Raw genomic sequence first — 111,533 nt, forward strand, 5'->3', positions numbered from 1 at the left:
TTCGATATTTTTTATTTGTTCAAGCCACACCTACAAACTGCAGGAGTGGCAGAATTTTGGGCAAAAATGGCATTTTGTCGCAAGATGTAGCAGACTTTCGTTCAAAGCAGAATTTGGCGCAAATGGCGTGTTAATGTTTATACCCTATGGCTGAAGAGCTAGGGGCTAAGAGTATTTAATGGATAGGTAAGTGGTCCCAAGTATTAGTGGAGCCACCCCCTCCCAAGGAAATTTGTCATCTTCTGTCAGGGGTAAGGGGGTAGGGGGAAAATTAAAAACAAATGAGTCACCTTGTTTGCTGTAACTTTGAACCGAAGTCCAAAAGAAGAAAATATTACGTTCTCAAAATGTTTCTTCATGGATAACTAAATATAATAACCAGATTGTGACAAATAGGAGATTTCAAAGAAAAAGATGAAAACTTCTTGAGAAGCTTTATTCCCTGGACCTTAAATCATCCATATACTCCTAAACACAAATATCGCACTCCCTCTCTTTCATGAAAATGCAATAAGGCACAAAGTCACACTATTGGTGAATTTGAAGCTTCACTGGGATGCAACCCCAATAGAGGAAAACGTTAGTTCGTTGTACAATGAATTCAGATGCACACATTTGTCACAAACATAAATTGCAATAGATATCCCACACATTTTAAGTAACTGTGCTGTAAAAGTTCACAGACCCTGGGCATACTAGTAGTTACTTGTACAGGCTTACAAATTTTGCACACTTGTGACACAATAAACCTATTTCTCTTGAAGGGATACCTCCTATGAGAATAACAGTCATTAACAAAAGACATTCAGGCTCGAAGTATAACAGTAAAAAGATGTTTAAAGAAGAATGTGAGTTTTTTAAACAGTTATTTAGAAGATGTGCATTGATAAAGATCCCCTCTTGTTATCAAATTCCACCCTATTTTTAGAAGTATGTCAGCTATGTGAGATTCAACTATATCATGTTCAAGGGTGCTACAAAAATACTAGTAGGTACAAGTTTCACAGTAATAAAGACTTGTCACTCTTGTTTTACTCCATGACATGTGCATTCAAGTAGAAATTGTCAAAGATTGAAATCTGCTGAGAATTCTAACTTGTTCATTCTGCAGCATTCTCTTCTCCACCAAAACAAAAAAAAGGAAAGAAAAACAGAGTAGTGTTTAAGAGACCAAGAAAAGACAAACCACGAATGAGAAACCACATGAAGAGCCATATATGTTCAGTTAAGTATTTGTTGAGCATTAGAGGTATCAAACAAGAAAAAATAGGCCTCATATAAGATGTATAAACCTAGACCTCAAAAATATGATCATATGCTCATGAGAAGGGATCGTTCACTCATGCCCACATCAAAACAAACAAAAGATGGGGAAGACATCCTTTACACCAATGTTTACAAAGTGGCAAGTCACCCCTATTTCCAAACATAAAATATGTGAGGCCACAAAAAAGATGCCGCACACATATCTCTCATATTCTAAAATAACTGTTTCTCAGATCTCATAAAACATAGCAAACACTTTGGGGATAAAAAAGACCTCCAGGATTCTTTTCAATGTACATAGTAGACTATAAATTACATCCAGGATTAGTCTAGATCTAGTAACAAAAGCAGACCAAAATAGCCAGAAAGGTTTAAAATTGGCATACAGTGCAATTTGCTTATAGCAATAATAAAAAATCCCAAAAATTGAACCATTATAACCGATGATTGTTGTATCTGGACTAGAAACCGAGCGTTTCCAGTCTAGAAACTGAGCGTTTCTTGTCTAGAAACTTTAGAAACTGATCGTTATAAACAGTACATTGTTATATGTGGTATCGTTATAAGCGGATTGCACTGTACTAGTGTTCATAAAAACATTAGGTACCCTAACTCCCATGCGAATCAAGGCCATAAAAAGGTCATTACCAGGTGCAACATACACTGTAACATTTTCTGGTACATGAAATTGCACATTTCGTCTTGCAAAGAGAACATAATTGAAAGCAATTTATGTGAGCAAGAAAGATAACAAGGCACAGAAAAACTGCTACAATACTCTGAACATACAGTTAACTGTCCCTTTGCCATGGTAAAGCTCCATAATTACAGGAACACTTCCTTGTTATTCTTTACATTATCTTGTAAACACCCCCATAGCATTTACAGATAAAAGAAACAATGGCAGAGAAACTATTGTCCAAACAAAATGCAGGTTAACGGCAGATGAATTGTCCTTCAAAACAAAATGCAGCTGCAGTAGTTCATTTTTGCCTCATTCAATGAACCCCCTAAAACCTACCAACACCTAAATGTTTTTCCAAAGCACAGCTGGAAAAAGCTAATAAAATGCTATACAAAAATTTACCATTGTACCAGCCATTACTTTTTTTTTGCTCATTTGATTTGGCCTCCTTTCAATTCAAAAACACAATCCTCGGGCCAATGAGAGCTTGAAAGTAGAGGGTGCTAGTGCCATGTGTGACACAGTGCAATCTAGCAACTGCCAGTTCTTGCATTTTCCCTTAAACAGCTGGCTGGCAGTGATCCGGACTACTAGCGTAGTGGAATGTGCTTATGTGGAGCACCAATCCAGGTACTAATGTTCAGTGTTTCGACACTAACCTGTATGAGTAAAATGTGAAACAGCACAGATGTCATCTTCATGCTGTGTTGTGCAGCACACGTCAAACAATCACATTAAGATGGCACACATCAGGGACGGTGAATGATGAAGTTCCACGAGTCCTTCCACTTGAGGGCTTGAACCTCGTCGGCAGAGAGGGCAGTTGTTCCATAGCAGAAAGGGGAGAACTTCCAGAACACGTAGACCACACTCAGCATCCACAAACAGAGACCAGCGTAGTAGGCAAACTGAAGCCACTTCTTCCTGATAACAGAACTTCAGGGAACAAGAACAACAATGTGCTGTAGCTTTCACCCAACAACTTTAGCAGTATCAAGTAAAAGAATACAAGCACCTTTCAAGCATTGTTGTAACTACAAAACAATCTTTCTCTTCATTTGTATAGCTCAGAAGTAGCCAGAGGCCAAGCTGCGACTCGCGAGCCACATGCGGTTCTTCGCTCGTTAAAGTGCGGCTCGTGGATCCCCCCCCCCAACTCCCCCGCCTTCCTCTCAGTCACACGAGCACTTCCCCGAAAAAAGAAATAGAATTTGTTTCGCAATTTAAATTTGTTTTTGAAATTTGTTTTTGGAATTTGTTTCGCAATTTAAATCAAAAAGCAGGTTGCGGTTTAATAGTCTTGCGCTACTGCTACCTTACGTACAGTTGGACTGCTTTTGACTCGGATAGATTGAAAGTAGCTTGAGTTTCATTTATTGCTCTAAACAAAAGTCCCCCCCCCCCTCCCTCCCTCCCTCCCTCCTCCCCCCTCCCCCCTCCCTCCCTCCCTCCCTCCCTCCCTCCCTCCCTCCTTCCCTCCCTCCCTCCCTCCCTCCCTCCCTCCCTCCCTCCCCCTCCCTCCCTCCCCCCCCCCCCGCCCCCCCCGCGGCTCTTGGAAGTTTCGTGGTTCTGTTTGCAGCTCTCAGGTCGGGTCAGCCTGGCCACCCCTGGTATAGCTAGTTATTATTTTTAAAAAAGAAAACCCTTAGTGCTGTTTACCTCGGCACTGGTCATAAAGGTTCCAAACAGAAAGGAGAAAACAGCAGCTGAATTGTTCCCTCTCATTAAAGAAAGGAAGAAACTTCATGTCCTCTTTGAGGAGAGTAGCTCCCAGACCACCTTCTTTTGGGAGAGGGAGAGGGAAAAGTGTGAGAAGGAATAAAGAGGAGATTGGGGAAGAGCTTTCTGCCAGACAGAATGTACTGAATGCATGTCAACTTTAAGAGAGCCATGTTTAAACAGCTGACAAAAATACTGTATTTACACGAATGTAGGTCGACCCATTTTTCAATTTTTGAAAATCTCAAGTAGGGGGTTTGACTTATAATCGAACCAAAGTATTCCATCACCGACAAAAAAAGAAACAATTGCAATATCAAGAACAGCTCGGCTTGTTACGAGTTCAGCCGGCTGTGCCTTTAGCATTGCGCTATTCTGTGCGCTCATTTTACAAATACTTTTTTTTTTAATTTGCACGAACGAGTATTATTGATAGCGATTCGCAAATTAACCCGAATGTAAGGCGGTGAATAGCGCACGGCGCACCCGACATCCAGGGATGGCGGCACTTCTTGCAAGAGCCACTCCGGAGGTCGCTGGAACAGCCTCATGGCTCACTCCCCGCGGCTTCTTTTCGCAATTTTTCACATGAATCACGGTCGCTCATTGTTTGATTGAGTGTCAAGATCATGCTGAAGTGCTAACTATGTTTTTTTGTATTGACATCTGTGATCTGGGCAGTTTAGATTTTTGGTGCTTGTTTACGGCCATTCTTCACCCAGAAGCAGCCAACAACTGCGCTGTTGGACGCAAATTCGACCCATCAAAGTGGGTGATGCTCCATTGGAGTCTGCAATGGCGCGGGATCTTAAACTGTGACGGCAAATGAAGATTCTTCCGCGGGCCAGAGTCTGGATAGGTGGGGATGCCTTCCGAAGTTAAAGGTCAGGCTTGCAATGTACACCGCAAAAGTATGCCATCGGTCCCTACCCGTGACATGCAAAGCGATCGCCGAGAAGCGCGAAGGATGCGGTTGATGCTGTCATGTGCGAAGTGCGAGATTTTGTTAGACGACGCCAACGACGTGCTTGGAAAACGTAGCAGTGATGATGACGGGACTGACGTCACCTGTGCAGACGAGTCGTAGTCTAGTTGCGGACAGAGTGAGAACGACAGGGAGCAGCTCAGTTGTCCAGTCTCCAGCAGCCAAAGCACGCCAGAAGGCATCGGTCGCGTGTTAGCGGCTGGGCTTTCGAAATAGATACTTTGTCGTCCTATGTGTTCGCAATAAAATGCGCATCGAAAGTTGTTTTTTTTTTTTTTTTTTTTGCTGATGTGCAATATTGGGGGGTTGACTTACAATCGAGTCGACTTACAATCATGTAAATACAGTACTGAGCTGCCCTTAGGCACCCAGATACATAGCAGTCTTCCAAGTCAGATGAGTTCATAATTCGGACACCCCTGACCTGGGACAGTCCAAATGCACGTAATGAGTACCCAAGAGGGACTTTTTCACTATGTAAGCATCTCTTCTGTTTATAAACAAAACCCCGGGAAGTGAATACTATATTTACTCGCGTAATAAACGCACTTGCATAATAAACGCACCCCCCCAACAGGCATCAATATTTTGGCTATTTTTTTTTTTCCCTCCCGTAATCAATGCACCTCCAAATTTTGGATCCGCGAGTCTCGAATTGCGTTTAATTTAGCAAGCCACCAAGCCAGTTTTCCTTTGCCCCCAAGCGGTCAGGTTAAGTCAAGCCAAGTCAAGCCATGCCAGGCTGCTCTCGTAATGGCCACAAGTGCGTAGTTGCGGTAGTTACGGAAGTGATCAACCGTAAAACCGAGCGTCGCGCACACTGGATGAAGCTTGGGTCAAGGAATTGCCGAGCCCCGGACATTCTTCGCCTATCGGATGCATTGATGTCAACAAACAAGTTGTCGTCTGTGGTCTGCTTTCGGACAGCGAAATCGTGAAAGCGGTTAGGCCTAATTCCACATACTCGGGGTAAATGCGTTTATTTAATCCGCAACAGAACGACACAGCGAGGTGCACTGCACGCTGCACTGTAGGCTGAGAGTGTCTGGTAGCCTCTCCGTGAACGAAACTTGATACGTGTGAGCGGGCTTCGGGGGTCGGCGGTTAGACTTCCTACAAGGTCTTGTGTCCGTGAACGAAACTTGATCCATGCGAGTGGGCTTCGGAGGTCGGGGGTTGGATTTCCTACGAGTTCTTATATACGTAGTCGCGGATTATACCTGAACGTACCCGCCAGATACTAGCAATATGGATCGTCTAAGAACGGTCGAGTTGCTTTTCGTGCTGAGTGAGTTTCGTAGGGCGCTTTTCCTTCGGCAAAAGGCATTCCGAAAGCGCCCCAAAAAGGTTTGCTATTTATAAAGCATGGTTATTGTGGCGCACCCCCGACCAGCCGTGGGTGCGACTCTATCACTGGAGACGTGCCATAGTACCTTGCCGTGTCGTATTGGCACATAATATGATATTTGCACGAAGTGTGTAAATGCAAAAACTTTACCCTGTGTAATGAACGCCCCCCCCCCCCCCCAAATATATGTCAATACACTTCCCCCAAATACGCGCCAGTTTTTCAGAAAAAAAGTGTGTTCATTATGCGAGTAAATACGGTATGGAGCATGTGCCAGAATCAAAGAAAGAATAGAAACACTTCGGGACAAGGACAGACAGCACAGTTCTTTCAATTAGCAATAAAATTTTTTAAACTTTTACCCCCTGATGTCTCCTTCAATACGTACAATCTCCCTCCCAACTTTTTAAACTAAAGAAGAAGATACACGAAAAAATATATTTAAACCTAGCATAGCTTCCACTCCAGGGTGAGGAATGGAAGCTGTTTTTTTGTAGTAGGTGGGTTTACTCAGCTATGTACATAGAATGAGATGAAGTGATGCGTCTTGAGTCAGCCCGAAGTCCAGCACGAGATGTAGTTTCCACTCTCTATGCGCTTCGTTGTCTTCGAGCCCCGGCTATTCAACATCTCCCCTTTTCCTTATTGTCCAAAACGACTTGGTGGCTTGACCAATCTTCCCGCTCGTGTAGTGTACCCACTTTGTGGCTCTACGTGAACACTGAGCGGTTCATCATCAACACTGAGTGGTTCATCATTAACACTGAGTGGTTCATTATCAACACTCAGTGGTTTATCGTCCTGGTGGCCTTTGTATAAGCTTGTAACTGGCAAATCATTGTACGACATCTCATCGTCCTCCTTGTTTTCGCTTCGATCAATAACCAGAAACTTTGCGTTTCGCCGGACAGTGTCATCCTTTGTGGATACCTAATATGAGCGCGGCAAATCGGCTTTCTTGAGTACTCTCCCCCCCTTTATTTAGGTCCTTGATCCAGACTTTCTGTGATGATTGAAGCTCTGGCAGGTTCCTAACTGTTGAAGCCAGACGCTTGCTTGTTTTTTGCTTGGCTCTCGCTCTCTTTCAACAGGGAGAGGTCAGGTGCTTTTGGGTTGAGCAGATGTGGTAGGACCGGCACCTGGGTTTGAATCTTTCTGCTGAACAAGAGCTCTGCGGGACTGAATCCACAAGCTAATAGTGTAGCACAATATGCAAGAAACGCTCTATAAGGGTCAACTGACTTCTTAAACTTCATTTTTTCTATCATGACAGCCGCTTCTGCTGCACCGTTACTTTGAGAATACTTTGGGCTTGACGTGACGTGTCGAAAGCCCCATTCTTTGCTAAATGACACGAATGCCGATTGAAATTGGGGGCCATTGTGTGTAATGACCGTCTCAGGTATCCCGTTGCCTAGCGAAAATCGGCTTTGCTTTTAGAATGGTTGTTTCCGGTGATTGGTCTTCGAGGAGGGCTACTTCGAAATATCTAGAATAATAATCAGTGATAAGGAGATAGTTCTTGCCTTCCACGTAGAAGATGTCCATGGCCAGCTTTTGCCAAGGGCGTTCTGGGAGCGGAGCTGGGATCAGTGGTTGGCTTCTGTGCTGCCTCCGGTGCAGACAGCTGGCACACCTTTCAACCATTTCTGTAAAGTCTCTAGTGATGCCAGGCCACCAACACGACTCTTGGGCTCTTCTTGAGCACTTCACAACGCCCTCGTGTCCATCGTGTAGAAACTGCAGTACTGAAGGTCTCATTGAGAGGATGTACTAGGTATCGCGAGTTTCTCATTATAATGCCGTCATACAATGTAAGTTTGTCTTCGAACTGCCTGTATTGAAGGCAGTCCTGAGGTGTTCTTGATTTACTAGTGGGCCACCCTTCGGTTATGTACTTTTTCAAAATGTTCACGATCGGGTCATTGTCTTGAGCTGCCGACAGTTGTTCCCGACAGACATCTGAAGCCGGTATGTGATAAACGAGAGCATGCTCGAATTCTGTTATTTCTTCTGCTATGCACAGGCCGTCTTCATTCTTGAGAGGTTGTCTCAATAGGTTTTCTGCGACGAGGTCTTTTCCCGGAACATGTTCCATTGTGAAGTTGTACCTCATCATCCGGAGACGCATTCGCTGAAGTCTGGGTGTAAGATCGTCCACAGGCTTTCTGGTAAACAGTGGTACAGAGGCTTCTGATCAGTCTCAATGTGAAAGGTTAGTCCTACAAGATAGTCCTTCAGCTTTTCGCAGGCCCAGGTGATTGCAAACACTTCCTTTTCGATTTGAGAATACCCTCTTTCTGTTTCAGATGATGATTTTGAAATGTAGGCAACTGGTCGCAGAGTTTCATCTTCCTAATGCTGCATGAGCACTGCTCCTACACCGTAGCTGGAGACGTCTGCTGATAATATTGTCGCTTTTGTTGGAGAGTAGACTGCTAAGACTGGTTGAGATGTCAGGCTTGATTTTACCCTCTCGAACGCTTGCTGCTGAGGAGTCTCCCAGACAAATTCGACATCCTTGTGGAGCAGCTCTCGCAAGGGCTGAAGTACACCTGCTAGGTTTGGTATAAATCTTGCAATAAAGTTTACCATACCGAGGAACCTTTTTAGCTCTGTTGTATTCGTCGGAGGAGGCATGTTTAAGATACTTGATATTTTTTCATTATCTGGGCTTACACCCCTGTGATTAATGACGTGTCTAAGGAACTGAATTTGTTCCTGAGCAAACACTCATTTCTGTACGTTTAGGGTGATCCCATTTTCTTGCAATCTTGCGAGGACTCTTTGGAGACGAATGTTGTGTTCCCTACGTGTGTAGGCCCATATCAAAATATCATTGATAAGGCATGTGACTCCTTCCAATCCTTCAAGAATTTGGTGCATCATTCGCTGAAAGATCCCCGGCGTGCAGGAGATTCCAAATGGTCATCCATTAAATTTGTACCGGCCAAACGGTGTGATAAAAGTCGTAAGCTGCGTCGACTCTGGGTGCAACTTGACTCGGTAGAAGCCTGAATAGGCATTGAGATAAGAAAATATTCTCGCCTGCCCAAGAGTCGCTAAAAGAGGTTCCACACTCGGTATAGGGTGGTACTCGCTCAGAACACTTTTATTAAGTGATGTGTAATCAACGCAGATGCGAACATCACCATTCTTCTTTGGAACTACAACAGCCGGTTGAGCACCAGCTTGTTGGTTCCCGAACTCTGGAATTAACACCTTCGGTCTCCATCTTTCTGAGCTGTTGTTCAACTGCTTTCTGGAGGGGAACTGGTATGCGTCTCGGTGACGATAAGGCAACTAGATAAGCATCAGGTTTTAGCTAAGCATCAGGTTTTAGCTTTATTTCACACACGTATGCAGCTTCCCCTAGACCCTCAAAAAGCAAGGAGTACTCTTTGATTGAATCGAAAGCTTCTGAAGTCGACAGCTGATTTACTCGTTGGATGATGTTTAGGGCTTCTATGTGGTCCAAGCCGAGCAGTGGCTTGGACCTCATAGGCGAGAAGAACTGCTTACTCTAGTGTCAATTCACTCTCTAGTTGCAGCTTCATGGATAGTCGTTTATCGCGAACACCAACGAAAATACCATCGCGAATAAGCTCATCGTTGATTTGGCCGTACTCACACTTCTTGCTCAGTCTGTGCAGCGCCGTGATAAAGTCCGCGACTGGTTCACCATCTTTTTGGATACGAGAATTGAACATAGCTCGCTCGTAGACAAAGTTCTTTTTGACAATGAAATGTGTCTCGAAAGCTTGGATGACGGATAAGTAGTCCTCAGCTTCAGAGGTAGGAATGTTGAGCGTCGCATAAATTTCCTCCACTTTAGGTCCCATCAGGTAAATGAGAAAATTTATCTGGTCAGCCTCAGGCTTGACGTGCAATCCAGATGCCGAATGAAAATGCTCCCAGCGGCGCTTCCATGTCATTCATTGTTCCGGACGAAAATTGAAAGGTTCAGGAGCGCTGAGCTGATATGGCATCGAGGGGGTGACTTGCACCGAGGAGGTGGCTTGTCCAGATTGCGTCATGAGCAGGCCTGGTTCTGAACGATGTAGTCAGGAAGACCTGGTGGTTCTTCGAGAACTGGGCCGCTCAATTCTGGCGTCGAAGATAGCTGACGAGTCCCAAACTTCTGACACCATGTTTTGTAGTAGGTGGGTTTACTCAGCTATGTACATAGAATGAGATGAACTGATGAGTCTTGAGTCAGCCCGAAGTCCAGCACGAGATCCAGAGCTCCTGCTCTCTATGCGCTTCGTCGTCTTCAAACCTTGGCTATCCAACAGAAGCTATGCTTGGTTTATATATATTTTTTCTTATATCTTCCTTTTTAGTTTAAAAAGTTGGGAGGGTGATAGCAAGTGTTGAAGGAGACATCAGTAAATGTTGGTTGCTAGTTGAAAGAACTGTACTGTCTGTCCTTGTTCCTAAGTGTTTTTATTCTTTCTTTGATTCTTGTATTTTCACCAACCTGCTCTTTGTTCTTTGAGCATGTGCAACAGCTGCGTTCTTCCCAAAGTCAGCTTCTGCACCCCTCACATGACATTTGTTGTACATTTGTTGTACCTGTACATTTATACCGGTGAGACAAAGATTTGACAAGTTTTGGGTAAGAAAATGTCTAAAATTAACTTCAACTTTAAGGCTATACAACCAATCCCCAATCATTAATGAAAAATTACACGACATGCTTAGATCTAGAAAATTGACGGCTTGGCAAAGCTACGAAGCAATTTTAGGTAGTATTACCCTTTTCAGCTTTGTTAACACCCACATGGGTCTGCATCAATACATGGCTTGCACTGACGTCACATCGCATTCTTTTGATCACCATGAAAGAAAGAGAGGGAAGCTGCTTTTGTAGGAATTTTGAGTGATAGGTTAATGTTCTATAATCTTCTGGGGGGAGAATAGCGACGTCTGGGCAAATCTGAGAGACACAAAAGAGGGTCCTGGTAAGAGGCAAACTCCTTCACCTCCTCTCCGGTGGCCATTGGAGCACTATTTTAATGATATCATGTGCAAGCCATGTATAAAAGTTACCTGCCAACACTTGGCATCTCTAAGCACAGTTGAAAGAAGGTGCCAATCTTCAAAACAATAGTATATTTTGCAATGCTAAAAAAAAACAAGTAAAGCTTCCACAGCACTGCAACCAAGTGGTACTGCTGAAGAGAAGGGGAAACATGAATGAGGGGGCTCCACCTTCCCCTCTCTGCTTAAAGGAACACTGCAAATCACTCTATAACCGCATAGATATCACAGATATGTCAAGAAATGCACTTCCCCCTGCTTTGTGCTTCAGTCAGATGCACAGAGAAGTTTACATCTTCAAGAGAACCAATGCTGACGGTATGGTTCATCTAGTAACCTGAACTGTCCAACATATAAGCTACACAAACTTCACAACATGCTTCCTTTATTTTAAAAATTATTTCACCTCATCATTTAGTTAAAATCTGCTATATTCAAAGCATGTCTGGCGCAAAATGAAGCTTCTACATATTTTCCATCCTAAAGGTACTAAAATCAAGGAGCTCCATTTATTAGTGCATGCTAAGTTCAAGTCAGTTTCCAAAATACATATTGCTCAGATTTTATGAAAGGTTTGTTTTCATCACTTCAGAAAGTATCACAAATGAAGTGGATAAGTTGGGTTCTTTTCAGAATTTGCCGCAAGTTGCCAAGATCGGGCCTGAGATTCCATTACTCCCCTGTTTTTTTTAGAAAGCACATATGACTAGATCTCAATTACGTGAATATAAGTAGAAAACAGATTCCATCATTTTACTCCTCCTCAGGGATTAGAAACTAATCACTGATGTTTCAAGGAAGTTAAATGACTATAGGCACACACGCCATGAAGCCTGCAGCAACATGGACAATCCTGCTACTGAAACCTGCTACTGGACAGTCGTGACGCTCTAGGCAGTGGACAAGTTTCCAAACGCAGTGTTTGACTCACCAGAGGACGAAGTCAATGTGTTCCAACACCACCACCAGGACAAGAACCTTGTAGAGGAGGGCGGGCAGGTAATGATGAAGGAACAAAGTCCGGTCCGCAAAAAAGTAAGGCACCACGTGCATCGCATATCCCACGACGCACAGTTCTCCTCCAAACTTAAACTTCTCAAAGGCATCTGGAATGAGCAACGAAAGGTACAAGATATAACACACACATTGCTTGGCATCGCCACACAAAAAGAAATAAAAAAAATAGGCAGACACACTTAAGACTGCTTACGTGTAGGAATGTGAAAGCATTCCTACATGCAGCGCATTCCTACAAGAGGCGCACCACGTCCTCCCTTTGCACAAGGAGCTCCGGCAGTGACATCACGCTCCCCCACTGCACAGGCGCAGCGAACCTTGCCGGCTTCACGACGGCTTCCGTGACAAAGCATTGCATTGCTGTGCTTTTCTTTGTGTTTTATTGGGAATGGGAATTTAGGTGCCGTTTTGCTGTTACAGACGGTCACAGACATCGCCAGCTTTGCTCTATGGGACAGTTAATGTTTTCACATTACTGTCGAGACCGGTTATAACGAAGTCGGTTATAACGAAATAGCCGATATAGCGCAGTGTTTTCGGATTCCCATTGACTTCGTTATAACCGGTCTTGACGGTAATACAAAATCTCACACTGGGGGTGGAAGTTGTAGTACAGCAAACACCAACCATCCTCAATGTTCAATCTCCTTCTAAAAAGATTCCTATGGTGCTCTGTGATACCACGAGGGTCTCTATTTATCTTTCTTTGTGCCCACAGGATGGATTACTCACTTCTCCACTCCACGTGTGATCGGTCCAGAAAAGAACTTAGTAACCTCCGACCCCCACTTGCTCTCCTGGCCAGGCGGTGGTGCTGGTAATCGGTGATATAAAAGGTTTGACCAACTGGTACAAGCTGCTGCCCAATTAAAAGGACTCAGCCCCATTTCTTCATCCATCCATCCATCATCCTTCTATCCACAAAGCAACACGCAAAAATGCACAAGCCTCTCTAAATTCCGGTGGCATCCATAAAGTGAGAAGCAACCACAAAGAAGATTAGGTAGAATTTGTTTTCGTTATCTCTCCTTCTACCCCTATATTCCAAGTGGCCTAGTAATACTAAAAATATTTTTCAAATACTAATACCATAGTGCTCAGAATAATGCTGCTAGAAGCACAGTTAAATGTTGCAGTCAACAAATCTCCGCAAAAAAAAAAAAAAATAGAATGATGGAAGCTGCTAAGTGCTTCCCAATGCACTGCTAGCATTATGGCAGAGCACTGGGATGATAGTAGTCGGCTAGTATATACTAGACAACCCACTGATCTCTATGACAATTGCTGGATCGCGCTTCCCCGCTTGTTCGCTGCAGCGCAAGTGAAGCCACCGGGCTTCACTCGCTTGGGATACGATTTGCCGTTTTTGCTAGCCTTTGCTGCGGTTTTCCAGCGTGCTGACGACACGTTTTCTACTCGCTCGTCGTCATTCGCCGAGGAAGTTTTTTGAAGACTCTGTGTATTGTTGAGACTTGCCGTTGTGAACACGTGGAAAAGTTTACGAAAGTGCAGTGTCGCAGGAAAAAGGCACAACGCGTCGAAAGGAAGGGCTGGCGGCGTGTTCAAAGCATCCTTGGCACGCCGAAGTGCCGTGTCTCTGTGCCTTCGCGCGCTTGGATACCGACCAAGAACCGACGCCGTGTGTATGTGTTCAGCGAGTGCAATGTGCGTGAAGCTGTTCGTGCCTCAGGATCAGCGTCTTTTCCCCTCGCGGTTTAGGAACGAGCTTAATCCAGCGTCCACTAGCGACGGAAGATGGGGAGAAGGTACGTCTTTTTTTCGTCCTTAGACGATTTACACAATACCGTGCACAACAGCTCCTCATCACTGATCAGTGCTGGCTTATTATCAACCTACTTAATTGCACTTGACGTTTGAGCGCGGCTCGCCTAATTGTAATTGGTCAACAGATTGCACACGACCATATCGGCCGCGCTTCAAAGATTTTCATTCTCGCCGTCTTGTACTTTTGCTTTCGAAAACCCCCCTGGCTCCACAACGTTGCCCTATTCGTGCTCCCACGGAATCTATTAGAGTAGATTTGGGGCACAGCCATGGTTAATATAGTACATAAGAACACGTACAGATCTCCCCCTTTTATTGATAGCAACTCACCGGAACAGCTGGACGATCCAGAACTCCGTGGCCGATATATATAAATGATCTAAAGGCATCTACGCGCGACACACGTTCAGAACTTTGGCGCGGCGTCAATTCTTAACCGGTATCCAAGCGTGCGAAGGCGCAAAGATGCATCACTGGGCGTGCCAAGGAAGCTTTGATCACGCCGCGACCCCAGCGACACGTTTTCGACGAGTTGTACCTTTTGATACGGCTTCACGCACATTGCACTCGCTAAACACATTCACACGGCGTCGGTTCTTGGTCGGTATCCAAGCGCGCGAAGGCACAGAGACACGGCACTTCGGCGTGCCAAGGATGCTTTGAACACGCCGCCAGCCCTTCCTTTCGACGCGTTGTGCCTTTTTCCTGCGACACTGCACTTTCGTAAACTTTTCCACGTGTTCACAACGGCAAGTCTCAACAATACACAGAGTCTTCAAAAAACTTCTTCGGCGAATGACGACGAACGACTAGAAAACGTGTCGTCAGCACGCTGGAAAACCGCAGCAAAGGCTAGCAAAAACGGCAAATCGTATCCCAAGCGAGTGAGGCCCGGTGGCTTCACTTGCGGGAGCGGCAAGCGCGATCCAGCAATTGTCATTGAGATCAGTGAGACAACCCATCACGTTTAACCCCAGTACCGTATCTTCCGGGCTGCAGCATTGCAAAATATACTTTTATTGTTCTATGAATGGTCCTTTTCACGAAAAAGTTGGTATAGAAGTACCGTATAAACCGGAATACAGGTTGAATTTGTTTTTGAAAATAGACCTGAAAAAGTCGGCCCTCGTCTTATATAACGGTCATTAGCGGAAAAACAAAAATAATCTCGCAACAGTGGGTGGCTGAAGCCGCCATCTTGTTTTTTTTTTTTGTTTTTTTTTTTTTTGCAACCACCTAGCATTCTTTTACTTGTCACGACGGTAACAATTGACTTTCACTTGTGCTCCTTATTTTGTCACATCTACCGTTGCCGCTCCCGGAGTGATAATGAGCGGAAGTAGAAGACAGTTCACGGTAGCCTTCAAGAAGAAGGCAATCACCTATCCAGAGATCCACTGGAATCTTGCAGCACAACGAGGGCTCAATGTATCAAAGAAGAGCATACGCTACTGGCGAGGCCAGAGACAAAAACTGGCAGCATGCAGCAAGGAAAAGAAAACTTCATTTTGTGGAAAGACTGCAGTGTACCCCGAATTGGAAACAAAGGTAGCAAATTTCATTCGGAATCTGCACGCCACATTGCTACCTGTGACATTAGAGTGAATCCGTACGAAAGCTGTCGAGGTCGCTAATGCCTCCCGGCTCTCGAGGGCGCAATTCAAAGGGACATCATCATCCCTTTTAATTGGGTTAGTGAACTCGTCGCCGGACGAAGGTCCTGAAAATCTGAGTAGTAACGCTAGTGCATTTTCTGTTTTATTGCATGCGAAGCAATTAAATAAATATATCATGTTTTCTCGTCCTTCCTTGTACTTGGCCAAATTTGTTACCAAGGTAAGGTTGCATTTTCTTGCAAAAAAAAACCTTTTTCCACTTTTTGCAACTTGTAAATTAGGGGGCCGACCTATATTCCGGTTTATATAGAAGCACCTTTGCACAAATCTCACTTCTTTGTATGGTCGGAGCAGTGCTGCAGCCATGGATCAATGCTACCATTGACTATCTTCAAACCACCAAAAAGCGGGCCGTCGGCGGGTGCTCCGCCGTTCCTCCTTTGTTGTTAAAGGAGCTGTGCAACGATTTTAACGTTGAAAGAATTGGCATCTTCTACTTTTGACATTGTTCACCTTGTCACAAAGGACAGAAAACACACCTCCTCCTTTCAGAATGTTGCGATTCCACCGCATAATCGAGAGGCAAAAATTAAAATATTCCCCGACCTGCAGCCGCGAGCGGCGGCCATAAACAAACATGCGGCGTGACGTCAATGGGGGTCTTGTAGAAAGATAACAAGTTGTGCCAATACCTGCTCGATAAAAGGTAACTTCTCTATAAATCTTGTCGTTCCAACATAAATATAAATACGTCAAAAACCTGGTATCATTGACAAAACTTTTATTACACAGAGTTTTAGTGGTGCCATCTATCCTAGGTCTACAAAACCGTCATCTCTAACTGCTAATGCGAACAGCAGCCAGAAGCCGGAGGGGAAGGGGACAGAGCTGAACAGGTATGGCCGGACCCGGATGAGACTTTCCTCCTTTCACCATATTGTTCGCGCTGCGCCCGCCAGCATGTGGTGACGCGGTCGCGAGCGGATGAGTTCTTGCTGCTCATTGATGGCTCTAAAGAGAGAGTTTCACCGGAACCCCGCGCAAACGCCATTTACGGCACAGTGCATGTGACCCGGAAGATGGTAAAAGAGTTGAGAAGGGCCAAAAACCTCAATCTTTGTCCATTTTTAAAATAAAAACTAGGACATACAGGTAAAAGCGGTTTTTTGTTCCTTACTTCAAAAAGTTCGAGACACTAACTCCCAAATTATTAAAGCAAAGCACTCAAACTGTTGCACAGCTCCTTTAAAGGGATACCAAACCAAAATTTCGAGCTCACTAAACAAGGCCGGGCAGATAGGCGGGAAGCTGCAAAACCAAAAAAATATCACTCACACGGCGATATATCTAACGGATCGCCATATTTTTTGGAAAATAAGTGTGCGATTGAATTCGGCCGACGAGGCAGACAAGACAAGGTACGTCACGATTCCCATTCTCTTTCCTCCACGCTACGTCCCGTCAAGCTGGTGAACCGAAGCAAGCAGGAGAGAAGCGAGGCCGTTTCTCCTCATTCTCAAATTCTCCTAAAGGACAGTTACGTCACAGAACTCGCTTGATCACGCCCTTCTTTTCTAAAAGTATGACCATCCGTTTGAGATATCGATGTACGAGCGATGTTTTGGAATTTGTAGCGTCCCGTTCAACACTTCTGCGGCCTTACTTTGCGAAATCCAAATTTTGGTTCAGTATCCCTTTAATGTTGATATGGCTTGGCTCTTGCGCAGTTAAGGTCCATACCTATTTCTACAAATGCACACCAATTCGCAACACACTGACGGAAATTTGTAAAAAAAAAGCTGCAACTTATACCTTAACAAATCCAGTACACATCACATTCCCATCACCTCCCTCCCCTCAGTCCCTCCCTCCCTCCCTCCCTCCCTCCCTCCCTCCCTCCCTCCCTCCCTCCCTCCCTCCCTCCCTCCCCTCCTCTGCTCCCCCCACCCCCCCCCTCCCCCCACCCCCCCCCTCCCCCCCCTCCCCCCCGTTCTCCAATTCATCTGCTAGAAAGCGTCAGAATCGGTACCGTCGGGAATGTCGTAGACGAGCCTGTGACGTCTCAGCAAGTAGAAGCTGAAGATTGCCATATAGAGAAGCAGGCAGACTGTGCCCGTGTACCAGATGGCCAAGTTTCCAATCAGGTGAATCTGAGCCTGGCAGAAAAAAACAAACAAAGAGCACAAGTCACTTTTGCCTCACGGTTACTACACTTCGTTTCACCGCAACTTGGCAAAGAGTAAAAACAATATGAACCCTTGATCCGATAAGGCGCGACAAAGGCAAAGCGCGTGACAGCCCTTACCAAAGGTACAGGGGCAAGAGCGCAACCGAAGCAATCGGGGCAGAGGGGAAGGAGGAGCTCCCCTCTTATCCAGACCTTTTTAGAGCGCAGCTCTTAGGGGCCCGTTTCCAGCCTGAGCGGCGTCGCCGTTGGCGTCGGCGTCGCCGTCGGCGTCGGCGTCGGCGTAACCGCGCCCCTCCCTCTCCTCCTCCCTCCTTCTCCCCCTCCTCCTCCCCTCCTCCTCCTCCCCCTTCTCCTCCTCCCCTCCTCCTCCAGGAGGGGAGGAGGACTAGCAGGCATGATCACGAGGGAGGAGGAGGAATATACCCTCCACTCCTCCTCCTCAAGAGCTGCGCTCCAATTCGGCGTTACAGGAAGTTGTAAACGGCTTTCACTTTTTGTTGTTGTTTTACGTAAACGCGCGACGTTGGTGAGCCGATATTTTTGACAGAACTTTAAAACTTTGTCCATCTTTGTTGCCTCAATTTACTTATTCAGCTCGAATCTCTCTCGCAGAAGACGCGACCGCGTGAAAGAATGTACGTCTAGACTCCACTTCGCTTTAATTCAAGACGCAGCGAAGGTAGCATGCGTGCACGCGGCTGCAAGAACATCAAGCATTGCGAGAGCACGCCCGCCGTTGCAGCAGTCAAACTACGAGCTCGCGCTAAGTACTTTCTTCGCTCGGGCGCAAGTCGAGCTTCTGGCCGCCCCGCCGCCATTTCCAAGATTCGAGTGTGCTAAAATGCGCGCGCGCGTGCTTTTTTTTTGTGTATAACTAAGATGTTGCTTTTCTCCCCTAAATGATTAGCCTGTCACTCGACATTCGTACGAGAAAGGCTTCCTTCTTTCTCCCGCCTGTGGCTTTGTCGGTACTGTGCGCAACTCGTGAAATACAGCGTAGTCATATGTCTACCTCCCACACTCCGATTGGCTCACTGGGACCATAACCTTTGCCGTTTGCCAAGTTATGGTGAGATGGAGTATAGTTGTGCAGAAATCAAATGCTGCAATGTTAACCCACATTGGTAGTTGGGCTGACCCAGTATGCAATGCCTCGGGTCATCAGAGGCCACTCCATGGGGTCTGAGCTGTACACGTGATCTTGCACATTTTCCTGATTCACCAAGAGCATCTTGTACTGCAAAAGAAATCGGCCCTCTTTAATACTACTGCACTGCGCCAAAATGTAAACAACGGAAGGTCGTTTACAATGGAAAACGACACCTGACAAAAATGTCCATAAAACCAAAAAGTATTCTTTAGGACTGGTTCGCACATACAACACAGTGCCATCTAGTTGTAGAATCAATACTGTACACTGATTGAGCACTGTCCTAAACATGGCAGCATTGTCTTGAGCATAATAGACCTTATGCGAAATTGCTTTGTGGTCTGAAAACACTGAGAGTGTCGCCACTTTAATGTTGGCAAGCGTTGTTGGTACCGAAGCCCGGTGGAGGCATTGGAGACAGTCGTACGGGCAATGTGCGATGGCGCAGCAACTGTTTTCCGCCTTCTGACCGTGTTATGTGGACGAACAGTTTAAACAACCTACTTCAACTGCCTGACGGAACTCTCACAGGCCTGTGCACGCTGTCGACAACCTCGTCGAAGCAGCGGACCAAGTCTACGCCTTCGCTATGGAACCTTGTTGTCGCCAGCGTGTGCACAGGCCTCCGAAAGGAATAGGACGTCATGCGTTTCATCTTTGAGAACACGTTTAATTCTTTTTTCGGTGCGAGTACGCTTGAAGTTGTACTGTTTATCGGCATACTGCTCCACGCAAATACATAACTCAAAATGAGTTTTTTTTAGTTCTTCCTGGCAGAGGGTTTTTTGGTGGAACACTCTGTGTTCTTCTAGAAGAAACTGTGCCCAGCGCAATATTTTTTAAGCGCTGCAAAGAGCTAAAATTGGTTTCACATAGCATTGACCTAAAGCACAGTTGACGGATGTTGCACTATTAATGAAGATGTGTTCAATCCTGGCAAAATAACTGCAGTGACTTTCTGAAAACTACCCCCAAGCTTTTTTGCACAAAACAAAATTTCTACCACGGCTGCAAGAAAAAAAAAAAAAAAAAAGAAAAAGAAAAGGAGGTTATAAAATGGAGTTTGCACCTCGCGTGTTGCTTCATTCGACGTCCGCAACGTAAATCTTTGCCGCGGCCGACATCGAAGCTTCAGCCACTGCGATGAACCTAACCCACACCGTGACCTAACCATACCACTGTTAACCATACACATCTTCAATTATGGTTAGGGGTGTAGATTATAAAACTGCCATCTTTTTGCCTCGCTTAACATTCTTGGTCTTGTCCGCATGCACTGAGCTGCTTGCGCATCAAGAAAAAGGCCAGGCCGAAACTACAACGCACATAAAATTAAAAAAAGAAGGTAATAAACAAATTTGGTACAACTTCGTGAAAAGATTAGGGTCCAGTTCAATAGCTGTAAATGGCTCAACACCGCGCGATAACGTCCGCATGTTTCTTCGCGTTGTCACCGATTGTTTTTGTCAAAAGCTGCCTCTCAAGTGACAAATAAAAATGTGCAAAAAAGGTGAACCCTGTTCATGTTTGCGTTCACGTCATGCATGAATCGAAGGTTTATCACTGCATCCGCAGCAGAACGCAGCAATCATTGGCATCGCATCTCTCGCACGAAGCGCGGTCGCTTGTTTACATGGGGTCTTTGCCGGTCGGGTCTCTGGTTTCGTTTTCTCGCCACTAACAAGATGGCACTCTACATTTCGCATATGGCCTATTAGCACTGATGCGACGCTGTGCTGCTGTCAAACACTGATATAGCGCGAATTCAGGGCTGCATCAGTGCTAAGATCAGCTAATATTCTCAGCACCAACCTAGCACTGGGCTGCATATGCAAACAGAGCTTTACATCACACGCCCCCATTGTAAAAAAAGTGAACCGAATGACAAAACAACTTTTGATGTACAGTAGTCTCACAATAATTCAAACTCTCACATATCATACTACTGGTAAGTTAGTTAATTCAAACAAACTTGAAAATTTTTATTGTCCAGCCACATTTTAATGTATTTATGAATCCCTTTATACGAACAGCGTGTTCGCGTAGTTCGTACTTTTTGTTCCAGCGGCCTCGTTGAGCACACTTCTTTCCAAGCACCAATGCACTGCGAAGAGCAACACACGTGGAGCTCGCTTCCACGGGTGCTGCTTCTCTGTAGTGCACAGGTGCTCGATAAGAAGCGTGCTCAACGGGGCTAATAGTCCACAACAGGGATGGGCAAAATACATGCAAATATGTATCGAAATACAAATACAAAATACTTTGTCAAAAATGTATTTAATTACAAATCTAATTACATTTCCAAAAAAGCATTTAAGTACAAGATACAAATACAACCAAATGTATTTGGTATCCTCCAAATACTTTTCCAAATACATTCCTCAAAATTTGCGTCAGCGACTTCACGGTCTGCAACGGGTTTCTGGGTGTCTCATTTTAATTTTGCATCACACATTCGGGAGTTAGTTTGCGAGGCTCTAGTAATGTAATAGAAATATAATCACAAAAAAATGTAATCAGCTTGGACGTAATAGGTGAAAAAAGTACAGAGCTTCAAGCAGCTTTTTTTTTTTTCAATTACATTTTGGCATAGACCAACAAAGAACCGAGACTACCAAGACGCGCAGCACTAGAAAGAGCATTTTTTATTGTTGCAACTCGCACCAGCTACGAAAATCTGGACGACCTGCACATTTAGAATGTTCCAGGCAAAAATAGGGATGGAAATCAGGCTATAAAGCATCACAAGTTGTCACAGGCACTTATTTAGGCAGTCTGCCTGTGACCGTCGATTTTGTCACTATTCTTGCCCTGGACTAGCACCGTAATCACAAAGTCACTAAACGCTTGTGCTTGATTGAGACTGCATTCGGTGCAGAACGTAGTTTTCTTCCTGCTCTGGACTGTGACAATAAATTTGAGGGATGTATTTTCGCCCACAAAATTGTATTTAATTACAATTGTATTTGAAATACTCACGTTTTAGTATTTAAATACACACGTCAAATACATTACCCAATTTGTAATTAAATACAAATGCAAATTACACAAAGTATTTGAAATACATATTTCAAATACTGCCCATCCCTGGTCCACAACAGGCAACAATTTCGCTAGATGAACAAACTTAATTTTGTTTTGAGGTGTCATCTGTTGTCTAAACAGTCCACGATAAACAACATTTTTGAGAAATGGATAAACTTACGGTATCTCGTACATTTCACCAATGTTTCATCTTTGACATACCTGCTTTTAATTAGTAGGCTTGTGCAGAGAAAAACCTTAAATATCTGCTTTGTATCTCTAGCCATCAATTGAGCGACCCATAATTTTATCTTGCATCATAATTAGATGAATTTGTGATAATTCAAACAAAATCTGTGGCTTCCTGGAGTTTGAAATAATGAGTCTTCTGTAAGTGATAATTCGAAAACAGTAAGGCAGACTGTAATATTTGCACTTCAAAGCAGAGTATACCTACACAAATCTGTGGATATGTTTCGGAATGCATTAGCAGCTTTAAAATACAAAGATGCTCCTTGACAAACAAATCATGGCACTAAGCGTCTCTGCGGAGATTTTTTTTTTTTTTTTTTTTTGCTTAAAAAATTATTTAGCTGAGGGGTTAGTGCTGGGGCTGCATCTTTGTAAGCTTGCAGGGCTTTGCTGGTTTGCCTTCTGAACTAAGCAGAGTTGGCTGTCATAACCATTAGAAACATTCCCATCCAAAATATGGGTAGGATGGGAGGTATACAATATTAAAGAAAGGAATAATTCAAGAAAAAGAAGAAATATTGTTTTAATTAGGGTTCCGCGTTTTCGGTTTCTATTTTTTTCAAAATTCGGCGTACTTTTTTCGGTGTTTATTTTAAAAATGAATTTTCGGTTTTTTTCGGCGTGTATTTACGCCCACAAAAGTTTATCGGCTTTTTTCGGTGAATATAAAATAAACACCAACCGACACTGGATCAGATGATCCTTCTAGCTCTGATATTTCTGATCACTCTAAGAATAACGGCACCGATACACTGAAAAATAAATGGGCACTTTTTTTGGCAAATGTGTGCAACTGTAAAAGAAACAAGAAAAAAACAAAAAAAGACTTAGAAGTACAAACAAGTCAGATACAAAGCCCATGCCAAAAAAGAATGGAACTTCACCTTCTGTGCATCAAGATTATGTGATCTTATTATAGTGCACACACGTGTACTTTATTAGCTTTTCCAGGTTCTCCTCGTTGATCCGGACTCTTGTTTTCTGTTAATATGACCCTGAGCTTTGAGAATGCCCGCTCAACGCTAACACTGGACACTGGCAGGCTGATAGATGAAGCACTGGGTGAGCCATAATCGGCCAGTCAACCAATTGTGACCGCCAAAAGAGACACGCTGCGACGTTTTAAAGTGCAACACAATATGCAGAGCTTCCACGAAGCCAGTCTTCCTTACAACGAGTTCGAAAACACGCTCGTACATGGCGAAGTCATTACGCATTTCGGACTTCAGATTCCGATCGATGATGCGCTCATTAAACCAAAACGTTGTGATGGCATCCGTGTATCCCATACATTCGGACACGTTTCGATAGACACTGTCGGTCCACTTTTTTTGCCACGGCTCTGCGGTACGACTGGAAGGTCAAAGTGACCTTTTCCCGTTAAAACTGAATTTTAAAAAATGAATTCGACGTACTTTTATCGGTTTTCATCGGTTTAAACCGAAAATGCCGAACCTCAAAACTGACCTTTTTCGGTTAAAACCGAATTTTCTAAAATGGATTCGGCGTACTTTTAACGGTTTTTATCGGTTTAAACCGAAAACTCCGAACCCTAGTTATAATCAAGGGTTACAGTAATGGTAGCAAGGACTTTACCTGTAGTTCCCACATCTTTTGAAGAAATGAAAGGTGAGTTGGCTGGAGAGGGACAAATTCAGCAGACACCATATCCCGTTCACGCTCTTTTTCATCTGAATCTGTATGAAGATGATGGGTTGGTGACAATATATTCGCTTTGCACTTCCGGCTACCTAATTTGAAGGTATGGATGGTAGCTGTACCACTTTACATACTTAAAGGAACACCAAAACAAATTTTCAGTGTGCTTACTCAATCAAAGTGTACTAAGCACCATAGAAAAGACAAAACTGCAATTGTGTGGTCTTTTATTTTTCTATCAAAATGAAACCAAACATTCTGGCACTCCTCTCCTGGGGTACATTAGAAAAAGGGGCATGTCACTGTGTTTGAATGCATTCTAATATAAAAAAAAAAGTAATGCACGATTGTAATTTTGGATTGCTTAGCATGCTTCATAAGGAGCGAGTTTCCACCATAAAAAAACAAACTCAGAATCTACTTTATTGCCCCCTTATTCTACTTTATCAAATCACAAAGTAAAAAGTATAAGAATTATGCTGACTATCCTACAGATTAATCCACTAAAGGCTCTCTGGACCGTGCCATTTTACCTGACTGCGGCGCCATCTACATACGGGCATTTCAACAGAATTGTCAGAATGAAAGAGGGAAAGGGCAGGCACCCAATCCCGATAGCAGACAACCAACCAGCCATCCTCCTGGGGCATTTCAATTGATTCAAAGGAAGGGAAGAGAAAAAGTGCACATCATTCTTATCGTTTGTGCAGTTTCAGTAAGCTGTATCACAGGAACCACCCAAACATGGAGGTTCATTTCCCTCTCCCCTCTCACCCTACTAAATGGTGTATACTAGCAGCAAAAATTCAGTGACCCCCGATTCAAAAGATACATGTCATTTTGCAGATGAGATGTACACAAAGTCATACTACATTAACTCTACATTTTCAATGGTCAATGTTGAATGTATGATCGTTTATACAATAACATTGGCCGTCCCGAAATGGAAAATTGTGTCCCCGCACTAGAAGGGCTGTTCTGCCAGTGCAGCGTGGCTCCTAACCTGTGGTTCTCATTTTAAATCACACAGAAGCGATGACACATGTGATGTTGGTATGCAGAATCCGTGGTAATAGTAGCTAATAAAATAATAAACAAAATCATACTTTTTGTATACCGATGCTCCTCCACATTCCAGACTGTGTCGTCCTGAACCAGAAACCGATCGGTGACCACCTCGTGCTGGTGGAAACCCCAGTCAGGCAACTGTTTGCCGCTGAACTGTAAACAAAAAGGAATAAGCACTTCAAGAAGTTTGGAACTTCAGAATGCGGGAGCAAACAATAGGAATTGATTAAGCATGTGCGAATAGTGTATTCTGAGTTTGAAGCAAATTCAAATCGAATAGCGGTTGTGCCTGAATATTTTCTAATTGACAATAAAATAATTTCTACAAGCTTTTTACTACCGTACACAATGTTATAACGAAAATTCAGCTGAACTTGTGGAGATTGTTTCCAACCTTCCACTTCTCCACTTCTAAGCTCACTTAATTTTAATAGTATAAGTATATACAGTATAGACCACTTACAACGTAACCGCTTATAGTGCAGGACCGAGTATAACGCGGTTTTTTTAAACCACCGGTTCGCCTCCCATAGAACTCCATGTAATTACATACCGCTTAAAATGCAGGCGCGCGAAGGGAAATACCGGTTATTGTGCGGTTTCTGGAACAGTCCGCCGACCGCGCCGACGACCGGAGCAGCGAGCATGCTTCCCTGTGCGACACTAGATAACGGCGCTGACGGCACTAGCCGCAAGCGGCACTCGCGGGGCAAGGAGGTTGCTTGAAGAAGCGGTGAAAAGAGAAGAGAGAGCCTTCAGTTGCCATAGCGACGGAGGGACAAACGCACATGTCGTTCACATGCGTGCGTCCCTCCGCTGCGTTAGAAAACAACCGCAACGACACACCAATCGCAGGTCAAACCGAAGTGTCCGCGCGCGTCGCATACCGGTCGCGGGCCGGCTGCTTCTATCTGCAAACATGGCGTCGGTTGATCGTCGTCGTAGACGGCGTGGTGGAAGCTCCTCCTTCTGCGTAAAAGCGCTATCCTTGACTGTGAATTTTCGTTGTGTGTCGCTATGACAACCCAGCACATACTAGAAGGGAAGATCCACCTACTCGTGCGGCGATGTCATGGCGGGGCTCTCAAGACGGCAGAAACGCCCGTGTCGTCGTGCTTGTTTACTTCGACTACAGTGCTGCTTTCTAAGTATTTCTGTCCTCGAACATCGCCCGGATTTCTTATTTGGCGCATTTGATGCGTGTGCTCAAGTTGAAGGTATTACTGGCGCGTACCGTATGAAGGATGCGAATTTTCACGCGTTTTCATCACCGGAGAAAAGTGATTAGGGTTAGCAATCCTGAACTCTCGCAATGTACGTCCGCAACCCGCGACGCCGTTAAAAGGCCGCGCCAGGCAAAAGCCGCTCATTTCTTTCAAAATGTGTGACACACTTGAGAGAGAAGTGTACTAGTCTGGTGAAATAAAGACTTTCCTTTAAGCTTTATTTTTCATCTAACATAATATAAATTGTTTTACAAAGGTAAGTTTTCTCATGGCATGTATTTTGGCCTAAAAAATTGATGTTTTGGTTATAGCGCGGTACCGCTTATAGTGCGGATTTTCGCGACTCCCGCGACATACGTTATATGCGGTCTACACTGTATATGAACTGTGGCACGTAAATGACACATTTTTCGCAGCTACCCTAATGGAGGGGACTTATAAATCTCGTTGCCGTATGCAAATATTTTCTTTTATTTCAAATTTGACCAAAAATAAAGCATGAATTATGAACACGGCCTGTCAAGACGTTGCTGCCTAACATAACTACCGTAGCGTAACTGGTGCGGGTTAGCCCCGTTGAGTGCGCTTCTCACGGAGCAGCCGTGCACTGCGGGGAAGCAACACCCGTGGAGCCCGTGAGCTCCGCAGGTATTCGCAACTCCAGTGCGCCGCTCGCCCTCCAGCGGATGAACGGAGAACCAGAGGAGCGGGGACGGCAGCGGTGGCGGCGGCGTCGCGGAAACGATGGCAGGGACTGTCAGCCTTGATGCGTGGAGCCGTTTTAACGAAAAAAGTGAGCGCGTTAAAAAGGAATTCTTGTGCTCCGCTTTGCAACAGCCTTGCACGAGGATCGGGATGTCTAATTTCAGTAGGGACTTTTCGTGTATCGCATACGCTGCGGATTTCTGGTCTTGTGCATGACCGCCAGCTCAATCTGTGCTCAACGTGACAGCGGCAAAAGCTTCCGCTAATAATGTAGAGCTCTATTGTACGGTTTACGGAAAGTCTATTCTTTGCCATAAGTAGGAAAAAAAAAAAAAAACTCGTCGCACAACGGTATGTTGAGCAATACAAATCGGGTATGGGTTCGCGTTTTAAGGCCGTTACAAAGAACATGACCGTTTATTCCAAGAACTTTAAAAATACAGAATACCCGTATTTGCTTTCAGGTAATTACAAAGCAAATAAAGAAATGCTCGAAGCATTTTAAGCGCATCTGTGTTAGCCAGCCGTTCGTGACGAGAGCTTAGAACGCGAGTTTCGGTCAGAGGGACCGCAATGTTGCAAATAACACGGTACAAAAAATGTACGGTATATTAAAATATTTATTCATAATAGAGCAATAAATAAAACCCCTAAACACGCCAATTATGTTAATAGGCAGTTTTTGCATAGCGTACGACACCCCTAAACTTCAGTTGGACGTACAGCGCACTGATGTTCAACCGGCGCTACCGAATTTCACGAGCGGCTTGGTAGCCGAGTTGTACAACTTATTAAAATAGCTGAAGTAAGTGTAAATGGCTGTAAAAAAAAAGTAATCGGGGTTTTCTTGGCTTTACTGCAAAACCTCGATAGTTTTTTGTGTACATTTTGATGCGTACTTTAGCTGTTTAATATCTTATATGGCGCCGTCATCAAGCCTCTCGTAAAAATTGGGGCCGTCAGTTTGACGTCAGTGGACTGCACGGCGAACTGAAGTTTTGGAGTGTCGTATATGTGACAAGAAGTGTAAAAACTACAACTTTTTTTTCCCTTTTCTTTAGGGTGACGAGCACGGCAACGTTTCTGGTGCGCACTGAAAATTGTGCTTCAAAGGCGCGGCGCGAGCTTGCGGTTGTAATGCTATACCGCAGGGTAGCCTGTGATAAAAAACAAAAACAAAGAAACTTTCTATCAATAACCATACAGCAGTTTGATTACGTGTTGCAATACACTAAAACCGAGACGGTGAGCAGCGAGTTGTGAGGCTGTGACGGCGAAGACACCAATACTGTGAACGCTGCTCTTCCGAAGCTTGACGATCACTGTTCGCGGCTCTCTTTTTAGAGCTCTAATGGTCAGGCAAAGCGCAAACATATCATTACCCTCAAAAATATTCTGCCACAAACAGTAACATGGCCACTGCCTAAAACACGCTCGCCCACCACAAAGCTTCGCACTTTGAGGTTTCTGCAACTTTTAAATAACAGCATGCTCATTTTCCTAACGTGCATCAGCATTTCCGTCACCTTTCATATGATCCGTCCCTAACCGCTTCGCATTTGTAGACAAATGAATAATTTTTAGCGCGCTGAACATCGCCAGCGAGCAGGCGCACGGGATGTCCCGGAGAATCTATCCCCGTCTCTTCCGCCATCTTGGAACTACCGCCCCGCCACCTATACGGCGTTAGAGTTGCGAATTCCTTTCTTGCAGTGCATGGCTGCTCGGTGAGAAGCGCACTCAACGAGGCTAACCCGCTGCAATCAATGCTTCGAAAAGTATGAATATACTATACTCCATTTCACAATAACTTGGAGAATTGTGGAGGCTGCAGCCCCCACGACCCAATGAGGACGTCGGAGGAAGGCATGTAACAACACCCCAAGGTCGAGGATACGGAGGCCTCATTACCGCCACAGTAACAGCGCCGTTCACGACAAAAAGTAGTTCCAAGCTTCTTTTTCGGCAATTGAACTCGCACAATTGCATCTCTATCGACACTACGCTACACGCCACGAAAGAAAGACAAAGACATGATGCTTTTCAACTTTACTTAATTCAGATCAACCCTGTAACCGACTGCTTCCGCTCAAAACGTCGTCCTGGCATTAGCACCCACCACAGATTTGTGGGTAAATTAAGTGTATGGCTGTCTCAAACTTTTCCCCAAACTCTAGAGGAGTCTAGAGACTGCAATGTTGCGGTGGTGGACGTTCATCCGAAGTTGGCTGGTTTCGCAACAGACGACCACCAGTTCCTCCGGGCCTCGCATTTGGTGCAGAAACACAAACCCTCCTGTGACATGAAGTCACGTGCCTCGCTCCGATGCTCTTATTGGTCGTGGGGACCGTAGCCTCCACAGTTCGCCAAGTTATCGTGAAACAGGGTATATCGCAGTTCACCTCAAAGCAAATATTGAATATCCTTTTATTCAAAACTACTATTATAAAATTTGAATTGCAGAACACTAGAATTTAATTGAAACATTAAACACATAGTAAATATTATTTTAAAGTAAATTTTGAAGTAAATATCCTCACCTTCAGTGCTTGGCTTGTATTAACGTGAACAAGACGAACATGAGAGTGAATGGTGTGCCATGTGTCCCCTTCCGTGTCTTTATTGAGAATGTCCTGAAAAAAAAAATGGAATGGGAGACATGCTTATCAGCAGCTAATTCTAGCAAGGAAACCTTTCAGTGTCCAGATTACCGTGACAGAAGAGTCCAAAATAAAAAAATGCTCCTCACCACACGCCATAAATTCTGGGAAGGGTAGGATATGTTATAGTTGATGTAGCATGAGACTTCCTGATGCTGGGGTGACATTGGTGATGCAACGTCATGACTGCAAAAGGGTTAGCACAAAGTAGAAGCTCACTGGCCACTTTCGTCTGTGAAATTGCCGATATACTACCGCCACTTATCCTTGAGCCTCGCTCAAAAAATAGATTGAAACAGATAGCGAACAGAACCTTCGGAAAGTGCTCGTACCTGTTCAGCGCACGGCTTGTCATGCCGTGAATTAGTTGAACAATATCGCCGTGCTTGATTTGATCTGGTGGCTCAGAAACAACAATGTCCTTTCTGAAAGAACAAAATGGCAGTATAAAGTATTCAAAGAAAGGAAAAAGAGATGGCTAGTTAAAATTCTATTTATGGCCAAAGCCTGCTTAAACTATGCCGGACAGATGTCACTCACATGTCTGGGCGTTTAACAATCCACCAGTTATTCACATCTTTGAAGCTGTAGCAAGTCACCTAAGTAAAGGGAAAAATACAAATTTCTAGTACCACAAACATCAATATGCAAGTTGTAAACATGCCTTTGCCCACAAAACATATTTAGGAGGGCTCTTCATGCATCTGAATGGCTCTATGTTGGAGTAAAAGGTATTAATTTAATTCTGTTCGTCTCATATTAGGTTCTAAAAAAATTGCAAAAACTCAAAGTCAGTGCGGTCAGTTGCAGCTGAAAAAGAACCATCAATAGTGGCACATTATTTTCGGTGTTTACTCTGGAAACCACACAATCAGTGTCTCCAACTAAACCTCTGGATCAGGACAAATATAACTCCACCAAACTAGAAGGTTTGAATTTTGTAAACCCTTGCTATCCACTCAAATATGTCTGCATTTTATTTAAAATTTGAGCCAAATGGTTTTAGAAATATTTCTAAATTTTTTGCAGTTTGTTATCACGGGCCATTTCAGCTGCGTCGAACATGTTTCCCACACGACAAGATTGAGCTACTGCAAATAGGCACCTATGGCAGAGGAGCCATAGGCGCCACTTCCCTTTTACCTCCTCCTTTCTCCTCACCCATCTCGAGGCAGTGAGGTAACACCTCCAAGATAAAAAAAAACATAGTGCTGAATGATTGGCATTGCCTAAAAAAGGTCATTGCAGGGCAGCCTGAACATGACTGCTGCATCAGCAACAGGCGGGACTCGAGTTAGCACCAATGGACCCTTTGCAAAAATCCCAAAAGCCCGCGCGCACCACGCAACGAATTATGGGAGTCCTCGGTATGCTCCTCCCATCGTCTTTCCTCCCGCTACCCCGTGACATATGCGAGCAGACGCAGGTTACTAAGGCAACAACGCTCGAACAGCCGAGCCGGGCTTTGGCTGAACGCACGCACAGAAAATGGGGGAGAGGGCATCATGTTGGCTAGCTTGCGAGGCTGCCCCTTTCTCATCCCTCTTCTTTGTATCAGATCCGTCGTCTGCCACACCAAAGCTTTGTCGAGCCTACCGTCAAATACCGGGCAAGCACCCACTCAAAATTTAGGGATAATTCTGAAAAGGTGGGGGATGGGCACTTGTCCGGGCATCAATTTTACATACCAATGTACTGTGCACATTTTCTCAGATCTTACAAATTTAGGAATGGGCGCTTATTGTGGATGGGCAGATGCGCGGTATTCTCGGTAGTTGAACCCTGCCACAATTGCAGTGCAAAATAAGTGGATTCGGTGACACTGCAAGGCATGAAGGTAAGTTACGAAGCATTAGATATTCAATTAAGTGAATAGCTTCACCTGTCGTGATGCGTTTACGCTGCCACAGGTATCGTTTTGGTTAAGGTTCATAATGGATGCCCACAGAGTGCAATAATCACAACCACGGCCTGTTTCTACCCCTCTTACCACTTCTGTCAAGTTCTGCACAACGGTACAATGCAGACAACAGTCGACCGGGGTACCACAGGCACCACATGTATGGCACGCTGCCAACGACATAAGGACGCCCTGGCAATACGTACAGTGCCGTCATGGCACTGTACGTATTGCAACAGGTTTATTGAAAAAGAGTCTTCACCAAATGCCAACACAACACAGCACTCGCATCCGACATGTGCACTGTGCTGGCCTTCTTTAGGCTTTGCTATCTGGGAGGTTCTGTACCTGCTGCTGATGGGAACTGCCCCTTCCGTCGGGGTACTTGATGGGGTAGACGTGGGGATGAGAGTGGAGCCAGCAGGCCCGTCCGTGAGTGTGGCGTAGGGTCACCTGAGAACCGTGCACCACTGCTAGGGGTTGTCCCTTGGTGATGGAGGCCAGACCACCCTGGAAACGGTGGAATCGTATCGGTGAGGGACACTTCGAGAAATCTGAGCACGTTCATCTGTGCACCATGAAAAAAAAAAAAAGACTCTTTCCGATATTGTGAAACGATGCATAAATTATGCACAGCCGCCATTAGTTAGTCTCATCACTTCCAGCGTAAAAGCCCGTGATTCGCTCAGAGTTTAAGTGCCGATGCAGCAATCGTGTGGAATGCGTTTTGATTTGAGTACACTCCGATTGCTGGTGAAGTGCTCGTGTCCCCTGCGTGCTCACAGTGCGTGAACAACTAATGGCAACCGCACATAACGTATGCAACATTTTGAAAAGGGTCTATTGTGCACATTGAAGAGGAAGTGGCAGGATCTGCACATAGTATTACAAATCTTTTTCCACCAGTAGGCAGCTTGACTGTGTTAGCATTGGAAGTGTTGAATCCTTTAGAAAATCTTCAAAACCAGCTTTCCAATTAACTGTCTGGGCAAATTGGAGCTCCTTTTGCATCTGCACTTCACGAAGAGGAAACATGTGGTAGAAAAGTATAGTGCCAAGGGTGTGAGGAAGGTGTAGGGGAGCAAAGAAATCCCCGGGAATAAATCAGCAAGTGCGTGGTGCCGAGCAGAGTAGCGCGTACGAGAAAAAGAAGGAATAAGCAAAGGAGATAACAATGTGTGAGAATGAAGAGTCAAAATAGTAGTCAATGAAAAGAAAAAAAACAATCCACTACTTCACAGGAGTGAGAACAAGACTACATCAGCCCCACCTTCAAACGCGTTTGGATGAAACACACTGTCTATGGGTTTGATGAAAGGCAACAAGATAACTTTCGGGTTTTTGCAATATTTGTTTACCTCCTTACTGATGGTTCTGTCAAAGCCTTTATGGAACAGCTTGAACAGAAAGTGAAGGAGACAATTTGTGCACTGCAATATTTCCAGCATGTAACACTTACAATTTAGTACAAATCCAATCTGTTGTTCAAGATATTCATTAAAATATCTAGCATACAAAATGAGAAATCTATCAGGAATAACTTTGTCGACGAGTGCAGTCTACAGCAAAAGAATGATATTAGTATGACTTGTTGCAAAAACAAGATAGCTCACCATAAAATAATTTTTTTTTTTTACACATTGGTACGGTACAGAAAGGAAACAAATGTAGGCAAGCTGATGATTGACATCCATAGTAAACCCAAGACAGAAGAATAATTAAAAAAAAGGCCAGAACAATAAAGTTTATGGATGGAGACTATGGATGGAAGGGTGACTAGAAACTCCATTTGGGTTGGGACAGTACCATTTTAGGGGCTCACTTCTGTTGTAGTAACATCATTTTGTCTAATAAAGCCTCGCGTTCCATTGTTGTGTGAACGTGCATAGCTGCAAAATAAGTACTAAGTGAATGGAAAAAAACTGAAAAATGTTTACTTGTTAAAAGATACTACTTTCAGCAAAATTAACACGTTGAAAATGTTACCTTCCACAGAGTACAATTTTGAGCTCCCTCTGCAGACGCATCTGCCAATAAATTTTGTTGTCACGGATGTCTGTACAGGAGCTTCTTTTGTATATCACTGCACTGTTTGACTTGACTCAACAGGCAACATATGTCCCTCATTGTTTCAAAAAGGGGGCAAAAAGGCACTTGTGCTCTTAAAGAACTCTGCAAAATGTGAATTTTTGCCTCAAATTGAATCATAACAAAGTTTTTCTTTCTGCCCGTTTTCCATTAAGGATAATGGTCCCCCTACTTTTAGCAACTACCTATTCAACAGAACACCAGTGAACATATTTCAGTCTCGAGACTAAAGTCTCATTTTCAGTGATGCACATATTTTTGCAAATATGTAGTATTGAGAAGTATATTTTAGGTCAGAACAAACCTCCAGGCTGGCCTGAAAAGCACTGGTCATGATGTTGTCATGTGGGCCAGCCTTGGTGAGGGTGTTGAGGTGCACATAAAACACCCCCAGGTAGATGCACGTCGGCACAACCACTGTGACCGCAGATCGGCACATGAAGTGGAGCCAGAGCTTGGCCTGGAGCCAAAACAGGTCGTTGGGAAGCAGAAAACATCTCCAACGTAAAAAGAGACTGTGAACATACCCCACATTATAATAAGAAAGGGAGATAACAAAAAAAAAAGAAAATAAGTGGAGTTCTATTGCATGACTTATATTATTATTTTCAAGTAGAGTAGAACCTTGTTGGTAAGTTATTCAGGGGACCAGGGAAATAAAATGTATTATCTGGGAAAATGTAAGGAATAAGAACACCATTCACTAAAGATAACACAGATAGCAACTGTGACAAAATAATTTATTTTACGCTAACATTCGTAAGTGTAAAGAGAAACTGGCTCAGAAAAAGCTTATAAACATTTTTAGGTGTAGTAAACTGAAATAAACATACTGTAAAAGTTTGTAACATTTAGAAAAGGCTTATTGGTGTAAACTCGAATATGTTCAGAAAAAGCTAATTAATTTCCACCTGACGGTTTGGGCAACTGTAATGCGGGAGAGCGACACAGTCCTGGACTTGCTCAGAGGCATTTGCCAATGTCCTCGTCGGCTTGTCCCCATGCAATCGTGCGCAACACTTCAGTACATATACCAAAGTCGTAAAAAAGGTCTTGCTCGATGAAAGGCTGTAGTGGACTGGCAGGAAAGATTGCAATGTGCTAAACGAGTTTTGACAGAAGCTTCTTTACATAGACCCGGAGTACTGGAACCGGTAGCGCATCAACTGGGCAAAGTTCTGGCAGTGAACCAAGAACCACACGACAACACGGACCAGCAAACAAACAAAAATAGAGCAAAGCACAATCATGCACCATCTTTGTGTTGCTCAATAAAAAAAATAAAAGAATGTTTTCTTGCCAGACTAAACGTGTTTGAAGTAAAAAAATCTGCAAGTGAAAAGGCACTTATTTGGCTTTTTCGGTTAGAGCTTTTTGTTCGCAGATTTTTGGGTGGGTACTCTTGAAAAGCGTCTTGTCTGGCAACAACTTTCTTTTTTTGACGAGCAAAACAAAGATGACGCATTGTTTCTTTTTGTCCGTTCTATCTGATGACCAGTTCTTTTTGTCACGAGATTCTTGGTTCCAAGTCTGAAGCAAGCTGCAGGAACCGTTCTCAGCCAATGCACTGCTAGTTCCGGTACTCCTCCAGGTCAGTGTCGAGAAGCCTCTAGCAAAACTCGTTTACCAAGTTGCACTCTTTCCTGCACATCCACCCAGCCTCTCATTTGGCAAGACCAAGACCCAACAAGGTTAGGCTGGACTTTTTTGCCCCTGTGGTGTATCGAAGTGTCACGCGCGAGTGCACGGGGAAGAGGACATTGGCAAACACCCTTCACAGGCCCAGATCTCCGTCGCTTCTCCTCCAAGCCTCCTCGAGCAGGACCATACTTGCGTTATGCCCCAAGTCAGTAAAGGTAGTGGTGCTTCGTGCTAAGCCTCTTGCAGTGTTCTGTCTCGATCAGCACCTAACAGCAGCACGCCATAATTATTTTTCGTCTTAATGCGATAGCGCCATGACTGTGGCGACAAACGTCGCATTAGCACTTGGACGACAGTGCCACTGTACAGTTGCTAAGTGGTTTGGTCGATCCCCACTGACCCTCACTCCCAGTGTGATGCGCTTGAGAGGCGGACAATCGGCAGACTTATCGTCATGCTATTAATCCGTCTGCGATTCAGTTCGTCGTGTGAATGGGCTGGCGCCGTCGGTGCCACGTTTTCAGCTTTTTGGATGTAAAAACCGGGAAAGCAAATCTACTCAGCAGGAAACAAATATCTGTATTTCAGTGGGAGCTCGGCCGAACCGGGAACGTACCAATGAGGTTACACTGTATATCGGCGTTGCTGTAATTAAAATAGAGTGATGCCAGCTGATGTGACATTTTGCGTGTGCTAAACGAGTGAACACATAATCTATATAGTGTTGGCATTGATTTAGATGCTGAAATTAATTATTCATGATCATGGTCTAGGCTCACATAATGTTGCCTAACCTGATCTTTTCACCTAGCTTAGCTGTGAAGTTTTTGAAGTCAGTTCAAAGATATTCAAATTGCAGGAAATAGTCAATATATTGTCGCCTACCGATTTTTCGGAAGACGATAATTCAGACTTGTTAAATATTTTGGACCTAAAGGAGGAACGTTTCCTACCCGATAGATATAGTGTATATGCACTACCAATGTTTCGGACAGCATGAAGTCCGAAAGTTTGATTTTTCGGACAAGACTGCTGCGAGCGGTCAGTAGGAAACACCGCCAAGAGGCCACCATTTAGGCTCTATGTTGGCTACATGTGAATTGGCTTGGTTTGGCAGTGCTATGTGAGTCCTGCAAAGTCCTATCGCTAGGTGACACTATGCTATGGCTTTTTTTTTTTCTCTAGCTGTGCGTTGTTATCAACATCATTGTTACCTTTTTGCTTTGTTCATTCACCATTCTGCACTCATAGACTAGCGCCTCTTATCTCGTATCGGTGAATCATGTTTTCAAACTATGCTGGCTCGGATGTCATCTGTTCTTTCGCTGGTGTGAACTGTCACTAAGGAGTGCAGAAAGTACTCGACCATAGCGCTAGAAAAGAAGGCAGCGATTCTCAAGCAAATAGAAAGTGGCTGAACACGACCAGAGGCGTAACCTGAGGCAAGGCACTATTGACGGCTTTTTTAAGCTCATTTAGACGTAACAAAGACAAGTCTTCTAATCTGCTGATTTTTCGGACTGCTCTATTATTCGGATGTTTTTTCGGTGCCAGCGAAGTCCCAAAATTTGGTCGGCGACTGTAGAATGCTTATGTCACAACAACTGACAACCAGCAGTAAATGCTTAAAACAGCTCATAGAGAGAACCACATGACTTGTGAATTGCATGACACAGTAAGTGTGAATCTGCACTTCTTTACACTTATCTCGGACAGGAATTTTAAAATACAAAATTTCACTGCTTAGGTTGTTGCCCTAAGTAAGCATTGTCCACCATGCATGCAAATTAATTTCAATAACAGCCTTTAAATTTTTAGGAAAAAAACAGAAAAAACTGGTGATCACTTCATTGTACGTCATCTCTCTCTGCATATTCACAGCATGAAGAACTGACATGTTGTTTAGAAGGCTTTTCCAAATAAAATAGACACAAAATATATGCATTATAAATTTCAATGCTTTACCTTATATTGAGTGTTTACTTACATCAGAAATTGCACTGTTTCCAAGCATGTTCCAAAAGTCACGTGCCATAATGTAGACAGCCAACAGGATCGAAAACATGCCAATATATTTTACACTGAAAAAACAACAACAAAAGACTTAAGAATCTAGACAACTTGTGACAGTTATGAAATTACCACAATCTGAAACCCATGACATCAAAGCTTGACACATGTAATGAAATTTTCAAGTGTGTAATTTATATCTGCCATTAATAGGCCCAGTATAGGTTATGCTGCTAGTCACATCTGAACCCAGAATGGCTTAGTTGTGATGAAAGGGAAGACCACATTCAAGAAGTCCACTTCTTGAAAGTGGGCTACTTGTCATCTGAGTTCTGCATAAAAATAATTCAACCAAATAGATGTTAATAGATACCTTGCCCATTCCAGGGCAAATCCTGACAAAGTTTAACCAGAATAAAACTAATCTAATGTTCCATTTGGCAGTGAAGTTTGGCTTGTTGTGAGTAAGACCAGTGGCCGCTGTCAACATCGGTCTGCTCTACCAATCGCTAACACCTGGTTAGCATAGTTGGCAGAGTGCTCCCTTTGAGAGGTCCCGGGATCTAAGCTTGAGCCAGGTGAATTTTTGCAACAGCACATCAGCTGCCTCAAAAGCATGAGTTGCACTCCATTTCAGGAGTAAGTCTATTTATTATTTTGTAAATCTTCTCCACGTTGGGGACTTTGTCTTAATTATTAGCACCTAGATTGTTAGAAGGGATAAATATAGTGACCCATAGGAGTTTAATTGTACCTATACGCTATGCTGTAATAGGTGGCCTCCACTTTACATTAAAAAAAAACAGTAAATCAAAAAGTCAAACTTGCTGCTAAACCCAATTTCCCACCACTCAGAACCTGTGTAACGTGAAGGTTGACAATGAGGTCAAGGTCAACACCGGCTTGTAACACTATGCAACTGATAAGAGACATAGACTACGTACCAGAGAGCACAGGTGAGGAAGGCCACAGACAGGACCAGCCAGAACCACCAGCCAAAGGAAAAGGGCCTGCAGTGGAGAAAAGTACAAATCGGTAAAGCCGCTGAGAAGTCGGAGGTTGCAGGCAGTCTTGATTTTGTAAAAGAACAGGCTAGTCATTACAAATCAAACACTATTTATTTGTGAGCTCTGAATCAGTGACGGGCTTTATCATGAGTCATGCGCCTCTCTTCAAGATACGGCGACAGCAACTTCGCACTTTTGCAAAATTGCCTTCATGCGACACAATGCCTCTTGCTGCACATGCAAAAATGGGAGTAACCTGACATCTGCTAGAAGAGGTTATTTATACATGTTTACAGTCACAATGTTCCCTTCTCTCTGGAATTATATGTATCTGATAATTATTTTTTCTTGCCAAAGGTACTTGGATAATGAATGACACTGATTGAACACAACATGTGTTCAAAAAGTGCCAGTAAAGAAGTGTGGAAGTTTGCAGCATGTAATAAATACAGCTTTAAAATTAGGCAGCACCACATTATCTGTGTGGATAACCCTAATGTAAAAAGTTAAAAAGGTGTGCACTCACCGACGCTGGTCAGACTGTCTGAACTTGAGCAGGCAAAGCAGTCCCAGGGCGGCAAAGCATATGAGAATGCTCTCCATGAGTATGAACCGAGACTGTGTGAGTAGAGAGTTCTCGAGCAGCATGAGGATGGCTGCCAATGCCGCTGAGCTTCGAGCCAAGCCTAGAGACGTGGCCAGATGGTACGTCGTCGGAACCAAAAGCGAGCCAAAGAAGGCCGGCACAAACCGCAGAGCCCAGAGCGGAACCGACGCACTGTAACCTGGGTGTAGTTTGGAAGGAATGGTAAGGAAGGTTGCAACAGCCAACGAGTGCACTGAGGGATTGTCGATCTCATTGTCATTAGCTTAAACTATCAAAGGGAATTCCTGTAATGTAAAGAGAAAACGACAACCTCATTGGCTTGAGCTAATTCAGGGGAACCTCACTAGCCTAAAGAAAGTGTGGATGAACCTCCTGTTCTCTCATTGCCACGTATTTCCCAAGAGCATGGGTGGGCTTAGTCGTATGTTTGAGACAAAAAATATCAAGTTGAGCAGGAAAGTCTGGTCTCTTATGATGACAGGTCAATATTTTAAAACTTCTGAATAAGGCAAATTTCAATCTTTTTGTAATAAACAACCTTATTTTTCTGAAACCAAAAATATACTCCCAGTTTAAAATGGTAATTGGCCTATACTCAAACAAATATAGCATTCTTAAATTGTAGAAAAAGGCTATCTTATGCTAAGAGAAGAATGGCAGGGCATTGCTTACTTCCACCAATTCTGTCAAATTGGGCATTGCCATCAAATCCAGCAAGATATCCTGGAAAGAAAGTGAGCATTCTGAAGACAGTACAACAGGTATAGCAACAAATTATAAGTTGAATTACGTGCTCAAAAAAAAAAAAGAAGTAAGATTCAAAGACAATACACAGCATGTGAGTGTGTAGAACATATTCCAAAGCTATTCCAAGGAATAGGTATGGAATTAGGGATGCCGCAAACTTTTTTCGAATCGAAGTTTCGATGATCGCATCAAGCGGTTCGAAAGGTTCGAAAGATTTCGATTTTTCGAATTGTCTATATCGTAAAATTCGACGGAGGTCGAATTTCCGAACTTGTTAAGCTAAGAAGTTCGACGCTTTTCGAACCGTCGAACTTATTACGCTAAAAAATTCGATCTTTTTCGAACTTTCGAAATTATTGCGGTGCAAGGTTCGATGCTTGTCGAACTTTCGAACTTGACTGACCAAAAAATTCGATGAATTTCGAACTTTCGAACTTATTTATGAAGAGAATTCGAAAAGTTTCGAAATTTCGAATTCTGAAAAGTCAGAAGTTCGACGAACTTCAAACTTTTAGAGTAAAAGTTCGACGTTCGTCGAACTTCGAAAGACCGGCGGACGGTTTCATTTGATTTCAAGTAGTGGGGTACATTCGTAATTTTTTTTTCTAGAACTTTTACACGCGGTGCTGCGTTCCTTATGAAAGACAATGTCGTTTATTTCAACGTTCTGGCATGCTTAGGTTTAAAGAAATAAATCCCCGAAGGGGCGAGGAAGGACGACGGGTTTTTGACGATTATCGTTTCTGCCAGATTTGAAGCACGCTGCAGCCGGAGCTATTTATGGTAGATATGTTATAATTTTTTTAAGAATGATCTATGAATAGCCTAGGTAAGTGCCGCCTTAAGATGTGATTATTGTTATTCAACGTGAGTTTCGAAGAAATGTCCAAACATGTATCTGCATGCAATTTTGACCTAAACTTGATATTTATTTTCGTCTAAGTTGTTTGAGGTATCGCATTTAAATTAACACCACACACAGTACATATCATTGCCATCTGCAGAATACAAAATAATATATTTATTGTTTTTTCACGTTAAGGAATAAATTAACTCATGGGAGAAGATTTCTAGTAGTGTTCAAGTTCAGCACGTCATTAAAAGAAAACTTTTTTTTTTCGCTTCACGTTCTTGGGACGTGTTTCTTTTAGCCTGTACACATTTTGGTAAAAGAAACTTGTTTCGAAGTTCTGAACCTCTGAATATGCAAGAATAGAACACTTCCGACGAATTCTTGATAGTTTTTTTTTTCTCCTGCTTTTTATTCCCGCATTTATTTATTTTTTTTCTTTTGTTACTATCGGCACAGGTGTTTAGGTCGAAAAGACAGCTTTGAATTTCCGAACCATTGAGCATGTGACGAGCAGTGCCTTCTGACAACGAGTTTCTAACAATGACCATCTACGCGATCTTTTATGCAGTGAAGAGCGACATTAGCTATACATATGCATAAATAATTTCAGATTTAAATAAGCTCGCCCACGCCCTCTATCCCCGTATTGTTTTCTTTAACAGTCCGAAATACCTGCAAGGGGAAGAAGAAGGCTGAAGCCCCCCCCCCCCGCTACCCTCTTTCCCCCCGTTTTTCCTCTTCCGACGCCACTTGTATGGTAGAACGCTCCTCGACCTCGAGTTGTGTCGGCTTTTGTGCTTTTTGCGAGGCGATTCCTCCGTCCCAGCAAATAAACCTCCAGGACAATTATAAACTTCACCGGATCGGATTACTACCAGCGTGCAAGGGGTGGCGAGCTAGTTTGCCAGGTCGCTTCAAGGTTTTTCTGAGCCTCAACCTCCTGCTCGCCCCTGGCCGTTTCGAACTGGAAGAGTCTCGTAAAACAGTGTGTTCGTGCCATCACTACTGCGTGATGCAGGTTAAAGACAACCCCCCCCCCCCCCCGGGGCTGGCGGTCACAATTCTGCACTGGCAAATATTCTAGCACGTCCGGGACACTCGTCGTCTCATTTAATTGCCTGACCAACTTCGCAGAATCTAGATATCACACCCTAACTTTTCTAAACTTGATTTTGTGAAAACCAGTGAGCAGTGAAAACATTATTTGAAACTGAAACTGTGGAAAAACTTGAAAATCGGACTTCGAACTTTGAAAACTTGTATTAGAAAAAAATTCAAAATCTTCGAAGTTTTTTTATTTTAGCGTTAAAAGAGGATCGAAACCTTCAAACTTTTCGAACTTTATGCAAAAAGAAATTCGAAATCTTCGAATTGTTCGAACTTCATGTCTATAAAAATTCGAAGCATTCGAAGTTTTCGAAATTTTTTTACAAAGAATTTCGAAATATTTGAATTTATCGAACCTGAAGTAAAAAAATATTCAAAATATTCGAATTCGAAATTTTAGAAACCGTGAAAGCTTCGAAATTTTCGAGTTCGAAACTCCGCTGTGGACAAAAGTTGCGAATTTTTCTAAATCGAACCTCGGTCGGTACGAAAATATCGAAATTTTTCGAAATCGAACCTAGGGTGGTTCGCGACATCCCTATATGGAATATTTTGCGAGATGCAGTGTTGGGAAGTACTTTAAGTACATTGTACTTAAAGTACTACTTCAAGTAGGTTCGGGAAACTTGTACTTTACCAATTGAAGTACATTCTCTGAGTATGTACTTGTACTTTACTTAAAGTATTTTTTTCTGGTACTTTCCGAGAGAAGTACAATTTCCGATTTCAAAGTACATTCCCCAAATTTGGTTTTGTTAAATTTGTAACTCGAAATGATGCTTTGTCAACTCCTAAGAAAAGCTGGGAAGGATATTCTACCCTTACCAGAAACATTTGTTCTGGTAGCGGCTTTCCCGTAGCTTTTTGCACTCTCGCTACTTCTCGGTCGGTCAGCGCAAGCGAGGAGGTATAAGATATTAGGAGAGCAAAATTAATCATAATGTAGCACCTGAAACTGCAGTGTTGAAAAATTAAATTTTCAAGTCGAAGTAAAAGACAACAGAGGAGAATGTCAGAAGGTTTGGAGACATTCTCTTTTGTCTTTTCCTTATATTTGAAAGTTCATTAATTTTTTCGCACCCCAATCTCAGGTGTCACATTATGATTAATCATCACCAGCTCGCTTTCACACTCACTGGTTTTTGCATTAAGGAGAGGACACTCCTCTATGAGAGGATGGCTTGCGGAAGCTATGGGGCTGACTTCATGCTCTCTCCTTGTACATTTAGCCCCCTTGAGTGCAACAATCCAGCGCAATGGGCGCCAAATTCAGAAGTGGGACTTCTGAATTTGGTTCTATTCCTGAAAATAACTACTCTGTGGCCACTTGACTTTATCAAATATTTGCCGCTGTTTTTGAAAATAGGCCATACACCCCTCATTACCCATGGGCAATGCATATTAGTTAAAAAAATTACTGTATAGGGGAATGAAAGGGCATCACAAAAGATTGTGTTAAAACACTTGTACTTTGAAAGTACATTGTATTAATAGTACTTTACGCTAAGTATGTCGCACCCAGTGTACTTAATACTTTACTTAAAGTACATCACATCTCATCTACTTTGTACTTTACTCTAAGTACCTTTTAGATGTACTTTACTCAACACTGGTGAGATGGAAGACACGAGACACCACAAAAATCGATACAAGAACTCAATTTGGTCAATAAATCATCATTTTGTGCAAGAATAAAAGGCAGATAGCCTTTCCGTGGTTGCTTTGCTATCATGTAGGCCGAATCTTGATGCTATCCTGTGTGCCCAATGCTCAATCTCAATATGGCACACTTTCTATGCCAGCAAGTCAGCCTCCCATAAGGCCCGATCAGACACTTGCGACCTCTTAGAACAGACTGCCTTGGAACTTCTTAATATCTCTTATGACTAGAGGACACACTGGCACCATATATTGGATAGCAGTTTAAACTTGGCGATCTGGCATATTTTTTATTTTTCTCGAGCATTATCCTTTCTTTCTTGGCTCAAAAAACTTTTTTCAACATTATAAACGAGCCTTTCTCATAGGTATTATGCACATTTGACCTTGGAAATCCCACAAAACCTTCACCCTAGTGAAATGCAGTTCCAGGGTCACCGCATAGATGGCGCCAGCGTGCCAGTGTGTTCTCTCTTCCCAAGAAATTTTAAGAGGTTTCAACAGGTCTCGTCTCTCTTGGTCGTACTCGGTTGCAAGTGTGAGAACGGGCCTTTACTGTGTTACTTTAGACGTTGTCTTGTTAGAGAAGTGTTCAATAAAGCTGTCTAGGTAAGTGGGGACTCAGACCTATAAGTTACCCCATTAAACCAGGTATAAGCGATATAACCTATACTGTGTTCACATATCGTTCCGACTGGTCGTCAAACCTTAGGAGCCATCTGCACCAACACCGTGCGTCTAAAGAATCATGTAACTCCCTTAGCAAAGCTTTGTGCTCAAGCTTCGGTCAAGTCAAAGTATGAGGTTACTGAAGTCGCATTGCAGTTTAGGCGCACAATATTGGTGCAGACGGTTCATAGCTTGAACTCTGTCAGAGGGGAGAGTGAAAGGAGTACAGATAACATCAAATGTGCATCCTATGAATATGTATGATCACACGTTCATACTGATGCCAAAAAGAGTGCCTATATTTTTTTTTTGCCTTTTTTCCGCCTTAACTTAGAAAAGTTAGGTTCTTTAAAAAAACAAGGTTGTTCGTAGTAAGAATAACCAGAGGGCTTCTATAATAAATAGCCATTTCAAGTTTCCAGCACGCCCACAAACATACTGTGTTTTCAAGACTATAGTCTACAGATTACACATATTTAAAAGTTTAAATTTTACGTGGTGCAGACTATCTACAGGTTTTGTTACAAGGATTTATTTCTTATAGATTGTTCCTTATGAAAGATTTGACAGATTTTGTGAATGACAGCTTATTATAATGATGATTTCTTTTTTATGGCGAGCTTTTGTGTGCGCTAACAAAACATGAATTTTTCAAGGTGTCCATGTACAGTAATTTTTTTTTTTTATGTGTGGACTATGCACCGGGTGCAGAATATCTAAGGAAGAACTTTTTTTTTATCCAGCAGAAATTTGTTCCTGCGGACAATACACCGGGTACCAGCTATCTAAAGAACTTTTTATTCTTCGGCCAAAATTTGCCCTGGCCGACTCTGCATCAGAGACTGAGTAAGGAAGAGCTCTTCAGCCGAAATTTGCCCCTGTGAACCAGACACCTGGAGCACACTGTAACCCAGAGAATAAGGTTGCATGCTAAAACTCTTTTTCTTATTTCAAAGCATTTTGTAGCGTAAAAAGATAAAAACATGTGTGCTACCTGCTAGTGCAACCAACTGCTTTCCCAGTGGTGGATGAGAATCAAAGAAAAATGTGTTCTTCATGTACAAGCTGGCAAACTTTCCATAATGCAGCTCATCAAATCTGAAAAGATCACATAAATATTTGCTCAAACCCTTCAATGCACAAATATTTAAAAAACAAAAACAAAAAAAACAACATGTGCAGTTACAAAGTTACTTGCTCACTCATTTGGAGACATGACAACTCTCAGCAGAATATTCGATCTGTCCAGCATTCAAGGGGTATAATGAACAACCAAATGTCCATCTGTCATGAACAGAGATGACAGATCTGATGTCTCAAGCATGTAAACTTGAAACACTATGCTTGTTCAATGTACTTCCACTAATCCACGATGGTAGCGGAAAGTGGAGGGGGTGATTCGAAAAGTGGAGAAGGGTGAACTTCTAGCAAATCACTCTTCACTCCACTCCTAAATATAATGAGGCACTGCACATTTGCAGGAGGTATGCAAATCGAGCAAGCCTACAGTGGACATCAAAAATAGTTAAAGTCGTTCCATGGATATGAAAAGGACAAGGACATGATATTCGACTACATTTGAACCCTGCTGACTTTTCGTGAGATGATGTTCTTACGTGGTAAGGTCAAGGAACTAAGGATATTCGCGACAACACATGAATGGAGCTAAACAAAGTAATAAAGGTCAATCGCGTCGAACTGCAACGAAAAAAGAAGAAAGCGAGTTTACAGCACAAGGTTTTTCATCTCCCACTCACACAATGCTCCTCGGTTCTTCCAGTCTCCACATTCTCGTGAACAGTCCGAGTAAGAACAGTGCCACCGCCATCCCGTCAACTTCAATATTGACGGAGAACGGTTGGAAGTCTCCATTGAGCCACGAGTTTCCGACCTCGAGGGCATTCCTCTCGGTAGTATTAGCCTGCACGCGACCAAACAAGAAAAGACCTGGCTTACCGCCGAGGGAAAAAGAAACAGCATGCGAGGGGAAACTGGAAATGAATATATCTGACGATGATTGCTTCCTCGATGATCGCGAAGAGAAACTAGTTTCCCGAATATGGTACAACGGTTTACAATACGCTTTAAAAGAAGCAGCTGATGACAATGAATTGTAGAGGCCGCGAGACAAGGTTGGCCACAAATCTGTCAAGAAAGTCCGTAGATGCAAACTTTCTTTCTGAGCAGTTGTAGGCGTGTCAGAAAATACCGTTATGCGAAGGGTCGGACGACCCGAGAGCTCCTCTCAAGTATTGAACTCCGGTACAATAAAGTCTCAAGCATCAAAATGCGATTGATTGTTGCTATTTACCTTCGATGCTCCTGTCGGCTTCGCGTCATGGTACGCTATTCCGTTGGAATCTCCGAGGTCATCGTGCTTCTCCGACACCGCCGATCTGTCCAGGATCTCTTTGCTCGCTGCCCTCTTTCGCTGTTTTATCTCACTCATACTTCGTTGCTGTTAGCACGCTCCTCACCTTGAGCCTACTAAAAATATACACGCCAAAAATAGTATTTACTAAACGTCACATAACTTTGGTTGTTTGATAACCTAATCGCGAGGACGACACGAGCCGTCAAACCACGTGGCAGCCATTTTAGCTCTAGGAAACGCGTCAAATTACGTCACATATCACGTGCTTTTTCAACTTCCGTCTTGTATATGGCTGCCGTCTTGCAAGCTTTTTGTCTCTTTGGTAGAGGTCTTGGCCCGCTCGTTTCTTGTTTAAACGTTAGCCGTTAGCAATCTGCTGCCGCTCGCGGCAGCTCTTCTCGGTCACGTTTTAAAGATACCGGTTTCGTCATGCCCTCGGAAGAGGAACAAAGTCGTGAACGCTCGTTGGGAGACGACGAGCAGACGGCGTTTGTGCAGCAGAAGCAAGAAGCCAGAGCCTACCTGCGCGAACACTTCCTGCGGTGCATGACAGCTCTGGTAGGCCGTGCGGCCACTTTTCACATGCACGAAAACACGACCGTGACCGCCACGTTCCGCGGCTGTGACATTGACGTGCAGAACTTCTGCGTCTCGAACCTGTCCACTGCGCTCGGGTGCCAGCCCGCCGCTATCCTGCGAGCGGACGATGTGATCAATTTTACCGTCGAAGATTTCGCCGTCGCTTCGTCAAACAAGTAAAGCATATCGACGATGTTCGTTTACTCGCCAATTGCGTCCACGTGCTTTAGTTTTCCCCCGACCTCAAATAATGACGGCGCGCACTCGGCTGTCTCCTTATCGCGCTAAGTCTCCCTGCGATTGGCGTGCCCAGCGTGCCCCTCCTTGCATTTCGATGCGCCCAAGACTCATTTTGAAACACTTGCTCGCCGTATAGCCTATATAGTCGTAGCATTCAGGCCCTTGTCAAGTAGCGCCTCACGCTTGTTGAACAAATGAGGCACCGAGCTGAGCAGAGGAAGTTATAAAAACAAGAGTTGCGATTGGCGATTTGTTACATAATACCTCAAATTGCAATGCGAGGCATTTGCTGCCTTCCTGTACACAAAGATCAGCATAGCTCTACAGGCTTTGTAAGGTGAAGTGATGCAAACTTTATTTCCATTGCACCAAAGGTTCACTGTATCACACACGCAATCACAGTACTACATGTACGACAGACTGGGACGCTTTTGTAGATGCACTGTTAAATGGATGAGCTGGCAAAGCATATACCTTAAATTCACTTTGATTGAGAACTGCAGTCGTGGTAGAGTCTGCTGCAGTGACACACTACCCAAGAGCACTGGGGTGCAAATCCTCCGCAACGTCTATTGGCACATTCTAATTTCTTGGCACAGCCCTGTGACTGAAAAGTTAAAAAGGGAGGCGTCCAAATCGCAGTCAAAAGGCAACTGTCTCCAAGACCAAACTTCACAAGGGTACGTCAAATTTGCACCAATATACGCAACACATGGATAGACACACATGACCTTCTTTTATATATGCGACGTCCCAGAAAAGTGAAAATTGAAATGGAAACCCCCATAAGCCTATTGGGTCACACCCAAAGCCAGAACTTGCAGTCGAGGTCTTTGGCAAGGAATGGGTTATGAAGCTTGTAGACTTGCTTCATGGTACTACTCAATTGGGGCAAGCCACCGTATTGCACAAGCTAGATTAATGTTTGGTGTCCTCGCAAGTGACACTTGATGGATTAAGATGTTCCTGCATAGTGGGTTATCTTTCAATGGCACATAATTATGCCATAAATCCAATGGTGTTGATTCATAACTTCTAGAGTGCAAATGCAAGCTTTTTGTTTGGGAGCACCACAACTGTTGCAGCACTACCAAGTGCTTGATTCAGACTTTTGTCTGCATGAGTACTCTTTCATTTTCTTTTTTTGCAACCCTTTAGTACTTTTTTTTGCTTTTAATGTAAAAAGCTTGAATGCTCTGGGAACAATCAGTGGCCCTAGTCTTATGCAGAGCGCATGTTTGTCTGCTGCCTTTGGAGGGGTTATGGTGACATTAGAACGTTGAGCTCTGATTGGCCCCGACTGAAGGATAGTGGGCAGACCTCAAGGCAGCTTGCTTTGAGGTCTACCCACTATCCTTCAATCAGAGCTTGGCGTTTTGACGTCACCACAACCCTGGCAAAAGGAGCGGACGAATTTGCACTCCGCATTTATTTAGTCTTAAATCTGGGCCAAATAAATTGTCGCATCAAAGTGCCTTTTATATTGTAGACATTGCAACAAACAAAGTGCTACTAGGCAATATTTCTGTTTGTCTACAGACCGATGCATAGCTTGGGCTTCTATCTTCATAGCCTTCGTACTTCGACCGTTTGATACAAAATGCCAGTTTCCCAATTGGCCCAACTGTCGCAACAAGTGCGAGCACTGAACGAATGAAGTTGCCAGTATAATTCCTCTACACGCGTGGTACTGACAGGCCCACCTCTGTTGTCATCCTTGTTTTTTTTTAAAGAAACATTTGTCCGCACTACGTGTTTAAAACCAACAAAAAAAGGGTATATTTAAAACAAACAAAAAGGGTTTTAACACTGGGACTGCACTATATAAAAATTGTTAGACCAATAACCAGAAGTGCCATAGAAGGAAGATCAAAGCAAGGTTGTTAGCAAAGCAGAATTGGTGCACAGTGCTAGTCACGCTTGGATGCCTTCATCTTACTGCAACAGTTGCAGGCAAGCTTCTGGAATGTCTTCCATGAGCACGCTGTCCTAATCTGCACCAAGTGTACAAAAGTACAAAAACAACCTATCGAAGTGACAGCAAAAGTAACAGTGTCATCTTGCAGTTTACAAAAATATATACCTTTCTAGGCCCTTTCTCATTTCTCTCGAGTAACCAAGGGCTAACACAATATCTCAGACTGCTGAATAACGTAAACCGGATGAAGGCTAGACAACTGAGGACCGAGTTGCAGCACACAGAGGTGTCTGGACTTAAAACCGTTCCTCTAACAAACAGACTTCATTCACATTGCCCCAGATGTACCATAAATACGAAACAATGAAACGAGAAAGACTCCATAAGAACTGAGTTGCAGTAACCGACTTTGGATAAAAGCACAAAAAAAGTAGAGTATATAGTAGGTAGCTGCAAAGCTAAAACAGGGTTCTAGCGCAGCATCATTAGATAAAATAATTAGTACGCTCTGTTACAAAGACTTGAGCTTAGTGGCTCAAATGCAAAGCCATCCCTAGACTTCAATAGAGTGAACTGGATGCTAATCAACGCTGGAGTCCCAGCTACACAACATGATGTACTGGAGATGTCCAATGTCATGTCCGGGCATGTCCTCGGCATTCCTTGGAAAGATTCCTTTATTTTGCGTCCTTTTGATTGGCACTCTAGACTGAATCTATCACTCTTGTCTTGTGGTTTTTCAAGGTACAGCAGTTCAGTTGGTAGAACAAGTGCCATGCCATGTCCTGGAAGGAATCCAAAGGAGTATTGGCATATTGTATCTGATGCCACCAACAAATTTTTTGCCGGACTACAGAAAAGATGGAGCAAAACACAGAAGACTTTCTCGAGAATCTTCCAAGGTCATGCCAGTGCCTGCACTCTACAATTGCTAAATTAGACCTAGAAAATCTGAAATTATTTACACGACTGATGTCCTCTCCACCTGGCATCACATTACAGAATATGACAACCTTTTCAGCACCCAAGCAAAGCTATGTACAGAGGCCAGACTCGACATCTCCACCTAGCATCACATTACAGAATATGACCTTTTCAGCACTCAAGCACAGCTATGTGCAGAGGCCAGACTCGACACCTGCACCGACGCACGATAAATAGCAGCCGGAGCGGTCAAAGGTCGATGAGGTCCGCAAACGGGTCCTGCTGCCTCGGAACCGCGGGGGGCGGGGCGTGCGGCCTAGGGGGCGGAGCCATGGGTGAAGTCCAGGGTTGGCGCACAAACGGATTGGTCGAGAGGCCGGGATGCGGGTTTCCCATGTACGGCACTGCTTGAAACCTCTGCTGGAGGCCAGAGTAAGGCGGCGTGCAGTACGTGTGCACAAATGGGTTCGGAGCCAGCGGCAGTCGGTTCGGAGGTTGTGCCTGCTGTTGTGGAAGCTGCGGTGGGAGCTGTGATGGAATCTGTGGCGGGGGATGTTGTGGAAGCTGTGGTGGAGGATGTCTCGGAAACTGTGGCGGAACTTGTTGGGAGAACTGTTGCGCAAGTTGTTGCACCGTTCGAGTTCTTTGTTCCGAAAACTGCTGCTGTTGCAGTTGCTGCTGCTGCTGGGGTTCTTGCTTGGTTTCTCCCTCTTGTGAGTCGAGGCGGATGAGCGGGGCCTCCGAAGACGGAGACCGGGCCGCGGTCCTCCGTGAGCTCCGTGGGGGAGGTGCCAGTGGGACCTTGTGGAGAGAAGGGTCACTGAAGGCCTGCATTGAAACCATGGGAAACCCTCGTCACGTAGGTTCCTTCGCCCCACGTCGGTAGCCAACTAAAAGGAAATGCAATCTGTTACATTGGCGTTAGCGCACCGCAGCTCGACAGCTTGCAGAGCAAAAGCGTGCCGTGCCGTCTCGGATGTCATGAGTATTGATATCGGCTGTCGCATGCACTAATCTTACTATGGCTTAAGCTTTGAAAACTATAATTGCAAGCTATCTTTATGGCTTTTTGGGAGAGGATTGTAGTCAAGACCGTCGGTTGTGGAGCCTGGCAGAAAGATCATATACATAGAATCACCTGTCGTTCTACCAGTGCCGGAGAGCCGGTTGTGTGATTTGATTGACCCTGTGCTTCAGTGGTAGAACAGCGACTGAAGATCTCTTGCAGGTCACCCATGAGGTCCATGTCAATGGGTTGAAAGGAGCTAGAGGACACCGTGTCTTCATTCAGCTCGGACACGACATCCAATCCTACTTCAATGGCACTTTTTGACGGCGACTTTATGGAACTGAAAAAGAAAGACAGTGTCGCATCAGTGTCACAAGCAGCATAGTCTAGACCCCAAAGAACGAGACAAATGTAAAAGTTGAGAGGATGAGTCTAACGTTTAAAGCTAAGATACATTATATCACCTATACATAGTTTCACGCTTATGCTGCACACTGACATTGTGCGTTCATAAGGTTAGAGGAGATTCACCAAGTCTCAAAACCTCGGTAGCTCCATTTTTCCACTGAAGACAAAATTAGGAGCTAGGCCCAGCATTACGGTAGAGCTTCATTTACAGCAGCTCCCTTTAAAAACACTTGTAAAAAAACAGGAACAAACTGATTTCACTTTGAGCTGCCAGTAGGGCTCACTTGTTTATAGTACAGTTCTGATTAGAAGTACCCATGGTGGAGGGAACCAACCGAGAGCCTCTGAAAGAAGACCTATGGTAGTGTATTTAAAGCTTCTATTAATGATTTGGTGCTCCAAGTTCTACTATGCGATGTCCTGGATCTAGCTATAGCCCCCAGATATTAACCAGAACTGTGCCGCTTCCTAGTAAAGGGCGACAGGCCAGCCAGCGCTGATGCAAAGCGAGGAAATACATAGTAGTCGGCTGAAGCAGTTGCCGTAGCTCCTGCATTCAAGTGTGTCTCCAGCAACTGAGAGAAATCTTGGAATTGCAAAGAAAGCATGTGCCTAGGCTAACTGTAGGGCTGCACCAGGGCAATCGCTCATTATTTCTTTTCTTATGTACTTAACTACGCAGCAGTTATTATTGAAATTTCCATGAGCTGTCATTGTTGCTTAATTAAAATAGACGAGACAATGCATACAAATTGCTACATCACGGGCATCTAGCCATTGAGAACTTGAGAACAATAGGGAAGAGATTCACATTCAGGAAAGAAATTGCTGGAGGCCTGGCGCTCCAAAGACACTCCCTGCCGTCCTTTCTCAGTCAGGGACACTAGATCTGGTGCAAAAATTTGGCATCCAGAATAAAGCCTCTGCCCTCTTCACCGACAGGCCCCATCAGAGTTCTCTGTACACTAACAGACGGGAGAAAAGAATGCAAAAATAAAATACACAAGGACAAGTAACACAAACACATCACTGACTCCAACTTTGTTTTCTTTCTCATCTCCTTCATTATATAGAAGCAATGAAGTGGGAAGTGTTTGAGTCTTTCATACACTTGTCCCAGTCTTTTTTTTTTTTTTCACCGTTTTCTCTTATTACCAATGTGAACCAACTAGCACAACTTCAAACTCTATACTGGAAGAGTTTGGCATTCTTTTGAATGTGCCGACAGTCTAGCAACCGTAGCTGGAAGTCGGACAAGCAACTGGGAAACAACATCTTACCTCCGCCATTATGTGGTGTTGAATTTTGGGCCTACTCTTGATTAGGCACGCCAGGAATGTGGTGACCCATCATCATAATGAAACTGTTTCTCGTTAATGTAAACATCTTGAGCATTGTACATGCAATAAACGGCTCAAACATACTTACCTGCCATAATCTGTTAAACGACCATTGCCAAGATTAAATACTGCGAACCTGTGTCCTTGATTGCCAGACTCCTTTTTGGTTGGGAAATCATAATTTTAATTAAAACGAAAAGAAAAAAGCTTATTAGTATGTTTTATTTTTAGATGGACGGGATAGATGGATGGAATAGATTTAAGGGATGACCGGCGCTTGGATTACAGTGACCAATTGCAGGCAAAACAAATTGTCAGAGTACCAGAAATTTTTTTCCTAAAACATTTATGAATCTGGACTAGCACATGCAGAGTGAAGTGGCCATAGGCAAAAACCTCCATATTGTGGTATCGTAAAGTCCGCTTGTTCTAGTGGGCAACAGGCTTCGCCCATTTGCCAAACTCTCTCAGTATAAAGAGTTCTGGGCTCCCTGAACCATAATACCCCTTGCTTGAGGTCTCTTCATCCAGACTCTGCCCGGTCCACATGCCACTGGAAGCAATGCCGTAAATTCTCACCTTGTGCCTAGAGAAGCGGTCCTACTGGGAGACACTAGACTTGAGACGTTCTGTAGCTGCAAGTAAAAGGCATAAAGAGGTGAACCTTGTAACCTTTACCGAAGGCTACGGAACGTATTGAGAGTCAACTCACCCGCGGCAAAGGTTGAAAGGTCACGGGCCGCTTGCGGTCCATTGTGGGACTGGCCGGGGCGCTCCTAGGCTGGCTCATGTCCCTCTTCGACAATGCCATGTCGTCTTGCGTGCCCTGTACAAAAACGAAGTCTGCTGTAGCGTATGACCCCCGACACTACAAGCTACGGTCACAGCAACTGCCCGACAGTAAGACTGGCTCACCCTCTGCATCCCTGCAAACTTGCCCTGGATGTTGCTGTATGCTTTCTTGCCCTTGTCCTTTACCTGAATCAATACAGCAATGCTGAGGGAGCAGACTATGAATGCACTTGTTTGGCAGTGCAGTCTACATCTTTATAGTTTGCCTTATCGGCCGCATTTGTGAGCACATAATGCAACCTTTTAACAAACAAAGCCCTAGATCTGCTTTCTTGCAGATTCAATTGATGCAATTTACAGAAGGCAACCAGCAAATGATGACGTATCTATAACATTGGGATTTGTAAGGCTGACCTGAGCTGAAAATCTGCACGTTTTTAACATATATATGCTCCAAATCCCAGCACGGATCTGAATGTAATCTGTGCCTCGTCCTTTGCTGTTCTTTTTTCGTAATTTGTAATTATTGGTTCTGAGCAAAGAAAAGAGATGCGGGGGCTTTGTTAAGAACAAAATTATTGAGCGAAGATTTTAAAGTAGTAAATAAGGTACTTCCTAAGAGTTGTATTTTCAGCGCTCATTTAGGTACTTTCATATACAAATTTTGGAAGAGTAAAAATTCTGTCACTGTGCTATATTTATGAAGTTACTATTTCAGAAATGTTGTTTACAATGCAGCTCGTGACTACTCATGCAGAAACAGAGTGAAGATGCAATCATCTATCCAGGGGTTCTCAAACTGGGTTCCGGGGAACACAGGGGTTCCACGAGCTGGTCTCATGGGTTCTGCAAACACCCAAATTGCCACCCCCCCCCTTCCCCCAATCCCCCCTCCCCTGCCGCAGGCTGCGCGGCAGGACCATGCAAAGCGCCTTCATCTCACTTTGTACTGACATCGCGATTGATATGGTGGGGATATATGGGAAGCAACACAAGCAAAATTGCCTACAATTGCGCATCTGTTGCTTCTCGGTCGGCAAATATAGAGGAGTGGGGGGAAGAGAGCAGTGTTCTGTGGCAGTTTTTGAGGCTTCCTGGGGTTCCGTGAGACCAAAAAGTTTAAGAACCCCTGATCTATACAGTAAGCATTTTTTATGCATAATACAACTTTATTAGAACGTGCAGAATTCTACTGTAGTTAATTAAGGACAAGGATAAACCAAACCATGCTGTCCCAGGTCCTGAGAGAAAGGAATGCCATAAAGCAACTTCCTCAGTGGAAAGTAATTTTTGCAGAATCCATAGCTCATGATCCAGAAAGGGTTTTAAAGGACAGATGCAAAGGAAAGAAAACTTTTTTTTTGAACAGCCTAGATGAAAAAAAAATGTCATTAAACGAATTTGCAATAAATAAACAAAATTTTTAGAGCTATATCTACGGAGCGAAACAAATTTGTAGTTCATGCCCGCGGGAGCCGCCGCTGGTCGTGTGATAGACCTGTGCGCCGCCGCGCTGCGCCGCCGCACGCCGAGCGGGGTGCGCCGCCGGTTAAACTTGTTTCTCCACGCCGCCGCCGCCGCCAGAAGGGAACACGCCGGCGCGCTGCCGCCGTCAATTTCTGACCGTCGCACAGGTCTATCACGTGGTGCTTGCGCTCTTTCAGGAACTTCGTTTGAGCTCTAAAGGTTACTTATTAATCTTTGTTTTTTGTTTCACTCCGAATGAAGGTGAATAAGTAACTTTTAGAGACCATAGGAAGCTTCCGAAAGAGCGCAAGCACCGCGTGATAAGTAGCAGCCAGTCACGTGGTAAATAGCAATCACTTTTCAGGGGGCGCCCGCAGGCGCCAACTACAAATACGTTTAGCACCGTAAATAGAGCTCTAAAAATTTTTTCTTATTCGTTGTAAATCTGTTTATCACTTCCTGTTCCCATCCAGCCTGTTTTAAAAAATTGTTTTTTTCCTTTTGCATGTGTCCTTTAAACAGCAAGACCATTCTGGGCACTTCCAGGGAATTACAATGTTCTACAACACAGAACCTGTAAGTTTCTCTTTGTACACAACTGTCAAGTTTAATGCAACCTACTAACTTGAGGATACATAGAAATTCTGTTTAAAATTCAGTTCGAAAACACATCACCCACGATTAGTACTATGTCAACCCCACAGCAAACAGGAGACCCCAAAGTCATTTTATGAAACAAAATAGTACTATTGCAGGCACACTTAATGGTGACCAAAGACACGCAAAATGTGGTTCGAAGCATAGACCACCAAACTCAATTGCATTGCAAGTGTCACATGATTGTTGTACAAGCAGAACAAATTGTATCTACAAGTGACAAGCTTATTAAATTTTTTAGTGCTTCATTACTTATAGGGCAGTTTCACGTAACATAGTACATATGGCTCAAACTCTTGCAAGAATCCATACTGGTGAACCTTCGCTCTAAGCTTTTCTAGATGTGGCAGTATGGTGTTTCCCAGATCACTTAAGCTCTATTGCATTGCGACTAGTTGTGCTAGCCAGAGAAGTTGCCACCATCAAGGAGCGTCAGGTGGTACTCAGTATCTACACACACTAGCCATTATTCAAAATTACTAAGCTAAATAAATTTCAGCTGTAATAAATCACAGCTGATTCTTTTTCAGCAAACCTATACCTCTGAAAAAAAAGTTTTACTGCATGAGAAACATTTTACCTACTACCTGTGTTCAATAAAACACAAAAGTCCCCGGTAAGGCAAGTAGGGTAAAACATAATGTTACATGGCAACCAAAGCAATGACTTCCTATCTCATTAAAATAAGAGGTCTGTCCGGAAAGTATCCAGTAATTTTTATAAGTACCTCAGTAACCCGGGCACAGCTTTGATGGCAATGAGCAGACAGTTAGGCGAGACCCTACTGTGCATGCGTGAACAATCATATTGATTTTTGTTCTCAGCAGGCAGAGAGGTGCCATTGTATCAGGTGAAGTGCTATGTGATCATTGGACTATGGCTGAGCAAGTTCACTAGCGAATATGCATCAAGTGCTGCTCCAAACTTTAATATTTATCACTTTCAGGAATAATTCAATGAGCGATGCTCTGATAAAATTTGCGTACGAGTCAGAATGCAGTAAGCAAGAAAATGACCGTGTGACCAGAGTTGTGCACAGCTGGTGACCGGCAGCTTCACCACATGTGCCTGCCCATTCGTCACTTTCGTGCAGGGTTTTCTAGCAAACCACCGCATCACCTAGGTGCACCAGCCCCCTTACTGCCCAAACATGGCTCCCTGCGACTTCTGGCATTTCCCAAAGCTGGAATTGCAGTTGAAATGTAGAAGATTTGAGACCATTAACGAGATTAAAGACAAACAACGAGGCAACTGATGGTGATGTCAAAACAGAGCTTCGCAAATGTTCTGAAAAGTGGAAGGAACACTGTGGCATAATTGCACGAGCTCTGAAGGGGATTAATTTTATGGAGATTAAGGGCCCATTGTCTTAGGATGCTTGCATTTTATAGACCAATAAATGGCTTGATACTTTCCAGACAGGTCTCACTCTACAGTATAGATACATTTTTTTTAGATAACATTCTTTGAAATTAAGGATTGAACTGTAATCGTCACCACAGAAGGAAATTTCTGAGTTTATCAAACCAACCAGGATGCGCCACCACATCAGCTGTTTCTCCACCATTCGGGAAGAAAGCAGTGAAGAAGCCTGATGCAAGAAGTCGGGAACTTCTACATATATTGTTCCTTATTTTCGAATATTGAACAAAGTAATGACTTTCAAAAGTAAAGGTACACTCTCAATCGAATCGAATAGTCAACACTAGCCACAAAGTATTTGAACCTACAAATATTTGCACGTCCCTAACCAAAAGGGTCTATGCAGGGATGCCTGGATGACTTTGGAACAATAAATAATGATGGGATGATTTTGAAGCAATTAATAACGGTGTAAGCGACATTGTATGCAACTTGAATGTGTCCCTAATCATATTCCTTGAGTTCTGTTGTCAGTGGTGCAACTTGCCACATCTCCAAGATTTAACGTCACAAAAAGTAATACTAACAAAGAACTGTTTACATGCAGACAAATAGAGGAAATGGCAGCAAAGGTTCACCAGCACGGTCACAGATAGCCTACCGGATAAGTGACAGCGTTTTGCGAAACCGCACTAAAGTACTATACTTACCTTGTATTTCACTCAGTTCCAACAAAGTTAGTCCCTCAAGTGCTCAAACTCAATGCAACTGAACGGCTGTGCTCCATGATCAAGACTAGCAGTGCGCAGGCAAGAACATGCTCCCTCAGAGTGTCTCACCTGCCCCGAAACACTGTCCGACAACGGAGACCACGATACAACAGAGTGCCTTGAAAAGCTCTTCCTAAACTGCTCTTTCACCTGCAAGAACTGCCGGCTTGACAAGTATACATACACGCACATGGACATGAAACATGAACCCGACCAAAATCTCGGTTACCACCGTTCCTCCAAACACTTGCAAGATGAGGTAAACCTATTACCCTATATACGGTACGGTACTCACGTTTTTGTAGGCATTGCGAACGGCGGGATTTGCCTGAAAAAAAAAAAGAGGACATTGTTGCATCGAAGTTCTGAAACTTTCTGAACGTCGGTTCACAGATACGTTGTAGCAATAAATCAACACTGATGCAGAGCTGACTTGAACGTATCTCGGCACTGTATCAGTGCTGTACCACTAATGTAGCTTCGAGTCAGCGCTGCATCAGCAAGGTCAGCACTCTTTCCAACGCTGAATAATAGCACTGAGGTAGTGCTGCGGTATATGTGTGAACAGGTCTTTTGTCTTACTCGGAATTTCACACCGCCCTGTGAAAGACAGCACTTCCAAATTAAATGCAACAATCGGTAAGAACTGCTTCGAAGCAGTAGCTAGAACAGCTCTCACTTCAAGGCAAGGCACGGCCAGGGGCGAATTTAGAGGGGAGGTCCGGATGTCCTGACCCCCCTCTTGATTTCTGCATCTGTAAAATTTAAATTGTAAAACGAAGGAGAGGGAGAGGGGGTTCCTAAACATATCGTACGCTGACCAACACCTGACCCCCCCTCAGGAAATTCCTGCATCCGCCCCTGGGCACAGCTATTACTGGGGCGAGACTTCAAGCAGAGAATAAGACATGGGTGGCAAGCAGAAACTCAATTGCATCTAAAATGCTAAGACAGCTTTGTTAACTCACTTTGCTTTTCATAGTCTTGAGGAGAGCTCCACCTTCTTTCTGAAATCAAAACATAGGAAAGATGATCAGCACTGGAATACTTATCAGTGTGCGGCAAAGCAAAAAAACAGAGGCAATCAGACAAGAGATTTGCAATGGGAGAAAGTGGGCACACACACCTTCATGTTTGCGAGCCAGTACTTGTAGTGCTGCTTGAACTGCTTGTTGGAACTGTCGTCGAACATGTTCACCTCCAGCTCAAAGATATCGTTGTTGACCTTGCCGGCATTCAGTATCTGGAGTCTGCCTTCAATAAACTGCGCAAGACGAGCTCCCATTAAGATAAAGCCAAGAAGACAGAACAAAAAGAAAGGTGCCAAAAACCCTTTCAGTCCTGTAGATAAGGCATTGCACAGTGGCCTTTAAGAGAGAAGGATTAGTCAAGCAGGACCGGGAGGACCTATTTGTAATGGCCAGGCAAGTATGGCAGTTAACACTGAAGAGCATATACAACTGTCTAGACATCTGTTGACAAAATGGTCATAATTTCCTACAAAAGCAGGCTCATCAGTCCATTTATGCTGGTGACCTGCTGCTTTCCCGCAGCAAGTGTGCTAAGTTTTTCATTTCTTATTCTGTACACAAGAACCGAGTCGGGACACAACTTAGTATGGCAGTACTACTATGACCATCAAACACCCCATCTTTATATAAAAAAAAAGTTAAATGTAACTCCCACTTGTTACTACAATTGAACCTCGATTTGACGAAGTCACCAGGACCCGCTAATTATTTCGTTAAATCAGGAACTTTGTAAAATCGAGGAAGGAAGACCTCGTGCATAGGCTGCGCAGGGAATCCAAACTTGTTTGTTCAATCGGGAAATTCGTAAAATCGAATTTCGTAAAATCGAGGTTCAACTATATATGAGGCTGATTTTAGTGTAAACTTTCATTTCAATTGTCAGTCCTCACTCCTCGCAGTCCTTTTTTACCGAGAGAGCATGCAATTTTACGCCATTCACGAGAGCACCGGAATTACCCTTTTACACTTCATTCCAGCCTAAGTTGGAAAACGCCATAAGCCACAGCCCCAATCAAGCCAATCAGAATGTCAGAGCGATTGACTGACAATGTATAGTCGGCATGCACTCCTCCCATAGAGAGCTGTCATCTGCTTCGCTTTGTCACTCTGCTTGCCTAACAGGCGCTGTAACATTCACTCCAAACAATGTTACGTTGAAGTGGAGCGTAACATTAATAGGACACTAAACTCACCAAGACACCCTTTTGTTTTTTTTTCAGTGATTACCAAGTTAATTTTCCCTTCAAAAAATATTTTGTTTGTGCAATTTTTGTGTTGCAATACATAATTTGAACAAGGAGCAATTCGAAAATAAGCTTTCATTTTGGGACATTGATGCTGAAATAGAAGTATATTTTGGAATTGTTCAAATATGTCTCGCATATCTGCTAACACATTTATTAATATAAATGCGTACCCCAAGTTTCACAAGCCTACCAAACTCAAAACTTTATTAATATTATAAACCGCAAAAACAACCACCCACAAACATTATGGAAGCCTGCACTCGTGCTTTTAATGTGACACTGCTTTTAGCAATGTTGGAGCCAGAGTTGACTCCAAGTTCACTCCTCCTTCGACCAACAGCTGCAAGGAAACTACCTTGACCATAGACGGCTACAGGCCAAGAACGAAGTGGAAGCTCCTCCCACCTCTTTCCAGTTTAGCAGAGCAAACACTAAAGAGGAGGTCACCTCCTCTCCAAAGTTTGCTCTGCTAAACTGGAGGGAGGAGCATCCACTTCGTTCCTGACCAGTCACCGACTATTGCGTAATTCTTCAAATACAGACACACTTTTTTTTTCTTTATCAGCAGTTTTTTAAAAGAGGTCAACCTATGGTGAAGACTGAGGAAGGTACCTAGACCTGTAATAGTACCGAACATGTCACGCTGACAGAGGAGCTCCCTTATATCAGCTGCTTCTCCTAACAAAACGGTGCATTTTGACACGCACACTCTGGTGAGAGGCGGCAAAGGTTGATACAAGTGGCACAACTGCCATGGTACTCTGTAGCCATGGCACGGAGCCATGTGGAAGACATTAATCGAGCGATCTCATTGCGACTACAAGACCCTGGTTTTGTCTTCTCACAGTATGTGCAATCTTACTATTTTGCATGTACCGCGAATTTTAGCTCCTGACATCGCCGACATAGTCTGGAAATTTAGATAATGTCGGCGATCAACCGGGCTGCCCCTCAACCGGCCAGCGTGGTTGACGAGAAATCCTTGTATAACCTTAAGTCAAAGCGCAGCTGATGCTGCGAGCCAGTGGGATCAATCAAACAGCGTCAACGCATGACATCATGGCATTTGTCCTCTTCCTATACAATAGGCTCTCATTAATTCCATTCAACTTCAGAAAACTACAAATTTTGTTTGAATTATCAGAAATTCATCTAAATATGATGCAAAATAAAATTATGATTTGCCATATGAATGGCTAGACATACAAATCAGATATTTGTTGATTTTTTATAATAAGAAGCAGGTATGCCACACATAAAACATTTGTGAAATGTATGACGTAAGTTTATTTATCCTTCAAAAATGTTTATCGTGGACTGTTTAGACAGCACATGATAAACTCAAAATAAAATGAGGTTTGTTCGTTGGGCCAGTAAGTTGCCTAATGTGGACTATTGGCGACGTGCGCGATCGAAAGCGTCGCTGTGATCTGCCATCCACGATTGGCCGATTGCTGACTATGACGTCAGCAAAGGATTTCTCCTCCACGGAAATAAGAGGAATAGAAGAACCCTAATTTTGACGGTGTTGGCAGTGTTCGTTTCAGAGTGCAATGATTTCAAGCTTCCACCATGCTCATTACAAACATTATCGAACTTGCTGTTCGCGAGGTAATGACGTCACGAGAGGGAACCATAGGAGGGCGCCACTAAAATATCTCGCCGCTAATTGAGCAGGGGACACATGAGCGATGAAAACGGGCATAGCGCAGCAGTTTTCATAGCAACTTGCACAGATGCTGTGACGTGAACCTAAGGCATGCCACCAAGTCACAGCATCCGCACAAGTTGCTATGGAAATTTCTGCGTGGCGCCCGTTTTCATAGCTCATGTGTGCCCTTTGAACCCCGGTGAGCGTGCTTCTCACCGAGCACCTGTGCGCTGCGGAGAAGCAAAACCCGCGGAAGCAAGCTCCGGGGGTGTTTCCTCTCTGCAGTGTCCCAGTGCTCGGAAAGAAGCATACTAAAAGGAGTTGTGATAACAAAAAGTATGAATTACACGAAAACACTGTTCGTATAAAGCGCCTTACAAATACATTAGAACATAGCAGGACAACCAAACATTTTGAAATTTGTTTGAGTTAACCAGAAGTAGGAAATATCCAAGTTTTAATTATCGGAAGCCTACTATGTGTTCTTTCATCGGCTAGAGACCAGAGTTGGCCAGACGAACCTATTCAAAAAGCCATAACAAGGAACCGTATTAAATTAAGAGCAGGGTTCTCCCCACAGAGGGCGGCAGTGGTTTTGCCGCCCACCAGCCTGGCTGATTGTCCACCTCTACTATGTCCAACCCACCGCTATATTTTACCTTCGCTGGACAAAATGATGCTGATTTTAAAAATGCACAATGCCCCAGATTCAGTTTGGCAGATTTGTGTGGCACTATTTCACAGGACTGCATGATCCCTGCAAACAAAATTACTGCTGTGTGGCAGATAAAGTGCTGAAAACACCAAAGGTTGCAGCAGCTGCCCCCTTCTCCTCCTTCAACACCCTGGAAATTGTCAGATGTCCAGATCTCAAGAATTTCTCGGGAGAACCCTGATGAATAGGTATAAAAAGAAAAATGGATGTAGCACTTTTTTCGTTTTTTAGTTTGCTCTTTTTACTTGAATTTGAAGGTTGTGGCAAATTCCACTCATAAAGCGATTGCTCAGTATGTTCCTTTATTGTGAGTACTCACTGGTAAGACGGACCTTGTCCCATGTGCACATGATCGCACAAAGATGACAAAATGCAAGCTGCATTTTTTTCTATATGTACAGTCGTCGACCAATTTTTCGTACGCCGATAATTCAGACTTGTTCGATATTTCGGACCTAAAGAAGGAACTGTGACCTAACCGATGGAACTAGTGCATATTCACGACCGATGTTTCAAACAGCTTGAAGTCCGAACGTTTGATTTTTTGGACAAAATCGTCATAAGCGATCAGTGGGAAAGACCACCGCGAAGCGGCCATTTTGAATTCAATGTTGACTGCACATGGATTGGCTTGGTTTGGCAGGCCTAATTGAGTGCTGCTAGGTCTTACTGCTAGGTGGCACTGTACTTTTTTTTTTCTAGCTGCGCGTGATCATCATCATTGTTGTTACCATTTTGCTCTGTTAATTCGCCAATGCAGTTGTGGACTTGAGCCTCATCTCGACCTCGTTTCGGTAAATTGTGTTTTCGGACTATGCTGGCTTGGACGGCATTGCCCATCTGTTCTTCCGCCACCGCGATGTGTCGTCAAGAAGCGCAGAAAGTACTCGATCATAACGCTAGAAAAGAGGGCAGCCATTCTCAAGTTAATAGAAAGTTGCTGAACGCAAACAGAGGTGTAACCTGAAGCAAGGCACTATTTATGGCTTTTTTAAGCCCGCTTAGACGTAATTAAGGCAGCTTTTTTAATCTGCTTATTTTTCGGACTGCTCTGTTATTCGGACGTATTTTAATCCCTGCGAAATCAAAACAATTATTCGGTGACTGCATTTCCTTTTGAATTTTTTTTTGTTTTGGGGGTGGGTGGGGTAGGCTTATGTTTGATAGGGAACTGCGAGCTACACTTGGGCCTCCGAAGAAATGCAGTTTAGTCACTCCTGGGCTAGACCAATAAAGTGGAGCGAATATCCCGTGACTTTCACTTTTAGTATGTGTGTTTGTGGTTGTACGTGCTCGAGCTTTCGGCTGCACTTTGACCTAAGGTGAGACAAACTATACGGTAACTAGAGGTGCTGTGAGATATATATTTGTACCGTTTTCCCATTCTCCTACTTCTCTAACCAATAATTAGACATTTTTATTTATTTTATTTGTCGAAGACCACTCGGTGCAGGTATGGTACAACTCTTACCAAAAATGGTATTTTGGCAAAAATGTAGCATACTTTCGTTCATGGCACAATTCGGTGCAAATGGTGCAGCATTTCCATCACTAAAAGGTTATTAAAGGTTTCTTTGAGTTTTCAAAACCATTGAGAAATACATTCTAACCGATCCTTGATAGTTGCATTCTGCATATCCTAAAGCATACACATGGCAAATTTAATTGTGATAGGACAATATTAAGAACAAAAGTTCTTGAGCACAAACTGTGAAGATGCCCCAAAATTACAAAGAGAAAAATGTGTCCAATTATTACCATAGATGTGTAGCGACACTTATTTGGGGTGGGAAAATAATGTTTTTATTAAATTCTTGCGAGAAATTGAAGCAGCGACACAGAGGAGACAGCTAGGCCTACTTCTCAAAGTAAACGCGATGGCGGGCAACATTACGATATAAAGAACCACACGCACAAAAAGGCGTCTATGTCCTTCTCGGTTTCCAGGAGTTCTTCAAACATGTGTCTGACGAATTTTGCAATTATACTCCGTCCTCATTATTTTATACACAAGATTTAAAGAATCAAAGATAGTAAAGTACCCTAAAACACAAAATTATATTTTTTGCAAAACATTGCTGTTTTCCAGAGGGGAGCTGTTAAGGGCTAGGTTCCCCAGGATCGTGTCCGGTATGTCGACACAAACCTACCTTTCCAGCTAGTATCACAGGCACAACCAGTATGGTTGCCGCCGTCGCTCGTAGATGGTGCCAACCTTTCCAGCTATCACAGAAGAATGGATAGTTGGGCGGCGCGGCGCGTTGGTGGGAATTTATCGTAGGAAACAGCCCGAAAAACAGACGACGACGAAGAAGAAGCACACAGTGTATCGAGTACAGCTCTGCTGGTATTCCTTCTTCACGAGAGTGGAAAGGCTGAACAATTCTTTTTACTGGCATCTCCCCTAGAGTCGAACTGGCTGAAACCTGCCCCTGGCAAAAACAATAAATGAGCAGGGCTTGCCTGGTGGAAGATCTGGAGCTGCAGCATCTTCTCGAGGCAGGCCCTGAGGTTGGGTGGCCGGGACTGGAGGAAGCGCTCGGGGTCGAAGGTGATGCGTTCGCCGAGCTGCAGGCACAGGGCCTCCCGGTAGCCCCCGATGAGGCGCACGAGGGCACGCAGGAATGCCTGGGACACGCCGTCCCCCAGCATCAGGCTTGGGTTGCGCAGGCTGCGCTTCAGCGGCGTCACCTGGGAAAAGAGAAAATAGTCTTGCGTTCGCATTAGATTGATTAAAAAGAAGACTTAAATGACACCAGCCCTTGCAAAAAGAGAAGCGGCGACTATTCAACCCGAAAAGAAAAAAATTCCCAAAATGTCTTGAAGGACACTAATTATTAGAAGCTTATTTCGAACAACAAGGGTGCACACACATGAAACAAGTTACTGTATTTACTCGCATAATGAACGCACTCGCTAGTGAATGCACTCGCATAATAAACACACGCCCCACAATGGGTACCAATCTTTGGACTTTTTTTTTCCCCTCACATAATGAACGCACCTCCAATTTTCAACTCCGCGAGTCTCGAACTGCGTCAAACTTAGCTAGCCACGAAGCACACAGCCAATTTTCTTGTGCCACGAAGCAGTCAGGCCAAGCCAAGCCAAGCCAAGCCAAGCTGCTCTCGTAATGGCTGCAAGCACGTAGTTGCAGAAGTGATCGACCGTGAAACCAAGCAGGGTGCACACTTGACGAAGCTTGGGTCGAGGAATTGCCCAGCCCCGGACATTCTTCGCCTATCCTATCGGATGCATTGATGTCAACAAACACACCGCCACCTGCGGTCTGCTTTCAGACAGTGAAATCGTGAAAGTAATTAGGCCTTAGAACGGTAGCGTTGCTCTCCGTGCTGAGTAAGCTTCGTAGGGTACTTTTCTTTCGGCAAAAGGAACGCCGAAAGCGCCCTAAAAAGGTTAGGAAATTATAAAGCATGGTTAATGTGGCGCACCCCCGACCAGCCGTGGGTGCGCCTCAATCTGTGGAGACGTGCCACAGTACCTTGCCGTGTCATATAGGCACTTCATACGGCGTCTGCATAAAGTGCGTAAATGCAAAAATTTTACCCCGCATAATGAATGCACCCCCAAATATGTGTCATTTTTCGGGAAAAAAAAGTGTGTTCATTATGCGAGTAAATACGGTAGTATATTCGAGTCCTAAAGATTGGTATTTCTTTTACTAAAATGTTTGGTCAAAGTGACCAAAAGTGATTGCATTTCAGTGTTGTCGTCTCTCTTGTTATATCGAATAACAAATGCCTTGGCTGATTTTTTCAAAATGGATTCATTTTCTTTTTCTCATTTTATGACATGGGCCATTTCTGATTATTGACAGTCAATTGAATATTGTTAGCACAATTAATATTTGTTGAGATTAGTACTGCCAGCATGTGCTTTCAGGTTTTGAAAGCAGTAGCTTCTTTGGGTCCACCAACCTCAGCAGTCGCGTAAGCACAAAATGTATTGGTTGCTCAGTCTTTAACCGCTAAATGATCTTAAAGAAACGGCAACCGGTGCCAGGAACTGAACCCTGGTCACCAAAGTGGAAGCCGAGTGCACTGTTGATTGAGCTATGAACTTGGCACACAGGAACAGGAGGAGCAGAAGGAGGTGGTGTGAGAAAGCGTGTCAAAAGGGCTAGAGAGAGGAGCAGAAAAAGGTGGTGTAGAAAGAGTGTGTGGAACGAGGAGGAATGGAAAGGACAGAAAAGCGTGCTTCCCGTCTTGGTGACCCAAAACATTCAGTGCAAAGGCTTTGCATACAGGTGGTGCTGAAGGGAAGTGTGCGCAGCGTCACAAAGAGACGATGGTGTGACATAAGCTGTTTCCATACAAAACTCTGCCTTAGGCACCATCTGAACTAACAACACCACCCAACCCAGGCTCTGGAAGACTAAGGATCATCCTGCTCTAGGCACCACCTGAACTAAGCGCACCACCCACCCGACAAAGCTACTGCATCTAAACGCATCTGACAGAATGACCAAACATGCAGCCGATTTTTTACGGCGGTAGGTGTAAAAAAGGAAATGCTCATGTACAAGGAAATGCTCATGTACAAACGCAAAACCCCACTTAACGGCAGGGGTACTGCTCTGCCTCTTCTCGTCGTTCCTCACACATGGCAAGGCTCTCCCTCGCCCCCCTCCTCCTTCCCTCCTGTAGGCCGCCGCTGTTCTTGCTTCGGCAAAGCTCTCCCCTCCTCTCTGCGCCCTATCCTCTGGCAGTCATCATTGCGAAATGCATACACAGTCACGCTGTGCGGACACAATCCCTTGCTTCCCACTGCCGCTGCCCAGGTTCCTTTCTCGTGTACTCTCCGTGCCTCTACAGAACAGCTAGCGTACATACTTTTGCTCCTTCCACCGCAGGCGAGGTCACGGGCGCCCCCGTTCTGAAAGAGTGTTTCAGCCTAAAGAAAAGTCATGTCTCCGTGTTCTTCTTTAACACATGCAACATCTCGGAGAATCACTCCACCAAAGCAGGCCTTTCCTCACACATGTCTTCTATATCAATTCCACTGCAAGTAAAGAACCCACTGCAAACATTTTACAGCACACTGGCTGAGGGCAAGTCTCCTTCGACACACATTTCAACAACGCAGCAGCTAGCGCTGTCGATCGCAGCCCGCCTTGTGTGGCCTTTGCAATTTTCTTTATTATGCTTTCTCTTAGGATTGGTCTGTTTTGCTCTACTTATGGCAGCAACTCATGCACCTTTTATTTAGTGCCCTGTTGAACTGTAGGGGATAGAGGCTCTGTTGCACATTTATTTGAAAGGACATCTGAAAATTAAATCGAATAAATCTAATAAGGATTTTAATTTAATGCCACCTTCCTGTTGCTGCTGGCTTGCTGCCTAAAAGTCCAGCTACATCAAAAATTTTGGTAGACACACAATGTCAGATAGTGTGAAAGGAGTAAGGTTTCCAGAGGTAATTTCACCATCCGTTGGAGGATGCATGTCCAAAACACAATAGCAGCAGCTGTCAATAAATGTCACTTCATCTTGAGCAAATCAGTGCAGTTGCAAATATGCAAACAAGAAGTCAACAACAATGTTATGACGAACAGCACTTCCTGAAATGCTCGGCCCATTTCAAAAGATCTACTCACAATTTCACTGGGTATTGATTCGAGGTCCCTGAAAGGGCTGTCGATCTTGTTGTTGTCTGCATCCAAGACCACCACCTCACCCAGCTCACTGCCAGAAACTCTCTGCAAACAAACAAAATGAAATGTAAACTTGGTAGTTTGATAGGTACTTTAGTTGGTGTTGCAGGGTAAATAAAGAAGTCATCAGATGGCAAACAAAAGCATGCTTTTCATGTAAGACTTGTCAAAGTACCGGGGGCTGGAAAGAAATCAGCGATATGCTGATTTTTTCCAGCCCTGGTACTTTGCCTGGACAAAGCCCATCTGCTACAGTCCCTGTCATCGTGGCAACGAAACATATCCTGAATGTCCTTAACCACCTAATATGTTTTTTCATGAGCCTTACATGAAAAGCTTGATTTGAGCTTGCGATTTGGACTACCATATAATCCTGAAGGATGCCCCACAACCGAAAGATAATCCACCCCTATTTTTGACATGATCTGCTATTTTTTTCAAAAACACCGAGAGGTAGCCTACTTTTAGTAATTGCAGTGCCCTGACCAATGGTGACCTCAACCGAAATGGGGTTAGTTACCTACAGCGGAAGGACGGTTGTCTCTCCTCCATTGTCCCTCAATGTGAAAACAAGTTTGGCACATCACAAAATACAAAAATAGTATTTTAAAAATTTTACGTCGCACACCCAAAGTTAGCACGCTCCTCATTTTCACCCAATTTGTTCCCATATTTTTTTTTTTTTTTGATAGGCTATATCTTGGGATATTACATCAAGTGGTTTTTATTCGAACATGGGGCCAAGCTATCGATGCACAGTCGAAACTCCTCTTTCTTCATAAAGTTAACTGTGTGGTGGCCTCACACTAATGACATGGGAGGTGGACGTTGAATTCTTGCATTGTAAAGACTGGTTTACACACTTGCATTTTGCTATGCCCGAGAGTACAATAATCGGCTTTTAAGCCTCTTGTGACTGCTTACGACCCCCGGCTGTGCTGTGCAGCCTGTTGTAAGCAGTCACAAGGGGCTTAAAACTGTTTTTCAAGCCTCTCCAGTTGTAAACAGTCGCAAGTGAGTGAACCAGCCCCCGCAACAGCCCCACAAGTGCAGGTTGGTTAGCCAGGTGGGGAGGGGTTCAGAAACAGGAGGCTCCCTCCCTACTAGGCAATGGAACTGAGTAAATGGCATGTACGCTGTGCGAAATCAGTTGGCACACGACATCAATCATTTCTTACATTTTCCTAAAACAGGGAATTGAGGAATATAAATTTTTTCTGCCAAGTAGGCGCCCTAAATAAGCATATTAAACATTTAGCTCTTCTCCCTCAATTTCTACCCGTATACCCACAGAACTTGCGAGCTCCACGGTTATTGCTTTCCTGCAGCGCACGAATGCTCGGTGAGAAGCACATTTCATGGGGCTAACTTGCCTCGATCAACACTTCGAGAAGTATGAATATTGCGGTTTCACTCGAAGCAAATATCGAATAATAAAAAATTTGAACACCAACCAAGCCCTTCTATAGGGACCCTACGTTTCGAGGCCGATTCGGCCTCTTCTTCAGGGGCGACTACCGCTATGGCCGTGGAGGAGCAGTGTCTTTTCTTTTTCTTCTACGGCAAGTATCTGGTCTTCTTCTTCTACGGTTCTACCGTTTTAATAAAGTGACGAAGCCCGTTCACATATGCGGATGGTAAAGCCCCGAGAGACCGATTGATGTTCTGTGGCATTCTTTGAATATGCCAGGATTCGAGAAAGTCTCTTTCGGGGATTTGTCTCAATGTCAATGATGCATGCGTCGTCAAAGTCAATAGAATGGTCCTTGATGTCGCAGTCAGCGACCGCACTACGCTCACGATCAAACTTGCAGACGTCGTTTTTATGTTGACGCATTCTCTCTGTAAAGTTCTTTGTTTCGCCGATGCATGTGGCCACGCAAACCCTGCAAGGAATCCTATATATAACACCTTGGGCTCTGTCTTGAAAAGGACGACCTTTTGGGCGTGGCACGAGTCATCCAAGGGTAGACACAGGTTTGTGCGCTAGTTGGATATCCTCTTTAGCCAGCACATGTGCCAGTGCCTCGCTTGTTCCGTTGATGTGGGGAACGCTGATGCGCGAGGTCGGGCAGGAATTCGCACGACTGTTGCTGCACATGTTGTTGGTTTCGACCTACACGGCGGGCAACGCGATGAATGAAGCTGCTCATGTAGCCGTTTTTTTTTAAGGTCAGCAATAACAGTTTGTTCCTCCTTTCTCTTGTCCTCTTCCGATGAGCAGATGGTCTTTGCCCTGGTTAACAGTGTCCTGACCACGGACGCTTTGTGATTGGCTGGGTGGCTGGATTCAAACAGAAGGTAGCGTCCAGTGTGCGTTGGTCTTCTGTATACAGAGAATTTTAGCTCTTCCCCTTGCCGTTTTACTAGCACGTCCAGGAAAGGTAAGGTGCCATCTTTTTCGCGCTCCACAGTGAACTGGATGTCCGGCTCAGTGGTGTTGAGATGCTCCAGAAATTTGTCCACCAAAGACTTTTTCAGGACACTAGCGCACAGACCTGTGTCTACCCTTGAACGACTTATGCCACTCCCAAAAGATCACCCTGGTAAAGAAAGAGCCCAAGGCGTTATATATCAAATTCCTTGCGGGATTTGCGCGGCCACATACATCAGCAAAACAAAGAACTTTACAGAGAGAACCTGTCAACACAAAAACGACATGCGCAAGTTTGATCATGAGCGTAGCGCGGTCGCTGAGCACTGCAATGTCAAGGACCATCTTATTGACTTTGACAATGCATGCATCATTGACGTTGAGACATATCCCCGAAAGAGACTTTCTCGAATCCTGGCATATTCAAACAACGCCACAGAACATCAATCGGTCTCTCGGAGCTTTACCATCCGCATATGTGAACGGACTTCATCACTTCATTGAAAAGGTAGAGCTGTAGAAGAAGAAGACCAAATACTTGCTGTAGAAGAAAAAGAAAAAGACACTGCTCCTCAACGGCCATAGCTGTAGTCACCCCTGAAGAAGACACCGAATAGGCCTTGAAACGTAGGGTCCCTAAGAAGGGCTTGGTTGGTGTTTGAATTTTTTATTATTTAATTACTCCCAACCAGACAGATCTCTGTCAAATGCTTACTCTGAGTATTGAATAGCATGTAATTCAAAACTACTAATTGAAAATTTCAGTATTTGCACAGCCCTAGTTTTGATACTAAATACACTGTCTTCTTAGAAAAGAATTTATGAAAAGTTTGTTATACCAAAGTTCAACTGCAAAAAAATGTGGTTTGTAGAGCAAGTGTTTTCATTGGTTCAATAAAGTTTGCATGAAAGTTGTCCGACTGTACTGACATTTTAGAGTAGTGCCTGCACAGTCTGTCAATCTGGGGTTTCTTTCATCAGACGAGGAAGAGCATAACTGATATATCATGCACCTTAAGCAAATGAATGAAATTTGGTCCTAAGAACTCGAAATCAATTAGCAACATCATCAAGTCACCGACAACTATTCAATATTTTCGTCTCTACTGTAACAAGATTCTGACATATTAAGTAAAATGAAAAACAAGGTTGAAAAACCAGTGAGGTACACTTCTCAGTGGGAACTGAACAACTGGGAGAACCAGTGGACTCACTGCAAGCGTCGTTGTTGGCACACCAATCAAGAAAGGCATAGGAGCACTGCAAAAGAAGAACAAACATTGGTACACTGATTATAAGAAACACTGCTTCATAACAGAAACTACAAGGCACGGAGTAATAAAACGACGGACGAGACGACGCGAAGCCTCCGTTATTTTATTTCTCCGGGCCTCGAAGTTCAGATTACGACATTTCCTAACCAGCTTGCACACATGGTACTTTCGCTTCTTACCGCTTCGCAGACTGTCCATCCAACTTTGAAACCGGCTTTTTCATATGTTATCAGTCCACATAGAACACGATGCTAATATTACACAAAATTTTTGGCAGACTTCTTTAATTTAAATTGCTGTTTTGTTGCAACCAACAAACGTGAAACATAAAACCGAATTTCCTGCTTACCCAGTAAAGAAGAGAAAAGTCCCTACAGTCACTGAGAGTATGAAAACACCAGGAAAGAGTTTCAGTTCTACCGCCTCCAGCGCAAGCTTCCTACCTTCGATACCGTTTCAGCATTTCGTGCAAGCGCAGCCAAAGCAAGGCAAAAGCCAGCGAGTGTATGCAGGAGGTGGGGCATCGGAAAAAGATGTTTTGCCGTTCTCACATTGTCAGCGAGTACAGGGAGACACACCAGGCAAGGGATACTAGAGCCCAGTGGCTCAGATTCCAAACATATAGTTGCCTGCGCAGGTGATCTGCCTGCATTACGGATCTCTCGTGACCGTGAAAGTCATAACGAACTACGCATTTTTATGCCCTTTGTAAACAAAAGAGTGCCTTACCTCAGGTAGTCGAGGAGATGATTCGGAAGGACCGGGATGAAGATGTGTTGCCTGAATATATGTCGCAAAAAGACAACCACTGTGAAATCGGCAGCAAGAACCTCGAAAGGAATCTCTAAGTACTGCATGTGCAATGCCACGAATTTAACTGTAGTAAATATCTTTCCTTTTTCCGTCTAATCACTGAAATTCTTTCCTTAGTTAGATGGAGCATACAACAAAAATTCTCAAAATAACTCGTTCACTGCTGTCTTGGATACCTACCGTAAAATTCCGAGGGGAGCGCCCACGCCACTTTTACTGAAAACTGGGTTAATCTAGGCACGGGCGCTTAGCGTACAATATTGGAAATGCTAATAGTAAGCACTTAAACAAAGTGGGCATTTCTGTGGTATCTTACAATATAATTATAACTAGGCTGCATGTTTTATGGTCGTCATTCCACTTGGAAACGAGAAAAAACTCACTCTCTTGCTCATGAGTGCAAAGTAAGGGCATAATTGCTGAATATATTTTGCTGGATGGTCTTCAACTGGTGAAACTTCAAGCTTCTTAACATGTAAATCAACTGAAGTTGAAAGGGACCATAAAACAGAGGATGGCAGAGAAAAACTAGATATGCTTTTCTTCCTTGTCAGATTGTATCGTTCATTGTGTTTGGCCGACACCCCAAGTGCTCCAAGTGGCGATTGCCTGAAGGGGTTTCACCTATCCTGCTAATTCAGAGCTCCTATACTGAGGTGCATCTTCTGTTCTACCCTGAATGAGTGTGACCAAGAAGCTCATCCTTCACCAAAAAACAATTTTTCTTATGGCAGCCTCCTAGGTGAAGAAAGCAGTCAAGAAGGATGCTCTTTTCTCCTTTTTCAGCAACTACCGTAGAATACCATGCATCCGCCCATTCCACACAAAGTGCCCATTTCCAAATTTGTAAAATCTGAGGAAATACGCACAGTACACTTATATGCAAAACTGATGACCGGACAAGCGCCGAACCCACATTTTTCCGGGATTATGTCTCAGTTTTCAGTGGGCGTTTGCCTGATACTTTACGGTAGTACTACTACCTGTATACGAAAACTGTAACTCATTCCATTCTTTATTACAAAGAGTTTATTCCAAGCACTAGTTAGCCCATCTAAGAATCATTTCATGGTCCCTGGCATTGGACCCTTTGCTATATAGATGTTGCAGAGCTCACTCACCACTCCATGGGATAGATAAGAGCATTCGCAGCCTGGACGCAAGCACTGAGCCTGCTCAAGCGCTTGGAGGTGATCAGGATTCTTCGCTCATGAAGCATGCTGAGGAAAGTTCGGCACAAGTAAACGCAAAGCTCTGGCTAAACTGCTCTCAAATTCGGCATCTAAAAAAAGCAAAGGAACTGAAGTAGCCATGAAATGAAAACAAATTGTCCTAAAACACAAGGGGCCAAGAACCATTATTCTATGTGTAACACCCCCCCCCCCCCCTTGCAGCCCTTTCCACTCCACGGTTTTATTAGCTCCTAGGGTTCTGTATGTAGCGCAGTAATTATTAAAGGCCACGTGCTCCACTGTCCGCATTTAGTTCATAGCCAATAGTACAAGCGCAAGAGTATGGTACTTTGCTTGTACAGGTGCGCATGAAAAGAAAGTAATAAAGCCTCTTGCAAAAAAACACTCCTGTACCTGTACCTTAAACACCACGGCACAAAGCTTGCGACACTGGCCGCGGAATGTGCCAGACGGCGTTGTCTAACAATATAATTTTTTTGGGATTAGTAGGCTTGCCATTTCTGACTAATACATTCCATCGCTGAACATGTTTTCAAGTTATTATCAAACAAAAATTAAAAAGGCAATTGTTATGTATATATTCAAATGAAGCACCATCATCTTTCAACTATTTCCTCAAGCTTATTGATAACCTTAGAGCAGTTATATATTGAAAAATTGAAACAAAAACAAGTAAAAATACCAAGGCTACATTTACATATACATCATTATAAGGTATCCGACTCCTCGATAAAGGGAACATAAAGGACATGCATAACATATCAAGAAAATAGAGACGCTCTGGTTGTCCCAAGACGGAACATAGAGATCTATCGACCGTAACAAATACAACGATTTCATCTCACTACGAACAACAGTATGCAAAATTACGAGGTCTCTCAACTGACTCACAACAGCCAGCTTAGCCAATAAAAATTGGTCCAGCAACCATTTCATAAAGGTAGAAACACTGCTTTCAAATATGGCTGCCACGTGTCATCCTTATAATATGCCTTTGTACATTTTTTACTGCAAGATTTTGTGATACGGTCAATGGATTCCAGATGACCGGGCCAAATTCCAGTCATGATCAAACTAAAGATTTATGCAGTGCAATATACTTATCATGGGTCATGAACACCTGACTGGCAAAAAAAGAGGAAACAGTGAACTGTTCGTAGCAATATATACTTGTCTCCAACATGGAGATCACAAGAACCCATTGAAAAAGCAAACCAGAAAACTTGAGAACTTGCCTTGCAAAGATGGTGATCATGTTGGTGGCATCAACAGCATTGAAGTACTCGGTGAGGTTTCGCTAGAAGCAAAATCAGAAACGAGCTCACTCGCAGGAACTTACAAACCAATTCCATACAACAACTCTATGCAGTAGCACAATTAGTAACACAATTTGTTCAGCACATGGGAGTATATCAAAAGCAGTGATATGATTGTTTCAAGTCATTTTGGAGCACCTTTTGAGCAGTTAAAATTCCATTTTTAAGCAGCAAATAGAGCTTTTAGAGCATAAGTTTACACTAAATTTTAATTCCTACCACTGAAAATATCATATGTTAAGACTTTTGGAGCATAAGTTAACACTTCATTTTAATTCCTACCACTGCAAATAACTGTTAAGACTAATCTGTTGGCCTGTCCATCAAAAAAACATTGTCTAATTAACCTTCCCACTTATGTGCAACTTTCTGATATCATTCATTGCACGGCAGGTTTAATTCCCTCAAACACACAGCTAGCTGTTATGTGTAGAAGTACCAAGCATGACAACACTATGTTGAATGATAAAGAACAGTGTGAGGTGCTGCGAATGCTTATTTTTGCTGTAGAGCCAAAGGTAAACCAAATAATATACTATTCCATCGAAATCATGTCTGAACAGAATAATATTAAGCACCCAAGTTGATGTGCTTTTGTCATTTTATTAACATCAATGACAATTTATATGTTGGACTTCATGGTAACAGAAATCGGTTTTGAACAATAATTGAGACTACAATCCAGTCGAACTCACCAACGCTATCCCGAAGTTTCCATTCCCTTTCCACCTAATTGACTTAGTAATTGTACGATGGCACAGGGAGCTCCGTTCACTGTGCCATCGTACAGATGAAACCTTAATAAAGGCAATAAATAAACCAGAGAGATGGCATAAAAAATTAGCTTATAAAAAGTCCCTATAAATCTTCTCGCAATACACAAGTATCCTTACTAAATCTCAAATCTGAACAAAAAAAAATATCAGATTGGGTTGTTACATCAACGCTTACAAAAAACCCTTTTATTTTTTTTCTGATACTGTAAACAACTTAATTTTTGCGATGACCTGATTTTCGCGAATTGTCTACAATTCATGAAAAATAGGTCCCGCGAACAATTCCAATAAAATGCAAACACACTGGAATCTATGTTGAGATCCCACCACGTCGCAAAAACTAGAACCCGCACATTATTCCAAAACTTCAGCTTTTACCTAAATCACGAAATATTGAGTCTGCGAAAAATAGGTCATTTACAGTATACGCGACGCTTTGTTTTGGAGAAGTGCTTTCTCCTTAGTACGTGGCTGCGCTGCGGCGAAGCGTGACAGAAAAAATTGGGATGCCTACTCAGTGGGTTTCTCTTCACTGCAGTGGTGCGCACCAGTGGAAGACAAGAGGCGCACTCACCGAGGCTACCCAACCCACCAGAACAAACCACGAACAAAAAATATTGCGCGACCTCCAAATACGGTCAGTACAGTCAAACCTCGATGTAACAAACTTCTATGTAACGAAACTCCCGATGTAACGAAGTACATAACCTTTTCTAGCCGCAAGTGTATGCACACCATGTATTTTTTACCTCTATGTAACGAAGTCCCGTTTGCCGAAATTTCGATATAACGAAATTTCATGGACAATTTGTCACAAACGTTTGGGTCCTAAAGGAGATTTTGGGAAGCACATGTGCTGAAATGGGCCCCCCATAAAGCGCAAAGGGCGAAGCGGGCCGAATCTGGCGAGTGTGGTGTACAGAACAACTACGAGAGGACACTAGGGCAGCCGCCGTTTCGTCCGTTGGCTTCCTTCGCGTTGAGTAGTTTGTTTCGAGGCCTAACTAAAAGCGTGCGTTTTTCGCTGTCGTGGGCGATGGAGCCTCGAAGGCAATTGAACCGTCCCTGACAACGTTGATTACGACGACTTTCTATAAGCCGACTCTGCTGTCATTGCGACGGAGGAGGTGACCAACGAGGCGATAGCTAGCGATGTTCATGGGTACTGGCAAGTCTGGGACGACATCGAGCCTGATGAGCAAGACCCCTGCGATGTGCCCAGTAACCGTGAAGTGGTGAACGCGATGAATGTCTTGAGACGGTTCGCAATCCCACAGCAAGACAAAGACGCAATGCAGGCCGTCTGACTATGCGAACGTCGTGTGATGCCAATAATAATGCCAAGAGTGGCTCACAAAAGGGTGATGGACTACTTTCAACCAAAATAGAGGCGTCCTCGGTGAGTTTTGTTCACCCAAGAAACATTTGTGGAAACTTTCTTTCACATTAGCCTCGAATTTCCATGTAGCGAAATTTCAATGTAACAAAATAAATTCCGAATTTTACGGACTTCGTTACATCGAGGTGTGACTGTATTTGATACAGAAATCAAATCGGGTAATACGTTACTTAAATCGAAAGTACTGAAAATTCGGACAAGCCTACCGTAACGATACGGCCATTCAGCGGGTCTTCAGCTGTTATATTTTCAGCATTAATAAAGTGAAATTACAGTCTGGCGCAATATTGGCACAAATTCATCACATTTTGTCGAAATGTAGCAAAATGCAGCAGGGTAAGCACTTTGGCGCAGTTGGGCATAAATGGCGCAGCAATCACATCACTGCAGAATGACTAACAAGATTTTTATTCAACATAAATAGGGTAGTTATACATTACTATGCACCTCACTTGCGTAAAGGTACTATTGGTGGTGATGACAAAAAAAGTCTAGACCCACAACATCACATTATTAAAAAGAAGTTACGAAGAAGTTTCTTAAATTTTATACAAGGCGATGAAATCCCCCACTGGTGACAGACATTATTCAACCCAATCCAACTGCACCACCGACAATTTTTAGTAAGCGCTCCTACCGTAAAATACCGAGCATCCGCACATTCCCTACTAAGTGCCCACCCCAAAATTTTGCAACATCTGAAAAAATATGCACAGTAGATATATAGGTAAAATTAATGACCTAACAAGCACTCATTCCCCAATTTTCGCGATTATCTTCATATTTTGAGTGGGCGCTTGCTCGGTATTTTAGGGTATTTAAAATTAGAGATTGAATCGACCACATCTTATTACGACTGCAAGCCTTATCTTTTGTGGCAAAATTTCTGCTTTTTGCAATCCATGGTTTATTCATGCATTGTAAAAAAGCTTCATAAACTTCTGGACACAGCTGGTAGTAAATTCGTTACACCCCTTTGAATAAATTATGAAATGTTTAAAGCCCCAGGAACCAGCAGTTGAAAGGAACAGAAGGCAAGGGAAATTGAAGTTGTTTATATTTTATGCTGTCACCCCATTGGGAAGGTCAAGATCGATTAAGCATTGAATACTGACTTTTTTTTTACATTACCACACCAAATTATTAAAACCAATATTAATTTGAAGGAGCATAGCTAACCAGACCTTAAATTATACGTCAACCTCAGTTTTGTTACAATGTCTGTTCAGTTAGGAGGCAGAAAGAAAGATGAAGAGGTGAGATAAGAATGAAGTAGACACTTCATTGACACTTTCATTAGCTTTCTTTAGAATAGGAAGTGATGACTAACAATTTAGATTACTAATACTAAGAAAATACCCATAAAAATAGAATTTATTGCTACTGTATGAGAGTTGATTCATAAATAAATATTCATATGTAGTTAATGGGCACGTTGAGTATATGCTCCCTTACTCCTACCCCGACGCCCCGAGTTTCATGCTCAGAGTGCAGCAACTGATTGGGACTTGGCGTACAGGAGCACGACACACTGAAACTATCAACGAGTCGCGCAGCCACTTCAACAGTTAGAGCCCTGCGCGAAAAACACTCTGATCATCCACATCCGATCCGCAGACTTTGTATCCGCATCTGAACCACATTCGCAATGTTCTTAAATATTTCCATTCGCATCCACAGATTTTGTATCCACATCCAAATAGCATCCACTAAATTCAGAACCGCATTCGACCCACATTCATCTTACTTCTACAGTTAAAGCACTGCGCAAATAATGCTCTGATCATCTGCATCCGATCTACAGACTTCGTATCCGGATCTGAACCCCATTCGCAATGTTCTTAAATATTTCCATTCGCATCCGATTTTCATCCACAGATTTTGTATCCACATCCGAATCACAACCATTAAATTCAGAACCACATCCGACACTCAATCCGCGCATTCATTTTACATCATAATATCAAGCATGAACAAAAAATTTTAAAAAGCATCTAGATGGTGTCCTATACGCCATCTGCTTATCTTTGTACAAATAACTCTTTGCGTGGGAATACAGAGAAACGTGTTTTTACTGTATTTATAAAATAAGCAATCATCCTTCCAGAGGCACTGCACATCGCTGGAAAGATGATCACAGTTATGGTTTCATCTTGGGAGTCCGTGACACTGACACTCTATCCAGAAGATGCGCTCGAAACGAAAGAAATTTTGATATTTATTTACCCTTTTGCTTTGTAAAAAGCAAAAGGGTGGTGGTTCGTGAGGTATTGGTTGTGGCACAGTTTCTGCAACATGGCGCAGGATGGCACAGACAAATGCGTCTGGTGCAAAATGGCGCAAACGGCGCAGCCGTTCCACCCCTGATAATGTAAAAAGTTTGCGGATGCAGTTCGAATGTGGATACAATGACTGCAAATGCGGATAATCAAACTGTTATCCGCACAGGGCTCTAGTAATAGCCATTGAGCAAAGCATGCTTTTATCACACATCATCTAACAAAAACGGATGAGATTTAAATTCTCCTACTAAAAACCATGAAGCTGCAGTAACATGTTGATATATACAGGGTGTTTTGTTTTCAATTCACAGATTTTTTAGGAGAGGGGGTGAGAGTTAGACAGGTGCTGCCTTCACTATATATTTATAACACTCGGAGGGCATTAGATGAGGGGATAATCATGCTAAGTTGACTAATTAACTAAAATTTGGTAATTAACGTTTTTAATTATTCATTTTAGGGGACATGTTGAAATTGCAGTAGTGACGGAAATTACTATTAGAGGACAGAATACTGCAAAGAATCTGTGAAAGGATAATGATTTTCAAGATATTAATTGATAAATGTTTGAGTTTTTTGGTTCCCAATTAATTAATTGCACGTAAAAAGAGTGCATCAAGCCCTATTCTCAATGATACTTAGAAGAGTTACATAGTCGTTTTGGTCGTGTCGTCACTTGTGTTGTCCGTCTTTGTAGATAGGGCTTGATGCGCTCTTTTCGCGCTCAATTTTTAAAATCGATGAAAAAATGTGAAAACTGATTAATTAAGTTTTCAGAAACTATAATCCTTTCGCGAATTCTTATACATTCTGGCATTTAATACTAATTGCCGTCAATGCTGCAATTCCTACATGACCCCTAAACGAATTGTTAAAACTTAACAGATTTTAGTTACCTAATCAGTCAACTTAGCATTACGATTATCCCTTCATACAATGTCCGCCGAGCCTGATAAATATGTGGTAAAGACGGCACCCACCTAACTCTCGCCCTCTTTTTTTAACATAAATCTGTCCGAATTAAAATTAAACTTTCTGTAAAAGAAAATAAAAATAATTATTAGCACCCAATTGCAGAGTTTAAGTTTTAATTGGTATAATCATTCTGTTATTGGCAGTTCTCCAGTGATGTGTTTCAGTTAAAACTGCAATATCCACAGCTTGTGATATTAGATAGTGTGATATTGAGCTGATAGACATTGACTGCAGACGTTTTCTGAAACTCACATTCTCGGGAATGCTTGGCAGCTTGGTGTGATCCGAGCAAGCACACTGGAACGGCTGGAAAAGTACATACATGTAAAAATGTGTGGAGCCCCGACATGTTTGACATAATGAAAATATTTCTCCCATAAAAATAATTATACAAGCCGAAAAAGAGAACAACTTGGCACCAGAGCAGTGGTTTAGAAAAGAACAGAAGCCATTCAGATCCTCCACGCGGTAAGATGAAGGTCTTTCATTTACTGACTAGAAAACAAATTGCCTGTGCTAACAAGTGCACTTGAAAAGTGGTGGCTTGTTTGCATTATTTACAGGAGACAATTGAGACTGCATTTACTGACATACGGGTCAACCTCAGACAGTCTGAACTGGGTCTATAAACCTAAGAGGGAGATTGGCAAGCTACTATTGCAATAATTCCTAAACGTTCCAAGTTTTAGACATAGCGTGAAGTATAAGCAAAATACTTGCAAATTAAACATTTTTTTTTTGTTTGTATTCAGGGTCACCGAGGCAAAAAAAACAGAAAGCTATAAAGCTTCCTGGTAATCACTGCTGGGTAATCACTGCTGGTAATCACTGCTCGTAATCACTGCTCGGTAAGTTTCTAGGTTGTGTTCGTGCATTAAAGATTGACTCTGTGCATGCACAGCATGAAAAAGATGTGTATGCCTCTTTTGAAGGAAAAGACTGGGTTAGACGCTTTGCAGCAGCCGGGCATGGACGCCGCCATAACTGACCTTCAGTTTTTGTTTCCTTTTATTTTGTTTATTTCACTTCATCATTACCATAGCAGGCCAGGTTATTGCCATATTAGATTCAACTGTGTCCTTTTCTAAAGCATCGGCCTTTGCAGAGGATCGTCAACTACCGTTTCAGTTGCTCGGCATCTCGGTAAGACAAGAGAAGGTCAGCAATGGCGGCTGTAATTTGGCATGTGTGTAAAGTGTCTATAGCAAATACAGCAGTTGGTACTCCCCACAGTATTCAATGCAGAATTCTTTGCTATTCAATAATCAAACAAAAAGCGTGCCAAGAACTTACTTGCCACTACAGCACAATCAAAGCAACAATTCCTTACTATTTGGTCTGAGCCAAAGGCAACCCTGAGCTGAAATCCAGGTTCAGGCACTTGGCAGTTGTAGAGAGATTCTAAAAACTGGCCCAGGAGACTAGACTGTAAAGAAAACAGAGAAAGCAAGCACTTTTTAGTGCCTGAAGTCAAACCGCATACCAGCGTTTCAGCAAAGGCTTTCAAACATCCCTATAAATAAGGTGGTTCAGAAAAGAATTAACTCTTTCCAGAAACAAACTGCCAGCCACAGTGGATATCAAGGATTGCCAAAAAAAACACATACTTACTAGCTAAATAGTGAACTAAAAGATACTACTAATTAACTTTTTTTCAATTAGTGAAAATAAACATATGGTTCAAATGAGAAACTTCCTAAGCATCTTCAAAAACCACTAAATCAACTCATTTTAGAAAGTATAAGGCAGGGGCAGCATTTTATGATATTAAGAAAAAACGCTCAATTTGGACACATTTCCAGGCGGCATTTTATCGGAGCGCCCTGCTCTCCAGTAGTCGAAGAACGAAGCCATCGCCTCGCCTCCCACAAACGATGGAGGAAAGTATGGTACATCTGTGTTTCGCATCTCAGCCACTGGCGAACAGGACTGCTGATGCAAAGATGTGCTCCGACAGGAAACAGAAACCTAGGAACGTACCCGAATTACTAAGCGTTTTTTTGAGAACGTCTTAGAATGCTGCCCCTGCCTTATATCTTACTAAAACGAGTTGATTTAGTTAACATCAATGATACTTAGCAAGTTTTTATTGGAACCATATATCTATTTTCACTAATTAAAAGGTTTATTATTCAGTTAATTAATGCTTTTTTTTTTTGCAATTCCTAATGTCCACAGAGGCTAAAAGTTTGTTTCTAAAAAGAGTTTTTTTTTTTTTTTTCCCTCACCTACATTCTTTTTAGTGATTTTTGAAAGCCTTTGCTGAAACCCTCTGTGTATATATTGGTAAAGAGGTCACGAAATGAATTTTTGGCTCGGATAAATTGGGATTTTATTAATCGCATATTGTTTAGTGTGCCAAAATAAATCTAGTACACGAGCATAGGAAGCTTAAAACCTGCTTTTAAGTGTGAAAACTTGAAAATGTAGCAGACTATTTCATACCTCCTTTCTATCGAAAGTTCTCTGCCTTTGCACTACAATGTATCCGTGGTGCCCAAGCATTTCAGCCAAACCCAGCTCACGCAGTAAACACGAGCACCGCGTAACTCAGAGGCATGCACTCGTCAACAACCAATCTGTCTATGAATATCTGAATTTGCGTCTGTGGCCATTAAGTGCCGTTACAGCACTTATCATCACTTGAGAATGACAAGTTCCATGGTATGCTTAAAAAGCACGGTGGAAGCTTGGAGTCATTGGGCGCGTTCAGTAGCGCCTCCCTTGCCTCCGAACGGAGTGCCTCGAGTTGGAGTCATCGGAGCGCCTACTGAACGGCAAAAAAACCCGCGGCTCCAAACCTGCTTCTACGCAACTTCCGCTTCCTCCCCTGTGCCAGACGGTCTCCGAATAAACTGGAAGCAGACGATGGCGAGCACGATCGCTTTTATTTGACGCCGGTATTGAAGAAGTCTTTGCAAGGTCGTTGAAGAAGAAGCGGGTGATTGTACACATCAGCGCTGCTGTTCGAAGCGATGCAACGCGATCGAGACCTTCGCTTGGCGGTGCAAAGGCAGCTGCTGTTATAAAAGCCGATAAAAAACGTCGTCAGCACACGCAAAATACAGAGCTCAGCGAATCTACCCCGCCGGTTGCGATACTTTCATACGGCCATAAGTTTCTTCTGCCCTTCGTAACGAACTTCCTATAAAATGTATTCGCATACACACGGGAAGTTCGGCCGCGCTCGGCGATCAAGGTTTTGTCGGCCGAAGCGAGCCTCAGCCAACGTGCACCCCGATTTAGCTACGCAAACAAAACATTAATAGGTATCATGCTCTGCGTGACTGTCCAACCGGCTTCCAAAGTCGCGTTCATACCCTGCCTTGCTCTGTTCAGCGCGGACAGGACTATCGTCGATATTCACCGAGTTCCCGTGCAACGGTGATCAAGACACGGCGTCAAATGAACGTTTGCGTTGTTTATTAGCACATTCAAACCAAACAAAATACGGTCCAATGCATTTTCCAAAAGAGCCTTACCTGAAAAAGATATTCGAACGCGTTATTCGTCTTACCTTGAGCACTTTTCATTAACAAAAGCGAGCAAACCGCGCACCCGCGATTGAACCGAAGCAACTTATCCCGCCATATTGTTTGTTTTTTCCTCTTTTAGCACCGGAAATCGTCACCAGTCAGGAAATTACGTCATTTTAGCTCCTTTGACTCTACGTGCACCGTCTCCGGACTCGGTGCTTCGGAGCTTGACTCCGATGCCCCGGAGTTACGTGCACCGGAAGTGACTTTTGGCCGTCCAGTGGAAGGAGTCAGTGACTCCTTGACTCCGGGGCCGCTACTGAACGCGCCCATTGCCTCCGGTGCCAAAGCATGTCACGACCACGTGATTTCTCATTTCACTTTTGAGTTGAGGATTAAGGCTAAGGAGGTAGAAGTTGACACATCATTTTGTGGTCCCATTAAGCAGCATAGACGACAGGACAAGCAATGACAGAAGGTAGAATGACTTATGAGGGCCGAACCGGCATTTGGGGCCTGGTGCAGGGCGGTCGAGCACACCACTGCCCTGCCATTGTCTTCAACTTCCTAACAGTATAGATAAAAAAAGTACTAAGGAATTTTATTGATCTATGAAGCAAAGAAAACAACCATTAGCACTCTACTCACCAACTCTTCACACTTTATATCAAACCAATGTCTATATGTGTACGTCATTGCATTGCTTGACCTTTTAATGGCCATTGCTGCAAGTGTACAGTGGCGGTGCATCGACTCTTTCTTTGTACTATTTCTTTGGAAACAAAACCCGACCACTGGGATACGTCTTTTGGGAAAGAAACATCCAGCCACGAAAGGGATAATGGCAGATACTTACATCTTTTTTGTTGGCCAATTCGGCAATTTGGTTGAGCACCTTGTAGAATGTTTCATGCCAGGGCAAGTAGCTAAAGCAGAGTTCAAACTTGGTTAACTTGTATCACTCACACAAGAGTAGTACCTAAGTCATGGCATACATGTACATACTATTAAAGGAATGCTACAATTAGCTCGCATTTCTAGGACTCCAACGATATAGAATCCAGAAATTATGGCAAGAAATGTTAATTGAATGGCCAAACTTCATTTGTTATCGTCATCTAGCAAGAGAAATGCACGCTCATACAATGCGCTGCCAATCGACGATCGCTAGGTTTTGCTGACGGACGTGTTCATGCTAATATGTGCGTCGAGCGGAACAATTCTCCTAGCAAGTGATGCATTGCCAAAGGGAGTGTAGATGTTTCAGAACCTCTGTCGCAACATCTCACCGATACGACCCGTGGTGCCCCTTAGTTGAAAATGAGAATGTAACTTTTAGAATTTTTCATATTTTCTTAACTATAGTCCACAGACCATACATGCCCAAGTGTTGAAATTTCTGCACAGTGCGGACAATCTACAAGAGGTACAAAAATTTGTTTTTCCAGGATCATTCATTATGACCAGACGTGACGACTTCCTGAATGACCGATCATGTTAACATTGATTTCTCTATGACGTGAGCTTCTTTGTGCACCAGTAAAGCAGACATTTTTCAAGGTGTATTGTTTAACACTTTCTTTTGCTTTTTATGTGCTGAATATGCACAGGGTGCAAAATATGCTATCTAAGAAAAACTTTTTTTTTTGCCAATTTTAGTTTTTGTGTTTTATACAATGGTAATACAGCTTGGAGCTTAAGAAGGAAATGAGAGTCTAAGCAACAGTGATTTCAGTACAGAGTAGTAAATGCTGCTTGAGGTCAAGGCATTGAGAGGTTTTTACCTGAGGAGAACAAAGCAAGTCTGGGAGTTGGGAGCATGACGACAGTAGCCAAAAGTCCACTTGCTGTCGATGCTCGTCAACACAAAGCTGAAGTGCTGAACCGCAGTGCTAGAGTTAAAAGAATGAAGCAATGTTTGACTCTGTTACATTCGAAATTAAAGAAAGAAAAGGCCCCATAATGCATTGCAGTAAACTGATATAGCGATCCCTGCAGCTTGTACTAATAAAAAAGAGCTTATAAACAAAATTATTTAGAAATGCATGCTACTTGGCATTTAACACACTTAGCAAATTTATCACAGTAGCAAGGTAATCGGATAACTAATAGAATTTAAAGATATACTACTGGAAGTTGAGAAAGAGTAAAGTGCTCCTTTTTTTTTTAAGTTACATTTTTGACATATAAAAAGTAAAAGCAAATGCACAAAATGTGAAGCAGGCAGCCCTAAACTCGGTATAGATGTGCTTAGCACAGGCAAAGTTGGCACAATATGTGGATCGTTTTTAAGAGAAACTTCCACAACAGACGGCTGTGGCCAGTTTTACCAGTGCTTCCAAGTGAAACGACAAAGCTTAAATGAGTAAAGGAGCATGGGTTTGACACCACTTTGGTAAACAGAAAAGCCATGTGCAAAGCACACAAGCATCTAAAAGCTGACACCGAGAGTTAACAATGTGCACACGGTTGTTTTTACTTTATGAAAGCCCTGCGAGTATCATCACCAATTTTTGATTGCTACGCTAAAAGTTGTGTGGAAGTATATTCAGGAATTTTAAATCTCTAGACAAGGTAAGCATGGTTTATAAACCATTAGGTTCTGATTCGTTTAGAAGTCAGGCATAGAAAAATCACAAAGTGTACTAATGACACATTGTATCAAGATCGTGATTTGTCGCTCTCCGTTGGGCACTGCCTCCATTCAAAACATGATGTGTGAACTGTTTTCATTTTTTCCACATTAGTTGGCTTAGTCTATTTAGTCGCTTTGATAAGTTTTATATTGCAACAATTATCCCTTGAATATGTCTACTCACCTAGAAAACTCGCATGGATAAGCAAACTCCGGCACAGACTTCAGAATCTCCTGCACAGGCAAAATTGGAAGCACGCATTAAACATCGGTGCCTTTGCATTTATTTTAAGGATTGCAACAAATGATGCAAAAAGAACGTACATCATTACTGTAGCTCTCTGGGAACTTTTGCAGGATCCACGCACCTAGAGAAAGTGGGACAATCGAAGTGAGTCACTGTTTTGAACACTCCCCAGCCGCTGGTGTCAAATGACTTATCCTGGGACCCGAGCAAAGGCTAAGGTAAGGAAACGAACAGATAAACAGAAACCATTCAGAACGGTCGTCTAAAACATAAAGGCAGAAACAAGAAACAATAAGAGCGTGAGAAAAACAATAGACGCAGGTAGTTTTGCACGATTACATCCAACCTTCTCAGATTGGTTATATGATCACAGTTACGTTTTCTTTATTTATTTTTTGAGCAGACGAAGAAACTTACTTTCGTTGCCGCTGCTCGGTATCACGACTTCGCAGAAGCACTCGATTATCGTGGATGGGCTTTCCCTGCAAAGAGTCAACATGCTGTGTCGCACCAACGCTGCGAAAGTGGGATTCCAAAACGGAGTAATTTGCCGAGCGGTTTCAATGACATGCTGTATGATGGGAGGATGCCGTGGGCGTCCCTTTACAGTCCCGAAGCGTGGCAGCGTCATACCACAATCTTCCCAGACAGTTACAAGCGCAGCGCGCGTCATGGGAACATCTAGACTGTGACAGATCAGTTCCCGGTTTGCAAGATCGCTGATCTAAATCAGAGCAAGAGAGGACTAAAAACAAAAACCAGAACGACTCTGACGACCACGACCGTTTCTAAGCGGCAAGTGACAAACTTTCTTCTTGTGCGTATACTGTGCTAAAAACTAAGAATACATCACTGACCGAGCAAGAAGATAACACACGAGAAAAGGAGTAGGTGGATCACGAAGTGCTCGACTTTCACAACTTTTTCCCACACTCCTCCTCCAGTAAGTGAAAGAGGGACACCCCACTGATTAAAAGCTTACCGTATTCTGGAGCCCATCCTTCGCGTCTGCTGCTTCGGATGCAGCGAGCCAAATTGTCAAGCTTAATGTTGCGCGGCCAAGGGCGTTATTTCATCGCGAGTTTCGAAGTCCAAGCTGCGAATCCTCAGCAGCGTCCGCCATGACGGCAGTGAACACCAGCTGATGCCTGGTAGCTAGAGTTTTATTTCTCTAATCAATAACTGTTCAAATAACATTTTATTAATTTTATGAAGTAATGTAATAAAATTAAATTACAAACACTTTGTTTTAATGCCTTAGACCACTTTTTAGGTGAATTTACCTAGTTGGTGTTGTCGAGAGTTACGCAAATAATCCAAGATGGCGGTGTGCTTGATTTTGTTATTGCGGTTATGACACGATACTTTCGTTTTGTGAGACGTCTCCGTGTGTAGTTGGATAGTGATCAAGACATGCCAGTGAGTTAGCAGTATAAATAACTTTAAAGCTTATTTAGTAAATAGTTTCGCTTATGAAAGTCAATCCACACCCTACCGTTGCAGCTAACGGCGTTATCTTTGTAGCTCCTCGACAGACAGGATGCTGACTTTGCGACAGAAACTCTTATTTCTGCCCGGTCAGACCAGTTACTTGTGGATTTGCAGTGACACTTTCTGGACGAACAAAGAAGAAGAGGCTTCGTTGAATCCTGGTCCAAAGAATGAGAAAGAGCGTCTACAAAAAGTGCAGGAGTACTTGCAATTGTTCGATCACCAAGACACTTCTCTTCGTCGTGGCAAGTGGACAGAGCTCGAGGACATGATTTACAGGGCACACAAAACAGCAGTAAAGGTACTCACGCACAACCGATTTATGGGGCAGTTTTAGCAAACCGTTTCCAACAGTTCGATACCTGGGCGTGTACTTCAAAGTATCGTGGTCAGAAAGCGTTTATTGAGCCATATGGCGGGAGATGGTGTATGGTTCTGAATGGCAGGCTTCTCGTAAAATAAACTGTATATAAAGTGTAGCGAATTTATTTGCCCTACTTATGTTGAAGCTATTTGCTTGTTTTGCCTCATTGAACATGGAAATTGGATGGCGAGAACCGTAAATAACAACTCTAGAATTTATTGTACTGTCTGATTGAACTATATGCCAGCATGCTCAATACATGCTTGCACTGACGCCACATTGTATGTTTTTAACCATCATGTAACAGAAAGAGAGGGAAGCTACTTTCGTAAGAATTTGGAGTGACAGGTTAATTTTCTATGATCTTCTGGGAGGATAATAGCGACGTCTGTACAAATCCAGGAGGCACAAAAGGGGATCCCCTCTTTTCTGGTGGTCATTGGAGCGCTCTGTGAATGACGTCACATGGAAGTCAGTAAGGTAATAGGTAAAGGGCATGGTGACGATAAAAGAAAAATTGTGTTCGAGTGCGGACTTCTGTTCAGATGCTAATCGGTCTTGTCGAGTAGAGATAAGCAGCGCTTTTCCAACCTACTTTTAAGGCGCATTCACACTGTGCAAAAGACGCACGTTGCAGTCGACGTCGACGTTGGCATTGTAAAATACGAAGCAGTCGCACAGGGCCACCCGACGGTGGCGTCTTCTAGTTTGTCGAGAGAACACAGAATTTTTTTATTTGTCTGCTTTGTACGATTGTTGTTGCCTTACCTTCGCGATGACATATGCGGTAAGAGACAACAGTCTTCACTGAATGGACAATGGCGATGATTGTTTATATGTTTACACTCCGGTTATATGCAGCATTGGCAAAAAGCACGGACTCGAGCGGGCAGCTTCAGAACGTGCTTTTTTGCCGCGTTTTTGTGCAAAGAAAGCACGGTGCTACGCTGGTGCGTCCATACCTTTAACACTGCACGCGGCTTGTGCGAGAGTGTTTTCGATGGAGAGCTGTTGTATTCCGTAGGGGTGGGTGCACACATAGACTGCACAACACATTGGCAATGATCACTCCCGCACAGTTGGAGGTCGGAACATCCCGCAAACTTCGGTGGCAGCTTTCGCGCAAACGATGAAGAGTAGTTTCACGGCGTGGTACACGCACATAAAACACTGCTCACAGTCAGATGTTCCAACCGGCTTACTTCTTTGCACGCTGAAATTCTTCCAGTGGCGTTTGGCGAGTGCACGAATCCCTCGACCCCTCTGCTTTTTCGCCTTCGTTGTGGGTTGAAAATAAAAACAGCAAAAACATGTCCTAAATGGAAAAGGGTGACACGTCCGGACGCTCGCTGATTGGCTCAAGTTCGCGCGTCTAGTTAAAAATTGGGTTCCGAGGCGTTGTCTCCCTGCATCGTCCTCCTCGGCACGCGACTTTTTTCAATACAAAAATAAGCAAAAAATTCACCCCCTAACGCGCGTCTTTCCGCTGTGTGAATGCGCCTTTAGGGCATCTTGCCAGATGCTGTGAAAATTCACTAACATGTTATTCGTGCTTTGACGTGGAGCTGTGAAAGCATTAAAGGGGCCCGCAACAACTTTTTGACTGGTTTTTAATTTGCACCGAACCTGAGCGCACTGAACATAGTAGCTTAATGAAACATTTCTTTTCTTGAATTTTGCCTTATTTTAAATGTTATTGGCAAATTAAAATTACAAAAACAAGCAAAAAATAACCTCCTTCGTGACGTCCTTGGTCGCTTGAGTGGCCGTGAACTAGAGGAGGGTAGTGAGCTCAGTGAGCGCTCACAGCTGCCTACTCCGTTTTGACGGCTCGAGAGGGTACCTCTAAAGCATGTGTTGGATAGGCTGTATGAAGCAGGCGGCCAGGGTGGCTTGCATTGCATTTGCTGCGTGATAAAAGATTAATTCGCCGTGACACTTTATTGGCCACTAACGACAGCAAACAAGGGGTAAAGATCAGTTCAGAACGGGAGCCACTTCACGCTGCCATACCTCTAAACGGCTAAATCGCCAGCCAAACGTGCGCCGGAGGCCTTCGGAACGCTCGGAACCGGTCAGATTTTCGAACCGGTATACGACCACAGCGCTGCCGCGTATGTCCGGGACCCTTCTACTCGCCACTTGTCGGTGCCTCATCCCACTAGCCCTTTCTAGTATGCTCCAATTTTCCGCTGCTTGGTGGCGGGTATGTAGACGGGTCAGTTCTTGTTTCCGTACATTATAAACTGCATTTGTTTCTTATCTAAAATACTGAATGAAAACTACTTTCATAAATAATTGAAATGGTTTGCTCCACTTATATTTTGTTTTTCGACTAAAAAAAAAGCTTTTAGCGGCTCTGACCAGTAGTAAGGCCAGGACCAAAGACCTCACATATCGTGCGCTTTCGGCACCGCGGGTTGCCCCCGTTTGTGGAGGAAGTTTCCGCGTCGTCCGGTTAAAATATGATGCACTGATATTTAGTTACTCTCTCCCTGCCCACTGGCTTGCCTGAATTCCAAGAGACTTGGAAACCATCAAAAAGTTAGACGCTTGAGTTGAGCTTGAGTTGTCGAAGTGGGGGGTTCAGCGTTTTACTTGTATAAAACTTAATAAAAAATGCACATTAATTAGCAGCCGGAACATGATGAATGGAAGTAGGTTAGAAAAAGCGCCCGACATATCTGGTCAATTTTCTTAACAATACATCGGACAAATTTTCTGAATTTTTTTTTAAATATGTCGGACGAATCCAGATTTCTTTGTAAAGGTACGTTGGATAGATCCATCCAATTTTTTCCAAGATGTGCATTAGACCATGCATTGGATGTATCCATCGATACCAAGATATGTCTGTTGGACCACACATTGGACGTATTCGTCGTTGGATGTATCCATTGCACATGTCCGTTAGATTCGTGGAATGCAAAGACAATGGCACACATTACATGTCCCAAGCGAGAGCGCAGCATCGCCTCTGTGTAATCCAGCTCTTGGTGCCAAATCTTACAATAATGCTGTGTCACATCAGATTTTTGTTCAAACTTGTACGAAAATCGTCCAACTGTCGAGTACACAGATACTGAAGACATTCTCAATGTTGGGCAGGGGCGAGGCGGCAAAGCTCTTCACTTTCTTGGGCAAGCGACTCAGTCAACACCATAGAAAAATTGTAACTACTTTCACGTCTTAACAGAAGTGACTTCACGGGTGTAAATATAATGTTGATATTTATTTTGACAGTGGAAATTGAAATAGTCAAATCGACAGATACGCCTGACTTAAAAAATTCACTGAAATATTCACCGGATCTGTATGACATACCTTTACTAAAGTTTCTAAAGTTTATTACTGCTTCAAATTATTTCGTGTTGAACATCTAAATGTTGCTTACATGTTTTCTTTGCCTCACATCTAAATCTGAAGGACACATCAGAGAGTCGGTGAGTACAAATCAGATCCGTCCGATGTACCTTTAATAAAATTCGCCCGATCCATCCGACCTGCCTTTAAGAAAACTGACCAGGTACATCTGGCATACCTTTGAGGCAGTATAGAAAAAGTGAATCTGGGTATAGACCACTTGCGAAAACGTGACAACTCTGCCACTGGCAATGGTGTGCGCACTCCGCATGGCAAAGGAATGTTTTTGCTTCTTCCTGCTGTCTCTGCATGAAGAAGCAGCATGGCAAATGCAAGTAACTGAGTTCTGTTTTCCATCACCGACTGGGAAAATAATTTTGCTAGCTAGCTAGCTAGGTATAAAATTTGAAATAAAACCTCTCATCATGATGTGTCTGCAAGTCATTTTCGGAACCCACAAAGCATATAGCCCACTAAACTTGAATAAAAAAAGATGTCCCTAAGGTGAACTTAATGCAGTGTTGTCCCAATATTGCATGGCAGCATGAAGTAACATAGTGTTAGTAGATGTTTCAGTAACAAAAGGCTTTCGAAAATTGCGCCTGCGGGGCGGAGTTTCTCGTTTTTGTTTTTCGTCTGGCATGTATAGTTCGTTAAAGAGCAGAAAACGTTCACAGGACATTTGCAAGTTTGACTGCTCATTTAGCCACGCCAACGAGATCTGTCTGTCAGTGAACACAAAACAACCATACAATGAAATAACAACATAGTGTATTAACCAACTATATGCAAAATCGGGAAGCTGGCCAGACGACAGCGGGTGCGCCGGGTGAATTCGACTTTTTTATCCGCACCAAAAGTATCTAACATCGGTAGTAAAGAAAGTACAAAGCAGTGTAATGCAACTCGTGAGGTTAGCCAAACGGTTGCGGCAGCAGACGGTCTGGTATGTGCATATACATACTACCTTGTGTCTGGATCTCTCAGTCTGTCCATACTGCGTGTAGACAAGGACACAGCAGTGTGTTGGCATCTTCACTCACACTCTGGAGTGCATAAATTGCCCTTAAAACAACAGATGAAGTGCCTAAAGTTCAATTGGTGCACAGCAAGGATGCGACCTGCTTTTTTTCACCATGGCACGCAGCAGCTGATGGCCTCGGTATTGCCATGGTTACCATGTCGAGAGACACTGTTGCTGGGTTTTCTGCAAGGGGTCTATTGAATGTACCTTTTGTTATTTAATATATTTGCTTTATTTTTCTTACAGAGTTCTCAAACATCTTACACAGATCCTGGTACAGGTTTCAAAGTATTCACTGGTCTCTTCCACTACCTGAGGGGTTACTGCTGTGGTTGTGGGTGTAGACATGTGAGTCATATCATTTGTTGCTTTTGAGTGAGTCTAGGTGTGCTCTTTTTGCTGCTGAGTCAATGTAGTATTTTAGTATTTTAGTCCCTGCATCAGGCACATAGCCAGGATTTTGCTTCGGGGGGGGGGGGGGGGGGGGCGGGTTGCCCATGACAAAATGCTGTATGAGGGGCAGGGGGAGAGGAGGTTCCAGCAAAATAGAAGATTTCAAGGGGAAAGAGGGGGGCCGCCCCCCCCCCCCCCCCTTCTGGCTACGTGCCTGCCCTGCATAGTTTAAGAGAGTACTGCTTGGGAGGAACAAACACTGAATAACGAGGAGTGTAAATATATATCACATCCTTTGTGTGTTTATCCTTAGCAGGGACCACAGTTGGTTAATTTTTGGTTACATCTGATGTGTTGGGTTCTTTGAACAGAGAAGCTGTGTGCATGTAACCAAGGCTTCAAACTGAGGAGGGTTGATATCATATGGAAGTAATCTCTTAGGTGTAGTTTTATTGCACATCCGAATTATTTTCCATTATGACCCCCTGCTCCTATCTTGGTGCTTTATTTGTAAAAGAATGTTAAAAATTAAGGTTGGATAACCTTTGCCCAGGCATTGATATAAGAGGCAGTGCACCATCTTTCTTTTTTGTTAGCCTGGAAATATGAGTGGAAGTGTGTCAAGCTGATTTCATTTTTCTAGGCTGGAGAATGTCTATCTGTTTGCCATTTTCTTCTCTTTTACCTCCTAGCATGTATGTGATATGTCCAGGAGACAGCTTGTGGGCATCTATCCGTCAAGTTGTAATGGCCGTAATTTCAAGCCCTTTGTATTTTTTTTTTTTCAAAATATGAATGCTCCTCAAAATTTATTGGTCACATATTTGAATGTGCTTTTGGGAATCAAGAACAGGGCATCAAGTGTCATCTTTGTAATCTTTCAAACATTGTAAACAGCTTCTTTTTTTCTTAGCTCAGTATCTGGCGAATTTGACTTAAGTTAGAGATTTGGAATATTTCATAAGTACTAAATTTCATGATACGAAAGATGTGAAAAAGCCTCAAGTCTCTTCTCAGGTTTTGGTATCGTTATATGAAAGGACAAAAGCGGATTGGCATTTGCGTTAGCTTCGTCCTGACTGCGGTGTCTTTGGGCACACATTTTGATGAAACGGTTAATGGACTGCAGAGTAGGGTTACCGTGTCTTGTAGCCAAGCACAAGAAATTTTAGGGTCCAAACTTATTGTCACTTTATGCCTGCAGTGACTGTGGTTACAAGCAAAACAAGGTAAATGAAAAAGTTCTAACTCAGTTTAGTACATTTTACTTTGTTAAACAGTCTACCTCCCACAGTGTATTTACTCTGCTACTGCAAACCAGTGCCTCTGAGTGCAGCCAATTTTCACTGTTCGCTGGTGATGCCTGATCTTCAGGATTGTATGACCCCATGTGACAAGGGTTCTTTGGCATTAACAGATGGAAGCTTGATTGTAGCAGTTATCGCTGAGAATGCAGGGAAGCATCTATACGCAATACGATCCTGCTGGTCTTTGACAGGAAATTTCAGTCAGGATGTGGAGCAATGTTCATGCAGGCATGTGGTGTGGCTCATCAGTTATTTTTTTATTGTCGAAACCAATGGACAGTGAAGTGCAATCCTCTGGATGTGTGTTTTCACACATTTATACTGATGCTGAATGAAGTTTGTTTCTGAAATGTTATGTTTGCTTTATTTGTTTGCATATTTGATTCATAAAATTCACAAAAAAAAAATTTTTTTTCACGAAAACAAGAGTACTTTTTGCTTCCTTCTTATTTCATCCCTAGTGGATGTAATTTTGCATGTTCACTGATGCCTATATATGTGCTGCCATTTTGCCTAACCTAAACACCTTGTTTGCTGTAGCAATACAGCTTTCCTCTGAGTTTCTTGATATTCAGATTTGGCATCAGAAGGGAATCAGTTAAAGAGGAGCTCCAGCCATTTCTTGTGCTACCCAATCTAAACATATTTTGGGAATACCCAGGCTCTACTCTTTCTGTCATGCTATTTGTTACCTTTCATTTCAAAATAACTATCGAGAAAATTGCAAATGAAGGCTATGCCAAAACCAGCATTCAAATTTTCTCGTGTTGTGTTCAGTCCAAGAAACAAGCTATATAGCATGTTTTTGTTTGTTTACATTTGACATCATCACCCTTTAAGATCATGCTGTGCCCTATATTGCAACATTTGACATTGCATTTTCGGTGTTGTCTGTAAAGCTTCTCAGCCTCTCGGACCAAATTTAGAAAATTCAGTAACTTTATGAAAACACATTGTTGTCACTTGTAATTTGGGTTACTAGTTCAGAAGTAGCCAATAATGTGTTCAGCCAATTTTGAGGAAGATCGGTGACTATCAATATTTCCTGAAGATCACATATACAGTCACCCAGTGCACAGTGCTTGACTCTAGGACTCTTCCGATTTTAACTTTCAGTGCCCCTATCAGCACGTGAATGCCAAAGACGAAGTGAGAGAGAAGATGGTGTTCAACTCTGCCTTCTATGTTCCAAGAGTGAAGAAACTATCGGAAGAATGAAAGTAGAAAATCAATTTTGCTGCATTCTGTTGAGTTTCTAAACTTTTTATGGAGAAATACTTTACGATTTTCGAAGCATGCGCTCCCCATTCGTATCTTCTCTAAAAGCTGCTTGTGAAAACTTGTGCCTTTGCATGGGGTTCCACTGCATTAGCATACATGCACAGAAATTTTAATTCGAAGGTACAGCTAGCCTTATGCTGTGTGACTTGAGCCATTCAAAACATTCAGTGCCACAAAACAAATACATAGAACCTTGCCTTTATTTGCCAACGAATGTTTTATTTGAATCGACACACTTTTACAATGTTAAGACTATGCCCGTTTGACACAATGTACAGAATGTTTTTCTTGTATATGCATTTCTGATAAACTACATGTCATATATACACATTGCATGTATAAAGTAGTAGGCATATCAAATGTAAAAACTACTTTGTACAGCTTTTGTTTGGTTAATTAAATGAAAGGTGAGGTCCAGCCCCATCTAGGTGAGTATAACATCAGTAAGTAAACTAGCATGACAGGTGTATAGGACCAGGGTGTCAGTTAATAAAGATTAGTAGAAAATGATTTCCAAGTGCTCTTAGAACAAACCAGGAACACTGAATCACTTTCCTGGTAGTGTTGAAAGTAAGCTATATGCCCCATGCACATGATGTCCAAAGAGTATCAAAGCAACCAAGCTTGTACGCCTAAAATGTACTAGTTGCCTGTAGTACCAGACTACACTCAAAACTTATTACTTTAGCTAATTTGAAGATATAGCTGCACCCATGTGCGGGAGCTCCCGTGCAAGTTTGCCAATTTCAATCCCTCTTTACTGTCTTCATTTGGCTTCAATAAAGCTGTTGTCAATAATGGGGTCTGATGAAGCTAACCTGAAATTGGAGCAGTACTTGGAATGCATGCTAACAAATAGCTGTCCAGCAGTTCAGTATAATTTGCATTATGGTCCACATAGCTCTGACAAAAAAGTGTCTATGTTCTGTTCATTATATACCAAGGTTGCAATCTACCTGGTGAAGACGGTAGATTGTACAATGTTGCTAACTAGACATTTGCAAGTGCTTGATGTTTACACTGGTAGGGCTATTCTTAATCATTCTGGTTCATTGTTCCTTTTGGCTAGCGCTCTGTTCACTGAGATTAGTTTGCACAAATAATAATAATCTTTACATATAAGGAATGACTTTGTTACACTGATTAAAATTCATACATGATTGATCGATGAGTGTGCTTATATGCAGTAATGAAACAGGAGACAGCACATACCTTTCAAGCATTACTAAACATTTTTGTATATTGATAACTATTCTATTCGGATGGGAGTGCACATATGTAAAATAGGTGCCAATGTAGAAAGATCCCATCTATTGATGCCTGAATGTTGAGCATGTTGGTTAACAGGTACATAAACTAAAGAAATATATGGTTAATGTCCGTATATTGTTTTGCTTCTGCAGGTCGTGTCACATGGGATGACGTTTCTTTAACATTGAATTGGATTCCCAAACTTTTACAGTGCAGTGTGCCATGAATGTTACTACAGGTTTTGGGCTGGAGTTTTAGGTTATTCTGTATCCAAGGTATCTAGTAGACCTTACATTGTACATGCGCTCGTGAAAGCTGTCATTGGAAAAACGCATTATGTTCTTGATGCGCTAGAGTGAGTAGCCATGTTTGCCAAAAACTTGGCAAAGTTTGAACGAAGTCCTGAACACTAAAGATGACTTTTAGAATCACTGTCGTTCTTGGTGATGCTGCAAGATCCGTTTCTCTTGCGGTGTTCTGGCATGGTGACCACTTCCACAGGCACTGGAATATTTCCATTCTGTGAGTTCTCGGCACACTTGGAGTCTTGAGATGATGACGCCAATTTTTTGTTTCCTACAAAGAGGAGTTTTTCGAGGTTCCCCACAGGTGCCTCGAACGCAAGGAACAACAAAAATGCGCAGATGTATGACATCATGAACGCAAACATGTAATCTTGAATCTGAAAGAGAAGGAAGCAAGAAAGCGTAAGTAAGGATCGACTGCCTGATGGTAGAGGAGCGCACAATCTTTTACATTATATTATGGGTGAAAATTTAAATATTCAAACTTTCGGATTCTTTAATCGGGCGTTTATCGAGTGTGCTTATGTATTAAATAAGCCCTTTCGAGCATGTCTTAGATATGTTTCATATAAATGTTCATTCCTTAGTGTACAACGCTGCCGAAGCTGCTGGCGCAAGCCTGTTTTATAGATTCAGCGTTTGATTGACACTCACTCTCGTGTAAACGAAACATTAAATGACACCACGGTCTCGTCCCTATAGCCGACAAGATTGTGCACTATACTTCGTTTCAGCTTCGGTCCAGACGCAGCCGATGCTACAAGCGCACGCATGTGGCCCAGAACAGTGCTTGCACTGCACGAGCGCGCGTGCTTGGCAGGGATGCTGAAAGCCCGGAGCTCGCGCTTGTAGCTTTGGCTGCGTCTGGACCGAAGCTGAAACGAAGTATAAGCACGAAGCAAAGCATAAACGCTAGGCTTCACCGCGATGCAAGAGCTACCGCAATGAAGCCGAACTTCAGTATCAGTTGCTTAGCATCACATTCAAGAATCTCGCTTAGATTCGTTAGCACGTATATCCAAATATATTCGGACATTCCCAAACTAGCTATTTGAACACGACATGGTCTGTTTTTAAGGTTTGAAAGATTTAAGAGCGCAGACCAACGAAAATCGCGAATATGCCTTTCTTTTTTTTTTTTTTGCCTTCGGTCTAGAAAAGTGTTCCAATATATCGTGTTTTAAGCTGAATACATTGATGCTGTCGAAACCTTTCTTTTCTTATTTAGCATGCACTTGTGATCACAATATGAATTTGTTGGCTATAATTTTTATACTATATCCTTTATTCGGCCCTTATCATTGACACGTTTTATTGGTATTACCATGATCTTCCTTGGACATATGAATGTTGTAGATTTACGACGCTTTGCTTGGACAATTCATCACATGCCCTGGTCTACCGTTGCAGTAGGCTGTAGCGCCATCCCGCACCCACTTTTGGGTGCTTCCAGCGACCTTTTTTCAGTCTTATAGGGCCACGCTACCCTCTTTCGCAAGTTGCGCCGGCCCGTAACCAAACATAGCAATCAGGTATTAAGGCTTGCTATAAGACCCCGCGCCGAGAAATAACGTGCGAGTAATCTTGACTCGCACGAGGTGCGCAAGGAGCTACGAGTTGTGATCCTGGCTGCTTATCAGTTGTGAGTGGCAAGGTTGATGGTGTGTGTAAAAACCACAGTTGAAGCTTGGATGCTACTCATTCTTCAACAAACGGCGTCAGAGTTTACGGTCTCATTTCCGCCGATGAAAACAACTGATTTCACCAAAGACGCCATATTGAGCGTTTGGCCAGTCATGGGAAGCCAATTATAGCGACGCTTTTGGTCACGCACATTACCAAGTCGGCCGAGGTGCCATCGAAGTGCGACAGGGCATCCTAGATCAACGGCTTTAACGGCTATTCAGCGCAGTTTCCCTGAACGACTTGCCATCGAAGTGTGCGAGTAGTGCACGCGCTCCCTCGTGAGGATGGTCCTGCTCAGGATGACGAGGGTTTGCATGAGGAAAGCTGCGAAGGACAGCCTGCTGAGCGGAATGAAGGCCTTCCAGCTGAGGAACCGGTTGATGAGACCCCCGCGGCCCGTGGCGCAGGCGTACGTCATCCAGCCCAGGCTGAGGGCCCAGGCCGTCCGGTGCGTGGCCGCGTACAAGATGGCGTCGGCTGAGTCGTAGGGCGCGCCCGTGTACCAGCGGTAGGGCCCGAAGATGACCACCACTGCGATCACTGTCGACAGGATCCACATGGCTGCCTGCATCAGCTGTTGCGAGGGAACCAGGTTAAAACGTATCGCGTGTTGCTTTTTTTAACCACACAAAAAAAAAAAGTCTAAAGGGTGTATATGAGTGCAAAACGAGCGCGTGTTGGTAACAGTAATTAAACATAAGGAAGATACGTAGAAAGGGGGGACGAACAACAAAGACTTCCAACTAGCAACAACATTTATGGCCCGAAGTTTGCATATATAGGTGAAGGATGGGAGGGGGAAAGACGCTACACTGGAAAGTGGGAAAGTGATGGGAGAGGGTGTAGAGCCGGGGAAGTGAAGGACGATCCCGTGGGGTTGACATGTAGTCGCTTGGAACCGCGGAAACCAGGGACGTCAGCTCTGGCTTCAGGAAGTTTATCTCCCTCCTGGATAAGCCTATGGACGGGGACCCGAAGTTGTGACTGGTGCATGGCGAAGGCCTCCATGCAGTGTGTCGAACCGGAACCGGATCGAACCGAAAACCGGAACAGAACCGTTATTTTTAGCCGAACTGGAACTGAACCGAACCGAAATCTTCGCCGCCATCTTGGAACCGAACCGAAAAAAAAATATAACGGTAACCAGTTCAAAACGGTTCAAGGTAATATTTTTTTTTCTAATTTTTTGTATCACAAATTGAACATATGGGAATAAAAAATTGGCGGCTGTATTTCTATCTGTGGATCAAATCGTCGTATACAGAATTGAAAAGTATGGTAAGTTGTGGGTTTTCATGGCACTATGATCAACCATGTGGCACGTTGTCACGTGACGCCATGGTGTCAATACATGTCACGTGACCTCGTGACGTCACGTGACTCACTGCGTCAACTCGATTAAATTTGAGGAAGTCACTAGATGTATTAGCCTTGTTGACAGCGTTACGTAACATGACATCACGATTTTGCACCGAGAGTCACGTGGCACCGGGACGTAAGCGATTTTCATAACCCTCTAGTCGAGTGCTCGGATTCATGACAATCAACACCGCCAAACATTCGGGTAACGGCTCATGTCAATTATATATGATAATAGCCCAACTCTAACAATATCTGAAGCTCCAGCCCAAGCTTTTGCTTTCCAAACCCTAGCCGCCTAGAGCATGACCGTGATGAACACTGGCGGTATCAGGCCGCTTGTTTAAAACAAGGCCGCTTGTTTAAATTGCGAGTTGAGATATCGACAGCTGTCTCTTTCCTTTATTTTTTCTGCATCTGCTATTAAGGGAAGCTAATGGATGTTTCCGCAAGCTATCAACGTTAGGGGTTATTTCTTAACACTATTTATTGAAAGTACAAGAAAAACTGTTGCAAGACCCATTTTACATTATTGAGGCACCCAAATATTTTTCGTTGTTGCTGAACTGCACCCGAAAGATGTCCCTGAGAAGAGAAGTAATGAAATTACTAGATGCGACTTATTAATATGACATTACATAGAACTACACGTGTGTATGGAAGGAATACCTAAAAAAAGAAAGAAGATATTTAGTGACCTCAGAGAGACAGCCGAACGTTGGCAGTCGCTGTAAGTCTCACACGAGCGTCGTTCTCAAGTTCTCGCCCAAGTTTCGACTCCCTCTCTACTTTGCTTAAAGGAGCTATAAAACTATTTCTCTACATCACTAAATACTACTCAGTATCACTCCCTAACGTTAATAACTGCTTGAACTTGGCTTTGCTATTTTTTCTAGGCAATGGCAGTCGCTAAAAAATTAGAGAAATATGAGCATCGTTCATACCCTCAACTCTGAGCCAGAAACGGCCATGTGGCCTGGTGCCTATCCTATGCCGCCAACGTTAATCATACCCCCGCGCTGGGGTTGGAAAGGAAGAAAACGCGTGCTCAGCTCCAGGCATTGTTAGAGTTCGGCTGTTCTCATCACCGCAATGGTTGGACACGAGCCACAACTCGAGTGTCCGCCGAGGCATTGATTGTTACGAGCCTATGTACAGTGCTCACGCAGTCCTCCTGTCCAATCCATGAGCCGCTCTCGACTGTCGTCAGGCGGGTGGTTTTGGTCCTACAATTGCGACATCAATCTTTGGGAAGGCAAGACTAAAAGAAATAGTCTAATTTAATCCTCGCAATTTCACCGCGACAAAGAAGCTTCTGAATTAGTGGCGGCCTGCGCGAGTAAACTTGGGCCAGAGGACCAGTACACCTCGGAAAAGTCATGAACATTCCAACCCGATGTCGTTTTATGACCCATCGAAACTTCACGGGGTGCAAAATAAAAGCAATGAAGGGTTGCGGTTAACAAGTCTCAAATAAAATTGTCGAATCAACACACACAAACGGAGGAGGCAATTCCTCAGAAATACTTTCAGCCTGTCCACTCTGGTGAAGAAGGAAGACCAGCGAAGCTGTACTATGGTGGGAATGGAGTAATGGCCGGCCGCAAGTCGGCAAGCCAGAGTGGAAAGGCTGGAGAGGTTGCCGCCATCTATGCGCAACGTTGGCAACCAGACAACCGGCAAGCCGGTTGTCTGGTTGCCGTCGTCATTTATAAATGGCGGTAGCTGTTCAGAGTTTAGTGTCATCATTTGTTTGCTGACGGACATGACACTGGGGAAACTAGCCCTTAACAGCTCCGCTGTATAAAGAAGTGCGTGTGTGTGTGTGTGGGGGGGGGGGGAGTTTTAAGAACATACTGTGTTGTAAAGGTTCCTCTTCCCTGCATCTTTGGCGCAGACCAAATCCGTGACTCCGGAAACTACTTTGCTTGCAAAAACGCTCTTACCAAAATCACGTTTTTGTCGTGCCAGACGCTCGCGCCGTTCCCAGTGAAAAGCGTCTGACTCGCAACCACCGTGCTCGCAACTAAAGGGTCGTGGGTTTGAATCCTGCCTAAAATTCTTAAATTTTTTTTAAAGCAAGATAATTATTCTCAAAAGTGAAATCATTTGAGACATACGGCGACCTTTAATTCGCATTACATGTCATGTTTTAATCACTCTCATTCCACACGTGATGTCACGTTTCACGTGAGCATTGTGGGTTGCTTGAAATTCTTGCGCGTGGGTATCTATAGCTCTGACGTCATGAACCTATCGACCAATCAGGATTTTCCAGTCACGCCACCGACATCGGCTTTTCTGCGGCCATCGAGTTAAAATCATCAGTTAGCAAAGGTGATGCTCATTTGCAAATGAAATTGACCGGCATCTTGTCAAGAACAAACCTCAACAGCCAGGCTATGCCAGCTTATTCTGCATAAGAAAATGTTCACTTGGGCAAGCGCTATTTTGGGCCAGATTCGATCTGAGTGCGATGGTGCGATTACTTCTTGCTGCATGATTAATGGCATGCATGCGGTTCTGAGTGTAAACAATGTTTGGTTAGAACAACAAGCATTTGGATTGCCGCTCGGTGTTTCTATAAAAAAAATATACTGAAAGGAATTATCCTAAAACCTTTGTTACATTCTGAAAATTTCATTGCTTTTAGCTCAGTTTTGTCGTCATTATATACATATATATTCTGAAGTGTATTTCGTAAACCTTACTTCATAATTAGCATGAGCACGATGTGCTCATTTCATAATTTTATGTGATGTAATTAATTCCTTAGTTCAAGGACACACTCACGAGTTCATTTTTAACACTGCGACACAAAGTTGTACCAATCACGGGTATTTTAGGCGAGCTACCACACCTTGCGACAACATTTTATACCGTGTAAATAGATCAGCTTGAACTTTAGAATTTTACTTATACACGAAGAAAGCACAATAAAATACAGTACAGACCGACACGCGGAGCTGCTCTGTCTACCAACACGGCCGGAAGGCCGCGCATGCGCGGTAGCTATGTGGGCAAAAGCAGCCCGGCTCTCTGTGTTTTCGCCATTGCGTTCTATGGCGTGCGCTCGTTGTTGACATTGTAGGGCCGCTTGTATCTTTATTTGAGCGTCGTATTTCCTTTCAAGGTATGTCGTATGCTATGTCCGACAATTTAGCTCGTGGCCCGAGCCTGAACGGCAGCGGTATCGAAACAAACTGTGCGTGGACGGCGTTGCCTACGAGGATCCGTACGCCGTAAGCAAGGCCTGACGGACTTCCGACGTAAAGTTGCTGCCACGGAAGTCGACGGCTCACGTCGTCGTATATCTAGTTTTTTCGCCAAGCCAGTTCACGGCCGACACGGTGCAGGCGTACAAGTCTCTCGAGGTCTACGATTACTTCGAGTCGGTTTCCGCACTGCCAGCGGGATCAGCAGACTCTGGGTTTGCGGAAGTGTGTGTATTCATTAATTGATTAAATACACACTGCGTCTTCAAGTCAAGGTATGATATTTTTTCTACCCTCATGACCACAAGGCATGACAAGCAGTAACAATTTGTCCGTTCTGCAGTCTTGGCGGTAACAGGTTACAAGTAAAGGCGTTGTTGGTAACGCGTTACTCTTTTCAGTAACATACTCGTTACTTTTTCGACACAGTAACGGGTAACGTACTTATGTTACTATTTCAACTAACGTAGTTACGTTAGTCTTACTACTTCCCAAGTCTTAAAGAAATTACACTTCAATTTTTTCCGTGTTTTAGGCGTCAAGCCATGTTTTTCTTTGCGTTTTTTCTCGTAAGTATTTACGTGAAACAGTAAAAAGAGATAAAGTAATTATGTTCAGTTTCTGCATGAACATAATGTTTCTTCATATATGACCTGTATCGTCAAAACCGTAAAATGTGTTAAATTATAATTAAAAAAAGTAACGCAGAAGTAACCTGCGTTACTTTTTATCGGTAGCGGTAACGCGTTCCTTTTATTTTTCGGTAACGTAGCTCAGTAACGCGTACCTTTTATTTGCAAGTAATGAGTAACGTATTTCGTTACTTTTTTTCGGTAACGCCTACAGCACTGCCGTTCTGTCACCGATCCCCTTCTGCTGGGTAGCACGGGCGTAGCGAGCCTCCGACGAGCGCTTTGTGAGAATCGGCCCCGCCATCGCCGTGAAGGGACGCGGGAACAGGCTCTTTTCTTTGCGTGTTGGCACGTGTGCCCCGGTGTGTGGGTGGACTGGCGACGCTCGTGCGAGCTGGGGCGGGGGACATTTTTGAGAAGAGAAGAAGACGAGGAGAGCACGTGGTGGGACCTTTTGCAGGGATTCGGAAATTAGCTTGGCTTGTAAATAGACCTGTTTTTTTTTTCTTCCTCCTATCCGCGGAGTCCTGTCTGGTTTTCTCTTCCGTCAGCGACCATCAGCTGCCTCCGTCGTCGGGTCCTGGCGCAATCTCTAAGAAAGAACATCTTCACTGGCGCAGTCGACAGGATTGCGTCAGCGGACCCCGGCGGCGTGATCTTCACAACGGAATCGGCGGACAGCGACGAGGACGCGGTCTTCGAGATGAAGTCGTCCCAGAATATAGCTAAGGACGCCGATGAAAACTCGACCATCTACCAGCCGGCCACGTGTGAGAGAGCTGAGAGTGCAGAAGAGATCGACAACGACGACCGCCTGCGAGGCCCATTCCTGATTCGTAAGTCAGGACAGAGTACAGGGTGTCACAAAAGAAAATTTACACGGTCTTTCTTACCGCAAAAATAAACTAGGCATCGCCGAACGCTCATTCTCCGCCCAAAGGTAGTGCTAGAGGTCACAACCAGATGCCAAAGTTTCAGCCCGATCCGATAGGTTAATCAAAAGTTATAAGTGATTTTCTGAAAATTTCAATGGGAAAATGGAGCCCATTTTCACCCGTTTTCGGTTTCTGGTGCCATAGAGCCCCATGTGTTTGAAAACTCCGTCGGCCGCCATTTTCCCATTGAAATTTTTAGAAAATCACTTATAACTTTTGATTAAGTAATCGGATCGGGCTGAAACTTTGGCACCTGGTTGTGACCTCTAGCACTATCTTTGGGCGGAGAATGAGCGTTGGGCGATGCCTAGTTTATTTTTGCGGTAAAAAAGACCGTGTAAATTTTCTTTTGTGACACCCTGTATAAACGGTCGTCACTCTTGCGCGGGGATGTTCCGGAACCGGCTATGCACCATCCGATTCAAGCCCCGTCGAAACCTGGATGGCTTGAATAACCTGTCAGCAAAGAGACCGAGGCTAGGAGGCTAGATGCTACGCTAGTTTTAGCACGACATTTGTCACTCCTTTGGAGCCTTTGCGGGCACAGTAAGAATCACTTTACTAGCATGGGATTTGCATTTGGTGTAAATTTCTTCTATAGTTTGGATTCTTATGGGTCGAGTCACAAACTCTGTGCAAGGTGTGACTGATATCCGTTCGCGTTTGAGTTTAGATGTTATATATTATTTTTGACATTTCGGGTCTTAAAAAATATACTTAGTCGGGAGGTGTGAGAATCGGCCCCGCCATCGCCGTGAAGGGACGCGGGAACAGGCTCTTTTCTTTGCGTGTTTGCGTTGGCACGTGTGCCCCGGTGTGTGGGTGAACTGGCGACGCTCGTGCGAGCTGGGGCGGGGGACATTTTAGAGAAGAGAAGAAGACGAGGAGAGCACGTGGTGGGACCTTTTGCAGTGATTCGGAAATTAGCTTGGCTTGTAAATAGACGTGTTTTTTTTTTTTTCTTCCTCCTACCCGCGGAGTCCTGTCTGGTTTTCTCTTCCGTCAGCGACCATCAGCTGCCTCCATCGTCGGGTCCCGGCGCAATCTCCAAGGAAGAATTTTTTTACTCGCTTGGCCGGTGCTTTGTGGGCGAACACCATGGGAACAAAATCCGGGTGGTCTCGATCAGACAACGGTTTCCCTGCACATAAGCAAGCCTCGGGACGGAGATTGAAATGGAAGCCGCACTTGCCTTCAAGAAAGTGTTTGCCGCACAAACGGTCGCTCGCGCGAGGCGACCATTCTTTTCGATCCGCGGATATTATCCACCTTCTATGCCTTCAGAGTCTGCCGGGAACTTGTGGAAACTCACTCCGCTGCTTTTCTTGTACATTTCGGTGCAATTAACGGCAGCACAGCTTCGCGGCACGCTGAAATGCTATGATGTCCATGCGAAACGTGCGCGTTTTTGCCCACACCCCCCGGCTCCGGCGCGATCGCAGCGCCGCCGCATGCAGCTCCGTGACGTCAAGCCCGCGTGTCGGTCTATAGTTCTAAATTTGAAGCTGATCTTTTTACAGGTGTGTACCAACCAGCTCAACTCTTTACTCTTGTACTTAAACATTTTGATTCAGGTAAAATATATGTTATTGGTAAACAAAGGGATGTGGAGTCGTATGAACACGTCGTTATGTATGTTAATGTAGATTTTTTTTTTTTCTATTCTTGCGTCGAAATTAAATAACTGAATTTAATATTTTGGTACCAAAAAACAAAAGGAAATTGCACGGACGATCGAAGAAACTATATAGTTAATTGTTTCACGGCGTAAATAGTATATATTGCCAGAACAACGCGAAAAATGTATTCTCAATTTAGCGGTTCGAACCGGTTCGAATCGGTTTGAACCGTTATTTTTTTGCTACCCGGAACTGAACCGGAACCGAACCGAAAGCCGTGAACCCGAACCGGAACCGAACCGAAAGCCGTGAACCCGAACCGGAACCGAACCGATAAAAATTTCGGTTCGACACTCTGCCTCCATGATCTCTCGTCCGTATCTTGAGGCGTTACCTCCAATCCTGGTGGTCGAGGGAAGGTTGGCCGAACAGGGTTCGCTGCACTCAGAGGTGTGTTTGGCACACCCCTACATACATAACACCTCACATCGCCTGAAATCTATTGCGCGCGGCTTCAACACCAACGTTGTATTTTCCTGCAAGTCCGAATTAGCTTCTATTTGTAGAAAAATCAACAGCCCCGGTCCAGCGCCCCCGTGCCAGAAAAAGCACCAGACCAATTATGTAACCTGCTGCAAAGAGTGCGTGTATTCGATTCCCATGTCCTGCGGTACTAAATACATCGGACAGACGGGCCGATGCCTAAACGATCGGGTGAGGGAACATGCAAATGAGATCAAGAAAGCCGCCTCCGACAAATCGGAGATTAGTTACCACCCGATTGCCAAACACACCTCTGAGTGCAGCGAACCGAAATTCCTTTGTCCTCATCTTGTTAGGACAACGCGCTTTGGCTATGGAGTCTGGAGTCGTCTTACTAGTCCGCGCATTATACATGTCTAAATGTTTACGCGGTGCAGACTGTCTACAGTTGCGGACTATACGCAATGATTTTTTTTTTTTCTAGATCGTTTTTTATGACGAGACGTAAGGCATTTTGTGACTGACATAATGTTTATGGTGATTTTATGTGAAAAGTGCGATGTAAGCTTCTTTGTATGCTAGTAAAGAAGGAATTTGCAAAAATGTGCTGTGTATGAGAATTTTTCACCGGCGTATTCGCGACTTCAGCAGCCTATAGGGGGCGCCACCACCAAAGAAATATGGCATCTGGGTCCAGGTCGCGTAGGCTCGGCCGGGCCGCCTGCTGAACGGGTGGCGCATTCAATTTAATAGATTTTCCTTTGTTTAATGCCCAATTTTATAGGTATTTGAACTGCGACGGTTAAGTGCAGCCGGTGCACATAAACTTGCAGAGCATAGCTTTGCTCTCCCGGTGTTTTTCGTTCTTTTCATGTCAAAATTAGATTTCGGAGATTTTGTTCAAAACCGAAACTATGGGCTCCGAAGAGACGGTAATAGACTCTGATCAGTTCTGATCAGCTAAGGAAAGCGGCGATGGCTACAGAATTGTTCCACGTCGAAAGTAATTTTTGGCTAACTCGCATGCTTCGACCATGCGACTTATCTGTCAGCGAAATCGAGCTTTTGTGCGTATCCGCATTTAAGAAACAGCTCCGGTCGTCTGCTCTGTCAACAACACAGGTTGCAGGAAAATTACGAAAATTTAGCAAGCACAATTCTTGAGCCAAGGAGCATGTTAACCCGTTGGCACTCCACTAAGCAGCTGATACTCATAATTCAATTCAGGTTTAGTAGCCATCGAGAAGTTATTTTGACGACTATGCGGGTTATGTATTACGTAGTACTACGTATTACTAAAAAGGTATTACTATATTCTTTGGGTTGAAATATCAGCTTAGTTGACTAACTATTAGGTGAACTGCTGAATAAAAGTATATTTGACAGACAGGGATATTTAAGCGCCGTTCACACTCTTGCAACCGAATACGACCGAGAGAGACCAGACCGGTTTTGAAGCCTTTTGCGACTTCATAGGACCGAATGCGCGGCAGCGGAGCTGGTCCTAAAAGATCGCAAAAGGCTTAAAAATCGGTCTGGCCTCTCTCGGTCGTACTCGGTTGCAAGAGTGGGAACGGGCCTTTAAACTCAACCAAAGGGTTCTAGCCGGCAGCACGGAGACGAATGCAGATAAACTGAAGAGAGTCTTCAGCGGAGCTTCACGCATAACCCCTCTGCATTGAAGTTGACTTTGAATCATGAACGGAGAAAATTAGTATTTTTGGTGGCCGGACAACTTGAGCAATGTAGACGTACATTGCTGCTTGCTTCGACAGGGGTATAATATAAATATTGGAGGCGCGATAGATCATAATGTCATGACAGCTTCTAACTGCGAGACGCGTCCCCTACCTTTTGGAAGCAGAGAATATATCTCACCAATCGTATGCTGCGAGCATGTTTTCCGGAATTTGGTCATTGCGGAATCAGCCCACCTCCTTCGGTGTGGTCCAGAAACTTTTTTTGGCGAAAAGCAGCCAAGATGAATAGCCAACGCACCGACCGGTGTGGGTGGCTTAATCTTGAAGCTAATCGAACACAACTAAACTCAACAAAAGCAGCTATCGAACCTTCCCATTCACTTGACTGCAACATTGGTGTTCCCTCCAGTGAAATACCTCGTCTGTCGTCCTCAATCCACTGTTCTACATCCCTATGAAGAAACCACTTATCAGTTACCAAGCGGTCGTCACTTTGAATATGATTCGAGGCAGACAAAAAATCAAAACGTTTTTCCGTGATTCCTGCCCATCCAAGAAATCGAAAGCACGCGACCGTGTGTTGTGGAGTAAATGGGCTTTCAATCACAGGATGGAAGGAACAAATTTACTGAGGCTTCACCACACTAATGAACACTCCCGCAAACTTAAGACATTTTCGGACCTTCGTCAAATTACATTGTTCGCCACCGCGCCGACAACACGTGTCCGCGAAAGCCTCGAGAGACGCGCGGAGGGGCGCAAAACGACTTGTTCCGGCTGGTTCCCGGTTTTCCCGCTTGGTGGCGTCCGCTTTTCTGTAGTATATAGTCCGAAAAATACGGTACTTGTTGTAAAAAAGATTCCAATGTATACACTTGGATGAGGCTATCGAAAGCGTATCATAACTATTTTTTTTTTCTTTCTAACTTTCCTATTTTTTATGTTATATGAGACTATGCGGATTCAAATTGACAGATCGATGAAGACAGTAGGGTGATTCCACGAGAGATCGAACTTGCAGGTCCACTCAACATTTTTTTTTTAATATATGTGATGTGCACACAAAAGAATCGCACGAAACGGAACTTTTTGTCTCCAAACCGCGTTTTCACTGCGAGAAAAAAATGTTTCAGGATCGCGCGAACACAAGGTCCGTAGACTTGATTCCTCACGTAACATAAAAGAGTGTTGACATTTAAACGGAGTGGCGTTGGCGGGACGCGACAAGTCGGATCTTTGTTGAAAGCAGCTGTCAGAGGATGGCGAGCTTGACCAACTTTGGCCTTTGTTTTGAGCAGGTGCTGGACAGATACATAGTGCATGCTGCATTGCTCACGCAGGCCGGAGTGGCTATGAAAGACACCTCGTCGGGAGAACACGAACCCCAGCCGAACGCCAACGTAGGGCTCGGCTACATTAACCGAGCACTGCGTCAATGTTGCCGTCCCCATAGGTGCAGTTCTAAAGTGGGCCGCTTGAGGCGCAGTAGTTGAAGCTCTCTCTTCCCCCCCCCCCCCCCCCCCCCTTTCCACTAGGTTTATCGTGTCAAATCGCGTAATCATCGCCAGGGGTCTCCAAACCCTGGCCTGCGGTGGGGTGTTCTACCCTGCGGGCCAGATTCGTTCCGTGGAAGCCTTCCGACCAACCATGCAGAGACCCACTTCTGGCAGGCCCGCTGCTCTCGGCGCAAAAATGAGCACACGTTAAGACACCGCGACGTGCAGCAAACAAATCGTATCCTTTCTGATTGGTATCCCACTGATAGCTTTGTGTCATATTTATCGCCCATTGTCATCAACACGATCATCAACGTTAGTCGTTTGTGCTATGTTACTCCAACTTTGTTAAAATTCCTTTGCGTCTTATGCACACATGGTGCTTAGTGTCTTGTATAATTACTGTTGCATATTTTTTATCTTGAGTTCTACCACGCTAATCTGGTCTTCTGCTCTTTGAGAATAAGGTAAGCTTTCAATTCGCCTTAATTTGTCTTGTCTGTTTTTTTTGGTGGAAGCATTTTTTTTAATGTCATAATTAGCTAAATGTTTAATGTCAAAGGAAAGTATACGCAATTATTCATCTTCTTTTCTTTATTGCTAAAACGTTTGAAGATTTTTGTTACAGACCAACTGAACTCTCTGAGCTCGCGCCCGTGCGTTGGCGCTGCTGTTGGCAGTGCGCATGCGCAGAGGCTTCGTCTCGTGCGAATGTGATTTCTGCGCACGCGTATATGCGTCTAATTATTCGAGGGTACTTTGCACAAATATTGAATTAAAACAAAATGATCGTCAACAGTGGACGAAGTAATGCTTGGGAATAACCAATTCATCTCTCTTTTCTTGAAGGGGTATTCATAATCCACATGCTAATTTCGCATCATCATAAAGCACGACACGTAAAACGCCATTGATGTACAGAAATAGATACCTAAAGCTCTTTTTTTTTTTTTTTTTTTAAGCGAGATAAGAATTGCAGAAGTTTATCTGCAACCTTTAAACATCGAAACAATTGGTACTCAAAACT

The 111,533-nt window shown here is 43.6% G+C and overlaps 4 protein-coding genes across 6 annotated transcripts; 2 read left to right on the forward strand and 2 right to left on the reverse strand.

The window, feature by feature from the left end:
• Nucleotides 1-422: 422 nt before the first annotated feature.
• Nucleotides 423-46,308, reverse strand: LOC8033475 (protein O-mannosyltransferase 1). Its single transcript, XM_042292477.1, has 19 exons — nt 45,996-46,308; nt 45,442-45,605; nt 44,679-44,782; nt 39,322-39,372; nt 38,569-38,827; nt 37,980-38,045; nt 37,013-37,106; nt 33,689-33,844; nt 31,645-31,806; nt 29,937-29,995; nt 29,729-29,821; nt 29,486-29,582; nt 29,277-29,369; nt 24,844-24,958; nt 23,675-23,775; nt 18,773-18,889; nt 17,494-17,620; nt 11,978-12,152; nt 423-2,887 (listed from the first exon to the last, which is right to left on the reverse strand). The coding sequence occupies exons 1-19, from the start codon at nt 46,131-46,133 to the stop codon at nt 2,701-2,703; spliced, it is 2,358 nt and encodes a 785-aa protein (XP_042148411.1). The 5' UTR covers nt 46,134-46,308; the 3' UTR covers nt 423-2,700.
• A 31-nt stretch (nt 46,309-46,339) lies between these two features.
• Nucleotides 46,340-46,857, forward strand: LOC120847734 (gem-associated protein 7). The gene has a single exon (XM_040219600.2). It carries the CDS (start codon nt 46,488-46,490, stop codon nt 46,815-46,817), a length of 330 nt encoding a protein of 109 aa, XP_040075534.1. The 5' UTR covers nt 46,340-46,487; the 3' UTR covers nt 46,818-46,857.
• A 349-nt stretch (nt 46,858-47,206) lies between these two features.
• Nucleotides 47,207-87,752, reverse strand: LOC8033476 (DENN domain-containing protein 1A). Its single transcript, XM_029987299.4, has 22 exons — nt 87,585-87,752; nt 87,020-87,084; nt 86,680-86,723; nt 86,540-86,589; nt 85,505-85,612; nt 84,577-84,646; nt 81,575-81,670; nt 80,497-80,550; nt 74,732-74,793; nt 73,425-73,523; nt 72,220-72,270; nt 71,431-71,476; nt 67,786-67,887; nt 64,632-64,859; nt 58,651-58,788; nt 58,493-58,531; nt 57,820-57,852; nt 53,392-53,454; nt 53,189-53,302; nt 53,056-53,111; nt 50,858-51,068; nt 47,207-50,547 (listed from the first exon to the last, which is right to left on the reverse strand). Exons 1-22 carry the CDS (start codon nt 87,599-87,601, stop codon nt 49,969-49,971), a joined length of 2,325 nt encoding a protein of 774 aa, XP_029843159.3. The 5' UTR covers nt 87,602-87,752; the 3' UTR covers nt 47,207-49,968.
• A 145-nt stretch (nt 87,753-87,897) lies between these two features.
• On the forward strand, nt 87,898-97,504 carry LOC8033473. Of its 3 annotated transcripts, none has more exons than XM_029987297.4 (4): nt 87,917-88,021; nt 88,106-88,394; nt 93,091-93,192; nt 95,661-97,504. In XM_029987297.4, the coding sequence occupies exons 2-4, from the start codon at nt 88,143-88,145 to the stop codon at nt 95,760-95,762; spliced, it is 456 nt and encodes a 151-aa protein (XP_029843157.2). In that variant the 5' UTR covers nt 87,917-88,021; nt 88,106-88,142; the 3' UTR covers nt 95,763-97,504. The 3 variants fall into 3 exon arrangements, with proteins under 3 accessions (XP_042148412.1, XP_029843157.2, XP_029843158.2); XM_029987298.4 differs by having other exon boundaries at nt 88,127-88,394; XM_042292478.1 differs by having other exon boundaries at nt 87,898-88,394.
• The last annotated feature ends 14,029 nt before the right edge of the window (nt 97,505-111,533 follow it).

Source organism: Ixodes scapularis, unplaced genomic scaffold, assembly GCF_016920785.2.
Source record: "Ixodes scapularis isolate PalLabHiFi unplaced genomic scaffold, ASM1692078v2 PGA_scaffold3__209_contigs__length_174095766, whole genome shotgun sequence".
In the NCBI taxonomy this organism is placed as follows: domain Eukaryota; kingdom Metazoa; phylum Arthropoda; class Arachnida; order Ixodida; family Ixodidae; genus Ixodes; species Ixodes scapularis.

Bases quoted from the DNA above. Each gene is read 5' to 3' on its own strand.
- LOC8033475 (XM_042292477.1), bottom strand. From the start codon at position 46,133: ATGAGTGAGATAAAACAGCGAAAGAGGGCAGCGAGCAAAGAGATCCTG. The intron at 33,845-37,012 runs GTAAGTAAACAC...TTTTGGCTCCAG, and splicing joins GAAACAGTGCAATTTCTGAT to GCCAAGCTCTGGCTCCACTT. The intron at 31,807-33,688 runs GTTTGTTCTGAC...CACCGTTTCCAG, and splicing joins CTTTTCAGGCCAGCCTGGAG to GGTGGTCTGGCCTCCATCAC.
- LOC8033476 (XM_029987299.4), bottom strand. The intron at 73,524-74,731 runs GCAAGTTCTCAA...AACTTTCCTCAG, and splicing joins ATGATCACCATCTTTGCAAG to CATGCTTCATGAGCGAAGAA. The intron at 58,789-64,631 runs GCAAGCCCTGCT...CGTCTTGCGCAG, and splicing joins AGCTCCAGATCTTCCACCAG to TTTATTGAAGGCAGACTCCA.
- LOC8033473 (XM_042292478.1), top strand. From the start codon at position 88,143: ATGCTGACTTTGCGACAGAAACTCTTATTTCTGCCCGGTCAGACCAGT. The intron at 88,395-93,090 runs GTACTCACGCAC...TTTTTCTTACAG, and splicing joins CACACAAAACAGCAGTAAAG to AGTTCTCAAACATCTTACAC. The intron at 93,193-95,660 runs GTGAGTCATATC...TTTAACTTTCAG, and splicing joins GTGGTTGTGGGTGTAGACAT to TGCCCCTATCAGCACGTGAA.
- LOC120847734 (XM_040219600.2), top strand. From the start codon at position 46,488: ATGCCCTCGGAAGAGGAACAAAGTCGTGAACGCTCGTTGGGAGACGAC.